This window comes from Drosophila rhopaloa, unplaced genomic scaffold (assembly GCF_018152115.1).
Source record: "Drosophila rhopaloa isolate 14029-0021.01 unplaced genomic scaffold, ASM1815211v1 contig_115, whole genome shotgun sequence".
NCBI classification, from domain to species: Eukaryota; Metazoa; Arthropoda; class Insecta; order Diptera; family Drosophilidae; genus Drosophila; species Drosophila rhopaloa.
Window position 1 is genome coordinate 16,017,530 of NW_025334990.1, and position 113,035 is coordinate 16,130,564.

Here is a 113,035-nt window from a genome sequence, read left to right on the forward strand (position 1 = left end):
ACAAATTTATGTAATTACTATTCTATCATATCCATTTTTTCGTTAATGATGGTAAATTGCTAATAGGTTCATATTTACTATACTTATTATTAAACAGTATATTAATTTGAAACTCGTTGAATGATTTCCACAATCTCCATCTTATTCTACTGAGCAAATTATAGCTCGTTTAATTGTTTTTTCTAAGGAAGCTAAGGGTGTTACTTTGTTGAATAAAAACCCGAATGAAAAGGAGGCTGGAGCCCAAGATCTATTGGTAATTCGACAAGCATAGACCATCTGAACAGCCGGCGATTATTATCTCGCCCATTTAGCCAGAGTTCGTGCCATTTTAATGGTTAACTGGCATTAAATATAATTACTCATTATAGCAACAAAGTCGGCGAGTCTATCGCTTCACTCCGCCAACTGTTGGCAAAAATAAATCCGTCTGAGTTTTGGCTCTTGTTTTCATAATGGGTTGAGACGCTTCCACAAACAAAATCGAGGCTCTGGGCGAATGCCTCCTTTTATTTCTGGTTGTCACTTGTTTTGTCAATAACTCGCAACTGTTGCTCTCGGCAGAGATAAAAATAGGCTGACAACGACAAGGTAAAAGCCCTATTCATAAGCGAAACTCCGCAATCAATATGGCATATTAAAGCCGTGGAAAGTTGTTTAAAAGTGAAACTGATAAGGGGCCAACCGTCCATAACCCATTAGCCGAGTTAAAAGTGGAAAAGCTGCAATAATGTGCCATTAAAATGAAATGAAAACCGTTCCGGCATTGAGGTGTGTGGTCGACTAGGCGTATTTTTTGGGGGCTAAACCTGTCACGTGCGACATTTGTGGATTACCAAAAGTTAAAACTCTGCTGGGATGATAAGATCTGAGCAATGCGATAATTAAGTCTGAGGTTCTGCATGACCAGCGCAATTAGATTAATCAAAAATGTTTATGGCTTTGTGAGTGTTATAATATTTCAAGTGCCCAAAATGGAAGGCTGATAGCTATTAAGCTGTGTGCAAAAACCAAAAATGGCTCTGAACTTTCCCCTTGCTCAATAACAATTAGATTAAAAATTTGACACATCTTGGGTTAATTGAATTTCATTGTTTTTTAATTGGCGCAATATTAGCAATTCTATATTAAAGAAGCTTAAGAAGATTAGGTAGGCCATTACTGAAATATTTAATAGACTGGACTGCCTTCGTTGTTATCAATTTAATATTATATTTTTAAATTTCTTATCTTATCTTCTTTAAATGTAGTTTTTTGTGGTACTAGAGATTGTGGGTATTGAGGTATTTGATCGGTTAATTATCGGTCGTTTTAAATTTAATTTGTTAACTAAAGCCATTATTATAACTATTTAATTTAGTAATAATTTCTTTTAAAATCTATGGTTGGAAGATGTTTTGAACTTCAAGGGAGGGCCACCAATCATCAGTAAGCATTTGTTTTAATCGAAGGCATTAATTTTTAATTGATGAAAACCTATCCAATTGAGTAATCTTAATGTATAATTTCTGAAAAATAATCGAATAACGAACAGTAATGGAATGTTAAATTAAGCCAGAGCCAACAAAAAGCTTTTGTGCAAAAGGAATTTAATGTTTTGCCATTGCAACTGAAAGGTAAGCAACTCACATTGGCAAAATAGAGCCATCGCAAACCATATGTTCCCGCCCAAGAGCCATAATAAATGTTTTTACACCCCCATTCGATTAAGTCATCACCAGAGCAGGTGTATTCCGAACCCAGATCCTTTCGAGCGTTTGGCCAAGCCCCAAAACTAAAAATCTGACGTCGCTGCCTCAGTCGGCGTCGCTGCCACGGCCGACGTCGACGGCAACTGAGGCAGCGACAGCGACTGCGACTGCGACAGAGAGTATATCAGTTACAGCCGCAACGTTGCCAACGTTTATTTGCGCTCGAGCAGCGAACGTGGTAGCACAGCTCATAAGTAAGCACTACAATATCCGAGAAAAGAAAATTCAAGCGGCAACGGTAATTTGAAAATAAATTCGAAAAGGAAATCGAGTTCGGGAGCGGTTAATTTAATTGATATAATAAAATCGAGTTATTGTACGTTGCGCTTTCCAATTTCGAGCAAATCATAATTGAGCCCAGTGTGAAAATAAACAAGGCGAGCTAAGGAAAACAGGCAGTCGGGTGAAAATAATAATTTGACAAGACAACTCCACAGTCCGCCCATTCGACTCTGTGGTCAAGTGCCTGACAATTGTGCAACCTCAAGACTCTTAACCTTAACAATTATATTTCGGCCACAAAAAAACTATTGGCACAATTCAGTTTGATTCGAGTGCTCGCTAACTCACTTTTACCTGTGCAGCACAAAAAAATTGAGCAAAAAGCGCGCTTTGAAAACGAAAGCAAAACACAAGTTCAATTCAAAAACCCCCCACGCTTCGCGAAAATCTCAAGTGGCACTCTCCAGAAGACAGTAGATCGAAGACAGAAGACAGTCTACCAAAGACAGAAGACAGCAAAATGGTTGAGAAAACAGGTGAGTGATTGAAGATTGGAGACTGGAGAATGCGAACTATGCGTGTGCGTGTGTGCGAAGGTTAATTGCAAATCAAATGGGGGCGAAGAGTGCGCGAAATTGTTTCGATTATCTGCGAAAGTTAATGCCACTCTTTTGGGGCTTTCCTCTTTTGTTTGAAAAATATTAAATCAAATGTCTATATTTGTTTCGGTTTGCAATAACTCAACCCACTTGTTCAGTTTGCAGAGAGATTTGAGTCATAGAAAGTGTTTCTAATTTTCAAAAAAGGTAGTTTGTTAATTAAGATATCAGATAAAATAAAAAATATTAACAACTCATTTTTCGGTCATATTTAAGATACTCTGAGAAACCCCCGGAACTTAAAAAAAAAAGTGATGAAGAAAAAATAGTTCCAAGCCGATTTTATCAGAAGTCTTCTAAAACTAATTTTTTGATTATTTCAAAAATAATTAACAATTTGTTTTAGCTTAGACTTCAAAAATATTTTTAAATTATGAACCTTGTTTAATATACTTTAAGATAGATCGTAAGAAATTATTTACACACTTTTGATTGAGTTATCCCAAAAAAATGCATACCAAGAAATGTTAACTTATTCTTTCTTATATTGTAACTACATATTTTATTAAACTATTTTGTAGTTTAATTTTAATTTAAATGAAAACTTGAGACTACTTCACTTTCTAAACAAACCCAAAGTGGCCTAAAAAATTTGCTTAGAAATAAATCATTCCTGTGTAATTAATCATCTCTAATAAGCTATCTTAATATATTTTGATAAATCATCTTTTTCGTTGGGCTGAATGAGTAAATCAAAGAGTAGCCCGCCTGTCGATATCGATAACGAGATGATTGCTTTTCAATAATTTCTCTGGCGCAGCGTGACAAAGACAGTAAATTAGCCTCAAGTTATTTTTCTATAGTTAGACGTATTTTTTTGTGCTGCTTTGATTTAGCTTCCGTGGCGATTGATGATGATTTCTGTAACTGAAAGTTTGCATGACAGAAAAGCCTCGAAAGAAGAAAAAAAGATAGATAGGAGAAAACTTTGATAGGTAAACAACAGCGGAAACTACAGTCGGGCAATTCAAACGATGATGATGTTGATGACTCCCCAACGAAAGCAATAAAAAACTACACCGTCAAGTGAATGAACTGGAAGAAAAAAACAAATTAGTAGCCGAAAAATGGGAGTTTTTATTTGTGCAGCTTCAACAGGCAATTAATTAAAATCTTAATTGCATTTTCTGTTTACCACCAAGAATTAAAGACTATTTCTGGCGTCATTTTCGCCGCTTGTTCCACCGATATCGTTGTGATAATGGCGATAATATTTACCTAGTGCTAAAATTCATTTGCCAGCCAAGCTCCATTATTGAAATTCTCGGTTCCAGCTAATTAATGTCAACGCCTGAGCTTCTATTTGATCAAGTGTTTAAACACAAGGTTCAATATTTGATTTAGATATTAAATATTTTTACTGCTTGGTTCATTGGTTAATGGTGGCATTTTTTTGTTGAGAGTAATAAGACCTTAAAAATAGTTTTGTGAGGTGCGTGAGAAATTCGCGACCCTTGGGCGTTGAAATTCTGCAAATTATAGTACAAACGTGTGGCTAATTTGATCTCTCTCTTTTTTTTTGCTTGAACATCTTCCCCGACTCATAATTCAATGCGTTGTCATCTTGGGCCAACATCGCTATATATACACTTCCACCTGACGTTAGTTGCTGTTTTTATGGCGTCGGATTCGCAGATATGAAATTACAGTAATAATCGTGAGCCAAGTTGACATGACATCACGGTGAAATTGGCATTCAAAACAGTAGCACACTTAAAGCCAGGAAATTGTTTTGGTACGGCCATAGAACATTTAGACATTTAGCACAGTTAGTGCGCATCTCTACTTATTTCAAGACATCTCAGCTCAGTTTTCAGTGGAAGATCAACTTGTTTGTTAATCAGATAGCTTATAATTAAGATAATAAGCTGCCATTGAGATGCACAGAAGCGAAAATGCTCGGTTCCCATGGAAAGTTTTTAATTCACGTAACGTTCAATTAAATGTACGGAATTGTGGGGATAATAATTGGAATGTTCGAATGTTGTTGCAATGTTGCAACTTAATCTAAATTGTGTTTTCTAATTATTGGGTTTTCATTAAAATTAATGTTTGAAGTTTTTAACAATTTTTTTAATTAGAGAGTTACAAATTAAATACATTTTTGAGTAAAAAGAGAACCTAAAGATATTGTTTTTATTATCTTTTTTAGGGGCTTTAAAGTTTTAATTTAAAAAAGCACCTACAAAATCTCCCTATCAGTTCATCTCAAATTATCGCAATTAATTGGTAAATTTCCAAAGTTAGTCATAAAGCACAACCCTCAATAAATCGCACCTGATTTATGGTACATTGTTAGCGAGTTAAAGCGACATAAATTCGTTTGAGCAAAAGCCCATAAAGATTACAAGTCGATGGGGACGCACTCCTCCCGCACAGCAAACGAAAACTGAATAGTCCCTGCCCGGCTGACTAATTAATTTATAACGATTTTAATGGCCAGCGAACAGGTTTCGATCTTTCCCGCGACTGTTATTAATAAAATCATCACCTAACCGAACAAAAGTGCCCAAGAGTTGCGCAAACCGAAATTAATAATCCGATTAAGTTGATTAATTGTTGTAGACGAAATGGATTGAAAACAATATGCGAGAACCTTTTGTTTTGCACTTACATATGGGAAATTAATGCCCCAGTGCTTGGCACTCACTTCAGATAAACGACAATAACATAATTTGCATATATGGACAAAAATAAGCTTTGTAAATTTACGCAATCAAATTAACGCGAGTCGTTTATATGGTCAAATTGTTTAAGACACTCCTTAATGTAAAGTCATTTGTTCTTTTTTTAACCTTATATATGTCAAACCAAGTCTTATATAAAATCCATTAAAGCAGCTGTCTCTTCAAAATATCACTAATTTATTTTCACTTTCTTGTTGATGATAATTGCACACGTTTCAACGTGACGTCAGTCAAGAAAATACCCATTTGGTACACCTTAAAAACTATCATAACCCATAAAACTTGTTTTTATACCCTTGCAGAGGGTATTATAATTTCAGTCAAAAGTTTGCAACGCAGTGAAGGAGACATTTCCGACCCTATAAAGTATATATATTCTTGATCAGCATCACCAGGAGAGTCGATCTAGCCATGTCCGTCTGTCCGTCTGTCCGTCCGTCTGTCCGTCCGTCTGTCCGTCTGTCCGTCTGTCCGTCTGTCCGTCTGTCCGTCTGTCCGTCTGTCCGTCTGTCCGTCCGTTTCTACGCAAACTAGTCCCTCAGTTTTAAAGCTATCTGCTTGAAACTTTCCCAAAAGTTGTATTTCTATTGCAGGTAGTATATAAGTCGGAACGAGCCGGATCGGGCCACTATATCATATAGCTGCCATATAACTGAACGATCGGAAAAGCCATAACTTTGGTGTTTTTAAAGTTAGGAAGTTGGGATTTTCTATGGGTTTTATTTTTGGCTAATCAATCCGACCTACCAAATTTCATAAGGATCGGACGACTATATCCTATAGCCGCCATATAACTGATTGATCGGAAAAGCCATAACTTTGGTGTTTTTAAAGTTAGGAAGTTGGGATTTTCTATGGGTTTTATTTTTGGCTAATCAATCCGACCTACCAAATTTCATAAGGATCGGCCGACTATATCTTATAGCTGCCATATAACTGAACGATTGGAAATGACATAACTTTGGTGTTTTTAAAGTTAGGAAGTTGGGACATTTTATGAGTATTAAGAATACATCATATGAATAATTTTGGACAATATAATTTATAAAATATTCTGCAAGGGTATATCAACTTCGGCTTCGCCCGAAGTTAGCTTTCCTTTCTTGTTGTGAATCCTTTTTGTCAGTCAGTCGATTTCTGTGTTCCCCACTCCTTGTCTGAATGATTAAGAAACATATGAGCAGAAATGGACATAAATTAGTAAACTTATGCCAAATTTGCGTGACTCGAGCGAATTAATGAGTTGTAAGAGCGGAAAATGCTTTCCATCCTGCAACGAGGTGAGAAAAGGCGACAGGCGATGACATTGCTCATGTTCTAATAATACGCAGATAAGTCATGGCCACTAACCCAAGTTCCCCAATCAACATAACCAGCCAAGTGATTCGGGGCCAGGACTTGGGAGCGGCTTTTGCAGAGCCAAGCCTTTGACTTGGCCTTTATTGCGGATGGGGCACGTGTGCCTCGGCACGCCCCCACACCTTGATTTTTGCTATAGCCAAGGTTGGACACAAGAAGCACTGAAAGAAATAGTTACTCACAAAAATCAGTTATTATAAAATAGATGCCACCCTTTGCAGGTCTTACACAAGTTCAACCTATCCAAAGTAAAGTCGCCCAGAAGTTTTGTTTTTAATTGATTATCAACATAAATTATAAAGATAATATTAAGGAACAGTTTTTAAAATTCTAAAATATTAAGATCTTGTTTATTATCTTTACGGTCTTCATGTTAAACCTTATATTCTTAAAATAACAATTAGGATAAGCTAGCGATAGTCAATTATCATTTAATTTAATCAGTCTTAGTTAATGGAAATAAAAACGATCTCTATGTTAGATCTCATATTCTGTAAGGAATCATTGAAAAATTAGAAAACTGTAGATCAAATGTTATAAGAATATTCAATCCTTAAATATTGAATATCTTTGCTAAGAAAACATTGTTATTAGAAGAAAAGAAATCTAGTATTTCTTTAAGTATTCCCCAATTTCTCTCAGTGGGCGTGCCATACCAGGTTTGCAGGATGTGAGCCACATTAGAAACAACCAGAACAGGTGCAAGACCATGTCGAGCGGACATCCGCGGCAACATCAAGTTTATGGCGACTGCAGCGCCGCTTTTCCCGGGGGTCAGACATGCACTTAAAACAGTCCCGGCCAACTTGGCATAGATTCCGATTCGGACACCCAATGTGGATTACTATATTTGGGTTCAAGAGCCGAGCAATTTCCAGTGCCGGGAGTTGCTAATAATACGGTAATTATATGCAGGCCAGTCAAATAAAACCGTACATGGGGATCTGAAATTCTCTGGCTATCTGGCTTTCTGGGAGCAGACAGCTCACCTATCTTATCGGTCAGTCATTCAGTTGGCTATTCCACCGGGCAATAGCCATAAATCGTCGGCCAGAACCTACTTGGCAATCACTTGAAAGCTAGCGGGCCGCAAATTCAAGATGCTATCTCGGGCATTGCGAAATAGTTAAATATTACGAGTACCACTTGAATCGTGCCGAAGGTTCTGCGCCTGTGAAAGTGAATTTTAACTGCGGCTTAGAATACTTCCCACGAGGATTGCGATTTATCAGGCCTGCCAGCGATAACGAAAGTGCTAAGATTTTTTATTAAGGGGTGTGGGTGAAATGTGCAACGACCTTGACATTTTAATTGCATTTGCAGGTTCTGCGAGGTTACGAATTTTGTATACCCTGAAAATAGTATTTTATTTGAGTTTAAAGAAAGAAATGTTGGGAGTTGCGAGTTGAGTTGCAGCAACAGTATAAGCATTCATTTTTAGTTTAATCAGATGGTAACAGTCTAACTTAAAATTTATGGGAAATTAGTTTAGCAGTTAACTTTGAAGTATTGTACTACTTTAAGATATTTGGTAAGAAATTGAATCATTTAAGGGAGAGTCATTGGTAGTTGAGTTGCAGGAACAGTATAAGCAAACATTTTTAGTTTAATCTAACTTAAAATATGAATTTATGGGAAATTAGTATAACATTTATAAAATAACTGCATAATAGTTAAATATAATTTTCAAGTATTTTACTACTTTAAGATACTTTGTAAGAAATGAAATCATTTAAATGAATTTTGTGAAGGAGTGGCCACATAATAGTTGAACTCTTTGTAAGAGTATCAAGCGCTTGAAACTTCGCCGGCGAGAGATTTCAATCTCTTCGAGCACGAGTAATAAAAAATTGTTTTGTTTTGTTTTCTTTGCTTATTGTTGAGCTCGCTTGTTGTTTTCAAACACGGAAGCCAAAGAGAAAGAAAAAAGAGTGAGACGAAGTCCGAAACGAAGCCACTCTTTACCTGCTTTGAATTTCAAATTTGGCTCTGCAAAAAATAAAAAAACGGGACAAAGCCATCAAAATCAAGTGCCAGGTACAGGTACTAGTGGTATTAAACACAAACAGGTACTTTTTGGTATGTGGGTCAGGCGATTCCAAGCCAACTTTTTAATGGCAAGACTCCAGAACGAACCATTTTGCAGCCGATAATAAATATTATTACGCATACGCCGGGAATTTTTCGATTTGAAAGAAATTAAATGTTAAATGTTCGAGTTGTGCTCGTTTCTGTTTATGTTTTTTTTGGCGATAGCGAAGCAAGTTTGCTTTTGATGTGCGCCACACTAATTAATTTCATGTCGATGGCATTGACAATGACACTGTCATGTTCTGATTGATGGGCTGGAAAATTGATGTAGTGTTCCCGGTTCTTGAATTTATTTAGAAAACACCTTTGTGCTCTAATCAAATCACTTAGAATTCATTGGACGATCTCGAACCTAACTTTTACCTCTAATTAAATTAATTACGATTCATTATGGACATTATCAAATTGTATTCGACAAATTAAAGGCGAAATTAACACAGATAAATCTTCATCTCGCAAATGTATCTCGACTGGCCTTGCTGATGGATTGTTTTTATGTCTATATGGTTTGTATTTTTTGCTAAAACACATATACAAAATCCAACCGAAAGCCTCGACGTCGTCACGCCCTCACCTTCCAATTGATGAATATTGTGTGTAATTGTTGTTATTATGATTTTTTCTTATTGTTAATTTCATTTTTTAATGTGCCTGCCGGCCACAATAATTTATTGGGTTTCGCATTTTCTTCAGACCAATTTCAATGGCATATCAAGATGTGTGTTATGTTGAGCATTAGCCAAGTCCCAAGGATGTGACAAGAAGGCCTATGAAGGTTGTTAAGGCCCAAAACAAATCGCACCGGGCAATTTAGATTAAGTCGCTTGAGCACCCGAGATAAGGTTTATTTTTAGGTAGCAGTCACTACTTTATCTTTATGGAGACCTGTTGAGTTAGTCTGCTTCCTGAAAGCAAACCTTAAAGATATAAAGCTCATCAATTATAGAACTGATTGCTGCTGATTGCCCAAGCGTTATGTATACAAAGTACCATATTCTATATAACTCACCCAAGAGTTACTGCCTATTTGAATGTCAACTAAACTGGCTAACAGCCATTAAACCAAGTGCATTTCACAGCTCAAAGCCTTAAATGAAAGCCCCACAAATTGCTTATTAATGATCCTCAAGTTCCATTGAACTTGAATCTCGATTTTAAATTCAATTGCCGTGATTAATATCTGGCAGATAAAGTTATTAATTTCCCCCTCGCGCATTTTACAGTATATTGATTGATTGTCAAACGGAGATGCACAGTTCAACAATAATTTGTGTTTGCTTGTCCCACAATGATCGTGTAATTATGTTTGACATTTCGTTATCTTTAATTAAAATCAATTTACATTGGTTTTTGTCTCTGCAAATTAACATAGAGAGAACACTGAACGAATTAAACAAATGTTTATTGCAAATAACCCATAAATTTCGTACAATTATGCTAATTGAGTTTTGGCCAATTGCGATTCTTGTCAACAGGTTGATCTGGTTTCATTTGCCAATCTTATTTACGCACCTTATGTGGGTGTATCCGCCTACCAAAGTATGTCGAAACTATCATATTTCATTTGATAAAATGGTTATGGCTCACTTAATATTCTTTAATGGGCACTTCCTGGGCTTAAAATATTTAGATCAAAAGTGTGATATAGATTTTTTAAATTTACTGTCACTTTTAAACTCTGTTAGTCACACCATAGGTTCTAACTTTTATTGCCTTATCGCTCTGTAGTTTTATTTCGATAAAAAGTGACGCCAAATTTCAATTGATTTCCAAGAAATATCACAAGTTGCTGTCAGCTCAAGTTATTTATGGGTTTTCTGGGGTTTTGCAGGGGGGAATTCCTCAGGGATTTCTTCAAATTCAGATCACGTTAACCTGCATCTGGTATTTGCCATTTGATATTTTCACCCGATTTGTAATACTTCAGCGGAATTTAAAGGAGGCAATGCATTTAGTAATTGCTTTTGAGCTGATGCCAGTAGCAAGTCGTAACTGCCTGTTGACACCCAGATTTTTATGAGGTTTTCCTTCCTTTGCCATTATCTCTGGTAGTCAGAGTCATGGGACGCCAGATAATTGCCATATTAAGTGAAGTGTGCGAACTTGGCGATAACATCGCGTCACTTATCAGTGGAAAAAGGGGCGTTGTGTGTTTATCACTTAAACTGGCATTTTGGTCAAGTGACAGCTCTAAAAAAATATCTCTATTTAAATGCGGCTTAACTAACGAGGTGAAGCCTTTTTAAGGCAGCCAGAATTTCTCAACTCTTTGATAAGCCCCACATTTCTTTTAATTGCACCAAATTAAAAGGCAGTCATCACGTTTATAAATAGTTTTATTGGCAGTGCAATGGGGGCTTAGACTGCATTTATTCGCAAATATTTGCTAAGACAGCTTGGCGCGTAGACAAATTAATTAACACCCACTCATTAGCACTCAACTGCGACTGGCGCGAGCAATAATGACAAATGAAAGGCTTCTGCCAGGAAGTAAACACCAAAGTGCTATTAAACAAATTAATTAATAAAACGATGCAAATTGTTTGAACGGACTGTGCAAAAGGGCAAATTGTTTGAACAACGAGTAAACAATATTAAGCGATAATTATTGAGTATTGACCCTGTTATTTTGGATACTTATGAATAATCTTTGTTTAATTTGTATGAACTGAGCCTAGGTATTCCAAGAAAACGAGGTGTGAATATTCACTATAACTTCTTTGACGTAATTGCAACAAACGTGCACATTCTAAAGTGCATTTGCAATGCCTATAACGTCACATAATACGTCAAATACCTTATATTTACTTGCCAACTAGTAGAAACGGTAATGAAATTACTACAAATAAATATAAATTGAAAACTTGCACAACAAATTCTAAACCTTAAATAAAAACTTTACCAAAAGAAGTGAAACTTAATTACTTTTTTGCTAATAGTCCCACTTAAATAAACACCACACTTTTGTAATTTTTTCATGCCGACTTTATTGACTAAGAGCTGCATAAAAATGACAATAAGCTGACAAAAACTAATAATTAATAATGATTTGGCATGCGCTGCGCAGGTCTCAATCAACTGTTTTTTCTGATTTCTATGTTTTGTTGCGATTACTAATATTGGGTTCTGTTCGGTCTGTCTTTTCCATTTGCAGAAATGTCGAAATTCGTTGGCGTTGCCGACATAACCGAGAACAAGAAAATCTGGCGCATGCTGCTCGGTGAACTGCTGGGCACATTTTTCTTGGTCTTCGTCGGCGTTGGCAGCACAACGAGCGGAAGTGTACCACAAATCGCATTCACCTTTGGCTTGACGGTGGCCACAATCGCCCAGGTAACTATACGCATACAAATTTAAGCTAGGATGGACCAAAAACTAGTTAACATTTTTGGAACGAAATTTATTGTTTTTGAAATATAAAATCATTTTAGTTAACTGCCTAGTTTCCTATTTAGTTTTTATTGAAATAATGTTGACTTGGCTTACAGGACGTATGATTAATTTTTAGGAAGGACTTGGATACATTTGTATTGAAAAATGTACAATGCAAGAACATTTTTTTTTATAAAATTTAATACAATTTTCGAAGGTACATATTTAAAACAAGAGAGAACGCTATAGTCGGGTGCCCCGACTATCAGATACCCGTTACTCAGGTAAAGGGAGTGCGAGGGAGATGGAGATAAAAACTTTGATCACGCATAACTTTTTTACGAATGGTCCGATTTGAAAAATTTCTTCTACATTTCGATAGGTATTGATAAACACAATAAAACTGCATTTTTACTTTTCCGAAATATTTAAATTTTTAAAATCGTGTATAAGCGATTGTTGGCGTTAAAGGGGGCGTGGCACCATTTTGAAACAAACTTGCGCTGCGTAGGAACTTCTAAAATCTACATGCAAAATGCCAATCTTCTAGCTTTTATAGTTTCCGAGATCTCAGCGTTCATACGGACAGACAGACAGACAGACGGACAGACGGACATGGCTATATCAACTCAGGAGGTGATCCTGATCAAGAATATATATACTTTATAGGGTCGGGAACAGTTCCTTCTAGCTGTTACATACTTTTGCACGAATACAATATACCCTTTTACTCTACGAGTAACGGGTATAATAAACTTAAAATACGTAGAATTTTTTTATGGTTTAAAATACAAAAAAAATACTTCGCTATGTCTTTTTTTATTGAGTTTTATACATTTTAATTAATAGTAAATGTGGCTCTGACTTTTTTCATATTAATTATTAATTAGCAGGATTTGTAACTGGTTGAAATTAGATTTTAATTTTATAAAAGCTCTTAGTTTATCATTAGGTCCACCCTTATGAACCTAATACAGATCACACAAAGAGAACGCATCGGGCCAGAGATTTCTTATTTGAGATCTGCTATCCAAGTCGGAGATTTTGTGGCCCGAAGTCGGCGGTGCGTGCGTTGATCGGCGGGCATTTTCAAGGACACGCCACCGCCGCGTTACACTTTCGGCTCATTCACAAACGCTGCGCTTTTTGGCCAAGAGACATTGGCATTTAAAAGCGACAACAACGCGGGCCAGCCGTAAGAAAAAAACAAAAACACAGCAGAACGAATGCTGAGCTCGCCGCTCAAAACTCAAGACTGCGTGCGAATGTAATTTACAAAATTGACAGATTTACAAACGCACACTGGAACTCACTCGCAGTGCGAATAATAAATGCGCGCTCGCAGCAAAAGCGTCTGCGCTGGCAATTAACATTAATCAACACGCAAAATATGCAATTAGATTATTATGCGTTTAATTACGCTATGCTGTGCGGAGTGACGACTGTTTGTCGTGCTTTAGCATTTAAAGCGATCTACGCTTTGCATTCGATTTATGGCACCACAAAAGTCAAGCTCAACCGACCGAATCCATCAAGAACACGAAAAGGCTTCTATGATGTTCTATTTTTAGCTCCCTCATATAACATTATGTGGAAAAAACAGGCTTCCGAAAACTCACAGAAAAAGTTTTAAAATATGTATATTATTGAGTTAAGTTATTAAATATTTTAAAACAAAACTAAGCCAAAAATCATTCATTATAAATGCTAAAAATAATACTACTTGTATCTGTGATAATCTAAAACAATTTAAGTTGTGGATTTGGTAAGCAATTAGTCCGGCATACATGTCGTATGAGTGATAATGATTGCCACTTCATTTATTATATATTTTGGAACAAAGCTTAAATAATATTAATATTATCTGTGATGTTATGTTATGTTAGATTAATAATTTAACTTCTATTGATTTTCATAGAAATATAATGTTAAGCAATTAGTCTGTCATACATGTCGTATGCGTAATAATGGTTACCACTTTGCAAGCTCTTAGGAAAAACGTCCTCCTTTCCAATTTCTGATTACAAATCATCAGTTGCAATGTAATAATCATATTGAAAGCGTTAATAATTACCATAATGAAATCGAGTAGCAATATTGGCAACATAATGGAAGCTTGTCGCTGCCATTTCCCCGCGGAAAACACTTGCAACACAGACTCGCTATTAGTGGCAAATTAGTTACCCGTCGCTTGCCAAATCACGTGAACAGATCGGTCACATGACTGCAGGCTGTGGCGTATTTTCCAACTTTTCCACCTTTTCCTTCATTTTCATCTTTTCCATGACGTTGCAGCACGAGTCGCGATCAATTGGTAGCCAGATAAACTCAGGTATGCATTGCTAATTTCGCCAGCAGGTGTGACGACAATGGTAGTTCGTCATTGTTATCGCTATCGCTATAAGCCAAACCAAAAAGCCAACCAAAACCTGCAATAACTGTTCAATGGAGCAAGACGCGTGGCGTCAAATTGGAAAACGTGCTAATTGCCAGTATTTGTGTGTGCCCCCATAATGGCCAGAACAGTAATAGTGTTAGAAATATGTCAAGAAATATGATATACAATAAGCTTAAGTCTAGGATATCGCGTTCCCCGAGATCGGCACTTCAAATGCAAATCGCTGGCACATCCACATTTGTATGCAGTTTGCATCTAAAGGAAGTAAATCAAACAAAATGCTAATAAAATGAAATTTAATGCAACTAAAAAAGCTCAGAGAAAATGGCAAACAACACAAAAAGACGTGCATGGAAAAATTTATATTAACCGATCTCAATGTGGGTTGTAAATTGTCATGTCATGTTAGGCGATTGTTATCGAAAATTTAGTGGGAGGGTTTGCCATTTTAAAGGGGCTTGAATTGAATTTTATGGCGTAGGAAAATTACAGAGTGCCAGCGAAAACAATTATTCAGTGATATTAAAAGGTATAAATACCATGAAAATTGTTAAAAATTATAATTAAATATTTAAATAACAAGATCACTGATATGATTAGATTTAGGTACTTCCATATTTAAGTTAAGCACTAAGTTTAAGTCTACAAAAGAAGAACAACAACATTTAGTGCGTGCAGCATTCACGTTTTTGTTTTCAATTCGCGATCGCATTCGAATCAAGTTGGCTGAACAAAATCCGACTTCGACTTCGACTTTGGCTTTGGCCCGATGCGAACTTGAATTGAATTGGCCGACAAGCAAACAGGCAACAAAAAACACAACAACAATCGCCAAAATGCTGCTGAAAAGCAGAACGAAACAAACAAGTTAACATTCGATTTTCAGCTGAAAAGCCATAAAATATGATTTAAGCGTAAATGTCGAGCTGCAGTTTCCACTGCACATGCGTAAGCCAATCGATCTTTGCACATATATATAAATATATATCTCGATCTGTAGAAGAGACTTGCCAGACTTTTCGTAGCCAATGGAAAACCTTGAAAAGTTAGAGAGTGCTGACACAAAATAAAGAAATAATGGTCAGTTGATTTAGATTATGTCTATTGATATAAAATCCTTGGGAAGGGAAAACTTATTTTGGTAAAATGTCTGAAAATATCACTTTCAAGATTGAATCCTTTTCAATAAACCTTAAATTTGTCTTAAGTTATTCATCTACACTAGAGATAGATCCGGTTACACTTTATCTCCTTTTTAATGTAATAATATTTGTTTTTGGAGAAGTTGCCTCGTTAATGAAGAACCAAAGGTATTCAGTCTTTAATCCTCCTTTCTAGCGTTGCAAGAAACGACAGACACGGATTCCAAAACTTCAATCAGTAAGCAAATAGAAAACAGAATCTTCAGCGAAGATAACCATTCTAGTAAATAACTTTATGTAATGATAGAGAAAAGAAGGCCTTGATAATAGATATTTACTATATGCTTGAAAGCATATATTTATCAAATATAAAAGTAATTTTCATCGCCTTATCATCATAACACTAAATTATAGGCCTAACTCGATTTCTGCCATATTTCATCGATGACTCATGTCTAAGTTCAGTCGGTCCGTCACTCTAAGATTTCACACGCAGCCGGTACGTCGATCGCGATTGCTTTCGTTGCATATATTAAATTTAATTATGGCTTTCGGGCTCGACAATAAATTTGATTAATTTCACGACTGTTCGAGTGTGTGCAATTAAGAGGAGTTGCGGTATTGAATGAAGCCGAACAATAGGCCCACTACTTGCTAACGTAGGCCCAAAACGCAGATCTTGACGATTGGGTCAGGTACTGAGCCAAAGCGGCAACAAAAGCGGCAACTTAATATTATAGACGAAAACGAAAAATTGCAATGCACGCATGAGCATAACCAAAATGTCAAGAAGTTGTTCGAGTTGTAGTTGCTGCTCGGATTTGCTGTTTGGGCCGCAAACTCGACTCGATCTTGCTCTTGGCGGCATTTGTAATTAGCGTTTTGTGGCCGAACGGCCAACACAGGCATTTTTTTGCGCATTTATTAATTAAAGGCAAAGCGACGCACGACATTGGCCATGCGAAATCCATATCGAAATCGAATTCGTATCACCAAAACGTAGAAAAAACACGGCTGAAAAGAGATATCAAACATAGAAGCCTGCACATCGACCTTGAGTGTGCGCAGTGTGATCAGTGTGTTTCGGCTTCATTCATAACACTTGATCCGATCATTCCGATGCGATCCGATCAATTTGCTGGCTGTTTGGCTGGGATTTCCATTTAAGTGCCACCATGTGATCTCTTCGCGGGCAATGACTCAACAGAACCACTGCGAATCACTTTTACTTTCGACCCAGGCCGCTCGACCCGAACTTTGCCGACACACTAAACACAATAAATGCACTCGAGTGCATCTCGGCTGTGACAAATTGCTTGTATCCGTTGGCAGTTCGATGTGCTGGCGATTGTGCAATGGAAAATTCGGAAAAATCGAACAATCAGCTGCCATGGCAAAGGGCAAACACTAAACGGAGATGGTTAAGATGTTGCGTTGTCAACTTGACATTTGCAAGCACCGATCGGAGGAGAGTTAGTTAATTATACTTGGATAGGTTTTACCATCTATTATCTCTCCTAATATCCCTTCTAAAATTTAAGAAATAAAATCAATTATAAGTGATCTTATAAATATTAATGGAAAATATTGACTAACAGACATCTGTTGAAAGTTAAGAAATAAGATTAATTCAAAAGAATATTTTTATTTTTTAGGGACATTGTTATGCATATGCGTTTAGAATCTAATATTTATTAGAATATTTCAAAAATTTATTTATTTTTCTGTCTAAAAGCTTTAAAAGGATGAAACAAATTTAGTTATATTCGCGACATAAATTTCGTTTAATTATTTTATTCCCTTAAATGTGCTTGAACTTAGATTAAAGGTTTTAAGTAAGCTTAAATATTAAATTCCCTTAAATGTGTTGAACTACAAAGTTAATCATACTAGCAGATAAATATTTGTTAAATATCCTGAGAATTCTAAATATTTTGAATTAAATATCTTTTAAATATTAATATTAAATGTGCAAAACTGGAAGTCAATCAATTTTCTTTGACTTTATCCATTAAAATCGAAATCTTTTCTATACTTTTTAGGGCTTGGGTCACCTGAGTGGCTGCCACATCAATCCGGCTGTGACCCTTGGCTTCCTGATCGTTGGCGAGATCAGCATCCTGAAGGCGGCCTTCTACATCATCGTGCAGTGTGTGGGCGCCATCGCAGGAGCGGCAGTGATCAAGGTGGCCCTCAATGGAGTGGCAGGCTCCGGGCTCGGAGTATCCGCCTTTGATTCCTCCCTGGATGCTGCCCAGGCGGTGCTGATCGAGGCGCTGATCACCTTCATCCTGGTGTTTGTGGTGAAGGCGGTTTCGGATGCAGGTCGTCTGGATATCAAGGGATCGGCGCCACTGGCTGTGGGCCTGGCCATCACCGCAGGTCATCTGTGCGCAGTAAGTTTTTGATGGATTATTAGAAGATAATCTGACTGAAAGTTTTATAAATCCACGATTTACAGGTTAAGCTGAGCGGTGCCAGCATGAATCCCGCCCGATCCTTTGGACCCGCCGTTGTCCAGGGCGACTGGACCTACCACTGGGTTTACTGGGTGGGTCCCATTGCCGGCGGCCTCCTGGCCGGACTCATTTATCGATTCGTCTTCAAGGTACGCAAGGGCGACGATGAGGCCAACTCGTACGACTTCTAGAAAGTATATCTGGAATACCCATGTTCTTGTAAATGTCCGCACCTGCTTCCCATCCACATCACCACCCATTCGCTTTCCATCCAGCCAGGGTCACATCGAATTCGTTGCCGAAATTTCTCTTAGATTAGGTTTGCTCCACCACCAATCAACCAGAACTTTACAATTCACACAATTGTACCATTTTTATTTGTTAAAAAATAAAAAAAAACACGCAAATGTCTTGTTTTAGTTGTAATGCGAAGCTAACACGTAAAATATGCAATATTGTATTTGAGTAATTTTAAGCTAAATTATATGCACAACATCATTACGCGAATCGAAGGAAAACTGTATTGAAGCTTAACTAAATTGTAACTCGAAAGCACTTTCCCATGGAAATCCGAACCAGCAAATAAGGTTTATTTCCTATTCAGTTGAACACCACTTGTTGAGCACCTACGAATTGTATTATGACTATGTGTAATAAAAATATTAAGAAAATACAACTGTACGTCTTTGTCTGTTTGTCCTGGGGCTTAAATCATTTATCATTAATCGCCTAATAGTTTAAAAGCATTGATAAAAACTAATAAAAGGGCAAGTAAAAAATTAAAATTTTAATGAGATCGCACATTACAATCATCTGGTGACACTTACTAATTTTACAAGTTTACACTTATGCTGCTTATGGAAACTGAATAATCCGGAAAATTGGGAATAATTTTCTGTGATTTGCGAGGAGCGAACTCAATGGATATCGCTTTAATATTAAATCGTAAGCGTGGGTAAAATCGCCTTTTGGGAATTTCCTTATGTGTGGAGGCTAATGTATAAATTTCAGCTTGAAAGGGGCCTCACACCATTCCAAAACAATGAGTCATTTTGGTCTATCGATGCCCTAAGAATCCCCGTAATGGCTTGGTTTGCATTTGGTATCCTTTCCATACTAGTCATGATGTACTGCGTGCTAACGGAAACATAACTCGGAACATGAAAAAGTGCATTTCACTATGTAAATAAATTAGGATGTTGAGGTATTTTGAACATTTTTACAAGGCCTCAGAGGTTTTCAATTCATTTGGAGCTTATAAACACAATTTTTTGTTTTCCATTTCAGCTATGATTAAGGATAAAATCTCAATAACGCCATTAAAAGGATAATAAACGGATCTGAAAGTTTCAAATATACACCAAATCTCTTGTTCGGTTCATTACTTCTGTAGTTCATACGGATATTTATAAATATTTTGAATTGTTATTGTATTGCATTAATAAATTTATGAATAAATTAATAGCTAATTAGTTTGATACAGTTGGATGGCTAATAAAAAATAAAGAATATCATGGTCAAACAAGCAAGGTGAACAGCAGACGTTTCTTGACCGCGAACTGAGCATTTGAGCTTTTCTTGTATCTACATTTTACAATGTATCTTACAGTTAGCCAGCTAAGACACAAACCATATTGTATTTTACGGTGGTGGCAATGACGCCAAAAATGTCTAATCAAAAATAAGAAAGAAAACCAACTTCGGCAATCCGAATTTGATATATCCTTTCATATATAACATATCACAACAATCATATATCTATTTACCAAAACAATAAATATAGAACAAGAATAGATAATATTAAAAAGGCCGGAAGTGTCTCCTTCACTGCGTTACAAATTGATGACTGGAATTATAATACCCAATGCAAGGGTATAAGAACAATAGATTTTAGAAAAAACGCTTAAAATATCGCAATATATTTAAGTACTCGAGGGCGGCCAAATAGGTACGTCACACTCTCAAATATTATTAAAACTTATTAAAAAAATTAATTTATTAAAATAAGGCTCAAGACTGGTTTAAAATGGGCTAAAATTTTCTTTAAGCATCATTGTTTTCACAAAGTAACTTTACTCTTGACCGAAATTTTCTGGGTCATCGACTCTTCCATTTCTCTTACCCACTTTATTTACGTTGCGATGATAAAAACGTTAAAATCAAACAGTAAAGTGTTACAAGGTAAGTTGCGCATGCGTGTTCATCCACCCGCAAGTAATTTCAGCGAATCAAAACGACAATTTCGCCACAAATTCTGATAAGTCATTTTTTTGTGTGTGTGCTCCCTAAAATGCTGTTCACTTCTGTTTACTCAACCAGATATTATTTAGAAGCATATTATTTTTAAACATTTTAGGCACTTGTCCTCTCTAGTTGCTTATGTTTTGTTATCAGTCCACAGCTCTTGCGAGTAAGTGGATATAAGTGACTTTAAGCTCTACAAAACAAGAGCAAGCTTTTAAAAGCGATCAGTTTCAGTATTAATTGTAATCAACCCAAGTAAACTCAGCTCGGCAGAAATGAAGTCCGCTGTTGAAATTTCATTAATTTTTATATGGTTTTTGGTAGCTGGAATTTGGGCTCAGGATACGATTCCAGAGATTCCAGTAGATTATATGCCAACCACTACAACAAGAGTAGCAACAACGTTAGCTACGTCAACAGAGGAACAAACCACGCCAACAACCGAATCCACCACGACTACAACAACTGATCCTACTACAACTTCAACATTGGAGCACACTACATCTACAATAACTGATCCTATTACAACTTCGACAACAGAACACACCACAACTTCAACAACAGTACCAACCACAACTGCAACAACAGAACCCACCACAACTTCAACGACAAAATCCACCACAACTTCATCAACACACAGGGCACCAATTAATCCGACCTACCGACCTCCCCACGTGCAACCCACTTACACTTCTAAAAAGCCTTGGGTAGTGATGGAACCGGTGGAAAGGTGTTTTCTGAGAAACCAGCTGGAGTTCAGTACTTGTAAGTGTTATGGGGAAGTGGGAAATATTAACTGGGGCAAGGGACCATATGTGAATCACATTTGATTTGCTTGCTTTTAAACTTGTAGGCTGGCAAAACCCACCGACGACGAGCTGTTATCGCTGCTGCTACTATTACGACAGCCATATCATCAAATGTAATAAGCTTCACCATGGGCCATGTGGGTGGTATGATCGGAGGCAGTTGAAAGTTCACGTTAACTGGAAACAAGTGTAATAAAAACAAAACAAACATAAATAAATTAACATCAAAAAGTATTACAAATATACTTTTTAAGATCCTTAAGGCCAACATTAGTTAGTTATAAAAAGGCTTACATTTGCTGTTTAATATTTATATATATACTTAAATATTAATATAAATGTTGGAAATAAATAAAATGTTATATAACAACAAATTATTTTACAAATGTATTTATAAATTTAAACAGCTTTAAAAAGTAATCCACCTTGGATGAATTACATTTTTCGCATATGTGGTACTCATCTTAATACGTTTTCCATTTCTCTGTATTAGGTTTTCCTGATCATTATTTATTTCTACAAATTAAAAAGAACTTATTAATTGACAATATCGCCTTTCAACAGATAATCAATTTCAGTATTCACTGTTATAAGTACCTGCTCACCGTTGTTTACTCAACCAAATATTTTTAAAGTGCCAGCATCTTATTTTTTAGTAATTACTCACCTCTGTTGGCGTGCTGTTATCAGCCCTCACGTTTTGCGTGTGAGTCGGTATAAGTGTGTTAATGACTATAGCTCTATAGCCAGAGCCCAAGCTCGAGCTACTCGGGACCGGTGATCGGAGTCAGTTTTCGATGCAACCAGCTCACATCAACACAGCTCGCTAAAAATGAAGCCCGCAGTTGAAATTCTTATTGTTTTTTTGCTTATTGTGGTGGCTGGAATTTGTGCTCAGGATACAAAGCCGGAAATTCCAATAGATTTTCCGCCAGACGATTGGTATCAGACAGATTCAGAAACAGAATCCCCTTCAGCTCTAACAACAGAGCCCTCCACAATTTTACCAACAGAGCCAAGCTCATCCACAGAACCTTCCACAACTTTAAATACAGAATCCTCATCAGCTGAGCGCACCACAACTTCAACAACAGAAGCCACCACAACTTCAACAACAGAACCCACTACAACTTCAACAGCAGAACCATCTACAACTTCAACAACAGAACCCACCACAACTTCAACAACGGAATCAACCACAACTTCAACAACAGAACCCACTACAACATCAACAACAGATTCCACCACAACCACAACAACCGAATCAACCACAACCACATCAACGGAATCAACCACAAGTTCAACAGCAGAGAACACTACTCCTTCATCAACACAACCCATTCCAACTCCGACCTTCACACCTCCCGTTATGCGACCTACAACTTCAAGGCGACCCACTTACTCTACCAAGAACCCTTGGATGTGGAACGATTTGGTAGAAAAGTGTTATCTCAAAAACGAATACGAGTACAGAATGGTTTGTTATGGTACGTTCAGTGAGAAAGTGTGAAATGTTTATGAATCATTCCTTTGTTTGTCCTTCAATTTGCAGGAGAAGGCTGGCGAATGACGACGATCTGTTATCGCTGCTGCTACTACGAGAACAGTGGTTTTGCCGGATGCAGTAAGCTTCACCAGGGGCGTTGTTCGTGGTATGATTATAGACGATGGTAAAAACCTACCTCACATGCCCTTTAAACGGTTATATTAAAAATTTAGTTACAATAAAAGTTAAACAAAATTGTTTAGTTTTAAATCTTTCAGAATAGAGGTGACGTCCTCGTTTTAATGGCTATACAAAATAGCTGCCTTATTTACACAGGAATAAAGAAACTAAGTCATCTGATTCCATATCAAATTATTTTTATAGTATGATAAGCCATGACACCAACCTCGATACAATTTACAATAGAGGGCGCAAAAAATGATAGTCACCCTGAAAAAGCAGATCTAAACGTTAAGTACTATTCAAAACGTGTACATTTTTTCCGGGGTTTCATATAATTTAAAATTTAAAATAAAAGAACAAAAACCCAGCTATAAAAACATGATAATAAAGTAGAAAAATAATATTTTGGGTATTTTGCTAAATAGTTTTAAAACTTATATATGTACGGATGGAAATGACTACATCGGCTCCACTGCTAATGCAGATTAGGAATATATATATTTTTAAACTCGAAAAATTAAAAAATTGCTCGAGTATGTACTGGGAAACAGCATGAATTTTAGAGAACTCATGTTTATTTCAGAAGAATTTAATCAGCTCATGTTTGGGAGCTGAAATCTATATGTGCAGCTGTAAAGCTTAAGCGCAATTCAAGCAATCCGTTTCAGTAATTGTTGAAATCATCTCAAGTCAACACAGTTCGTTAAAAATGAAGCTGCTTGCTAAAATATTTTTAATTTTTTTGTGTTTTACGGTAGCTGGGGCCCGGCCACAAGATATACCGCCTTCAGTGGATTCTGTGCCTTATGACGAACCTGTTGACTATGACGAACCTGTTAACTATGACGATTTAACAAACACAACTTCTTCAACAACGACTTCCACAACACCCAGGTCCACTTCAATGACAACAAAAGTCTCCACAACCGAAGCCCCTACAACAGAAGCCTTCACAACAGAAGTCCCCACAGCAGAAGCCTCCACAACAGAAATCTACACAACAGAAGCCACCACAACAGAAGCCCCCACAACAGAATTTTACACTACAGAAGGCTCCACAACAGAAGACTCCACAACAGAAGACTCCACCACAGAATACTCCACCACAGAAGACTCCACCACAGAAGACTCCACCATAGAAGTCTCCACAACAGAAGACTCCACAACAGAAGACTGCACAACAGAAGACTCCACAACAGAAGACTCCACAACAGAAGACTCCACAACAGAAGACTCCACAACAGAAGACTCCACAACAAAAGACTCCACAACAGAAGACTCCACAACAGAAGACTCCACAACAGAAGACTCCACAACAGAAGAATCCACAACAGAAGACTCCACAACAGAAGACTCCACAACAGAAGACTCCACAACAGAAGACTCCACAACAGAAGACTCCACAACAGAAGACTCCACAACAGAAGCGTCCACAACAAAAGACTCCACAACAGAAGACTCCACAACAGAAGACTCCACAACAGAAGTATCCACAACAGAAGTATCCACAACAGAAGTATCCACAACAGAAGTATCCACAACAGAAGTATCCTCAACAGAAGTACCCACAACAGAATCCTCCACAACAAAAGCCAACTCAGCAGAAGACACCACAACAGAAGCTTCCGCATTCGAAGTCTTCACAACAGAATCCTCCACCACCTTATCAACCCAACCAGAACAGAAGCCCCCAAAAAAGTGTTATCTGAAAGACCAACAGAAAAATACAAAAACAAGTAATGGTAAGTGCAATGAAATTTTACTGAGTAGTCCACGCTCTATTTCATTGATTTTTAATTCCCAAAAGGGAAGTGGCAAAAGACGACGAGCTGTTATCGCTGCTGCTACGACGACGACAACTGTGTCGGCGAATGCAATCCGATTCACCAGAGGCCTTGCATGTTCAAAGATTATGTTCCTGTATAAAACTCAGAGTATAATATAGACAGTACTAAGCAGAAGATTTAACGTGTTATTAGAGGCAGATTGAAATTAAAACGTTAAAAACACCATATTATTTTATTTCAATCTTTGCTCAAACAAAAGACCAAAAGTCGCAAAACATTTATATTAATTTTGAAAGATTCCCCTCTAATCCAGAGTGTAGACATTGCCTAAGTTAAGGAAGCAGTCCTTGAGATGCTGCTGACTCTCGCAGAAATCGGGAAAAGGAGGGGCCAGCACTTCATACATAATCCTGATAAGATCAATGAACTTTGCAAGGGCCTTTGAGTATTCCCCTGTTTCGTACAGCCTCTTGGCTGTGCGCGTCATCATCTCGGTGTCCTGCATGACCTTTAGACCTTTCAGGATGTTGGTGATCTCGCCACAGGTCACGCACTTGACCATGAAGTCGTTGCAACTGGGTGGCACCTCAATCACCGCCGAACAATTATTCGGGGCATCGCAACGGAATCGGATCACATCGCGGGGCAGATCATCGAACCTGGGCCAATTGTCGATGCAGGCATCGCAGGAGCACTCGAACCAGTAGAGCTCCTTCAAACGCGCCTGGCGATCCGATCGCTCATCCTGGGTGTACATTGGTCCATAGTTCTCATTGATCGGAAGTCCAGCCTCGATGGGTCGGACACTGTTAATATGAATGGTGGTGCCGCGGAAATATCGCACCACGCCAGGATCACAAGAGTGGTTGAACAGGGCCAAGGTGGGATAGATGGCTCCACCAATGAAGATGGACTTCTCCCGGCCGGACGAGCTGAATTTATGGAGCTCCGCCACCTCGTGGGTATTAAACTGGATGAACTGCAGACTGCGCAGCACCAGGGAGCAAATAATGGCCACCTGATCTGGCTTGGGCTCCGATCCAAAGTAACCTCCTGCCCGGAGGCATTGGGTCAAGAAACGGGCCATCAGGACGTGCTGGAAGAAGTTGGAGGGCTGGCGTTCACCCTGATGTCTCTCCAATTGAGCCACTCTTCGGAAGTCGTCCTTGGGCAGGCTGAAAGGGGTTTAAATTCAATTAAGTGCTTATGAACATAATCAAAAACCCACCTGATGAGCTGCTCTGGGGTGAGTTCCTCATCAATAGACGGCTTTATATTCAGGAAGTAATCCAACGGTTTGCTGGCAATGATCCTCAAAGCAATGTGATTGTTAATGGAGGCACCCGATCGCCAGAGAATGGGTACGATGCCACACTCGTACTTATGATACTTCTTGGAGGCCTCTTCGCGACATTGCTCCGAGCAATAGAGGACATCGGCGCATCGAGGACAGGCTACGGGCACCACAGTCCTTGGGGAGAATAGAAATCAATACAAGATCTTGCAAGGTATATTTCACATATTTATATTACCTCACAAAGCAGTTCTCGCAGTGGCTTTTGGCAAACTTCTCCAGCAAGACGGAGACAAAAGGTCGCTCCACCAAAAGCTCTTCACCGGGCTTAATGTCTGCAGAGGCTCTGGCAAAACGACCCTCCTGTCGGTTGCGATCGATCCTCACCAGAGGACTCACAATTTCGTTCTCCAACTTAACTGGATGGGCCTGATCCAAAGCTATCTTCTGCTTCTGCTGTTTTGCCTCCTGTTTGGCGGTCCTTGGATCATGGCTCAGCATCTTGATCATGGTCATGGCATCCAGATTCAGCTTGGCGCGCTTATCAGAGGTCAGGGTGGAGTCATCCATGGTGGTGATGCACTTTCTTTGGGCGATTTTATTGGTATAGTTATGGGATAACTTTGACAACTTTAAGATAAGACTCACTTGAATGCCTCAATCGTATGTGGATAGTCTTTAAGGGCCATGTAGCATCGAGCCTGTCGTTCGTACAGCTTATAGATCAAGTCCTTGGGATACCCCAGATCTAAGGCTCTCCTAATATCAATCAGGCTTTCTCTGGAAGTTATAAATATATTTAAGTAAATATATAGGACTTTAAACAAAACTGCTTAAAAGATCACTCCTTGAACTTATAAAATGACTTACTGATATTTCTGCATGTGGTACAAAGTGGCCGATCGATTGGCCAACACAATGCGTATCTCTGCCACTAAAGATTAAATAAAAGATTTAGAATAAAGTAAATTAGTTTGGCTACCACTCACCATTTTCACTGGGCAGAGCCACGTAGCTCCTGGTGTACAGCATCATGGCCTCCAGCCATTTCTTGGCCTTAAAGGCGGAGGTGGCCCGCTCCTTGATCTCCGCCGCCAAAGTGGGATTCTTGCCGGCGAACTCCTGGTTCACCACCAGGTTGGCATCCCCCGCCTGCACCCAGGGCAACTTTTCCACATAGGCCACGCGCTCCTCATCGCTCTTGCACGTTGACAACTTGGCGATGTCCGACTCGCAACTGGAACCCGACTGATCCTTGAGCTTCAAATAGTATTCGGCAAAGAAGCCCGTCTTCTGGCTAAGTGGAGTTTTCATTTTATCTACACTTTTCACCTCAAAATTATGCAAGCTTAAAGAATTTATCTAATTTTTTCTGTACTCTCAGCTAGAAAACTGCAGATGAACTGAATGGGTATATCGGGAAAATTCGACGACAGCGTGTGGTATAAAAACAGCTTTTTTGGGATTTTATTTTTAGAAGAAGAGATGCGCCACAGAGATAAAGAGAAAGTTCAGAGAGAAAGAGGGGGATCTCGTGAGAGCGTTCTGCATTTGTTTACTAACAAAAAAGCCGACACAAGCTTGTTGAATTGAGTTATATTTACCAAACACGGAAAAGCATTTACGATTAATTAAAAAATACGCTAAATTTGGCAACAAAATTGGAAAGAAAATTGGGGAGGGAGAAGTGAGATTTTTGGAAGCGGCGGGTTGTTCGCCTCTTTAGCTCAGTGGTAGAGCACTGGTCTTGTAAACCAGGGGTCGTGAGTTCAATCCTCACAGGAGGCAGATTTGGGGGAGGTCTGCATCTTCAAAATTAGTTTTTCGGGGTACTCTTTCATTTTGTTTTTATTTTTTATAATAGTTAAAATATTTCAAAATCTCACTGTGGTGTTTAAAGCGGTGGATAAAATTGTAAATAACATTAAAACAATTAATAGCTCCATGTCAAATTAAATAGACATAACATACGTCTGACCTTAATTAGTGGCAAATTTATTTAAAATCTTGAGACATTTAATTTCATTGTTAATAAATACCAAATTGACACACCATGAAATGATAAATAGTAAATTCCCTAGAAAAAAGCACAACAATCTTAAATGAGTCTTGCTCTAAGTTCTAAGAAACCCAAAGCTTGTTCCGGATACAGAAAATATTTGTAGTGATTATACATTTTTTTAAGTGCTTATCGGTTAAAATTTGAACATATGTAGATTTCAACCGAATTAGTTTCAATAAGATTCGTACGACACCCCCAAATATAATGGCATTTTAATATCCCACATATGTTAATTAAAAAAATTTTAATTTTTTCTAGCACAGGTTCACAGAAATCTCTTCTCTAAGGCAAAATGTTAATATTAACGTAAATATTAATATCAACCCTTACAGGAATAAAATAAAAAAAAATAAACATCATTAATTTAATAAAAAAATAAACGAAGAGCTGCCTCCTGTGAGGATTGAACTCACGACCCCTGGTTTACAAGACCAGTGCTCTGCCACTGAGCTAAAGAGGCTTGGGCAAGGCGGCCGGCAAAAGAGAAACTTCAACAGAGCGCAATTTGCCGGCAGTTGTTGCTGTCTGTTAACGTTCGCTTGCCGCGGGTAGTTCAAAAAGTTTTAATTATAATTGCAGGGTACTCTGAGAAATTGGCTCCATGACAAAGAAAATTAATGCTGGCCTTATCTGGCATCGACACTTGAGCGAAAGGCAGCTGAATGAGTTCTTCGGCTAATGAAGACAAGTCGAAGTTCAAAGAGAATTGCGGGTGTGCAGCTTCGAGTGGCAATTTGTTACGGGTAAATTGTGAAGAATTGACGTGGGAAGTGGTAGATGCAACAACTAATTGTGTCACTAGGACTGCAATACATAATTCTGCTTAAGTCTAACAAAACACAACTGTACCTCATGGGTTCAAAAATGTTTCCCATATCGAATTACCTTTGTTAAGCCCTTTGGCATTTAAGCCGTATGCAAATGCTTTAAAGAAAAGGTGAAATGCGTAAATTACAGTGTCAACATTACAACGCCCACTTTGGTAAAAATTCAAATCGTTTTTTTCGGGGTGTCCCGCCGTGAAAACGCATTATGCACAGAAGAAAGCGAAACCCAATACCTATGGTAAGGGTGCACATTATGCTGAGCAAGTATGTAAATTTCGCTAAGCTGTTGAATCGCGCCCCGCTTTTGACTTTCGGGAATTTGTAACCCCTTTGTGGAGTTACCGATCCGAGGTGGTAGTGTTGGAAAACATATTTGCGTGGCTGACAAACTGGACATGACAGCTCGTACATCTCGGCCCTGTCATCAGTCATCAATCACGATGGAATGAAGAAGGGGTGGTGGTCTGTGTCAAAAACAATGTAATCATCAGGGCTTACAGCGGATCGGCAGCTGTCACTTGTACGCAATGTGACTTGTAGTACAGTAGAGCCACTCAAAGGATGCCCCCGTGTGGTCCTGATTGAACATTGTCAATACTCGTAATCGCAATGTTTATGGGCTGTCATCCCAGGCGCAAAATATTTATCACTCTGCCAGAGTTGCATCCTCTCGACTGCATCAGAATCAACCCCTAATCATCGGGCATTGTGCAACTGCATTTCGGATTTCTGAATGCATTTCGAATCGCTTTCGTCCAGTTTTTGACCCTGCATTGCCTTTGAAACTGGCCAATGCAAATGCAAATTCATGCGGAATAAATGATGCATCCCCCTCTCCCGTTCTTTGCAAAAAGCCGCCAGTTAATTACAGTGTATTTTGTTATTTCCTCTTCCCCTGCCCACCTTTTTTTTTTGTTCTTTATAGTTCTCGATTGCTCACACACATATATTCCATCAAACTTCCGTTGCATTTGCGTTTTTGTTTGTTTATATACCCTTCTATGGGGTTTGTTGTCGCTCAAACTCTTTTTGGTTAAAACTGTTTGTTTGATTTATCTCTTTTACAAATTCAATATTTGTCAATTGTGTGATAATAGCACCTATTGATTTTTTAATTGTATTGATCTAACAAGATTTTGATAGGTGTATGTAATTAAGTCATTACACTAGAAGGCAAAGTAACGTATTTATTGAAAGTAAAAAAACTTTTTTTTCCATTCATCTTTTTTGTACATAAGTACACCTGTTTCCAAAAATAAGCCACTACTTGGCAAAACCTGGAGACAAGCACTAAATCATCGTTATTAATTATTTTTAATTACCTATTTTGTCTTCGAATTAATTGATATATTCAAAAATTTGAATTGCAAATGATCTAATAAAACTTCATCAGACTTTGCAAGGGTATCCAAAACTACGACTTATCTAAACTTAGCCCTCTTTTTGTTGTCATTCTTTATTTTGCAATATACTAAACTTCCGTTTTGCATTGTCGTTGTGTGTCTGCCATTGTCAACTCTTTGTTGTCAGACTTTTTTTTTCAGCAGGTATTCATGTCAACTTGATTTGCACTGAAAACTCACAGTCTGTTCACAGACAACGATCAAATAAAACCGAAATTAATTGCACCAGCTAAATTGTGTTTAAGCCAGGCTGAGCACCTTCCTGCCTCAGTTTGCCAGCAAATAAAAATAAACATAGCCTAATAATTAAAACCCATTTTTCTCTCTCAAGCCACATGCATTTCAATTGCCGCCAAATGTCATTTGGTGGGCGACGCATTTGGCTGTTGACATTTGGGAAACGTCATAAATAATTTATAACAGACTTTTGCATTTTGGCCATTGTCTGAAAAGTCTTGAAAATGGATTTTATGGATCTTGTACTTGATTGCCAGCCCAGGTATTTTATTTGCTTATGTGCCAAGTTGGTTTTTATGCAAATTAAAGTGTGCCACTTAATTAATTTTGAACGATCGGATAAGCATTTAAATAAATTAAGGTCTAAAGTGATCGGAATCAAGTTGTTTTCAGCCGATATACAACTTTTTGTCTGATTTGTAAGTTAATGTCAGCTAAATATAATGAAGCGAAGGTAAATCACACAAGAGATAATGCTAAATCAACAAATTTGGGACAATAAATTGAGTGTTGACTTTGAGATTAGATGGTGACGAATATGAAGTTGGTTTATCTGGAAAAAAATGTGAATATGAGTTTTGAGTTAGATACATCTGTGAAATTAATGAGAGCTTGTTCAAAAAATGTTTTAATTTGATTTCATTTCAATGGTTTCTTATTTTATTATTTTAATTCTGATTGACTTCTGAGAAATTTTCAATCAACACTCTTTGTTTTTGGGATTCCCACATGTTTCCCTTCCTTTCTTACATTTCTTGAGTGCTGTCACTTATCCATCAACGGAAGGAATCAAATTTCAATTAAATTCTCAACTGGAGTTTTCATTCAACTCTTTCCCCAGCTTTTCGTCAAAGTAAAAACATTTCCTTTGCGAGAAATTTCATTTCAGTGATTTCCAATTTCTTTATGCATTTCCTGATCAACCAATAACCCTCTTCTCCACATGACTTCCCCTCACTTTTTTCTCAAAAAATGTCGCTGAGGTCAATGGAGTTGCACAAAAGCCTTAATTCAATTTGATTTCCATTAGGGTAAACGCATTGCGTGGAAAACTCTTCAGACCGAAATCAGTTCAAATTAATTAAAAACTAAAAATAATAAAACTCAGACGAAAAGAAAGCAAAACACGAACAAAAAATGCATTGCAATGCGTGTGTTTACAGGGGCAACAATGGAAAGTGCTTCAGCTCAAGTGGAAAACAAAAGCTAAATGAAATGAAATTTTCAAACCGATGAGGGGGTTGAAACAAACCGAATTTTGAAGAGCGGCGTCGGCGGCAGCTGGCCAAAAGGGAAAAAGGGAAAAGGCACGTGGCGCATGCGTAGGACCTCGATTTGGGTCCGGGATCATAAGCTGTTACATCCAGCCGTCCGTAATACAGTTACAACCTGAGATTGATTGGTGAGGGGGGAAAAGGGACGGGGATGCGAAGTGACAGACTGTGACGAATTGCCTCGGGCGGATTCCCTCTACCCAGCGCTTATGTGTTTTTGTCTGCGATCCTTTTTCGGGATGCTAATGACGACGAACCATTGATGTAATGTCCTTTGCCTGTCAGCGCGTATTAGCCTCATATTTCTCTCTGTTGTCTCTCTTTTTCCCTTGCAATTTTACACTAAATCACGCAATTTTTTACCCAATTCTTTGTGCTTATTGTTTTCATTTGACACTTTTCGGATTGATTGGTAAAAAAAATATCACCGAGATAGGGAGTATTAGTCGGCTTAAGAGCTATGCGAAATCCTTTTTTTGCGGTTTACTTGTGCTCGTTTTAATGCGATTTAATGGCAATTTGGGCACCTCGGGTAATTTTAGGCAATTTATATATCCCTCGACACATTAACGGCAGCTGTTAAAATTTTACAACTCAGCACGCGACAGTTGCTTGTCTTTTCTTTGCCTGTTCCTGCTGTGAACACTTCGATTTTAGGCCCAACATATGGGACCCAATCGATCGTAGTTTCTGGGGAAAATTCCTGACCCGAACCGCAGTTGATTTTACGGCTGGTAGCGAAGCGCAAAGATCGTTGATCCATTTTGCACGCACTGCTGCCTCGAAACTGAAATCGAACTGCACTCAACACAAGCCACATATATATGTATGTATGTATATATATCTCGCAGATGCGTGGTAATCAAAATGATGATGTGAAAATATTTGCTCATCAAGCATGTCGTCTTGGCTTTCAGGGAAGCCCTAATGGCTCCATCTTGGCAACAGGTGAACAGGCTGCCGAATTTCTTTCTTTTGACCCTAATTGTCACGGGCCACTGAAGCGCAGCGCCCAAGAGCCGATCTTAATGTTGATTATCCGCTGAATGTGTGTAATTTTTGTGAAATTAATATCCGGTCGGCCTGACCTTGTGTGTTTATATCGCCACTCCACCTTTCTCTTAATTGCCTTTGAAAGCATTTATCAGCTCGGCGACAGACAGCGAATAACAAGAACAAAAGCAACTCCAACTGTGTCAACATATGTTCTTGTTCTGCGACAGCTATCTTTTGTGTTCTTCGTGCAGATACAAAGATATAGATATGCTATATAGTACTCGTACAATGCAAGCCAAGCTCTCACCGAGCAGCTGAAATTCGCTTCTGGGGCGCCCTCGAAATGTGGGCCTCTTTAGCTCAGTGGTAGAGCACTGGTCTTGTAAACCAGGGGTCGTGAGTTCAATCCTCACAGGAGGCATCCAACTCCTAAAAAGTAATTAACTAAGATTGCGTGGGAGTTGACCCTAGTACTTTTTTGGGTGCTCTGGAAATTTAAAGTGGCGACACCACAGGAAGACTGACTTAGTAAGGTTTAAAGAACATTCATGTCTGCATTTTATTTAGTAGACTACTATAGTTATTAAGCCCGGTTTTATTTGTTAAGTAAAGGTGTTAAAAGAGATCTTTACAATAAATTTTTTTACCTAGTTAAGGGAATTTTATTAAAAAAATTTCATTTCTCTTGTACTTGTTTTTTTTCTTTTACTTGTTTAGAAAGACTTCGGCTTAAAAATTTAATTTAGTTGCTAAAACTAAGAATAGCTTTAAACAATGCATAGCCATATGGGCAAGAAAGAAGTATAGGTTTAAGGAATTTTATAGCTAAACACTTTTACGCTTATGTGATATATGTGACACTTAGAACTCTTAAGGTAAAAGGACCCCACAGGGAACTCTTTTTTAAGGAACTGCCGGGACAAACATTCCTTACTCACACCCTTTGGAAAAATTCCACATTTCCTTGGGCATTGCGCACATTAAATTAGTCCGATCCCCTAAATCGAGGGCACCTATCACCTGTCGCAGGACTAGGACTACCACTTAAAAAACGCGATCAAGTTCCGCTCCCATTGCTCTTTAGCTAGCGAGACAATTTATGTCGTCTCGCGATCTTGGAAATGCTCCATGGACACGCACACCTCAGGAAACACGAAGAAAAAGAGGATCGGCAGCGGGAAATGTGTCCAGGTAGCCCAAGTGTAGTGTTTTCTTTATGATGGCATAAATTCAGTTTTAATTGAGGTTCCAAGCGGCTACTTGTTCGGCCATTGAAATCTCATCCACTTGGCATAAATTACGAAAAACAGGGCTCTCCCTCAGTTTTCCCATTTTTCAAGTGCCACAAAATGTACGAGTTTGTAATATTTGGCTTGGCCTTTGGCCCCGACCTCCGGCTCAATTACAGAACCGATCCCAGATTCTGAGGCAATCTTATTCTCGGAAAAGCAAAGGAAACCCAAAGCAAGTCAAGTTTTCCAGCCACTTGCGGTCTTTTTTTTGGTATTTCGTTGTTTATTTTGTTCGGGATGAAAAACCATAAAAAGTGGCCTCGCGTAACTGACAGCGTCAAGTGATTTTCCTTTGTTTTTCTTCTTGGAGAGGAAGTGTTTCTTTTTTTGTGGGTTTTTTATTCGACAACAGACAACCAATATCTCTTCGATTCTCCGCATTCTCGGCCTTTTGTCTTGGCTCGCTGGAGAAACGAAAGACTTAGGCCACAAACGCGTATGGAAATGAGCTGAAGCCGCTTTCAGTGGATTTGGTAATAGACTCGGTCTAACGGTACAGCACATTTCACTCGGGGGTTTTGATTTATAGACAGTGGCCTGCCTCACATTAGCTAATCGAAACGATATCAACCCGTAAAAAGTTTTGCAATTAGGCGGGCAGCAGAGGGTTAAAACATTATGTAGCGCACTTGAAGCGCGCGAGAGGCGCAAGCGTAATCCGTTTTTATACCCTTGCAGAGGGTATTATAATTTTGGTCAAAAGTGTGCAACGCAGTGAAGGAGACATCTCCGACCCTATAAAGTATATATATTCTTGATCAGGATCACCTCCTGAGTTGATATAGCCATGTCCGTCTGTCCGTCTGTCCGTCTGTCCGTCTGTCCGTCTGTCCGTCTGTCCGTCTGTCCGTCTGTCTGTCCGTCTGTCTGTTTCTACGCGAACTAGTCTCTCAGTTTTAAAGATATCGAATTGAAACTTTGCACACACCCTTCTTTCCTTTGCACGCAGTATATAAGTCGGAACGGCCGGGATCGGCCGACTATATCCTATAGCTGCCATATAACTGATTGATCGGAAATGCCATAACTCTGCTGTTTGTTAGGTTAGGAAGTTGGGACTTTCTATGGGTTCTATATTTGGCCAATCAATCTGACGTACCAAATTTCATAAGGATCGGCCGACTATATCTTATAGCTGCCATATAACTGATTGATCGGAAATGCCATAACTTTGGTGTTTGTAAAGTTAGGAAGTTGGGATTTTCTATGGGTTTTATATTTGGCCAATCAATCTGACGTACCAAATTTCATAAGGATCGGCCAACTATATCTTATAGCTGCCATATAACTGATTGATCGGAAATGCCATAACTTTGGTGTTTGTAAAGTTAGGAAGTTGGGATTTTCTATGGGTTTTATATTTGGCCAATCAATCAGACGTACCAAATTTCATAAGGATCGGCCGACTATATCTTATAGCTGCCATATAACTGATTGATCGGAAATGCCATAACTTTGGTGTTTGTTAAGTTAGGAAGTTGGGATTTTCTATGGGTTTTATTTTTGCCTAATCAATCCGACATATCAAATTTCATAAGGATCGGCCGACTATATTCTATAACTGCCATATAACTGAACGATTGGAAATGCCATAACTTTGGTGTTTTTAAAGTTAGGAAGTTGGGATTTTTTATGAGTATTAAGAATGCATTATGAATGATTTTGGAGAATATAATTTGCAGAATATTCTGCAAGGGTATTTCAACTTCGGCTCCGCCCGAAGTTAGCTTTCCTTTCTTGTTTTTTTTCCTGTTTTAATTTTTGTTTAATTTTGATTTATGCCTGCTCTTGAATTTGGCTCCGTTGTGTATCTATTTTGGGTTGCATTTAATGAAGGGAAATACAATCAACGCCAGCAACCCCTACGCATGCCGATTTTACCCTCGACATAGGGTAAAGGGTTTCTGTTTTTTGGGATTGTTGTGATCATTTTAATTGACTTTGCGCACGAGCGGACTCATCGGACCGAAACGCCAGAGATAAAAGGCAGATAGAGGGCACACTATATAAACCATATGTCGATGATGGTGATGGCGATGATGCAACTGGAGCAGCAGGCAAATGAGCAGTTTGAGATGCGATGCGCGCTGCATCGTAAAATCTCGGATGCAGCGGCAGCTGTCAAAATAGGCAGAGACACCCACCGAAAAGACGAGGGAGTGGAGTTCAATGCACTGGAACTCTATTAACCATTACCCATTACGATCGCAGCGGGTCGGTCGCACACACTATAACCCAATAAATCCGGAGCCCAGTGCACTTCGCAAGTACTCCACTCTGCTCTCTGTTCTACAACCGCTCTCTCACTTACTCACCCACCACCAGTAGAATTAGCTCAGCTATTTTAAAGCTAAATTTATTTTCTATTGCTGAAGAAGGGAATTTTTTATTTTTATTTTATGATTAATTAAAGTCTATAAATTGTTTGAAATTTAAAAAATACAATTTCCTGTTTCTTAAATCTGTTTTTAATAAATCGGTTCCAATTTAGTTTCCGAAAATCTAATGAGACTACTGTGAAAATTTATTGCTGTTACTAATTTCAAAAGTAAATTACTGGGGTAAATATGTATAACTTTTCATATAATTCTCTAGAAATATGCTATTTTTAACTAAATTAAAGTTCTCAAATATTTAGCTATTTTTGATTAAACCTTATAAATTATTAAGCTACTTTTTGTAACAAATAACGGGCAACACTGAATATAGAGAGAGGGTGAAGAGGTGAGAATCCCAAAGAGTCGGAGAGAAACAAACCCAGAGAGCGGCTTCATGTAATGCCCGACTGTCGTTCAAGTCACGATGTTCAGACTTCATCCACAAGTCGACGCGATCGGGTGTGCGCGCACAGTCTCTGTATAATCCATAATCGATTTCGTGTTTATTTCTCTTGAACCTTCTTCCATTAACCTGATCGGGAAAACGGATATTCCACTCCTACAACCTACGTGAATTTGTGTGTTTTGTTTACCTATCCCATTCGAGAGTAAATTTCCTGTATCCTCCATAAACAAAGGAAACACACTAAGGAAATTCCATAATTAATTTAACTGCTGCAAGCGGAAACAATAAACAAAAAAATTAAAACTAAATGTGCCGATCGCGTTTTAGTAACGGTTTCGATGCGGTTTCAAACAATCGGTTTAAACATTGACATCATTGATTTATGTCCCAAGTGTAAATAATTCGCACAATACAATACACCAAATTGAGGCTTTCCTCCCTCCGCAAAAACAAACCAATCAAATGCAATGAAATGAAATGTGGCCATTGATTTGCGCACATTGCCATTGTTCAAAGTTATTGGTTGACTTTTAACTGGGATCCGTACTTTAAGCTGGTAAGTACTTTTCATCGGCAATAACAATGGGGCTACAAATGAAGATCGAAAATCACTTGCAGAAAGCGAAAGGTTAAGCAGCAATCAATTGTTGCATTCTAAAATACAATGCGGCATCTTTAGCGCAAACGGGGTCGTCGCGGCAAAAATAATAGTGATGATGGGGCAATTTTATCTTTGTTTTTTTCTGCTCTTCAGAAGGCCACTCCTCCTGAAGATCTTTAGTTGGAATTTGTCTTGCATAATCCCCATGAGCAATGGGTAAACGGTTCTGATATCTGAATATTTATGGCAGAACTTTCGAACTCTTTTATAACTCTTTTCTTATCATAACAAAAGCGGCATAAAAAAAAAAGAAAACCTCGCAAATAAATTAGTCAGCCAGCTGTCTATTAAAACGCGATTTGCCTTGTTGATGAGTCGCAGATAAGGGAGTAAACAGTATGGCTGTTTTTGCTCATTATGCCTTAGCCAAGTTCAAAGTTCCACAGAAAAAGCAGATGAAAATGTTAAGTAAAATTCCTCTAAGCAGACACAATCAATCAGTCAAATATGACTCGATCTCTGACCATATAATTACGTATGAGAATTTTGCGGTTGAATCACAATCGACGAACTTGATACGTTCTCGAGACCCCTTTCGAATCGTGGCTTAAATGCAGTGGCAGGTTCTGTATGTATCTCAGTTTACATATCACCCATCTCGCTTTTGTCATTAATTTTAATTAGATATTTCCTTTTGGGAATCGCTGCTGCATTTGAATGACAATTGATCTGGTCTCTAACCGAAATGTATTCTTCGTTTCCATTTCTTCATTGAAATGCCAAACCCTTTATCGACAGGATGTCTTTGGGGTCTCTTGAGTGTCATTTACATACTCTTCGGATTCTTTTGGCTGTTCGTCTTTGACTTTTGTATGTTTCTCGATTTTTTCAATGCTAACAACCTAATCAAAGTTTGTTTTTCGGCTATTTGTTGGATATGTTAATTTTCGAATGACTGTATTTTATTTTTATGTGGGCTTCATGTCGTGATTTCTTGTCTATGTGTAGACTGAGATGCATCAACGCATTTATGCTGACTTTTGTTTTGTCTACTTCACCCATTAAGTGGGAAAAGAAAGCCAAGATTCGGGTAGATAACTTTGCATACATCGTCGACCTGAGTATGTTGACTATTCGGGCTAACTGTTTCGGTTGCGGTTTTCACTTTCATTCAGAGAGGCGCTACAACAATTAAAACGAGAGCTGCAAATCTTTATCTTCTCAAAATAAACCAAGCCAAGACTATCGGCATCGATTTCGCTTTCGTTTGGGTCGTATTTCCGATCTCTGGCCAGGGCAATTTGCACTTTCATAGAGCGCCTAATCGCAGGCCGACTTTCTAGAATTGATTTGCATAAGTGATTTGTCCAGTGCGGCGACGACTTTCGCGACCCCAATCTGCATCTCGATCTGAAGACAGCTGACATTCTAACTGTGAACGATATACACACTGTCGGGAAAATATAACCGAGACTAATTGCCCACTGTAAATGATGGGCAATTATCAGCTGAAATAGCAACAGCTGCAAAACCAACAGCCCGTACAGTAATCATTCGAAAAATTAAACTATAAAACCGAAGATGTTTTGGTGCGGAACTTGGGATCATAATATTAAGTCTAAAATTTCCGATGTAATTACCGCAAATATAGCAAGTTAAGTTTATTGTTGGAATACATTTACATCCGAAATAAACATAGAGCATTAAAAATTGATAATTAATATTTTTATAAGAATATTATTATTATCTAAAATCGAACAATTAATGCCATTATAACTCTTTCTATAAAAGCAACAGTCGTACCCGCGATGCATATGTATGTTCCCAGTTTATGACATAAGGCAGTAGTTTATTAGAACAAACAAATAAACAAACCAACGACCTTTTCTTCGAAAGTCTCTCAAAGTTCAGTTCATAAAAAGAAATACATAAACCCCAAAACAAACAAAGAAATTTCCATATTGATGTCAAGTCCATTAAGCATATTCTTAGCCCGTTGTCAAGCCATCTTAGCCCGGTCAGGTCCATTTTGTTGGCCATGTAGCCAGCAGCCTCCGAGGCGATTAAAATTATCAATGTCGGGGCTGCGCTTGTGACACTTGTGCACACATAATAATGCCCGACAAGCCAGGCCAATTGTCAAGCTGGGCTAATTTGTGTTTTGCCGCAGTGTGTTAGTGCCAAGAGAAATATTTCAGCTCGTAAATAACTCGAACAGACAGGGCGCGCAGGTGTTGGGAAACTACAAAACTAGTCAGGGGTTAACGTTTATAGGAAAACCACATTGAAAATATAAAAACAAACCTAATTTGGCGTCATGCCCGCAGGGCAAATGTTTATTCATAAAGGTTATTAATACGCCGCAATGTTACCGAAACTGAATTGAGGTAATTTTCATAATTATTTCAACCTTGCCAAAAAGAAAAAAGTAAACAAAAAATAAAAAATAAAAGAAAAAACTGATTTTCAGGCTAATGCCTCCTGTGAGGATTGAACTCACGACCCCTGGTTTACAAGACCAGTGCTCTGCCACTGAGCTAAAGAGGCTCTGTTAAATATCTGGCCAAAGCGCAATACCCTTCACCGCTGTCAGAATGCTTCTAGCAGCTGGAAAAACTTAACATGACTCTTATCTGCTTACTTTAACAGTGCCAAAAGCTGTTAGACTTTTTTCATTTGCATCAGCAGTCAAAGCTTCGAATCAAGTTATTACGCGTATATATAAACCACTATATATTAGAACCAGGTGTCATCTCCATTTAAGTAATTGAGCAAAATAATTTTGCATTGTTTAACAACTTCGTGGGCGCGCACTGAGCTCATCTCGCAACAATTTTGTAGGCGCGCTTGAAAAGAAAAATAATAGTAAACAAATAACAGCAGAGGGGCGGGGCAGGTAACGCCCCCCGCAAGATAGACTGAAATTTGATTTGATTTCCAAGCTATTGAATTAACATAAAACGCGGCATTTGATGTGTGGGCAGATGTTTTTAGCGTATACGCAACAAACTGTCAACATCCGAACGGACTGCATTTGATATATGGCTTAATGGAAGATCCGATTCAAGATCTCGATCTCTGTTGATTGGAATTTATTGCAAGATTCTCAGAGTAACCGTTTGAATTCGAGTTAGAACAGATCCCCTGGGACCTTGGCGACATCAATTTCATCTAAAGCCTGAGAGAAATGATAAAAAGCTGAATAAACTTGTCATCATTTCGCTGGCTTTTTGGGTCATTTCGTGTGAGATCTCTTGGTTAGACCGGAAAATTCGCATCCGAACAAGTTTCACTTGGCAACTAAAGCCACTGGACATCGTTCCACTTGCGTGGCCATCAGCATCGAAAATGCAATTTGCAACTTGAATTTAGGTGTAACAGTTAAATACCACAATTTGCAGCTTGTTCTTGGTTCTTGACTGGAAAACATTGTTTGTGCTACCTTGAGTCGAATTGCTTCATAAACTCGGCTTTTTGTCAGTTTCACTCTTCTAACTTGACTGAAACGCCGGAAACGCGAACAACATAAATGAAGTCCAAATGGAAAAGATTACAGGGCTTAGTGGCTAATGGAGATGGTAGCGTGAGGAAAGGTGTGGGCTATTAAACTATGTAATTTACAGTATGGGTAACTCAAAATTAAGATTCTTACAAACATATTTCTGAAGATAAATCATTTTGAAAGTGTTGTCATAATGAAAATCTTTTCATACTCGTGAACGAAGTAGCAGTGTTTTTATGATTTGTCTTAACTACCCAAAAATGGAAATAAATTCCCTACCGTACTCAGGGTGATATTTAATTAACTTAAACCATAAATGTGATGTAGATCAGTTGATGTAGCTGACAAACACAAAGACTTGAAATTTGTTTAATTATATAGGTGCCTTCTCCCCAGGTAACTCTCTTTAATAACTTGATTATGGAGTACAAGTACTTGTTCTTGGTCTGGTTGCGCTTCAGTGGCTTTAGCGCCCACATGCTCAAGACCCGGGGCCTGGGAAGCACCTGATCCCCGGTCTCGCTGCACTTGCTCTCGTTCCTATTAAATAAAAATATATAGAGACAGACACGGGGAACCCTTCAGAGTTGGGCACGCAAATTCAAGAATAATAATTACATGCATATAAGTCGGCTCTCATATGTATACGTATAGTTAAGTATGCTGAAGAGGGTATAGTTGAACGATCTTCACGGTTGACAGACTTTTCCCACAGCCAATTGAGAATTGTAACTGACACTGGTGCAATTTGGCGAATGGTAGATACTTTGTAGATTCCTGACAGATTCTTCTCCCTAGTTCCCCATAATTTCAGCTCATTAGCAAAGCGTTCTAACAAAGTACAATCAGCCAAAAGAGAGATAGATTCAAATCCAGTCGCTAATGTGCGAGTACTCGTCGTGGTTTTCATTCAAAGCTCTCTAAGCAGGTCTCTTTCCATTCTCCATTCCGCAATTAAGCATTAAGGCGAAATTAGATTAATGGTAGGCCCACATTGAGCGAGGTAAACTCCCCTCATATCTTCTGGCTTTATCTAGTTCCTGTCCCAACATGCCAGCAGAGAGATATAGGCCCCAAAAGATGGGGTTAGACAAGATGTAGATGGAGTTCTTAGCTAAATTTTGTAGAACGTCGCTTGCGGCAATGCCAGCATGATAATTATTCTCCAAGACTAATGACTTGCTGGGTTTATCTTGAAGGCTAAAGGCGCAAGCCCAAGCCCAAAGCTAAATAGTACAATGTCAAACAGATGCTAGAGATACAAACTTCCCAAAACTGGTAGATGTACTTTGGTGTTAAAATAGAATATTTAAACTAGAATAATTTTACAAAAAAAGTAAATACTTGCTTTTCTTAATATACCCATTAAACTAGTACTTCCAAAGCGTTGCTTAATTATCTTTAAAATTAATAGTTAAACATAACATGATGAATTAGTTTCAAAAACTTTCATCGAAAGTTTGCTTTCAACTTAGCAGCTCTTCAGCATGGGTGGGAAATCTTTAAACGTCGCAATGTGAACTGCTTTTTCATAGAACTTGTTCTTTTTTTAGCACTCAATAAAAACGAAGCTAACGGTACGAGTTTAAACCCTTAGCCCTGTGAGATACATTTTGTATGTCACAAGTATCTATGACAATTGCAGTATGAATGAAGCGCTTTGTCTTCGAGTGCCGACAAAGGCAAAAAGGCAAACAAGTGAAAAGCCAGAAAAGAGGGAAATGAGCAGCCGTCGTTGTTATTGCGTTTGCCGGCACATTAAGTAATGTGATCTATGCAACCTCATCCGCGAGATACCATCTCGAGAGTGTGTATCTTGCGGCTGTGCAGATCTGCATATCGAATGCATTTCTTTGTTGTTGGGCCCCTGAACCACCGAAAGTGCGTTGTTGTTTTCTGTAACCATCTCATTTGCATGTGGTCCGCATTTCTTTAACGGATCTACAATATGAATGATGAAATGAGAACTTAAAGGATGGTTCTGGTGGCCAGGGACCAATTAAAACGTCTTCAACGAATCGCATGTAACGTGCCAAAGCTGTTAAGACCGACGAACCGAAAATTGAAGACCAATTGTTTTTGCCTTGCCGAGCGGAACGCGAAATTAAAGTGACTTTGAAGTGAGCTGAAGTCTAGGACTGAATTGTGGGGCTGTCCACTTGCCAGCGATTGCCAGGGTTCAAAGTTCACCACCACATGATATATATCACTGTCAACTTGAGGTTGTATCTTAAAGACTCACCATATCTTTTACTCCATTTCAGAGCTGAAAACGCAGACTGCACTGTTTTCCATCATGGACACCGGAAGTGTGGTTAGTGAACCGATTTCCGCGCATCATCGCGCCTTCGCCAAACAGAAGTCCGCCTCCATGGTAAGTTGCCTCGTTTGCAGAAAAACCTATGCGCCAATGGGCTTATTGTGTAAGACCTAACATAATTAATGCAACCGCCCTACCCCGCCCCTATTGTCTGATTCGATTATGTAAGTGCGCGAATACTATCTACGCTAATTAGATATTGACACGCACAGGCCGACAAGCATCAGGCATTAGCATTAGCCATAAGCTGCAAGCACTCACCCCAGATACTTTGCATCGCTACACGCTAGAAAGTTGTCGAAAACGAAATTCGCAAATGGGCAAACATAAATCGCAGATACAAGCCAGCAAATACCAGATAAAAATAAAATGCATTAACTTAAGTCGAAGATTTATTACACTATAATTTTTGGGAACATTAATCAAGCATATTTATAAACTAATGTGGTTAAAAGAGTTAGAGCACTATTTAATTTGAAAAATTAACGATCGAACTATTTATTTAAAAGTGGATTGTGTATTCCAATTCTTTTAAACGTTGATGTATTTCAACCTTTTCTTAAAATGTTAGATATTAATTTTTTTCTGTGTATTAAATCCAAGCTTCTCCGTCACTTTAATCCAAATAAATGCATATTAATAAAGCGTTGAAAACAACATAAAACATGAAAATGTAAGAGCTCAAAACAAATTTCAACAATTAATTGCAAATCCATTTGAATGCATTTTTAAGCAACACTTTCACGCAGCCCACAATGCAGAGTCATTCAAGCAGTTGCATTCAAACGATTGGTAGTTCGAGTATCAAAATCTTTTTAACAGGTATTATGTGTGAAATATTGCATAGCCAAGCTGGGAATTTTCGTATGTATTTATTTTTTATGTGGGGGAAGTGAGTGGAATAAGTAAGTGTGAGAAAAGTGAAATTATAATTCAATAGACTCGGAGAATTTCATGTGCTTTGAATTTCCTATAGTAGATAATAAAAGCGCAATGTGGAGTAATATTGCAATTTTTTCTTTCGAAATTAAAGAAAGTCACTTTGGCAGTTATGATGATGGAAATGAGGTGCTTATGACCCCACTAATCTTTAACATTCGGCCATTTGAACCTCCTCACTGGGCCTTTTGTGGGTAAATATCTCTTTAGATACATACTCGCATGATGGCTGCTTAGCAAATTAGTAGAAAGAAGTCAGTCCCCACAATGGAACTTTCACTCGCAGCGAAATGATTGAAAGCAAAAGTGAGTGACGAATATGTTTTGTTTGGGTTAAAAATCAACATCACCATCGATGCGAATCATCAACTGACAGGTGTTTAGACATGGGTTTTTGGGGGGGGAGGCGTATCAATTGTAATAGCAACTATAAATAGGCCCAGTAAATTGGCCATAACCAAAAGGCTGAACAAACAACTCCCCCCAAAATGTGAAGTAATCACAGGCAGAGCGAAACGAAATCGATATCTTTTCTTTCCCTATTCAAAGACCCTACAAAAACCAGCACCCCGAAGTCGGGCTGCATTTCATACCACCCTTCTCCTATCGCCAGATTTCCCTACTTACTTCACCATCTACGGTCAATTAATTCCTTCCACAAAATTACACCAATTACTCAACGCGAATGCTAAATAGATTTCCAGTCCGAGCTGTTAATAAATGAATTTGAACTCGTAAGATATGCAAATTTATTTATGATCTTAGGAAAAAGTCAAGAAATTTACAACGAAATCCGGCGAGTGAAGAAGTTCTCACGTTCACCCCGAGTAGTGGACAATGTCCGGTCTGAATTTATTTTCCTTCTTATTAATTTTGTAAAAATTTCTTAACAACTGCAACTTCCTCGAGGTGGTAGAAAAAAAGTAGGGGTTGTTACCGAAGGGGTGCAAGGAAGCCTAAAATGCGACCAAAAGGTGGTTGTTGCAGTTTTTGAGGGGCACATAAGTAAATGCAGCTGAGACAAGACTCTGTAACGGCTTTTAGTTCTTGTGTATTTGGGAGTGTTTTTTAAGATCTCAAAAAATATATTCAAAAGTAACACAAATGCAACCCTTCCATTGTCTCATTATTTTTATATTATTTAAAAGTTTTAACAGTTTGCCTGATTTATTTTGATGGAATATAATCTTTAGGAAAACAATGAGATTTAAGTCTTTATAGATCGTATAAGTCAACTTGTTTCAAAATGCAAGCAACTATATTATATCTGTTCTACACTGATAAGTAGATATGTGGCTTATGCAACTGTTGGAAATAGTAGTCTTCGATAAATCAGTTCATACTTCAACGTAATGCTCATTCTAAAAGCATCTATAACAAACCAAATATACACCAGTATTGACATTGAAAGAATTATTTTTCTCATCACGTAGTCCGCTCTTGTTCAAAGTTCAAAAAGCTTTTCCTACGTCAAAGCAACAGGTTCCCCAAAAGCTCATAGACGAAGCTCCAACCAACACACCCTAATTCAACTCAGTAAAACTCAACACTTCAGCTGATGTGCCGCTGAAATTTCTCTGTGTTCACCAAACTTTTGTTTATTATTGTGTAAATTGTCCACAATTGTTTATTGCTTGTATATAAATTCCGGTACGCGAGTGATATACTTTACCTCTGATCAAGTGTAATATTTGTGATAATCGAAAGACTGTAATCGAAACAACAAAAAGTGCTCAATTATCAGTAATTTAATAAAATTAGGAACTTTATCAGATTCCATTGGTCAGCTCAATACTGATTAACTTCTAATAAGTAAGCCCCACAAAACAGTTATCAAGTGAAACGTTTAGTGGGTAAAAGTCTAAACGGGCCAAACAATTACACACGAACCTCAAATAGATAGAAATACGAGCACAAAATGCGAGTAGTGGGATCCAGTATGCTGTCAGCCCTCAAACGACTATCAACGCGAAAGCCCCCAACGTTGGTCAGTAATATCAGATCTTTGAGCTCTTTTGGAACCATGAGCCTACCTGAACGACAGCCTTTTTCTCCAGACTTCTTCTTCCGCCAAGTATGTAATTAGCTACTCTATTATGAAATGTCCCGGTGAGATTTTCATAACCTTTCACACAGCTTTTTGATGGAGAAAGTAGCACCTATAGTTACCTTTTGGCGGATCTGAAGAATGGAGATGCCGTGATTATTGATCCGGTGCTGGAACAGGCGAAACGGGATGCCCAGTTGGTCAAGGATCTGGGTTTTCAGTTAAAGTATGCCAGTAAGTGAAAGCGATCTCTATCTACGGATGGATAGATAATTTCATCACGACACCAACGAATTTCCCTATTTCCCAAGTCAACACCCATATGCATGCGGATCACATAACTGGCAGCGGTTGGCTGAGGAAGTTGACGGGGTGTCAGACGGTAATTGCCGCCGCCAGTGGAGCAAAAGCGGATCGTCACCTGAAGGAGGGAGATCGCATAGATTTCGGCACCCATGTGATAGACACTTTGGCCACACCGGGACACACAAATGGCTGCATGAGTTATGTGATCAAGGATCAGGGTTGTATCTTCACCGGGGATACCGTCCTAATTCGAGGTTGCGGACGCACTGATTTCCAGGAGGGCTGTCCACGTAATCTATACGATAATGTGCATTGCAAGATCTTTACTCTCCCAGAGAACTTTCGCATCTATCCGGCGCACGACTACAAGTGAGTGGTGTCTGGAAAGATATGAGATTTATCTCTAATATCTGCCTATTCCAGGGGTCAATTGGAAAGCAGTGTGTGGGAGGAGAAGCGCTATAACCCCAGACTGACTAAGGATATCGAAGAGTTTGTCAAAATCATGGACACCCTAAACTTGCCATATCCCAAGAAAATAGGTGGGAATATAGGAAAATCAATGTTTAACTCTCCTTACTAAGAAATATAACTTTCAGATGTTTCGGTACCCGCCAATCGAGAGTGCGGAGTGTACGACATACCCAAGGAGTAAACCCAACCCCTGAATACCTTATATGCAGCTTATATGATAATGTTTCTCAAAGAGATTTGTAATCTTTAAAATAAATATATGTATATTTCTTATCAAAATCAACCCAATGTCTACCTTACTTCACTCCCTGACTTTGTTGTGCTTAATAAGATAAACTCACTTCTTTGTTCCCCTTCTTTTGTTACAGACCATTCTGAATCCGAAGGGTTGTGGCAGTGCCGTCAAGTACAGTCTGCACTCGACTGCAGAGACGAACCAGGAGACTGCCAGTACCACCACCACCACTACCCACTGTTCAACAACCGGAAGAAGGCGAAAGGGTGGTTCCCTGGGCGGTACACTCTCCTCGCGATCCACGCGTAGCGAATCCAAGGAACTCCGATCGGCTCTTCAGGATCGGGAGGCGGTCATCCAAAATCTTCGCATCCAACTATGTCTGGGCAAACTGCCACGCCCCACGGGGCCACCGTTGGATGAATCCGAGAAGCCGGCGGCTGAACAAAAACTAAACAGACTGAAATCGGAGGCGGAGAATAAGCGAATTAAGATCAAGAATCTGAAGAGTGCCCTTGAGAAGCTGGACATCACAGAGTGAGTAGCTTAATAATATAAAGAGGAAGTAGATACTTTATAGATATTATTTCATCCACAGCAATATAGACATTCGTATACGTCAAGCCGAATTGGAGTATGCTCTTGGGAGGGAAGAGCTGCAGATGCTTTCGATTGTGGAGGAGGCTCGTGCTTTGCAGGCCCGTCTGGAGAAGTCGAAGCCCGAAGCCCAGACCCTATACAACATCATTAGTTCTGGAGTCTCGCTGAGTCTGCATGCCGTACATGCCACCTCTGGCAGATGGGCTGCTCAACAGAGAACAGATCAACCGGGCTATTATGTTGAATGGGCTTTAGAAGGCGATGGATTGTACAAGGGCGATCGTATCTTAGAGATCAATGGACGTCTGGTCACCGGAAAATCGAAAGAAGAACTGCAAAAGCAAGTGGGAAACTCTGGCAAGTGCCAGATGGTGGTACTGCGTAGAAAATCCGTACCCATACCACAAAAGCAACTCGACCAGGAGAAGGAGAACAACATGAGGCTGCAGCATCGCATTTCCTACCTGGAAGAGCAGGTGCGAGAGCTCCAAACGGTAAAGGATCATAGTCCTCCCCAGCAGCAGCAACATCAGCAACAACAGGCATCCTCCAATCAATCTCAGCACGTGACCAGCATCAGCATATCTTCGCCTCCTTCGACGCCCCCTGAAAAACCACTGATCTTCCAGAGGGGCAACTATATTACCACTTTGGTGGGCGGCAAACCCATTGAGCTGATGGGTGAAGATATAGGCTCCACACAAACGCCGCAGGCACATGTGACCAAAACGTTGATCAAGGAGAATACTCACATCGATTTCAGAGATCGTCTGCCGCACATGTACTCCATGCCCTCCAAGTCGCTGTCCGCCTCGAAGATCTCCATAAACAGCGATTCTGCCTATATGCAGCACCATCGACGTGAGAAGGAACGCCACCGGGATCGTCAGCACCGGGAACGCCCCAGAGATCCTCTCCAGCAACAACAGCAACTGCATCGCGAACATCTCATGAGCACGCATGCGCGCAGTGTGGAGCATCTTAATCATTACAATGGGTAGGTTTTTAGATTTGATATTAAGGGGCAAGATGTCTAACCTTTTAAATCTTCTCTACCATTTTAGACTGGATCGTCGCCGTGACACGCCCCGTCAAAGTGAGACGCACACCCTAAAGCCCCGCCTCCCAAGCGATATGAGAAGTGTAAAATCCCTGGATTTCGATAGCGAAAACGAATCGAAACCGGCTACAGAGACGCGCAACGCTCGACCCACTCCCCCCAAGAAACCGCTTCGCCTGTCCCTTCAACGAGCCCAAAGTTTACAGACCGTGGAACTGCATCCCTGTACGGATCTGGAAAGGAAGCGACCTATGAAAAGGGTCCACCACAACAACAATAACAAGGGTGGTGGCGGATCACCGACTGATGGGGGTCAGACCATGCTCATCGAGAACTGCACTCCCATGCACACAGCCTCCCTGGGCAGACACAAGCTCATTTAGGAACCCAAATCCAACCAAACTTAGTGTTAATCGAAGTAGTTTAACCCTTGACCGTCACCAGCTGACGGTTGTACCCAAAAACAGGCGGACATGTGCAAAATTATAATTAAATATACAAATAATATAAACAAACTCCCAAATGGGTAGTTTTCTCTTTCGGTCGTAGTTATAGTATTGTACTTACACTCTATATCCATAAGTAGGGCTTGGCTATCATTCTGTAGTATTGGCAATTCCAATAATAGACAGATTTATTGAATGTATAAAGATTTTATTAGCACAATTTATCAATGTGAATACACGAATATTTTCACCTAATTAATGTGTATTTTATTTGGAAAACTCGATCTTAGCCTGCTGAGGAGGCTTTAAAAGGTGGTATCCTAGTATCTCTTTTATGTGTTGTATATATTTCAACAATATTTTTTGGCAACCAAAACTATTTTGAATTTCGCAAATATTTATATTTAAGATTTCCCTGCTCTGATTTGCTTATTTATCAAATTTTCTAACAAATAAATTCTGAATGGGAATCCTAATTAGGCTTCTTTAATTAAACATGGTTATTTCATACATAATTGATTTTTAACTAAAGGAGAAAGGTTCATCAAATAGAGAAAAAAACTGATTAAAATTGGATGGTCCAAATTGTAGCAATTATACAAAATTGTACACCTAGATTAAATGACTCCCAATATTTAAGACCTTTACTGTAGTCACGAGCCTGGCACACATTTTGAGACTCTACAGTGATAAGGTATTCAAATGAAAAGCACGTTAGCGTGTCTCCACAGCACTTTTAGTAATTTCAAAGAATTTGCATTGTTTAGAAATGATTATTCAATATATTGTGGATCTAATTTTAACTGCCAGTGGATAATTTAATATATACTTAGTAAGGGTTCTAAAGGTAAAATTGCCCAATCATCATCAGCAGTTGATGAAGATTTAAAGAGAGGGAGAGTAAGCTTGAGATAAGCCCAAGAGCGGATCTCTCTCCCACTCGATCGTGCTGACCACCCACTGCAATTTCCGCCGCTATACCAGGTAACGCTCTCAATTCTCCGTTCTCCGCTCTCCCCAAATATCCCCCCAATTCTCTCGGCGAGGTGATTTGCGATGGCAATGCCAATGGCTCGAAACAGTTTCGTCGCAGTTCTCCAACGGTACAGAAGTGCAATCGCTTAATTCTCGCAAAAAACAATCACTACCCAATTATTAAGTACTTGCTAACAAGGTGAGTGCGCAACTGGCAGAATAAAACAAAAAATAAGAACAAGGGCTAGAAATCGGGAATTTTGGGTGAAGGTTAAGCTCAAGTTTAAATTGTGTAATTAAGACGGTTTCTTAATTTATTTGTTTGCTTACTCTTTAGAACCAAATTTAGATATATTACCTGTGATTGCATATTACCAAAAACAAAAACCAGTTACCGCAAGACGCAGTTTATTTCACATATTTTTGATTCTCTCTCTTTCGGCAGTGTTCGTTGTCCGCTTGCCCTTGAGTGGGTTAAGGTAACCAGTTATAAATCCCTAAGTGTGAGTGGGTTAAGCTGGACTTGCTTCCAAAATTAAGGTGTATGTATGATAAATATAATACATATCCCTTGCAATCCACACATTCCACAGTTTTACACTTCAATGAAATTCTTTTTCCTGAAATGTTTGTCGAACAAGTGTTTACAATTTCGTATCTCTCCATATAGGGAAATTAATGGTCTCTTATCTCAAAACTGTATGGTTTGAGCGTTCAAGTTAGATGCCAAGTCACAGAATCAGAAATCAAGTAATCTTTGCCTTATTGTTTGCAAATTCATGATGAGTATCATGATCATATTGTTCAGATAAGGTTTGTTTAATTAGCATAACATTCCACAGGGGATATTTTAATTCAATTGAATTTGACACTTAGCCTGTGTTATTAAATCAAATTATCAAGTCAATCATATTCAATCAGCAAGAGCTGTACACCTGCATTCCTGTAAGGATCTGGAAAGTGAGTGACCCATTAAAAGAGTCCACCACAACTATAATCAAGGCATAAAGCTTCCCTGGGCACAAACTCATTTGGGGTCATTCCTATCTCAAAACTTTGTAGCTTGAGCGTTTAAAATAGTTGCTCAGTCACAGAATCAGAAATCAAGTAATCTTTGCCGTATTGTTTGCAGATTCATGATGAGAACTATGATCCCAATTCTCAGATTAGGTGGGTTTCAATTAGCATAACATTCCGCAGGGGGTATTTTAAGGCAATTGAATTTGAAACTTAAGCTCTGTTATTATTTTCAAATCAATCATATTCAATCAGCAAGCCAAAGCAATAATAACGCTCGTTTGATGGACAAACAATGGCTATTAGTTACAATTTGCGACCCATTTCGTGACAGTTTGAACCAGAATAAATAAATAGGTCCCAAAAAAATACTTATAGTGCCACAATCACATTTCCAGTTCTTTAGATAGGGTCAAAATTCAGTCGGTAACGAGCGTGAGAACCGTAAATTATGGAACCCAGTACAAGTGCAGATAAGGATACGTGTAGAGCAGGTACTGACCGCGTTTGAAGATCGCTTTAGAACATGAGCTGTACCTGATTGCCAGCATATCGCAGACATATTGATAAGGACTAGGGAAACCGGACCAATAAACCATTATTACCGCGATAAACTATGACATCCATCCATTTCATTCATGGGACATTGGAAGTAAAGTGCGTACGAAAAAGAGATTGTTGATTGACCTTCCCGCAGTCACACTTAACCCTGTGAAAAAGGCTGTTTGCATTTAGTTTCGTTTGGGTATCGTTTATTCACACACATAAATAATACCCGTTCGCACATCATATATGACCCACAAATCGTTTCATAAATTGAGGCTAGGCGCTTCAATTCCGCACACAACTGTCCGTTTTTAATGGAATCAAGTGAGTGTGCACCTGATGACGTCCAAATCAGAGATGAGCTTGAATCACGAAGTTTTGGGACTATAAAGAAATACAAAACACTTTGGAATTTAAGACGTTTTGGAAATGTTTCATGAGATTTTAAGATTGTTTTTAAAACAGTTTTTAAAGTTGAATTATCGACCAGCCAATCAATGAAAGCATTTTAGTTATATTTCATAAGCTCATAATATTATTTATTTCTAGACTTAAAGCTTTTCGGAACTATTGTATTGTTGAAGTCATTAATAATAATACATATGTCTAAAACTGAATAGAAAAATGTCACCTTTAGTACATAAAACCATCTCTAGTTTTTATCATTCAATAAAAATATTTATTTATAGCCAAGTTACCCTCTTCACTTGTACACGTGTCTAATTTAACAATGATTTCTATTCAGATTAAAAATGTTGCAATATCTTGTGGTCACCCTGGCACTTTGTGCAACAGTCTGTTCTGCCGCCCAAACGGTAAGTTCAAAGAAAGTTCTAAAAGCGTAACATTACAATTAACTTTGTTAATACTTACTATGCAGCGCAACATGCCCATTCAAGCCATAGCTTATCTGATCGGACCCGTGCAATCGGATAATAGCCAGGTCAAGGGCAATGTGACTTTTACACAGAACGACTGTGGCCAGAATGTCCATGTCCGCGTCCAGTTGGAAGGATTAAAGGAGGGCAAGCACGGCTTCCACATTCACGAAAAGGGAGATCTGACCAATGGATGCATCAGCATGGGTGCCCACTACAATCCCGATAAGGTGGGTCCTTTATCCTTTGAAACTTATTAAATGATATGACATCATGGTCTGTGAATGTATTATTTGTTTAATTGTTGTAATAACACGTGATCATCAAAGACGTTTATTTGATCAGTGAGCTGCTGATACATAAAATTAGTAAATGGTTTTTAATGTTATTTTTCAATTTCAGGTTGATCATGGTGGTCCCGATCACGAGGTGCGTCACGTTGGCGATCTGGGAAACCTGGAAGCTAACTCCTCGGGCATTATCGACATCACATACACGGATCCGGTGATCACTCTAACCGGCAAGAATGCAGTTATTGGCAGGGGATGTGTTGTCCACGAATTGGAGGATGATCTTGGCCTCGGAAACCACACGGACTCCAAGAAGACTGGAAACGCAGGTGGCCGTATTGGTAAGCATTCGGAATTGCAAATAAACAAAATCATATAATTAATACAAATTTATTTTTACAGCCTGCGGTGTTATTGGCATCAAGTAAATATCCCTTCCAACGCGACAGCCAAAGCTGAATGCTGCTCGAATATTTTATGTGTAGTTGTGTAACTTCAGGCACAGTAGCTAATGAAATGTTTTCCCACCTTTTCCACCCACAATCACTCACCCTTTGGCTTTCTTATTTTCGTCAATTAACTGTCGCAGTTCACTGACTCACTCGCTTTACTTTTTCTACTTTCCTGCCGTGTGTTTGTGTGTAATAAAATCAACAAAAATTAACCGAAATCTAAGCTAAACATTAGCAGTCTATGTATGTGCCACTTGTATTCCTGTATTCCACCAACTCATTCATGGCCTAAACAAACTGCCTCGCTTTTCTGGGGTTGGTTGGGTGGGTAGGTATGACAATAGGTTTCTTACCAATCATTTGTACTAACATCATTAACATTAGTGGGCAGCCAAAAAACAAGGGGAATTGGAATAACAACAACGGCTGGAATCGAATGGTTTCTAATCCACCTAAGGGTTCAATCATCTCTGTGAACTTACATTGTGTGTTTTCCAGTGCCCCACCTGTGTCTGTACCTGCACCACAACCACCAAAACGTCATCAACCACTGTACTATGTGCCCCATGGGGAGCCACAAGATCATGTTGTCTATCCACTGCCACTACAGCGCTATCCTTCGTATCCACTGCCATACCCATACCCATATCCGCACCCATATCCCTATCCGTATCCGTTTTCGCACCAATTGTATCTGTGAGATCGCGAATCGCGAAACTACACCTGTTCGCCTGTTCCACCTTTAATTGCAGCTCGGACGTGGACGAATGGCCATGTCGCGATGGTGGCGCCGGCGCCCTCCGCTATTCCCTCTCCATCCTGACCGTCATCGTAGCGATCTTCATGGCGCGCAGCCTCGACTAATTCACTGCACCCCGGAATCGGATCGATTGAGCATGTGGCATGGGATTACTGACCATCGTAGAGATCCGCATTCCCACTTACACCACTAATCACAACCATTAGTCACATATACACACACCCACACAAGTAACTATAATACTCCAGCAAAAACAGCATAATCCACCCAAAATAATGAAATCTAAGGAACTAACTACGCTACTTGTATTATGTTTGAAATTTAATGATAATAAAGTTTGTTATTTGTACTTTGTGTTTTGTACGTGCTGAGATAGTAACAAAATGTTTAAGATGGCAACTTGTTAGATAAGGTTTACCTACATTTAACTCAATAACAGATTAGACAAAGTCACTTGTTAAAATAGTATAAACTTGATTAATTATTAAGAACGCGGAATTGCTAAGGGAGTTTTAATGCCACATCATTTTAAACGTGCTTTGACAAAAAAATGTAATTAGATAAGATTATAAAAATATTTTTAGCCGAACAACATTAAAGAAAAAATATTTTTTATCTTATCCCAATTTCCAATAAAGATAATTATAACTTTATCAAAAGAATCTAAATAATTCAGAAGATAAATTTTCATTCAAACCTTGATATTTCTTTAGATATAAACAAATTTCTAACAAAAACTTTTGAAACCTTCGAAAACTAAGAAAAAATCCAAACTTACAACGCTATTTGGTAAATATAAATAGGTTAACAAATAAATTGACACCTTAAGTAATCAGGAAAACTATAATTAGAATGGGCCAATGCACGGAATAGAAATCCTAAAAACCCTAAAACCCAATAACGTCACCAATGCCTTTATTATTCCTTACGTATTCAAGTAATTGGGGCATAACTTTCCCTGACTTTTGATTGCTGAATTCCAGCTTAGAGCCACAATTTGCTTTAAATTGCGGAAGCCTTCAGCAAATGTTAGCCTTCCAATCATTCAAAGAACTGCAGTTTCAAACGTTTCATGGCCCCAACTAATGGTCAAGCAACAGCTTTTGTTTTTATTTTAGCGAGATTTCTGCGACCAGATATGGCCAGCAAAAGAATGGGTCACCCAGTGGGATTCTAGTAACTTAGGGCCATAATTCCCGACACGCAACATTAACATCATCCAAAAGACTGTGGCATACTTCTGGGCGTCTTTAATTATTTCGCACAGTCCCGACGAATTTCTGCTACTTGGAGACTTAAACCATTTACAACTTTCTTTCGCCTTCGCACGACAACACGCAATTAATTTCGCCTTTCCAAGTGCTAAGTGCCGAACTTTAAAGGGAAACCGAAACACCAGACGTGGGCGACCATTTGAATTTTTATGGTAATAAGTGCAATGACCCACCTGGAAAACCGGAGGTGTAGCCATCGGTGGGTGCAGTGAGGTAATCTCCGGGCGACCCACAAAACGTACCGCCTTTCGCTTTGGTCAAAGTTCTTTGGTATCGAATGTTGAATCAACGAAATGGGTTATGGAGGGCATGGGAAACCCCGAGGCCCTACGCCCTACGCCCGATCCCTATTCCGATTCCCGTGCCTAATCATGCCTGGCCTGAATTCGAATCGGGCCTCCAAGACTTTCACTCGCTTTCACTTATGTTCCGTCCCCGATTGCCACCCCAACCATAATCCCCGGATCCGTTGCCAGCACCAACCCGGAAAGTGGCCACAACAGACCCAAGGGGTTTCTAAAGCCCGTCCGGACAGGCATTGCGGTCAGTTCGTGGTTTAACTTCAGGCCGGCCAGTCGCATCGGGCGATCGCTCAAGCTCTCTGGATTTATCTCCCACCAAAGCGGTTCTAATTTTGGATTTAACTAAACTTAAAATAAGTTCACAGAGTGCTCAATTAAATAAATAAATCAAAATGCGTTCTTGCGGGCCGAGCTTAATTAAATATGTCCTATTTGCCTTTAATGTTCTATTTGCGGTAAGTGAAAATAATGGGATATGAAGGATTCTCTAAAAATGGAAACTAAAATATTTGTGTATAATTAAAGCTTAAGTTAAAAAAAAAAAAAAGGTATATAGAATAAGAAGTGGTTTTAATATGAATAATTTTTTTTACAAAATTATATCCAAAAATTCTGATTTCTTTGAATTTTATAAAATTCACAAAAAATAAAAGATTAGTAAATTAACAAAATCCAGTTTGTTTCGCCAAACTTATCTTCTTTGAAAAATAACCAATACTTGAATTTGACTTAATATAATTTACGTACGTGTTTTAAAAAGTATCTGAATATGTGATAAATCCTAATCAATTGTGAAGACCTATGAAAATATAATCAAGCTTTACCAATTATTACATTTTGGTAAATCTTAAAATAATGAAGATACTACAACTTTCTTAATATATTATATAATATATTGTAACGTTTTAAAAAAAAAACCATTTCGCCACATATCATAAATTTGTAATTTAAGTTTAAATTTTAAATGCCAATAAAATACGTTTATTTTTGTAAAGATAAACCATCAATATCCAAGCACGGATTATTCACTTGTATTTGCCCAGCAATTCCGATTTAATTCGCCATAATTAACGTCACTTTAAGCACTACAATTACGCTTTTGCAGCGAGTCTTGTTCAGGTGCCTCATTTAGATAAGTATCGCTGGAAAATGGCATTCTCACTCGCCATCGACAGGTACTCCCCCGCACCAGAAAACGCGATTTGCTTGAACGACATGCAAGTGATATGCGTGCTCCAAAGGACATGGGCATCGGGTGTCCTTCGCATTGACCAACTGAGCAAGCGACTTACAATGACGCCATGGACTTGAACATGGAATTTCCATTGACTGAGTCGTGGGCGATTTTTATCGTTCAATTAGAATTGGGAATGTAAATACAAATGCCAACTCGAATTAGGACTTGATTGGAAGCCATTACCTAAATTGCTTTACGGATAAATTAAAGGTCGATTCGATTAATCAAATGGAACGATTTTCTTTCAGATCTCCGGCCTGGGAATCCTCATCGCGGGTGCCGTGGTTCTGGCCGATGTGAATGAGTTCAATCACTTTGTGGAGGGCCGAGTCCTAGCTCCCCCAATTGTCCTTATAGTCACGGGTCTGATCATATTCCTGATCGCTTCGCTGGGATGTTTTGGAGCCATCAAGGAGTCACCAACGCTGCTGATAACCGTATGTTTTTTAAATAGCCAATACGATATGATAGGGACCTAAATCATTCAAATTCCCCCACCAGTTCGCTGTCCTGCTGGCAGTCATCTTCATTGTGGAACTGGCTGTGGGCATTGCGGCCAGTGTTTTCAAGAAGGATCTGGAGTCGATGGTGAAGAACTCGCTGCAGGAGTCGATCAAGCGATCGAACAATGAAGACACCATGGCCTGGGATAACATCCAGCAGAAGTTGATGTGCTGCGGAGTTGATTCTCCGGCGGATTGGAGGACACTGAGTGCGAATAAAACACTGCCGGGCAGCTGTTGTCAGCCGCAGTACATCGATACCACCGTGGGACATTGTCTGGAGTCACCGGCTCTGGGCAGGGACAAGTTCTTCCAGGATGGCTGCGTTGGCAAGCTGAAGACCCGCATCGAGAAGAACGCTACTATCCTGATCGGTGTGGGCATCGGCATTGCCTTCATCCAGATTCTGGGCATCATACTGGCCTGCTATCTGGCCAACTCCATTCGACGGGAGAGGGCCAAGTAAGCTCCATCATATCTATTGCTGTTTAAATTTATGTAGTTGAAATTGTTTTACCGTTTAATAACCTGCTCAATCTTCATTACTCCAAAAGAAAAACGAAATGTAAACGAAAAAACGCAACAATTCTTAATCGAATGACTCATTATTACCTATGTTCCATTTAAACAAAATTCTATAAAAAAGGTTTCTGTAATCCCAGTAAACAGTATGTCTATCATCTACTTATTAGTAGATCCTCTATCCTCCTTCTCATTTCCATTATTTTCTCTTTTCATCTATTTCTTAAAAATAACTCTCATATACTAACTATATTTCTAAAATATTTTCTATTACGAACGTATACATGAGAAATTGTTGCTGTGTGTTAACGAATGATTATAATCCATTTGAGGTCACCATTTCCTGGTATTGCTAAATAAATATAACTTTACAAACGACATTTTAGGTGGCTTCTAGTACTCTTTATTGTTAAGAATCTACATTCTGATGCTGTTGCGATTATTGGCCAGGCTCAGCGTCCACTTAAGCTTGAGTCCCGCCATAAAATACATATGGATTCTTAGGGGGTCTACGGTTTAGGGGTACCATCTAGAACTACGGGTGGACGCCGATATGGTGTCTCAGCGGGGTGCGATCGCGTTTTAACGAGTGCTCGACTACTGCTACATCCTCTAGGGGCAAATGCAATTTAATGGTCGGGTTCCACAATCGTGGAACTTGGTTTCTAACCGGAAATCATTCTATTTGCTCTGCAACAGAGCTTCCGAGAGCCGTTCAATGGCCGTGACTGGCGGCTTTCGGGCCTCCTTTTCACCGCTCTCGAGGATTGCGGCTGCAGCTGCTGCCTCGGCTGCTTCCGCCTCCTCCAGGACACGGGCCTCCTCCTGTTCCCGCTGCTTTTGGAAGTGCCTGAACTCGGTGGGTGTGAGCATGCCCCTCAATACCGTTTCATAGCTCACACTAACCCCCTTGGCCCCCATCTTCTGGTGCAACTTCCAGCACTCGCGCTCCTTCAGGCTGCGCACATATGCCGGATAATTGTGATCCGGCTGTTGCACTTGATCCTCACAGTTGGCCGCATTGTTGTTGTTCTCCTTCTTGGCCTCATCCGGCGACATGGTAACAGCGGGCAGCTCATCCTTCTTCGGTGGCTGGTCCATTTTGCCCTGGACTTCGGTGAGGAAAATGGAGACGGGCGGCGCTGTCGGCGGTCGATTGGCGCGGATTCGGGCTGCCAGAGGTGCTATCGATCCACGGCGTATCATGTGAGAGTACTCCTTGGAGGCCAGTTGGAAGGTGGGCGGATAGCTGTCTTGAAACGAGACTGCCAGAAAGCTTTAGTTCGGTTTCAATGGGTTTTAAGATTCTTAATAGTTTTGCACAAATTTTTGTGTAAAACTGAATAATTTATTTTACAAGGTATGGTCACTTTCAAATCGGCACCTTCTTACGAGACATCGGAAACTTACAAATAACTAACATGAAAATAGGTGAAAAATTTGATCAACGTTAAAATAAAAATGTTTAATGCAGATTTTTTGAGAATCAAATCACAAGTCTTTAGAGGTATGCCACTTTGAAATCGGATTAAGTTTGGTAAAGTTATGGACTCTCGAAGACCAATTTTGAGTCACTGTATTACAAGACATCGGAAAACTAGAAATAACTAACATGAAAATGGGTCAAAATTTTGATCAGCGTTAAATTGAAAATTTTGAATGCAGATTTTTAGAGAATCAAATCACAAGTCTTTAGAGGTATGCCACTTTGAAATCGGATAAAATTTGGTAAAATTATGGACTCTAGAAGTCCAATTTTGGGTCACTCTATTACAAGACATCGGAAAATTGAAAATAACCAACATGAAAATGGGTCAAAAATTTGATCAACGTTAAATTGAAAATTTTGAATGCAGATTTTCAGAGAATTGAATTACAAATCTTTAGAGGTATGCAACTTTGGAATCGGATAAAATTTGGAAAGGTTATGGACTCCACAAGTCCAATGGTGGGTCACCTTTTCACAAGCCATTGGAACTTAAATATAACTAACATGAAAAACCGTAAAAAAAAATTGATCATCGTTAAAATGGCAATTTTCCTAAGGCAAACTTCGAGCAAATAATAAACAAAATTTGATAGGATAATGGAATATATAAGGGTGTGTATCCCGACCCAGGTCTTGAGACTTACCCGATTTGCCCGTCTTCCTCAGCAGCGGCGCCCTTCGCTGCGCTACGCCCGACGGCGGCTTGTCAGGACCGCCAATAGGTGGCGACGATACCGCCGTGGAGCTGTTGTCCTCGCGCTCGGAGTCGCTGCCCTCGGAACTCAGCAGCGACACCAGGGTAATGACATCGGGGGCAACGACGCTGCGTGCCCGGTTCAGAGATTTTTTAGAGGCATTTCCGTTGCCGACGGCGGCGGCGGAGGAGGAGGAGGAGGACGAGGTATCCCCGATGACATCCAGGGGCACGGACACCACCGAGGACGAGGGCGTTCTCGTGAAGATTTTGCGGCGCCGCAGCTTCTGCTGGCTGCGCTTGCTGGCGGCAATGACGCCCTTGCTGCTCTCGTCCAATCCGCGGACCGGAGCGGACATAGCACGCACCAGCGGCGGACGCCTCTGGATGGTCAATGCCGGCGAGATGCTCAACGGGATGTCCGGAGTCTCCACCGGATGACTGCCCTCGATGTCGCTAATGTGCTCCGCTTCCGGCTCCACTTCCTGCTCGTTGGTGGCCCTTATCGTCTGCGACAGGACGATATTCAAGTTAATCCGATTCTTGTCCGCCTTGGCGCTGCTGCAAAAGGATAATGAGAAAATGCAACTAAGGTAAGGGAAATCGAAATGGAAATGGAAATGAAAATGGAAAGTTTCGAGTGACCTACTCCCGCCACACCCGGCTAAATTTAAATCAAATTATTTGGCATTAGTTGCGGGGCAATTTATGCTGTTCTCGATTCGAAATCATGCAAGGCACAGAAATAGAAATTAACTTGGGTGTTGGGTTTCGCCACCCCCACTCCATTCGAAAAGGAAACCATGTCAATTACATTGGCAATTGGCGCCCGAAAAGCAGTACAATGAAAGTGAGTCTACGAATCTGCGGAGCATTGAACTCCGCGGCTATCAGGCACTACAATTTGCGCTCAAGTTTTCAGCTTTTCAGGTTTTTAGCCAGCTATCTTGTCAGCGATTCGAGGCAATGATCGACTTAAGTGTGCCGAGGGGTGGTGGGTGTTGGGTGGTGGGTGGTGCTTTGAGGGGAGTCCTCAGCTCCCACATTTGAGCATGTCTAGCGTGTGTTATGCACTGGAACATAAAACTTTGACGTTTGATTCGGGCGTGAAGCATGCAAATTGCACAAAAAACTTGACGCTACGCCCATTTCGAAAGTGACACTTTCGGCATATTTATATAGATGATATCAGGACAGTCATTACGGCTAGAGCCATCGAGCTTATTACGTATACGTATCCGGCGAGGGGAATCCAATACGCACCCTCTGGCTGGCACCAAGGTTAAACAAAGGGACTCGCTCAAGGGTTTCCATAGGTGCGACAATCTACGAAATGTGGCTATTCCAATCCTAGTTTGGCCTCTTCGACGCTTTTTTAAAATCGTCCATTATCTATGGTTGTTAAACTTTATACTTCTTAGAACTATGGGCATAATGATAGTTAATGGAAACCCTTTTATTTTATATTCTAACTTTCACGATCAATTTTAATTAAATTTCAATTCAAATATAAATAAAAGAGAGAAAGTACCAGCAGAAACCATTCTGTTCCCAATGTTGTTATATTTTTCAAAATTTAACTTTAACTTTAGAAATCACAACATTTGAAATAAGCCTCTAACTCGAACGAAGTTACCCAGCCTTTGTAATTGTTAGCACAAGTTAATAATACTCACATCTTGGCCTCAGCGGGTTCAGCCTGCGTAGTCCTTTCCGCTTCCTGGTCCTTTAGCAATGATGAAGTGGAAGACCAGGCCACCAGGCTCTTATCCCTCAGCCTTAAACCCTGGACCTGTGAGGCGGTGATGCGGGGGGCAATCCTCGGAGTGACCTCCTCAACGGCCAGCGATGTCTGCCTGCCCACGGGATACAGCTTCTGACGGATGTTCTCGATGGATCGGCCAACGGAGAGTCCTCTGGAGAGGTAGCCCCTCTGTTGGGCCGAGAATCTGGCCGTCGGTTCGATGAAGGAGTGCTGCTTCCGCACGGACAGTGGCAATTGGTAGCGACCACCGGAAGAGGATGAGGATGAGGATATGTTCGCGGTGGACGAGGGAGCGTTCGTCGTCTGGAGGCGACGACGGCTGGCCACAGACAGCGACATGGTGACAGCCAGTTTATCCTTGATAACCTTGATTAGCAACGGCGACAATGAGTGGTTACTGGAATGAAGTGGGTCTTGGAGTGGTAGAGGCTTACTGCCTTACGTTTCAATTGCCAATCAATGTGGCACATCGAATGCAAATCAATTACGAAGTCATTAAGCCCAGAAGCAATAACTTTGTCAACAAAGTAGACGGACTGAAATGGAAACCCAAAGCGAACACCCAATGAACCGCCAACCGAAAACCGCCAAACGTCACGAAAGCGAAAGCCACTTTTTGGGGATACAATCCCTGTCTGGCCGAGATCGAGGTGGCCTCCACGTCCACTTGGCTCGAATGCCTTGCACCGACTGCGTTTTGTGAATGAAGAATTTCGGACTCCGAACCGGAATCGGGTTTTTTTTTTGGGGGAAGGTTCGTTTATGTTGCCAACAAACAATCAACAAAATCGCAACGTTGGCAAGGAGTCGCCTGTTATGCTGGCTCTCTTTAGAGTTTAGTTGTTTGTTCCATTTCCTGCTCACACCCACACGTCAGACAACCATCCACCGATCTACACTGAAAATTATGTGCAGTTAGTACGATTCTTTAAAACAAAAATGTTTATTCTAAATGAATATCTTAATCTTAAGATTTATAAATATACAATATATATAAATCCATTTTATTAAGGCACATCCTACAATCAAGTGTGCTTGTAATTCTCAACATGTTAAAGTCAAACAAAGCTGAATTGATGAATTGTAAATTAAAGATATAAGCAGTTAGAGATTTAATTGTATACCAAATTTTTTGATTACACTGTAAGCATTTTTGGGTAATTTGTACATGATTAATCTTTTGTCAGTGCACCCACCCACATGCCAGCCCCAGGTTTTTCCCACTCCCTCCGTGGACACGTGCAATTTCGGTGGGTCTGGCAAGTTTTCGACTGCGACTCAATGAACCCGCACGAACTTTTGTTTTCATTTGCGAACCACCCAGCCACCCAAAGCCCAGCAATCGAAAGGATTACAGCATTTTTGGCAATATGCAAATCCGGCCATGAATGAATGAATTTTGGCCAAATAAAGAAGAGGTGAGAGGAGAATTGCGTACAAGTCGCTCAATGTCAGCGAAATGTTAGATGCAAATTCAGTTGTCATAATATGGGTATGAGTATCTCCGCTCCGGATGGGATAGCAAGTGAAAAACTTTCACATTTGTGACAATTTCAAATTCATCAAAGACATGCAAAGTTCGGTGGATGAGTTCCGTGCGCGGTGGCAATCAAAGAAAAGTAACGAACATAACAGAACAGAAGCCCGGAGCCCAAGCCAAACACAAACACAAAATGGCATAAAACCAAAAAAAAAAAAAAAAAAAAAAAAGCAAAACCAAATCAAGCCCACTTCAAGGTCACAGCCACATCAACCAAACATATGCCTGTTAGCCAAAGTATTTGTACGAGTGTATGTATTCGGATTTCTGATTGCCAATAAAATGTACTTAAAACAAAGCTGAAAGGCCAATTCGGGGTGGATGGGCATTAATCATTTCCAGTCGGTAGTCAATATTTATGGCCTGACTTTGACGACGCGCTTTGTACCGATCGGACAGGACTCCGGATTGGGTATTTCACTTTTTCCCCGACTTGTGCAATTCAAAATCAATTACATTCGAAATGCCGTAAATATTAGACGGAGTCGCAACCAAATACGGAGCGGTACCAAAAGGGAAACATGTCAGACAAAAACTTATTTTAATTAGAAGAGGCGTCGATACCAAATTACTGTGACTGGAACGGCATGGACATAACTTTTCGGTATACTGAGTCTCATTACATTGCAATAAATAAACTTATTTAAAACGCAAAAAATGAAAATAAACATATTTGAAAAGTAATCGCTGAAACAAAGATATTTTAATCGTATTAGGTAAACTGGCAAATATTTTTTTTGCCATACCTATAATAAATGTTTTTATTCCGCTTCACACAATCTGAATATAATAGGTATATTTCCATTTAAAATAAACACAGATTGTTAGGTCAGATTACACATCTATTTCACAAACGAATAAAGTTAACTGCTCACAGGTTCTATCATACATTACTGAATTCCAGAAGAGAACACAGTTATTGGAGGAACCGCCACTTGGTTCCGACCAATGCCACTTTAAAAAGCTTGCTATGTTTCCGGTGGTCGAGGATATGTACTCCCCCTTATTGCCCAAATTGTTTATATCCAGCCAGTATTCATTTGTGTTGATGACTTTCGCAGAAACGTCGTTAAATTCAGTGATATTACTGAAACTGACCAGATGAGCTCCGTTCCGACGACAAAAATCTCCAGCAGCGAACCAATTAAGCTTTTGGTTCTGTTCAATATAATAGAAGCCCGAGCCGATCTTCTCAAAGTTCTTTGGGATGATCTTCTTGGCTTCGCCTTGCGATGAAGCCAGACTGGACTGAATCTGGTGTTGGGCAGCCAATTGTCTTCCAATATCGTCCAGCTTTAATTGTGAGTCCTGACGATTTACATCGCTTAGACTCGATCCTGATCCATGGTGGTAGGAAATATGATCCAGTATCGGCCATATCGCTCTGAAGCAGAATCCACCACATTGGCTTACTAAATCTTTTACTTCACATTCTGAATTTACACTATTCAACGCCAAAATTCAATACAGAGCCACGTAAAACCGAGCAATTTTGGTATTAATCATTATAAAGATGTTGCGAACAGTAAAAAAAGACACCATCGACTGATTCGGTGGCTCTGAAAGGCCTGTTAAATACCCAGACGAGTACTTTTGATAAGCCCGGAATCGACCTATGATGGCCCGACTTCCTCCACGAGATACAAAGTACGAGCGCATTCCAGATAAAGACATTTCGGCTGCAAATAAACGTAAGCTATAATTTCCATGTGAAAGAGAATATTTTTTTCGTTTTCGTTTTGAAATTCAAACTGAAAAATATCGCGCCCTTTTTTGTGTTATACATTTAGCTATTCTCAAGCTAATATTATTGTTAGGTCAGATTACAACTTTTTTGTTTTATTATATATTTACACATCTATTTCACAAACAAATAAATTTATCTGTTCACAGGTTCTATCATACATTTCATAATTGTAGAAGAGAACACAGTGATCGTTGGAACCGCCACTTGGTTCCGACGATTGCCACTTTAAAAAACTTGCTATATTTCCGGTGGTCGAGGATATGTACTCCCCCTTATTGCCCAAATTGTTTATATCCAGCCAGTAATCATTTGTGTTGATGGTTTTCGCAGAAACATCGTTAAATTCAGTGATATTACTGAAACTGACCAGATGAGCTCCCTTCCGACGACAAAAATCTCCAGCAGCGAACCAATTAAGCTTTTGGTTCTGTTCAATATAATAGAAGCCCGTGCCGATCTTCTCAAAGTTCTTTGGGATGATCTTCTTGGCTTCGCCTTGCGATGAAGCCAGACTGGACTGAATCTGGTGTTGGGCAGCCAATTGTCTTCCAATATCGTCCAGCTTTAATTGTGAGTCCTGACGATTTACATCGCTTAGACTCGATCCTGATCCATGGTGGTAGGAAATATGATCCAGTATCGGCCATATCGCTCTGAAGCAGAATCCACCACATTGGCTTACTAAATCTTTTACTTCACATTCTGAATTTACACTATTCAACGCCAAAATTCCATACAGAGCCACGTAAAACCGAGCAATTTTGGTATTAATCATTATAAAAATGCAGTATAGAAAGACACCATCGACTAATTCTGGTGGCTGTGAAAGTCCTCTTAAATACCCAGGCGAGTACTTTTGATAAGCCCGGATTCAACCTTAGATGGCCCCACTTCCTCCACGAGATACAAAGTGCGAGCGCATTCCAGATAAAGATATTTCGGCTGCAAATAATGTAAGCTATAATTTCCAAAGGAAATGGAATTTCGGCTATAATTTCCAAGTGAAAAAGAATCTTTTTCCATTTTCTTTTTAAAATTCAAACTGTAAAATATCGCGGTCTTTTTGTGTTACACATTTTAGCTATTCTCAAGCTAATATTAACCCAAAGTAAGCAGCTCAATAATGAGACCTTAAAAAATATATTGCAAAGACTAGAGAACAAAGACAAACAACAAGCTTTGAGTAATTATTATTATACAAAACATTGATATTGAATGTAAAATAAATATATGTGTTATATGCTATTTCTTAGATAGTTTTTGACCAAAAGATGGTAACTTAAAGAAAAAGGTTATAATTATGAAAAGGACAGCAAACTGTCTTTATAAAAGTTTTAATTTCAATGGATTGCGGAACACCTAAACATATATGTTTAAGATTTCTTAGCTATTTTATAGCTATTTTTACATTGTTATTGCCACCCCTGGCATCGACCAGTGTGACCATCAACCACTTCAGACTTCGGTTATTTTCTCGGCTGTCAAGTGACGTATGGTGCTGTCGTGGCGTTCGTTTTCAGAGAGAAAGAAAGTCCCGAGTTGGATAGCCGCTGAATTCCGCTAATTCTACTGATTCCTCAATAAAAACCACCTTAAAAACCGACCAAGATGTCCCGTCAACTGTTCGCCGTCTGCCTGATTGCCGCCGTTTGTGCGTCCGGAGTATATGGAAGCTGCAAGGCCACCGTCAGCTCCTTCAGCACTCAGGATGCCACGATTCTGACCCAACTGGCCCATGTGGGCGAGTTTACGCTGCAGTGCAGCGGATCTGCTCCCTCTAGCCTGTTCGCCGAGTTCCCCTGCGGCAAGGTAGTGCCGGTGGCCAAAGTGGGCGACGACAAGTACCAGGTGAGCCAGTAATCCTCTCCGGACTTCGTCCAGACTCTAAAACAAACCCTTAATAGGTGAGCTGGGTGGAGGACATCAAGCAGGGCAGCAGTGGCAATGTCCAGGTCCGTCTCTTCGACGAGGATGGCTATGCCAACGTGCGCAAGGCACAGCGTGATGGCGACAAGGTTTCCTCCGTGAAATCCCTGCTGGACATCTCCGTGCCCACCAAGGGCGCCTACAAGGGACCCTGGATCAAGGCCGAGCTCCTGGCCGCTTTCTTGGTCGGCGGATTCGCCTATTTCGCCTTCACCACCAAGGGCAAGGTGCAGTCCTAAGAACGCGGATGCCTTCGTCATCGATTCCTTGAATGAAATTCATTCGCACTAAAATCATGTAGCATCAAATTGGCCGGGTCCCAGAGATTTTTCCACATTTTGTACACCTAAGCATTGGATCGCCTGCGCCGCCCCAAAAATAAACAGATCGAAAAAACCAACCCAAGAAATCTATTTGAGATTAATTTAAGTTTAATTTAAGAGATAACTTGTACGATTACACGCTTAAGCCTGTCCGACTGAGGAGGGCACCCCGTTCATGGTCCCCTCCTCGTCGGAGGAGATGTCGATCATGCTCTCCACGCGCGACGGCGACATCACATACACAAAGTGCTCCGTGGAGCCCTCGGGTCCGACTGGAGGCGGGAGTATAACCACGGAGCCATCCTGCGGCGGCGGTGGCGGAGTATCTATACTGCAGTACTTCAGATTCCCGGCTCCTCCTCCGCCCGAATCATCAGGCGGCGGCGCTCCCCCATTACAGTCAAAATTCTCCAGCTCCAGCTCCAAGTCACTGACGATCCTCATGCAACGCATCTTGGCCAGCGACTGGAATTTCATCGGCATGGCACGCACCTGTCGGGCGAGACTCAGGAAGAACAGCGTATTGGCGTCCAGTTCCCTGTTGGCCTGCAGCACGGCGGACACGTCCCAATCGCTGGGGAAACGCGGATCACAGATCTTACGCGTTTTGGCGGGCGACGGCTGCTGTTGCTGTTGGATTTGTGGCATTTGTATCGTTTGCTGGGGCTGCATTTGTCCCGAGTTTCCGCCGGAGCAGCTGAGATTGATGGCCGTAGTTTGCGGCGAAGGTTGCACCCTTCTCACCTTGGAGGCTGGTGGCGCTGGCGGTGGAGGTGGCGGCGTGGGATTGCCCAGGGGGAGATTGACTCCTGGACAGCTACCATTTAAACGATTGGCATTCTGCACTTGGTTGGCCAGGTTCTGGAACAACCCGAGTGGTGCTCCTGCTGCCGCAGCGGCTGTCAGTTCCTTCTTGAAGTTATCCGCCGCCGCAAAGAGATGTGGTTCGATGATCAGGCAGCCCACATTGCTGTTCGGCCCACTTCCGGAGCTGCATCCTGGCGGAGTGATCGTGGGTGGCAGTGGCAGTCCTGCGGCCACTGCCGCCGCCTTAAGCGTGGCCAGTGGAAACATCTGCTGGGCCAATCCGCCCACTCCCAAGCCCATTGGCAGATGATTGGCCAGCGAGGCCAGGGCATTTGCATTGGCCTTGCTGACAGCAGCGGCTGAGGATGCGGGAGAGATGGGCAGGGGCAGGACCACGGCGGAATTGCAGCCACTAGTGGCTGGCGGAGTCATTGAACTAAGTGGAGCCACCGCGGCACAGTTGAGACTTCCGGTGGCACTGCCATTGCTATTGCTATTGTGGATTTGCGGTCCTACGGAACCGGAAGTTCCTCCTGCGCCGCCCAAATTGCTACCCGGGGAGATCATATTCGGGGGCGTGGCCACGCCCAAGCTAGAGGTCAGTGCGGGCGCCGAAGTACTGCTCAGAGCGGTCGTGTAAGTATTCACCGTGTGCGTTCCTATAGAAGAGCAACCAGCAGAGGCCGTGGCAATGGTGATCTTCAGTTCATCCTCGCCTCCATTGCTGGCTGCCTTGGCCAAAACTTGATAGCCAAAATCACACTCAGTATCGTCCTCGTCGTTGGATTTGCCATTACCATTGGCGGAGTTTCTGAAAGTGAGTTAAAGATAAGTTGGCTTCGGTTATCAATGTGAGGAGAGTACTTACCTGCCCGGTCCCTGGAAGGGCTTAAGGAAATCCATGTGATCGGCATGGGCCCAGTACTGGTACTTCTTGGACGTCTTGGTGCCCACGCGAAACGAGCGCAGATACTTTGTATAGCTGTCCCTTAAATTTTTCCATTTCCGCTTGGAAGCCTCTGCAAAATGATTTTAAAATTACAAGTTTAGCAAATTACTAAATTTTAAAATTTCTAAAAAATAAACAAATATATTACCCACCAAGGGTTTGATTAAAAAAAAGTAAACCACGCAATTTAATTATACATTTGCCATTTATTCTCTCTTTTTGTATGTATTTTGTATCTTAAATTTCATTTAATTCATTTCGTTAAAAAAATATGGTATTTTTTAATATTTTAATGCAGTGATAAAGTTAAATTGTTATTAAAAACATTGTGTTTAAATTTTCTAACACATAAAAACATAGCTTAATAAATATTCTTTATGTCTTAAATAAAACTAAAAACTTTAAAACCGAATTCAAAATTTCTATTAAGTGTGACCGCCCTTAAAATACAGCAAAATGCATTTCCAGGGAATCCAGTTGTGAAATAATACGACATTAACCCCAGGAATTTAATGCATTCCGATATCGGAAGTCAAGCGGTGTTGCACAAAAGCATATAACATTTTAAATTGTGTTGGATTAAATTACAAAATAATAGTGCTAAAACAAAATTTAAATAAACAGGAAAACATTTATTTGCTGGTAAGATATGTATTCTCAATGATCAAAATTCTTGTGATTCCCCGAATTGCAGGGGAGTTTATAAGCTTAAGTGACGCCACTGTATATAGTAAGTGTTTAAGTACATATGTATGCATATAATGCGTAGAAACCATTCTGTTAAACAGTTGCAACTAAAGCTCAAGGAAATTGATATAAAGGGAACTGCAAGCTAAGCATAAATTTAATGCCGCGATGCAACAATAACAAATAAAAAGTGTTTATGCGACAGAGCGGAAGGGCAAAAAAGATAGAGGCAGAGCTAAGGAATTTACAGGGTAATGTAAATTTAAAATTCTAACGTAAAAAATGTATAAAACTATAAGAGTACACTTTAAATTAGCTTTAACACTTGGCTTAAACATGTTTAGTTAAATTAATGGCTTCAGATGCCGGTGCTACAATAACAAAAAATAAAAGATGTTTATGCAGCAGAGAAAAAAAGAGAGCCGAAAGACATTACAGGGTGCTGCAAGTTTAAAGACTAGACCGAAAAAAAAAAGTATTATACAAGATGTTATAATGTATACTAACAAACTTGTTAGTAATATCCTTAAAACTTGGTTTAAATATTTATATTTCCGTTTTTAAAAATGGATAGCACAGGTGGTTGCGTGTGTGAACTTAATTCGCACCTGGCAATGCCAGTCGCAATGTTTTTGTTTTGAAAAGCTCTCGCCTGCCCACTCCCACTGCCGTCCCAGCCGCTCCTTCCCCCTTTCTTGCTCTCTCAGCATCAGAGAGCGCGCAGTTTTCGCTCTTTGACTGTTTTTGTTTGTTTTTTCTGCGTGCCAGTGTGTTTTCCTTTTTATTTTTTTTGTTTCTGCTTCTCGCTGCAATTTGCCGACCGCACTTCAACACACACACACATACATGGACGTTTTCTATATACATATATGTACCATGAGCGTACGAAAAATATCAGGCCGGGCGGTTTGAGTTTGGCCGCTTTCAGGTACATATATAGGTGTATATATATAAAAAGTACAGCAGTGTGCGTGGGTTCTACGTAATTCAATTTCCTTCGCTTCCTTTTTAGGGGGGTGGTGGGTATCATATGGTGGGGGTGGTATCTTAGGGGGCGCCTTTATAAAGTGGGGACGTTATTATAGGCGGTATTATTACCTACCAACTGAAAGACCTATCTCATCCGCGATTTGCGTCCACACCTTCAGCTTGACTTCGACGTTCTTGTAATCCGGATTGTGGTTGTTATAAACCACATCGTACTTCTTGACGATCTCGATGAAATCGGAGGTGTTATCTGATGTAGTCGAGGACTCGCTGATTGCGCGCGCCACTTTCACATCCTTCATGCTAACGGGGCTTTTACTAACGGTTCCTTATTTTTCGGGAGCCTTTTGCTAACAGTACACGGAGAGAGTAAGAGAGCAAGAGCGGACGAGAGAGAGCGAGCGAAAAACTGGCAAACCGTCCGACTACCGTTCTGTGTGCGACCGCTCCGGCAAACGTTGGACACTTGAATGAAACGACGACGACGACGACGCCGCCGACAACGAGCTGCATGCACACACAAGTACGCTCCCCACTCCACCGCTCCCCCTGCGCCGCCCCTGCCCCGCCCCCTCGGCACACCCCGCCCCCAACCTCCCGCCGCGCGCACACTCACACAAACACACCCGAACCAACAACAACAACGAAAGCGGGGCCCCAACAACAAGCGTACGTCGTTGGAGGACGTGTAAAGAAGAACAAGAACAAGAACAGGCAAGCTCAATCATGATGAAAGAGAGAGTGGGGAGGGGGGGGGACCGCTCCAGCGTTAACCGCCCACCAGGCAAAAACAACAACAAAAAACCCAACCAGAGGGCTAGTTGCACTAGTGTTTTGTATGTATGTAATATACATATGTATATGTCTGTGGGTTGGATACAAAAACCAAGCGCGACAAAATTGCGATGCTGCCCGCACTTTGTGGCAGTCGAAAATCTGCTACAGATGCTGCTTAAATGCATTTTAAAATGCAGAAGAAGACGAAACTGTTGATTATCACGTCCTACCCAAGCCAAGTTCAAGGTCATAAGCAAGGAAATATCGAAAGGATATCGATAGAAAGTCGTGGGGGAAAGGAGGGAGAGAGAGCTTAAAGAGAAAAAGAGAGTGATCTCCGCTTATCCTTATCAATTTTACTCAAGAGAGCTTTTTTTTGGTATCGCTTGGAAAGCATCTCCTAAGAGAGCTTGAGGATAAGAAAGAGGGGAAAGTGTTTTCTTAGAGGGGGGTAGGGAGGACAGTAGTATGAAAAAGACAGAAGGCGAGCTAACCCAAGGGCGTAACTGAAGTACATTAAAGAGGGGAATAATATTAATATTTCTTTAAAAATTTGTGGTTAACATTGATTTTTCGATCCCTTAGTTAGGATGGTTCAAACATTTTTTTGGGTGTTTTGTATGTTTAGTGAACGATTTAAATAATAAAGTCTGTGTTAGGGCGTGACGTACATACATACTTGTATTTTCTTTTATTTTTAAATTTGTTTAAAGAATGAAATGATTTTACGATGATATTTATTGTTTCTATCCATGTTATGGAGGAACTATCTTTAGTTCAATCCCCTCCCTCACCCCCTGTTTTGGATCCGCTTCTGGCCCAGCCAAGTGGCTCCATCGATCCGTCTCTTTCTGCCCCCTCTTGCGCCCCATCGTCTTCCTCTTCTTCTTTCGCTGCTGCTGCGACTCTGGTTTTGTTGTTGCGAACCTACGACCAGTTAACTTACCTACCGCTTTGGCTCCTTCCAAACTAACACACATACATATAGACTCTGGCGAATATTTAGCCAGGCGCCTCTACATCACTATGTGTGTGTGTGTGTTTGTGCGCTTTGGCTGCGTGTGTACGTTTGTATCTCTTCAGCTTGTGCGGGTTTTTTGTTGCTTTTATTATAAGTATTTTTTCGCTTTTCTCTCGTCTCGTCTCGCCTCGTCTCTCTCCCTCTCTCTGCCTTGCCTGCCCCCTCCAGTTGGCCCGCCCCCACTCACAGTTCGCAGCAGCGACGTCTCTGTGCCCTCTCTCCCTCCCTCTCACTCTTTTGGCACAAAGTCCTGGCGGCCGGCTTCCCCCTCTTCCCCTCTCTTTCGCACCCACAGCTCCCGGTTTGCCAGTTCCAAACATCATCATCATCATTTGCCAGCGAGCGACATCATCATCATTATCATCAACAGCCAGCCCCCAAACAGCAGTAGCAACAACAACAAAAGCAGCAGCAGCATTTCGTGGAAGGTAGCGGGGGCCTGGTGAAGGGGGGTTGTGGGTCGCTGGGCGTTTTGGCGTTCGACGTCGAAGGCCTGTGTCTGTGTCTATGTATGGGTGTGTGTGGGCCGTTCGTTGCCTGTATGTGTGTGTATGTTGTGTAGCTGTGCCGCAAAAAGAGTGTGGGGTTGGGGGAGGGGGGCAGATGGCGGAGGGGGTTGCCTGGAAGGGGGCGGGCTGTGGTCTATGCCAGGCAAGCTGGAACGGAGCGGTGGGAAAGGGGAGGAGGGTGAGAAGAGCGGGGGAGAGCGGCCTACCGCCGCTGGTGGAGCTGTGTTGTTGTAGCTGCTGTGCTGTTCGATGTTGTTATTGTTGTTGTATCTGACGTTGTTGTTGCCTTTTGCAAATCGATAAACGATGTCCGGACTGCGGAGTAGGCGAACGCTTTGCGTGTGCACATACATGTACGGGACGCCTATATATGTATATAAAAACCATATATTATATATACAAAATCATTGGTGTGCGTGTACATAATGTAGGCGATTTTTATATGATACACCGCCTAACGGAGTTTTGATGCAATCTGCAGCAACTAGTACATATTTACTTACGTGTGCACCCACCTTTTGACCCCGGTAACTATTTTGTATTTCGTGTTGACCCAACCATTTGGCATATTTGCCACATTGATTAACTCTCAAATTTAGGTTTCCCGAAGGCACAACTTAAAGCATGCGTTTATTTAGATTGTATTAGTACCATATTTACATACTCATCCATCATTTCATTTTCAACTGATCCACACTTGAAAGCTAAAGCTCTAAAATTTAAAAGTACTAAATCATTGTTCTCTACTTGGTTCGATGGATTATTTTATCCGGGTACAATACCAAATTTTCTAATCTAAGTCCCAACATTCTCTAAAACATAATATAAAAAATGAAATATACATTTTTTTTTAATTTTTCGACTCTATATACTTACTATAATTTCACGCGTTTATTACAAAGGAACCGAACGAAAACCAAAACGCCAAATATGAGTTCCACTTTTGAACAACATTTGCTAGAGATATCCGCCGAACTTTACGCCCCATCGGATAATTCTGATTTCGCCGTCGTCCGTGATTTTATAATAGATATAGTAAAGGATAATAAATTGCTGACTTCAACATGCAAGGTAGAACCGTTAGAGTTTGGTGAGTAATATAACCATATACCGGGAATAGTGGTGTAACAATCATAAACTTTAAACTATGAAATATTGTTTCTTCTAAATTATGCTGTGCTTTGTAGGCAGTCGTGCTTTGGGAATCCACAAATACGAAAGCGATTACGACGTAATGTTGGTGCTTGAATTTCCGTATTTCGAAGATATATTTGTGCGGACAGATCAACATCGGCCGGGGATGGTGCACTTGGACTTCAAAGATTTGCCCTTTAACACTTTAACAGCGGACGCTCTGCTGGATAACCGCTGTTATCTCAAGCGTGAAGGGGTGCAAACTTGGATGCAGGGCATCCTGATGAATGTCGTGGGTCGCCAGGTGAGAGGCAAGTCATGGGAATATTACCGACTACGTTACCACCGCGGACCCAATTGTCACACTATCATCGCGGAATCAGAAACTCGCGTGTTCTCTATTGACTTTGTGCCGGCCATAAAGATCCATTTCGATGATTCCGACTGGCAGGCCATTCCAAAGTGGGCGGCAGGTCCGAAGCGCTCAGACGGTAACACCTTTTTAGTGAGCGCCATTGAAGACGAAATATATCGCTTTGAACTGGGTGGTTCGGTTATCAGAAACGCCGTAGTGTTACTGAAGGCGCTATGCGAGGCCAAGAACCTCCCCAAGATTCGTAACTACCATTTGGTTTCCACGGCCATCCGTCTTATCGAGAGAGATGATTTCGATGATTCTTCGTTGGAATATGTCTTTTTGGATGTACGTATTTCTACACACAAAAAAATCATGAAAGTTCAGTTTTAAAATGTCTTGACCAAGATAATAATGCCTTAAATCAGAATCAGTTAAATAATGTAAATTTAGTAAATCAAAATCAAATATGAGTAACCCAGCTCTGTTTATGCAGCTTCTCTACGATCTGATCGATGCCCTGGAGGATAATGACCTTTCGTACATCAGCTATGGTGATCTGAATCTGCTTACAAACTTTAAACCACACCAGGTCCTTGAATACGTATCTGTTTTGGACAGTGTGTATAGCACCCTCAAAACTTATCCGTACCAATACAACCTTTCCTATGAGCGATGCAGCTGGCACTTTTTTGGAAACGATGAAGATGACTACGACTACTAGGGTTTGTCAGCCTATTTATAATTTGTTTCAATATTTTTGATAATTTTCTATGCTCTTACAACTATTTTTCTTTTCCGAATATGCACAATTTTCTTTTATAACTTAGAATAATGTAAGCTTGCCAATAATTGGTCAGATTTAATAAAAATGTATCACGCAAAAAAAAATCACAAATCTTTTTTAATCCCCTATGTAAATGTATGATTTATAATCAACCTTTTTATAGAAATATCTTACTTGTTTTAAATGAAGTGAATTTCCATTGAATTTAATATTATTTTGAGCTATAAAGCACGATAATTAAAAATGCAAAGGTACTAATACCCATTGATTATATTTATTGCTTTCTTGTTAATCAATGTGTGTTGTTGTGTGGTAAGCGATTTATACTATAATCCTTTTAATCCATGTAAGTAATGGGGCCCATTGGTCCAAAAATGTCCACATCCCTTCCCGGTGGCAGCTGGCGCTCCTTGATCTGCTGCTGCTGGAATAAAAGCTGCACCAGGATAATTACATAGTTGGCCATGCCGTTGTACACCTGCCAAAATGAGTCAGAGAAAGATTAGAGTGGTATGACCTTGGGTCAAGTGTTTACCCACCAGGTAAATGGTGGAAACATTAAGTACTGATGTGCTGCCGACCAGAGCCGCCTGTCGATTGTGCATGCGCCAGTGCTGGAAATCCTCCGTCTGCCGGCGGGCCACATCCTGGCCAGGAAAGTATCTCGAATAGTTGCTCAGCAAATGCATGCAGTTGCGCTTCTACAGGGGAATAAGACGCTCTTAATCAATGTAAAAATTGCCCAAGGTTGCCCCACCTCCCGCTGCAGCAAATACCCGTAGGTGCTAGTGATTATCACCTTGTAGGTGTGTATAACCACGTGGAGCAGCATGAATACGTACTCCAGATCCCAGGACATCCTGTCCAGCAGCTTCTGGCAGATGACGTACACGAAGCAGGTCATGATGGTAAAGTCGTAGAAGAGGCCAGCAGCGGCTGCAAATCCAAACACTCCATTCAGCTCCGCCAAAAGAAAAGAGCAACGCTTGGCAAAGTCGAACAATTGGGCAATCCGCTCGTGAACCTCTGGACTCTGTTCCCCTTGGTAAAGTTGCTGGAGCAGCTGCTGAACCAATCGCAGGCGCACCCGCAGAAAGTCCATGATGCCTATATGTACAAAGCCCACCAATCCCACGGAACTGGTCAGTAGGGTGTAGGTAAATGCCATCAGCAAGGTGGATGGAATGCCGCAGGTGCAACGCGCCGTATCGAATATCAGGGAGATGGAGAAGGAGAAAAAGCAAAAGCCGACGATTACAGTGCCATACCAATATTTCAATCGAGAGCGTTGATAGTTCCACTTAACATGTGGAAACACCTCCACGACAGACAGATCGAACTGCTGCATGCTGGCGAGGAGTCGCAGGTGCCTGCTCCTCTGACTGTCCAGCGACAGGCAGTACTCCGCGTAGGTGACCGAGCAGCTGAGACACTCCCAACTGAAGATCGCCTTGACTAGCGGGCTAAGATGTCCAAACATGGCGGCTGCCATCTCGGGATCCCTCAGCTTCACCATCACACTGCCCATGAAGCAGTTCAGTAAGAAAAAGCGCGCCAACAGGGCATAAATCACCGTCCACCTGGTTGAAACAGCTCCTCCTTGACTCGGACTCCTCACCCGGATCGTGATCAATCCCCAGTAGAGCAGCAGGCTGTACAAATTGCCGTAACAGTAAACAAAACCATCGTCTCGCTGCATTGTCTTAGGAACCTGAATTTGGACTGGCCAGAGCCGTACAGAGCTATTTATTCCCTCGCAGGGGTTAATGATTATTGATTACACATAGATATGATCGGACTAATTGAATACATCGTTTTGGCCGCCCCTACATGTCTGGTTGTTTTACACATTGAAACACATCCTTAAACAAAAGTGAACTGGCGTGCTTTACTGCGGGAATTTGAATTGGCGGTGGTGTTGTTGGCGGAGCTGTTTGAGTTTGGTGCGGTGCGTCGCAGCGCCTTCTGCAGGACGTGGGCGTCCGCGGGCTCGATGCGCTTATAGTACTGCTCCTTGGTGTCGACGATCTCAAAGCCAAACTTCTTATAGAACTCGATGGCTCCATCGTTGTTGATTTGCACGTGCCTAAAATGATTGTTTAAAGTAAGAACAAGTTAGATAAGCCAAATAATAATTAAGGACAAGAAAAAAATTACGCAGGGGTATCTTCTTATAAATATATATATATCTAGTATAGCTATATATATATCTAGTTAATACAGATAGATCAAATTCGAAATGATGTTATCTTACAGAGATTTTTTCAATGTTAAAGGCGAAATAAATTTTCAACTATTAAGTCCAAAAAAGTTTAAAGAGTGCAAAGGGTATTGAGAATAAGATAAATTAGACAACTATAGAATTATGTTTTCTAGACAAAAGTAAATATATAAAAAAAAGAAGGCATGTCTGGACTAAATCAAGAAAAGACTTTCGTATCTGCGAAAAACAAACAAAAATTGCTTCCTTGGCCTTTCCAACTTATTATGGTAGTTTTCTCACAGAAAAATGCTGTCAAAGTTTCCGTCCTTCTCGGCGAAGTTCATGATGTGCTCGAACATGACGGTTCCGATGCCCAGACGACGGTACGGGGAGAGGCATCCCAGAGTCATGATGTACAGCCGCCGTTGGTTTTCGGTGGTGTCGATGCGACAGCAAACGGCGCCAACCACAATGTCGTTGTAGTAGGCCAACTTGGCCAGTTCGCCGGCCTCCAGGACATCCACGTAGAACTTGTCGTTGTAGGAGACCGGAAAGACCACGGTGTTGAGCTTCTTAAGCTGCTTGATGTTGTGCGGCGTCACATCGCCCAATTCGATACTGTTCCTGCGAGGGGTTGAGGGTGGAGAAGAGGGTTAGTACATTCGACAAAAGCGGCACTTTTAGGTTATGATTCTGGCACAGCTTCTGCGGTCACAATAACCCAGTTGGACGCAGTGCATCTTCACTCACCTGGTCATGGTGGTCGTTTAGTAATTTAAGCTTTATCAACGCGCCTTGCGCCTCGAAATTCTAATAGAAAAATGTGTTTTAAGCGCCACAGCTGTTCTGAATGTCGAGGTTGTAGCCCGCCAGTTATCGTTATCGATTGCAGCCGCGGACCGCAGTGATGCTTGAATAGGTATTTTTCTTTGGCAAATAGCTAACTTGTTTAATAAGTTAAAAACCTAACAATGTTTAGAAACACAATAAATGTTTCTTCATCTATTATCTGAAGGCATTTAGATAGCATACTTTGATTTTGCCATATCATTTTTATAATTTATAATGATCTAATTCGAATAATTACTATAAAAAGGTCTTTGAACTGATGGTTTAGAGCTTTGTTATTATTTTTATATTATGTTTACAATTTTATAAGCTTATAAAATATAGTATGATTTAATGTGTTTTTTTTATTCCTATAATAAATATATTAAAAATAACTTGTTTTATGTCTAACATTACCGACATTGTCTTGACTTGTGTCATAATTAAAGGTTAATTACTTATAGTACCAGGAAGATAAGTTTTGTCAAGGTATAACATATTTTAAAAATATTTTTTTAATTGAAATTAATGAACACAAGGTAAGACTTATAATTATATATTTGGTTTTAAGCTACACCCCTCTATGATTATTTAATAGATTCAAGAATGTCGGGTTTTTGTTAAACTGGTTAATTCTAGCTACATTTTTTTTTGAAACGATGCCCTCCACTTCTGATAAGCCACCAACGCAATAATGAGTAATCACCTACCGCGATTTGCTATTGAAAAAGAAACAAACAGCGGCTATTTAATTTCTCCGTGAAAATCCATCGTTTTCGAGTGAAAAATGAATCCAAACATGAACATGATGCCCATGTCCGGTCCACAGATGATGCAGGTAATGCAGTCGTCACCGTCAGGACCCCCAGGTCCTGTACCCGTGCAACACCAGCAGCAACAACAGCCGCAACCGCTACAGCAGCAGCAGCAGGCCGAAAAACTGGACAACATATCCAGGGTGAAGAGTTTGTTGGGACCTTTAAGGGAATCCATGTTTCTTACTATCAGATCCAGTGCCTTCACCTTGCAGCAGAATAATCTAGCGGATAACCTGAAAAGGGACACAGGAGCGCATCATGTTCCACGATTCGACAAACACTTGGAGGATTTCTACGCCTGCTGTGATCAAATTGAGATTCATTTGAAAACGGCCATGCAGTGCCTCCAGCAGCAAAACTCCTCAAATCATTATCTCCCCGGTCCGGTGACCCCAATGCGTATGGAGACCTTCATGCCGGATAACGCAGGACCCATTCCATATCCCACATACTTGAACACCGTCCGGGTTCACGTCCAATCGGCGAAGGATATCCACGATACCCTCATTAGCGCCGCACAAAACATTTCACAGGCTGATTGATAGTTGTAGTCGATTAGGTCTTATAATTTAACAAATCTAGGCTTAAGTTTATTAATAAATAGTACTGATATTAAGAAAACCATGTTATTTTCTTTGTGAAAATGTACTTTTTGTTATATGGGAGTGGTGTGACCATTGTACAAAGAAAGATTTTATTGCAAAAATAAGCGAGGTAAAAAAGATTCTTTAAAATATATTTTTGGCAGTTCTGGACATAAAAACTTAACTTATCGAATCCAAAAATTATTATTTTTATACCCATTACAATTCAGTTACAAATTAGTTCGACTTTGATTTAATTTATTCGGTTAGTCCATAAATTTAAATATCTTATTATTGTTCTCTTTAATATTTAAATATTTTTCCAATTCAGCCCACCAAAAAAATACTGTGTACAGTGTGAACACCCGGTAGCAGCTCCGACAGTGAGAACATACTAACAACTTTCGATAGGCAGCTGTCGGACGTGTCACAATTAGAACGCAAAAGCAAAACAGCGGTGCCGCGCATTTATTAACAATAAAAGAAGAGGTAAGTCCTCGAAACGTTCTGCACCATTATTAAAGCGTATTAAGTATACTTTTCCTAAACCTATAGCTTTATAATCCATAGACAATGGCTGATGAACAACCCAATCTTGTTGCTGGACACCCACCTGCATGTAAGTGCACTTGCATTAGTGTGTGTGTGTGCAGGCATGTTTTTGTTTTTCGACAATAATTCCATAAGAAATCTACGTACTGCCCTGCTGGCAATTAATAATGCTCCCAATCCTATCAATTGCCACAATATCTACGGCCTTATCAGTATTTTAACCTGTTTCGTCAAATGCTGATAAGTAAACAAACAACCCGCACACACAAACACACATGCAAAGACATTGCTTCCAAAAATATATTTCTTACTTTGTGCTGACGTCAGATGCACAGCGACTTATAAATATTTAAGAAAATTGGTATACCCTTACAAAAGTTCTATGTGAATCACTCACTCAGCTTAAAATCTAAAACTATGCAATTTATTTAAATTGAATGCATTTTTTCTATAGCTGGCATCAACGAATCTGTCACATTGACCTTTAGGTTTTGGCACTTTTTCGCCCAGTGTAAAAGCTATTAACTGAAATCATTTCCAATCGAATTGTTTAACTTAGAACATTTTGAGAATGAAAAGACTATATCCTTCAGTTGCAATATAAAGTATTAAGCTCCGTTGGCTTGCCAAAGTAAATTTTATTTTTAACGTTTTTTTTTTAAATTTTTAGTGAAGGCAGGCGGTAAGAGAATTGTACAGCACAAGACACCCAATGCTGAACGTGCGCCGAAGGATGCCGAGGACTGCACTGGGCTTACGGTTAGTCCTGGTCATAATTATTTTGGATGAATCAAATAATAATTATTTTCTTTTACTCTCAGCAACCCATTGCCGTGAACTCGGGATCGGTGAGCGGTGCCCTCGTTAAGGGTAACACGGACTTTACGCCCGCCTCCGCTCAGGTGGCCCACTCGCCCAAGCCCCCAGTTGCTGTGCAGCATAAGCCCCAGAACCACATCCAGCAGCCACGCAAGTGATAAGGACTCCGGTCGGCCAACTATTATCATTATCCTAACTTTTTGATCTTTTGTTAAAATTCTATAAGTCCTCAATGGTATTGAAGTCGTCTATGAAAGCGATATTTACTTTATATGCATTTCCTACTGCATTCCATAAATGAATTATGCTGATTCTCTGAGTTAATATTTTTAATAAACTTTATCCCTTTTTATAGAAATAAAAAGTTTGGTTGCTGGGTGACCTATGATAAACTAGAGCTATCTCAGGGTGTATAATAAATTTTTGTAAAAAATTTATAAAAACGATATAATGAACTATATATCCTAACAACTTTTAAGCTATTATCCATGTTGAGTTATGTAGACTAATTGAAAAACTAAAGGTTGTTATTAAACAGATAATATACCAAATTTAGATTCTTACCACTTTCAATATCTATCTAAAGTTATCTAAACTGTTCATAGAAAACTAATTAGAAGTTGCTTTTAAAACGCCATTATAATTCCCAAGTGTTATTTCTGCTCATCGAACATATAAATGGGAACACTTTTATGAAAATTGGTGCCCAACTGAGCTTCGGTGGTCCGGGGTGCGGACTTCAAATCCGTAGTCGATTAGCGTCGAAGTGGTTCGATTCCACCTGGTGGGCGAATAATGGAGTAGCTTATTAAATTTTATTTTGAAACATGCTTTTTATTTTAAAAGAGCCCATTAAATAGCATTGGCTGCCTTGATTATCCAGGGGCGCAGAACGGCGACATCCACATAGACACCGGGGTAGTTATCGTCCGCACACCGGTAGCCCCATGATACAATGCCGACCAGCTGGCTATTGGCCACCAAAGGACCTCCAGAGTCGCCTGTACAGGCATCCGCATCAGTGTTGGCGGCACAAATGGTTTCCTCGCCCACAAAATCCGCACCATAGCCGTACTTCTCCGAGGCACAATCTCCACGATTAATGATCTGCAGCTGGGCCTTCTGAAGTGATTCAGCAAAGGCTCCATTCTCGGTGTAGCCCCAACCAGTGACAGTGACCGTTGATCCACTCAAAGGACTCTCATTAGCCAAATTTATGGCTCTGGTCGAGAGGCTAAAGGTCAGTGGAGTGGAGAGACGGAGCACAGCAATGTCATAGTGCAGGAAACGGGAATCAAATTGTTCATGGACCTTGTACGCCGCCACCGGAACCAATGTTCCGCCGTAATTATGATTTTGTGCTCCCACACGCACCTTCATCAGGGTTACGGATTTCTCGTGCAGACAGTTTCCGGCCGTGAGTACGATTTCCTTGCTGAAGATGACTCCGCCGCACACGTGGCGCGCACTAATCTGAATGGAGACCTGCCATGGGGCATTACGGATAACCTGGTCACTTCCACCCACTATCCGCCCATTGGTCTCCACATCTGCTGCAACTCCGAGGAGGAAAAATACCAGCACAGCTCCAACTATCCAGTATGCAGACATTCCGAAAGCCAAGTGCAAACTGCTCGTAGCTGTTCATGAAACACCTTCATGACGGAACTATTCGCACGGCAGTAAAAGTTAATCGCTGGGTAATAGGAGCTTATCGCAGGTATTACTGATACCTTCGAGTAGCTTTGGGTCGCTCAGCAGTTTACCCACTCTTCTTGTTCGATAGGAAATCCAGTTACCCAGGCAACCTTTCACAAACAAACTTAATTTTGAGTAGCAAAAATCCAAAACAACGTTCACAATCGAGGACAGCAACATGGAGGACTGGAAGATAACGCCGGACGAGCTTATCCGGCTGCGGGAAAGCTGTCTTCAGTGCATCCGGGATGGAGAACTCTACGAGCTGCGCAACGATGCCAAACTAAGGGCTGTTTATAGTACCCAAACCTACGAGGAATTCAAGTAAGTACAAAAAACACAAAACCTGAAATTTTTTATTACACAAATGATATTAGGGATATAGTGGATGCCGCTCATCTTCGTCCAGTGACCAGAAGTGACAAGGCTAATGCCCAGACTAAGAACCGACTATGGAACTCAACCGCCCGTGATTGATCGATTCCCAAATAAAAAAGAGAGCTCAGAGGTATAATCAGCAAATTCGTTTTATTTCGCAAGGTTCTTAGGCGTTGTTGACCACCCAGGAGCGGAGGTCAGCCACGCTGGAGTAGACTCCGGGGTAGTTGGCGTAAGCGCATCCGTATCCCCAGGACACAACACCGACAAGGAGTCCACCGGAGACCAGAGGGCCACCGGAGTCACCCTGGCAGGCATCCTTACCACTGGAAGCGGCGCAGATCATGGTGTTCCTGATCTCACTTCCGTATCCGTAGGTGGACGAAGAGCACACGGACTGGCTGACGATGTTCACGTTGACGTACTGCAGCTGGGAGGGGATGGAGCTGGATCCGTAGGACTGGGTACCCCATCCGGAGACGGAGGCAGAAGCACCGTTGGCAGGGTTGGAGCTAGCCAGACCGATGGCCTTGATGGAGGAGCTGAAGCTCAGGGAGCCGCTCAGCCTGATGATGGCGATGTCGTTGACCATGGTGTTGGCGTTGTAGCCCTCGTGGTTGAGGAAGGAGGCGACCTTGAGGACGGTGCCGCCGGAGCTCCAGTAGCTGGATCCAGCGCGGATCTGGAGGGAGGAGGCGGACACGGACTGCAGGCAGTGAGCGGCGGTCACGATGATGTTAGCAGAGTAGATGGATCCACCGCAGGAGTGGCTTCCACTGCGCTGCAGGGAGATCTGCCAGGGGAAGCTGGTGATGGTGGTGGCGGTACCTCCAACGATACGGCCATCCAGCTGGGGCAGGAGTCCCTCAGGGACGGTGCCACCCAGGGCGCAGACAACAGCAGACAACAAGATCACGAACTTCAGCATGGTGCGAATCCAATGAGTTGCCTTCCCAATTGGACACCCCTTTTATAAGGGGTTCCTATCTTCCCGTTGCGCATTAATCAGAATTTTCAATTATTTTTATCACTTTCGTGTCAGGAAAACCCAAAATAATCCGTTGAAGTGACCGCCCGATAAGTCTTCCACTCCAAAGTCTCGCATTTTTTATGTACAAAAACAAAAGAAAATATATATACAATGTATATTCCGGCGATCCAGCAAGGATTATTTTATGGATTTATTAGTTTAGAAAAATGTTTTCTGTCATTTCCAAAAACAATTTGTAACCATTAACCTTTTATTCTTAAAGCGCGCTATCAAGTGTATCAGGTATGCCCGATTTTAGATACCAGCTAGATAAAGTTATTTCCTTCCTTTGAATGACGTTGAAAAATTGGAATCACTCACCTTTAACATAACTATGTGTATATAGAAAAACGTGAGTACGTCAATTCATGGCAATCGTATTTTGCAAGGCAACTTCACGTTGACTAAAATGACTGATGGGTTGATAATATTGATAAGCGGTATCTTCCAAAATCATTTATAAGTGGACAATTTCGAGAGGCTTTCTTATTTAATTTGAGTTTTTATCAATCTAAAATCGAAGTATTTAATCATTTCCCGGTCTTATAAAAAAACTGCATAAATGCGATAAAAATGATTTTGTGAAATAACTTTATGCAAATCCGATTTTCGAAAATCATTAAAGTGACTAAAGATTTTAGAGAATTAAGCCACAATCATTTAGAAGTAAGCAATTTTGAAATCGGATATCTGTAAGAAAAGTTATGAGCTTAGAAGTGCAGGTTTTGGGTCACTTTTCTGCAAAGCAATTTTTTTGGAAATTTGGAAAGGGGTAACTCAATTAAAATGACGAAAAATCGACCCCAAAATACAAACCGATTTGAAAACGCAGATTTTTAGAGAATTAAACCACAATCATTTAGAAGTAAATAACTTTAAAATCGGATGTCTGCAAGAAAAGTTATGAGCTTAGAAGTGTAGGTTTTTGGTCACTTTTCTCCAAACCCATTTTTCAAAAATTTGGAAAGGGGTTAGCTCATAAAAATGACGAAAAATCGACCCAAAAATACAAACCAATATGAGTATACAGCTTTTTGGAGAATTAAACCACAATCATTTAGAAATATGCCACTTTGAAATCAGATGTCTGTAAGAAAAGTTATGAGCTTAGAAGTGCAGGTTTTTGGTGACTTTTCAGAAAAGACATTTTTCTAAAATTTGGAAACAAGTTAGCTCATAAAAATGACTAAAAATCGACCCAAAAATACAAACCAAAATGAGTATACAGATTTTTTTTTCATTTATAGGTATGCCACTTTGAAATCGGATGTCTGTAAGAAAAGTTATGGGCTTAGAAGTGCATGTTATTGGTCACTTTTCAGCAAAGCCATTTTTCGAAAATTTGGAAAGGGGGAACACCATTAAAACGACGAAAAATCGACCCAAAAATACAAACCAAGATGAGTACACAGATTTTTAGAGGATTAACTCACAATCATTTAGAAAAATGCCACATTGGAATAGGATGTCTGTAAGAAAAGTTATGGGCTTAGAAGTGCAGGTTTTTGGTCACTTTTCAGCAAAGCCATTTTCCAAAAATTTTGAAAGGGGTAACACCATTAAAATGACGAAAAATCTACCAAAAATATAATTTGGTAATAGATGCAACCGAAAAAAACTAACTGAACTATAAAAGCAAGAAGAAAAACAAAGAGTTGAGTTATAATCAGCAATTTCGTTTTATTTCGCAAGGTTCTTAGGCGTTGTTGACCACCCAGGAGCGGAGGTCAGCCACGCTGGAGTAGACTCCGGGGTAGTTGGCGTAAGCGCATCCGTATCCCCAGGACACAACACCGACAAGGAGTCCACCGGAGACCAGAGGGCCACCGGAGTCACCCTGGCAGGCATCCTTACCACTGGAAGCGGCGCAAATCATGGTGTTCCTGATCTCACTTCCGTATCCGTAGGTGGAGGAAGAGCACACGGACTGGCTGACGATGTTCACGTTGACGTACTGCAGCTGGGAGGGGAGGGAGCTGGATCCGTAGGACTGGGTGCCCCATCCGGAGACGGAGGCAGAAGCACCGTTGGCAGGGTTGGAGCTAGCCAGACCGATGGCCTTGATGGAGGAGCTGAAGCTCAGGGAGCCGCTCAGCCTGACGATGGCGATGTCGTTGACCATGGTGTTGGCGTTGTAGCCCTCGTGGTTGAGGAAGGAGGCGACCTTGAGGACGGTGCCGCCGGAGCTCCAGTAGCTGGATCCAGCGCGGATCTGGAGGGAGGAGGCGGACACGGACTGCAGGCAGTGAGCGGCGGTCACGATGATGTTGGCAGAGTAGATGGATCCACCGCAGGAGTGGCTTCCACTGCGCTGCAGGGAGATCTGCCAGGGGAAGCTGGTGATGGTGGTGGCGGTACCTCCGACGATACGGCCATCCAGCTGGGGCAGGAGTCCCTCAGGGATGGTGCCACCCAGGGCGCAGGCAACGGCAGACAACAAGATCACGAACTTCAGCATGGTGAGAATCCAATGAGTTGCCTTCCCAAATGGACACCCCTTTTATAAAGGGTTCCTATCTTCAAGTTGGGCATTAATCAGAATTTTCAATTATTTTTATCACTGTCGTGTCAGGAAAACCCAAACTAAGTGCGTCGAAGTGACCAGCAGATAAGTCCACCAATTCAAACTCCAAACATGCAAAGGCAAATTTTATATATATATTTATTTATTTAACAGCAGGAAATAAATTAGTAGCTGTAAGATCTTAAGATCATTTAAACTCGTAAGGTCCGTATTTTTAGTTTGGCTGGACAGTTGTCTATGTTTAATAATCACACTCATTCCATTATCTACCTTTAAATATTAATAACCATTTACTTTTCCTTTAAAAGTATGCCATTATTTGTATCAGTTAGTTTTCTATTGCATACTTTTATATACCTGTATTTATTTTTTTGAATCCCTGCAGTTCACAGGTAAACGCCAAAAAATGTAGGAGCTTTGGGATTACTCACCTACCTACGTTTAATAGCCATTTCCTCGGAAAACGATATATTAAGATAAGGTATCTCTTGTGAGATCCCCAATAAGTGGACGATTATTTGGGGCTTTGTCATTAAACTTGACCCTATTCCAATCTCATCAGCAGTATTTCTTCGTTAAATGACATAAAGTGGAGTTTATTGATCTAAATAAATTGTATTTAATTGTTATTATCAGATTAACTAGATATTTCATATTATGTGCAATTTGTTAGTACTTTTTACCTGAATATGTATTAAGTACCTCATTATTATATGAATTAATGTTCAATATTTTGAGATTTTGGAACATTAACATTTTATTTTAAAATCTGAAGTATGTCAAACTCGGGCTGTTGCAACTAGAGCATGATGCTAGTTTAGTATGTCATGAAGACATATTTGTTAAGATTCATGATATTTATAGTTTTTAAAGTTATAAAATATGTTTAACAAAATAGGTAATAGTTAAAAATACAACCACTTAGCCATGACTTTGGCCGATAATGGATTTTTTTAGATTGGGGAGCGAAATCTTTTGAACTGACCATTGAAATCAAATGAGCTTTTAGCGGCATTACGCCTCACATTCTTTCGAGTTGTGTGCTTATCTTGACAGTTAGATGTTTTTATAGTTTTTTGCCTAACTCAAGCCAAGGCTGCCATCAGAACACTTTATTTAAATTAATTTTCTTAAAAGTGGTCAGTTTTTGAGGAGATTTGAATATCAATTTAGATATTTTGAATAGAAATTTGTTGAGCCCCAATTCTACAGTTTATTTATATAAGGGCTTCCTTTTATAATCCCATTAATTCTTTACATAATCTCATAAATTTACTCTTCGAGTAAAATAGAAAATGAATTGCTCAATTATTTTATCTTCGGTCAAAATAATTTATTATTCTCAGATTCTTGAACGTTGTTATTGTTATGTATAAGCGTGCCCACATGATTACTTATCAATAACTATTTCTTATTAAATTCGCGAAATCTATAAGAAAATAAATATTTGCCGGTCTTTTTAATTGGATTTTTTGTGGTTTTTCTGATACGAAACTGATAACATTAATTAAAGGTTTTGATTAATTTCGTTTATATTGTTGTGATTAATCTAAACTTTCACTTCAAGTAAAACAAGATGAACCACATCAAACAAAAAATGGAGATAGTTTTTATAGCCATACCATCAAAAAGTCGTCTAATACCTTCATGAAATCGTTTAATCCAATCGTAGCTTTGCAACGGCATAGAATCTTTTATTACTTTATACTTGTTTCATAAATTGTCCTACGAAGTTTAAAAGAAGAGTTTTATGTCGCACAAGGATACTGTGATATAGAATATTTTTTAACCCAAAACCGGAATTCCCAAGAATAAAGTCCATCAAATACTGTTCATTATTGATTTTATTCGCAAAATGCTTAGGCGTTGTTGATCACCCAGGAGCGGAGGTCAGCCACGCTGGCGTAGACACCGGGGTAGTTGCTAAGAGCGCATCCGTATCCCCAGGAGACAACACCGACAAGGACTCCACCGGAGACCAGAGGGCCACCGGAGTCACCCTGGCAGGCATCCTTACCACTGGAAGCGGCGCAGATCATGGAGCTCCTGATCTGGCTACCGTAGCTGTAGGCTCCGGAAGCGCACACGGACTGGCTGACGATGTTCACGTTGACGTACTGCAGCTGGGAGGGGATGGAGCTGGAGCCGGAGGACTGGGTGCCCCATCCGGAGACGGAGGCAGCAGCGCCGTTGGCGGGGTTGGAGCCAGCCAGACCGATGGACTTGATGGAGGAGCTGAATCCCAGGGAGCCGCTCAGCTTGATGATGGCGATGTCGTTGACCATGGTGTTGGCGTTGTAGCCCTCGTGGTTGCGGAAGGAGGCGACCTTCAGGACGGTGCCGCCGGAGCTCCAGTAGCTGGAACCAGCGCGGATCTGGAGGGTGGAGGCGGACACGGACTGCAGGCAGTGAGCGGCGGTCACGATCACGTTGGCGGAGTAGATGGATCCACCGCAGGAGTGGCTGCCACTGCGCTGCAGGGAGATCTGCCAGGGGAAGCTGGTGATGGTGGTGGCGGTACCTCCGACGATACGGCCATCCAGCTGGGGCAGGAGTCCCTCAGGGATGGTGCCACCCAGGGCGCAGGCAACGGCAGACAACAAGATCACGAACTTCAGCATGGTGCGAAATGAATACTCTTGGAACCGATCATGGTGCTTTTATAGGCGGGTCGCTATCTGGGAGGCCGTTTAATCAAGGGAGAAGTGAGATCCCTCGTGGCGCAGGTGGATAACGCCGTGGAGTGGTTCTTGCCTGATAAGCTGATTAGTTCCTGGATTCACTGGTCATATCGACGGAGACAGTGACGCCATAGTTTTGACGGGGCTATCGGAGATATTCGCTTAAGGGGTTGTATAAAAGGGGACTTGATCTGCGGATCAGCATACAACCGATTAACATGTTGAAATTCGCGGTACTCCTTTCCGTTTTGGCCTGCGCCTTGGCCGGCACCGTTCCCGAGGGCCTGTTGCCCCAGTTGGATGGCCGCATCGTCGGAGGCTATGAGACCAGCATCGAGGCCCATCCCTACCAGGTGTCCCTGCAGCGCGGTGGATCCCACTTCTGCGGTGGCTCCATCTACTCCCACGACATCGTGATCACCGCCGCCCACTGCCTGCAGTCGATCGATGCCAGGGACCTGAAGGTTCGCGTGGGCAGCACCTACTGGCGTTCCGGCGGCAGTGTCCACTCCGTCCGTGCTTTCCGCAACCACGAGGGATACAATGCCCGCACCATGGTCAACGACATCGCCATCATCCGCATCGAGTCGGACCTGAGCTTCCGCTCCAGCATCCGCGAGATCCGCATCGCCGACTCCAATCCCCGCGAGGGCGCCACCGCCGTGGTTTCCGGATGGGGCACCACCGAGTCCGGCGGCAGCACCATTCCCGACCACCTGCTGGCCGTCGACCTGAAGATCGTCGACGTGTCGCGTTGCCGCTCCAGCGAGTTCGGCTACGGCAGCAAGATCAAGGACAGCATGATCTGCGCCTACGCCGCCCACAAGGACGCCTGCCAGGGTGACTCCGGCGGCCCCCTCGTCTCCGGCGATCGCCTGGTCGGTGTGGTCTCCTGGGGCTACGGATGCGGCGATGTGAGGTACCCCGGCGTCTACGCCGACGTTGCCCACTTCCACGAGTGGATCGAGAGGACCGCCGAGGAGCTGTAAAGTCAGACAAACACTTGAAATAAAGAATCGCAATTGAATCAACTTTGGTATCTCTCTCTGTGTCTTGGCCCAATTGCGTCGCAGGTGTAAGCCCTTAAAGTTGGCCAGATAAGGGCCGTCGGCTGGGACTGTATATAAGGCTTGATTGGCGGCATGTAAGCAAGCACTAGCTAGCAACGCTCACCATGCTGAAGATCGTGATCCTGCTGTCTGCCGTGGTCTGCGCCCTGGGTGGCACCGTTCCCGAGGGACTCCTGCCCCAGTTGGATGGCCGCATCGTCGGCGGTTCTGCCACCACCATCGGCAGCTTCCCCTGGCAGATCTCCCTGCAGCGCAGTGGCAGCCACTCCTGCGGTGGATCCATCTACTCCGCCAACATCATCGTGACCGCCGCCCATTGCCTGCAATCCGTGTCCGCCTCCGTCCTGCAGGTCCGTGCTGGATCCAGCTACTGGAGCTCCGGCGGCAGTGTGGCCAAGGTGGCCTCCTTCCGCAACCACGAGGGCTACAACGCCAACACCATGGTCAACGACATCGCCGTGATCCGGCTGAGCTCCTCCCTGAGCTTCAGCTCCTCCATCAAGGCCATCAGTTTGGCCTCCTACAATCCGGCCAACGGAGCCGCCGCCGCCGTTTCCGGCTGGGGCACCCAGTCCTCCGGCTCCAGCTCCATCCCCTCCCAGCTGCAGTATGTGAACGTGAAGATCGTGAGCCAGTCGCAGTGTGCTTCCTCCACCTACGGATATGGTAGCCAGATCAGGAACACCATGATCTGCGCTGCTGCCAGCGGCAAGGATGCCTGCCAGGGTGACTCCGGTGGCCCACTGGTCTCCGGCGGAGTCCTTGTTGGTGTCGTCTCCTGGGGATACGGCTGTGCCTACTCCAACTACCCCGGTGTCTATGCCGATGTTGCTGTCCTCCGCTCTTGGGTGATCAGCACTGCCAACAGCATTTAAGCACTTAATCCGTTGGTTGGATGTATCAAATTCCTTCAATAAAACTATGCAATACAGAAAATAAAATCTATATACTTTATTTTGAATTTATTTGACCATTCTATGCATAATATATGCATATATATATATAATAACAAAAAATTATACATTGGTTTCATAGTGCCTAATTGCAATTTAAAGTGAAACAGAGACTATATTTGAGGATTAACCAAACTTATACAACTTTAGTTCGATTTTATGAGCAACTTGCAATTTACAATAGAAATATGTGTAATGGCCATTTTTTTTACAATGCTAAAAAGGAGGTATTACATCTCTCGCCTCAATGAATATAAGAGTTAAAAGTTTTTGAGATTTTTATAGCTTGTGTATCTTATTTACTTTTAGCTGCAAGCTGGAAACGTTGGATTAGTTTTTTTTTTTTTTGTAAACATTGAACTCATACAATCTTTAAGTATCTTAACAATGCAGTTTTGTATATGAATTTGAACCAAACGTCATGCCTTCAGCTAAAGGAGATCATTTTGGAGATCATATTTATGGATTATAAAATTTTTAGATATTTTATATAAAATCTAAACAGTTTCTACTTTATTATTTCATGTACAACGTATTACAGCTCACGCCTTATTAAATAGATAATATGAAATGGTTATTTAACTTGCTCACGTCACAGGTGTTATCTTGTGAAGGGTTCAGGGGTATTCACATAAGATAACTCGACGTGCCTTCTGCGATCTCCACTGATTTCAATGGTCTCAAGTGGCTTAGGGTAAACATTTGCCCAGGAGCGATGTATCTAATCAGCTTAGAGTGCATCGCGTGGCCACAGTTCCACTCCATCATCCATTGATAAGTTGAGTGATGGTCTGAACAGCCAAGTCAAGATTAATTAGCCACATACTAAAGGAATTGATAAGATTGCACAGATTTGGTCACGGGAAGTCGTACGTTTCTCTATAACGTGACTAGTCAAAAGCTATGTTCCATGAATAGTCAGTATAAAAAGGATCGATTATAAAAAGTTTATTTCCATAAGACTCTTCTCATTCAAATGCAAATACAAAGCAAATGAATTGGCAAAAATTTTCCAGCTGATAATGTTGTTTATAAAATAATTTCGCTATCAATTTAATTTAAAGTATGTATTGGAATTTGCGACTGATGTTCGCCATTGTGCTGTCGAAATACAGCAGTTCCTTGATAAAGTCACCCCTTAATTTGAGGGTATTTCCAATATTTTGGGTTAATGAGCCAATAAAAATTGTCAATGGGTGATATAACCTAGTATTGGGAATTCCGGGTCGTAGAATACACCTTTACCAGGTCGGAACTGCAGTAAAATAAATATACATATATTCATTTAAAATTCCCAGTAAACCTAGTAATAAATTAAAGGTGGGTCTTGCGTAACACTCACCCAACCACATAAACCTCAAAAATGACTTATGACAATTAGCGAAATTTATATATTACTGATACTGCTATGTGTAAAGGAATCTCAACCGAGTTTGTATTTATCGATTTAACAAAATCACTAAATGTTAGACCTATTTAGATATATCTTTATGGTAGAAATTCTTATTGGTGTCATCACTTGGCCCATAAATGCGAAAATAATAAAGGTGTGTCTAGTTTAAAGCTCACCTAATCACTTTATGAACAACAAGGTCAAAACATGACGACAGGCAATCTATATCTATTAAAACCCGTTCAAGTGCCGACTTCCGAGTTTCGTCTTGTGCTCCAGATTTCATTCGGTTTCTTTGACAGACAGTAGAAGCCGATTGATAAGGAACTTTCCGTCTGGATTATTGAACAGGGTATGCTAATTCCTCGGCTCATAAGATCAAGCGATACTGTCACTTGTCCACTCGAGGGTCACCTTCCACCCACTCAATCATTTCACTTGGACGTGATGGAAGGCTATAAATGTTGGTCGTAGTTTCCTGATGGTTCAGTTTTTTTTTGCAGAATGCAGGGATTAGTGATTCTCTTGGTTTGCCTGACAGTGGGTTCTGCCTGTGCCGGCTCAGTTGGCGTTTCCAATGCCGATCCCTTCGAGCGTGAGGGTCGCATTGTGGGCGGCCAGGATACCACAATCCGAGCTCATCCCTACCAGGTTTCCCTGCAGACAAAGAAGGGTTCCCACTTCTGCGGTGGCAGTTTGATCGACGCCGAAACTGTGGTAACGGCTGCCCATTGTCTGGTGGGTCAAAAGGCGGCCAAAGTGTTCGTTCGTCTGGGTTCCACGTTATACAACGAGGGTGGAAGAGTGGTAGCTGTCCGGGATCTAGCCTACAATGAGGATTACAGCTCCAAGACCATGGAGTACGACGTGGGCATACTGAAGTTGGCCGAGAAAGTCGAGGAAACCGAGGACATTCGTTATGTGTCTCTGGCCGAGGAGACTCCGCCCACTGGAACCGCCGCTGTGGTCACCGGTTGGGGTTCCAAGTGCTACTTCTGGTGCATGAGCCTGCCCAAGACGCTGCAGGAGGTGTATGTCTATATTGTGGACTGGAAGACGTGCAAGTCGGACGATTACAAATACGGTGAAATCATCTACGACTCCATGGTGTGTGCCTATGAGAAGAAGAAGGACGCCTGCCAGGGTGACTCCGGTGGTCCTCTGGTGGTCGGTAATACCCTGGTGGGCATCGTGTCCTGGGGATATGCCTGCGCCGCGGAATTACTACCCGGTGTCTACACCGATGTGCCCTCTGTGCGAGATTGGGTCCTGAAAACGAGCAAAGCTTTGTAGATATTTGTAATAAATTATTTGACTGAGCAAGCACACTTTTAGGGATTGCTCAGAAATTTGAAAACATGAGAAACCGAATAGCTTTTTTCTATTTGTTCGATTTATATGTTAAACATAAATGATTTTTTATACATTTGTGGTAGGGTGTTTTAGCTGACATAAAAAATTAATGCATAGTTTCAGGAGCTTCATAAAAGTAAAACTTTTATTATTTCGAAGGCTTCTAGGTGATGCATATTGCGTATACGCACAGTAGCCTTTCTTATTGTTATAAGATGGTTCAATTGATTTCATAGCTGGGCCATTGAGTTAAGAACAATATTGCTTTCAGAAAAGCTTTCTTGGTTTTAATTTCCTTTTTAAAAGACAAACAAATATTTGAATAATCCGATAATACTTGAATAAGGCTAATTGATTGCTTATCAGAGCTAAACAATGTCATTGGGCTTAGTCAGCCGGCGATTTTTGAAGCTTGTTTCTCGGGAACAGCTACCATTCATCTTATCGGAAGCAATTTATTGTCCATTTCGCGATATGAGAAAAGCTTCTCGTTGGTTTTGAACAAGCAGAAAGATCCGATTTAGTCACTCATCGAACAACGCGATGAACAAAGTTCTATTACGGATATTTGCGGCTATATTCCTGCTGGGGATATTGATGGTGGAGGCCCAACCAGATGGACGAATTGTGGGTGGAGCAGATACCTCCAGCATTTATACCAAATATGTGGTTCAGCTGCGCAGGCGCAGTTCTTCGACTAGTGCCTATGCCCAAACCTGTGGCGGATGCATCCTGGATGAGGTGACCATAGCAACCGCTGCCCATTGTGTGTATAACCGTCTGGCGGAGAACTTTCTGGTGGTGGCTGGCGACGATAGCCTCGGAGGGATGAAGGGCGTGGTGGTGCGGGTGACGAAACTGATTCCCCACGAGCTGTACAATGCCTCGATTACGGATCACGACATTGCCCTGGTGATTGTGGATCCTCCCCTGCCCCTGACCAGCTCGAGCACTATGGAAGCCATTGAAATCGCCTCGGAGCAGCCGGCAGTGGGTGTCCAGGCCACTGTCAGTGGATGGGGATACACCCAGCAGAACGGCCTGTCCTCCAACCAGCTGCAGCAGGTCAAGGTGCCAGTGGTGGACTCCGCCAAGTGCCAGGAGTCGTACTACTGGCGTCCCATCAGTGATGGTATGCTCTGCGCCGGCCTGCCGGAGGGCGGAAAGGATGCCTGTCAGGGAGATTCCGGAGGACCTCTGGTTGTGGACAACAAGCTGGCTGGCATCGTCTCCTGGGGACAAGGATGTGCGCAGCCCAACTATCCCGGAGTTTATGCCAATGTGGCTTACTTTGGGGACTGGATTGCCAAGCAGCGAGCGTCATATGCTTAATCCAACCTCACTATAATATTGTATCATTGAATAAATAAAGTTGTGTAATATAATATTTTGCTAAAAACTTCAGTTCATGTGAATTCGTAAAAAAAGAAAAAAAAAATTTAGAGTAACAAAACCTTTAAGTTATTAATATTGTATGTAATTAGATTCGATCAAAAAATTCGGTTTCTTATTTACAAAATTCGGTGAAAAATGTTCTAAGCTAGGAATGTCCACCTTGTTAACCAGTCTAAGTTGAGATCTTTTATTTCTGACCGGCTCAAATATTTAATTTTAGACTAATTTTCGCTAAAAATTATGATAATCCGAGAAAAAAAATTTTTATGTGTTTTTTTTATCAAAACCATAAAAAATAATAGTCAAATCTTGGAATGTCATACCTCGTTAAATTTGTCATAAAATTTTCAATCAATTGCCATTCACATCTTTAAAAATAAATAATTTTGAGAAAAAAAAGAAAATAGCAAGGGTATTAAGCCTTCGGCGTGTCAATATTAGCTTTCGTTCTCTTTCGTAGATAGTTACGTTCTCTTAGGCAAGAGTTAACCTGATCCTGCCGATTATATTTATCCATATGAGGGGTCAAAAGTTAAAAAGAAGCCTGGTTAGGTAATATTCGGCCACCCCTATGTCAACAAAATTGATTGAAAGTTTGAAAAGCGCCATTACCAGCCATAATCATATTGTCCAATGGTATAGTAGACCATAAATCGTAATCACTCGTAGTTACGAATGACCGTGCATATCCAGAATAAAATTTATGGTCAATATAGTCGGGTAGACCGTCAGATAAGCCGTGCAGTTGCCGGCGAAGTGGTAAAGGCCCTCAGTTCTCGATTCTGTGTGGCTGTGCAAACATGTCGAGCTCTTGGTTGTTTTGCCTCGCGGGCTTTCTGATTTGCCTGCTGGCCTTGACGCAAGGTCTTCCCCTCCAGGAGACTGAGGAGCAGGACGAGAAGAGCCTGCCCGGGGGCCGCATCGTGGGTGGCACTGTGACGGACATTGCCCAGGTGCCCTACCAGATCTCGCTGCGTTACAAGGGCATCACCACGCCGGAGAATCCCTACCGCCATCGCTGCGGTGGTGCCATTATCGCCGCCAACAGAATCTTGACGGCGGCGCACTGCGTCATCGGCACGGTGGCCAGCCAATTCAAGGTGATCGCCGGGTCAAATTACCAGACCGGTTCGAATGGCGTCATCACCAATGTCAAGGACATCATTATGCACGAGGACTACTTCTCGGAGTTTGCCTACAACAACGATGTGGCCATTCTCGTTGTAGATCCACCACTGCCCCTAAACAACTTCACCATCCAGGCCATTAACATGTCCTCGGAAGAGCCACTTGAGGGAGCGATCAGCAAGATCAGCGGCTGGGGCACCACTTCACCCGGTGGCTCATCCTCGAACCTACTTCTCTCCGTCGAGGTGCCGATTGTGAGCAACGAGGTTTGTGGTAAGGATTACGAGAACTTCGGGGACGAGACCTACGGCATCACTCCGTCCATGTTGTGTGCCGGCAAGCGGGGCGTGGGTGGTGCGGATGCCTGTCAGGGTGACTCTGGTGGACCCTTGGCGGTGCGGGGTGAACTCCACGGCATCGTGTCCTGGGGCAACAGTTGCGCCCTGGCCACTCATCCCGGCGTCTATGCCAAGGTGGCCTACCTGAAGCCCTGGATCGATGCCAGGCTATCAGAGCTGGAAGCCCGGCAAGCAGAGCTCTAAAGGAATTGTGTCCCCCATTACACCATGGCATTATATTATTTTGTAAATAAATTCGCTTATTCAGCCACGTGCTTTGGTATTTCCCAAATCGAACAAGTTTTTATTGATTTTTCCCAAACGCAATCGGCTTAGACATAGATTAGATCAACCTTGGACTGTTGGATTGAGATTAAGTGACTGGCAAGAAATCGAAACCCTTTTAAAGTGCTTGCGAAAAAAGCCCCAGAAGTATGCTATGTCTTTTAATCGTAACAATAAGTAGGGGAATGGTATTAGAGTGGACCAAAGTTCAAGCGTAATCTAACTGGGGAATTCTTCACTCTCAAAAATATATACAAGGTCATAAATTATTGACGGTTTGATTATAACCCAAATTATATTTTGTATTTATTGAATTAAAATCTGATGAAACTCTGAAATTAGTAAAAAATTTAAAGATTAACTTAATATAGTCCATCAACAAAGGGGCAATTGCCTCAGGAATGACATTATCTTGGCCGGACCCTGTGTTCACATTGCTATCGGGAGTTATCTCAAGCACCGTCCATTAAGTTAATCGATATGGCCATCGAATGCTGCTCGGTAAGGTGAAAATTCGCCATTCGTAATCAGTTCGATAGGAACCTCACGCCCGTGCAAATCGATGGAAAGGACCATGTGCATTCCGCTGCTGCTGCTGGCCATCGGATTCTCCTCCGTTTTATCCATCTCAGCCCAACCGGAGGGCAGGATAATCAATGGGACCACAGTGGACATAGCCCGGCATCCGTATCTGGTGTCCCTACGCTATCGCCGGGATGAGGAGTCCAGCTACAAGCACGAGTGTGCCGGAGTCATCATCTCGGAGCAGGTGTTGGTCACCAGTGCCCAGTGCATCGATGGCCTACCGGAGGGCACTAAAATTCTAGCTGTGGCTGGAGCAAATACCCGCAATGGAACCGATGGCTTCATTTACCCCGTATCGAATTGGACCCATCATCCGAACTACGATCCCCTCACAGTCGACAATGACGTGGGAGTCTTGTTCCTGGACACACCCCTGAACCTCACGCACTTTGGCATCAGATCGATTGGCATCCGTCCGGAGCGTCCGGCTGTGGGTCGATTGGCCACCGTTGCCGGATGGGGATATCGGGAGGAGTGGGGTCCCTCCAGTTACAACCTGGAGCAGACCGAGGTGCCAGTGGTAAGCTCCGAGGAGTGCACCCAGATCTACGGTGCGGGTGAGGTCACCGAGCGGATGATCTGTGCCGGATTTGTGGCCCAGGGAGGCAGTGACGCCTGCCAAGGGGACACTGGAGGTCCCCTGGTCATCGACAATCAGCTGGTGGGCCTGGTGTCCTGGGGACGAGGATGCGCCCGACCCAACTACCCCACCGTCTACTGCTACGTGGCCAGTCTTGTGGATTGGATCGAGGAAACAATCGCAGCGGCCGGATCGCAATAAACATTGGCATTTCTAAGGCAATCGAAACGCTATCTTCAAGTGCCCACCGCCCGGATAGAGCTACCTAATTCAATAATAAAACCGTAATCAAACAAACAATATACTATGTTATCGACTAAAGCGAGCCGCACATTGGTAATCTCCTTATGTAATTCGGGTGGTCATAAGAAAACTAGCTACAGGGTACAATTATAACTTTAATTTAGAGGAAGTCAACTTTGCCCACATAGGAGTTGGCATCAACGGCCTCCTCTATCCAATCTCGAACATCCGGAACGGAGGCATAGACTCCAGGATACTTCTCGCGGGCACATCCCGTTCCCCAGGACACAATGCCCAGGAGTTCGTTGTTGTAGACCAGTGGACCGCCGGAATCGCCCTGGCAGGCATCCTTTCCGCCGCCGGTGACGCCGGCGCAGAGCATTCGACTGGTCAGCATGATGGAGTAGGCGCTCTTGCACTGCGTGTTCTCCACCACATTCACGCTGACCTCCTGAAGGACGTCGGAGATGGTGCCTCCCTCACTGGTGGTGCCCCAGCCGGTCACCGTGACGGGTGTATCGTGTTCCGGACGCTCCTTGGCCAGCTCAATGGGTTGTACTGCCTCATTGAACACAAACTCTCCATCCAGAATCAAAATGGCCGCATCGTAATCGTTGTTGAGGGTGCGGTATTTCGGATGAATGATGAACTCACGGACAGCCAGCACCTGCTGTGGTCCAGTGGGGAACCAGATGTTCGAGGAACCGGCCACAATGGTCAGGTTATCCGGACCAGTCAACGTGTTCACACAATGGGCCGCACTGATGATTATGTTTGGGGTGTAAACGGTGCCTCCGCAACGGTGATTTCCATTATACCGCATAGAGATCTGGTGCGGATAGTGGGTGATGTTCGTGTTCTGTCCACCGACAATGCGTCCATCGAGCTGGGGCACCTGCTCCTCCTCATTCCGGTAAAGAGGATCCGCCAGGGAGCTGGTCACTGCCAGCAGCAGAAACGCGACCAAAATTCGTGACATTTTCGAGCAACTGACCGCGAAATCAGCGACATGAGTGGATTTATAGAATAGCCTTATCGCTTGATAAGCCGTAGATTGCGGTTGGATTGGCCATTACTCCGTAATCTGACGAATAGGACGATAGGCCTCCTAATCAAGCAACAGACATGGACAACGAGCTAGTCATAAATCTTGCTTGAAATTCCTTCTGGGCTTTTCCCTAAGAATGGTTTCTCCTCTAGCCCATGACCTTGCAAGTTTTTTCGAATCGATAAACCTATCATTAAACATCATGTTTTTCCCAATCTATAGATCTTAATTGCTGTAGCTTTCTCTTACTATCGCTTTCTAAGAATTTGATTGGTATGTAATTTATTGCTAGTTTTTGCTGCAACAGACATTTAAATGTTCACCCAAAAGTAGACTTATTTATATATACTTAGTTACAGCAAGTTTTTTCAATTTAAAAAACCATTTGTTTACTCTATATAAATTTAATTTTTATTACGTATTACTTAATTCTAAGCCATTTACACTGGGACTAACACTAAGATTGCACATTTCCGGCCCAAGACTGCTGACATTTATCACAATACGCATCCGTTACGATACTACACGATATAATAAGGTGATTGATTGCACTTAGATTTCTTAGGGCTTGGGTTCGTTTCTATTCTTTTACTCTTCAGTTGGTACCTGCACTTTGCGTATTGGATGCAGTTTCCAAGGGTATCCTATTTCTACACACTAAAGACTAACAGCTAGCTTAGATCTAACAAAATTGCACCTTGTGGTTTGGCAAGAATCTTCGAGTTATTGCACTGATTGTTGCTATTGCGTTTCTTAATCTTAAAATGGAAGTCTTTCGTCTGCTTCTGATATTGCACGTCCCTAGAAACTAGTTTTTCCTCTTGGGCGATATTTATAACTAACTTTTCCTAATCATCTTGTAGAGCACGGAGTGCGTTTCTATGCTCTCCGCCCCGGACTCCCACATGTCCTCCGCGTTGGTCTCCTCGTCCGTTTCCGAGGATCCACAACAGGTGCTGCGACCTCGTCCATTTTCATCCGAGGAATAGGACGACATCGTGGTGGTGCTACCCCGCACATTGTGCTCCTGGGAATTCGTTTGGGAGTGGGAACGAGTCAGTGTTTTGTCCGAATCCGCATCGCTCAGATCGCCAGCAACTACTGCCATATTTTCCGGTGATCGACGACTGTGACCCGGAGAGACCATATGTTCGAGATCCTCGAAACGATTGTCGTTTGGACCGCTTTCCTCCTCGTTGTCCTCGATCGTGTCCACCCGGATGATCTGTCCCCGTCCAGACAGCATCTTAAAGTTGTACCGATCGTAGACATTTCGCTTGTACAGCTCCGTGGAATCGGTGCTCATGTACCCACTGTCCAGTTGTCCAAAACGCTGCTCATAGTAGGTTTGGCTACCAGGTTGTCCCATTCCAGCGGATTGGGCGGCATCCTCGATGATGGAGGCGATGTTATCATCCTCCAGAAATCCGGCCGGGTTTTTGCTGCCATAAGTCGGTGCAGGACTCTGGCTGGGACTGAACTTATTGGCCGCCATGGTCACAAACTTTCGCCACGCATTCTTCAGATCCTTGGCTTTCTTGGCTCGGTCCTTCAAGCCAATGGCAATCTGCATCCCCGCCGTAAGTTGGGCCTGCTCGATCTCACACCGATAGACGGTTTGGACATTTCCGCCGGAATTGGCACTTCCTGAACTGCTGGCCGCCCGCTGGGGATAGGCAATGCCCACTGGTACGCCGGCATTGCGATACATCTCCTTGGTGCGCTCGGAAAGATGACCACTGCTCCGATTGGAACGGGAGCTAATAGACAGGGCATCGAACTGGGCGAGATCCACCTCCTTCAGGTTCTTATTGCTACTACTGAACTCCGGCTCGGGGACGTCCTTTGGAGCATCCGGTCCAGCTTTCGAGGCCTCATCACGCTGACTCTTCCGTCGATTGAGATACTTGGTCAGACTGTAGTCGTTGCGCAGACTATTGATCTTTTTGTTGTAGATTCCATCGTAATCTTCTGATTCCTGGCACTTACCACCGATCTTGGGAGTCTTGGAACCCTTTATGTGAGTTCTCTCTTCAGTGGTTGCTGATATAGCACTCGACATAGTGTTGTTGCACGAGTTCTCGAACTCTGAGATCCCAGTGACCTCGGTGATCTCGCTGTGCAGACTGTAGGCATCTTCATCGGGCGCCTGGTTCTCCGGGGATAAGTTTGGAGGAGGTGGTGGCAGTGGACGCTTGCCTTGCACCAACGGTGGACAGTAATGCTGATTGGACTTTGGTCGTGGAGGAGGTTTTTCCGCCGGCTTGGGTGAGGAAATCGTGATGGTGGTCTTGTTCACCTTTGTGATGTCCACCACTGAGTGGGTGGGCGAGGTCTCCATTAGACGCTGACGACGGGAATGTTTGGCCTCCAGGGTGAGAATGCGACCCTCTTCTTCCGGCGTCTGCGGAACTCTCTTCTCATATTTTCCGTTCTCCTGGGCGATCAAAGGCGACTCGTAGATCTCTCTCAAGTTCTTGAATGAATTACTGGATCGCAGAATGAAGGAGGCGGTCCTGGGCTTGCTGGCCTGACTGGGCACAGGACTCAACTGGCGACTCAGATCCGGCAGGGAATTGATCTGATTGAAATCCGAATCCATTTGCTTATGGCCATCCCAAGCTGAAATGTCGCAAAAGCTCTGCTTTTTGGGCTTGCGATCCAGGGTATCCGGCTCGAATTGATCGCTATCCGTGCGCTCCAGATCGGAAGGGGGTTCATGCTCCACCTCGATGGTCATGCTGCCCCGAAAGGGCGTATCGTATTTGATCCGAGCTGCCGCCTCCTTCTGTCTCTGTTGCTGGCCAGGATGTGGGTGCTGGTGTTTCGCCGCCAGACGCTTCTTCATCTCGCCCTCCTTTCGAAATCCGTCGAGGCGATCGTAAACCGTATGACTGATCTCCATCTCCTCCTCCAGTGGCAGAGCAGTGCTCAAGCTGGGACTCAGCTGGGAACTCACATCCGAGGATGGGGAACTGGATGAGTGGGAACTCTTGCGCTTGCTGGGCTCCAGGCGTTCCAGACTATCCGTCTCGTAGTCTACAATCAGATATTGCGGGGACTTTCTCCTGTAGATCGGTGAGTCTGGCTGGAACTGTTTGAGGGACTTGCGACTGAGGGAGCTGTAATCCGGAGTGGGTACCGATGGAATGCTACTCTGCGTGCTACTATAGATGTCCTTGATTCTCTTCTCTATGGTGCTATCATAATCGGGCGTGGGAATATGAGCTGCATATTCGCGTTTTAGGGAATCATATAAGACCTCCGCGGGTTTCATGTTGCGCAGCATATTGTAGTGCTGCCGATCGAAGGAGGTTAGAGATGTGGGCGTGGAATTGGCTGCGGCGAACTGATCCAGAACCTCGCTGCGCTTCCTCAGCGACTTGGAGCGACTGGAGGTGCTGCGTAAGGAGGCCGCCGGCGAATCGGCCAACATAAACTTCGGATTATTGTAGATCTCCCCTCCGGTCTCTGCAAATCCGTAGACATTGGCGGCCACCGAAAAGGAGGAGAAACCTTCATAGGTGCTGTTGCCAACAGGAGTCTTGGGCTTGGCCATTTGCTCCGGACTATTCTTTCCGGGACTCCGGCTAGATTGTGAACCATGAGCTGACGCTGGTGAGGAGGACTTCATATTTTCTGTTTTAGATTTCTGCATCGGGGGAGGTGGTGGTCGTTCCTTGGGTGCGGTTATCTCTTTCCTCAATGAACCCTTGTTGGGAGATCCCGATGCCTTCTTAGCCGTCGATGGACCGGGTCTATCGAGGGTCTTCTGAGCCGGAGGCGCATCTGAGTTGGGCACACTTTGCAGCCACTGTTCGATGCTATTCCGCTTGTCCCCCATTCCCTTGGCCGCCAAATTCTGTTGCAGCGGAATGTTGTACATGGTGGGTGAACTGGAGCTCGAATCCGGCTGCAGTTCCTCGGGAATTATATTCAGAGAGGGTTGGTAGCGCTTCGAGGCCATCTTGTACTTGGCAATGGCGATGACCTCGCGGATCTTCTGCAGAAACTCAATGGCAGCTTGAGGCGGTTCCTGGAAAAAGTCCAAAATTATATGTTGTAGATAGAATTTTTTACACATGTTTTAAGGTTAAGTTGGCAACAATTTATTTATCAATTTAGAGCTGCCCTAATTTTATTCTAGGTATAATAAACTTACCGCCAATAGATGGGGCTCAAAATAAGCCGGATTGAAGTAGAGTTTCTTGCGCACATTTCCACTGACCATGGCTCGCAGATTCTCCAGCTTTTCCTCGCTCATGAGCTCATCAATTACGGCCACATTTTCGGCGGGCAGGCACTCATTATCCTGCAGGAAATCATCCACATCCATTGCGGCATTATCTGCGCCACCCGTTGGTTTTGGTGATTTACTCAACTGTGGATGCACCAGTACAGATGTCTGTAAAATATGTTTATTGGTCTTTGAACACATAAAACAAATATTTAACCAACCCACCTTGATCTTCTCCTCCATTTCACATTCAGAGTTCGAATTGGATATATCACTGGCGAAACCGGAGTTGTGCTCCCTTTCGCTCAGTTGTGGAAAATGCTGCAGCAAGGGATTATTTTTAACGATTCCCATATCTTCCTTCAGGCTGCCGATACTGGTTCGAGTATTGGACTCATTACCATTACCCAGACCCATGCTATTGGAGGAGTAGATGCTGCCCACTCGACTGAAGGGTGCTCCATAAGTGACTTGATCGTTCTTGGGATAGTTAATGTCGTTGGTCAGGTTGTCTAGAGAATGACGGGAGCTGTGACGTTTGCGCTTCTTCATGTAAAGATATAGAAACACGGAGGCCACATAGATGAGACCCAGGAGAAGACTGCAGATCCCAATCACCACGTATTCCCGCATGGTCATGCCATCGGAAGTGGAGGCCAAAGTGGTGGAATTGGCCGGCTGGAAGAAGACCTCGGGAACGTCTGTTTGGGAAGGTGAATAGTTATCATTTGGTTATTTGATTTCTGTTTATCGAATTCCACTTACTGTGCGCATATTTCACGGGACTTCCATTCACCCGGAAGGCAACACAAGGTGAGTGCACATTTCTGGGCGGCATCAGAGGTTCACCCTTGACATGGCTACTGGCATTCATGGCCACCGTCATATCTCGGCACACCAAGTGCACCACTATCAGGCGACCCTGCATCTTCTGGCGCAGATCAGCCTCACCCAGCCACAGCAGGAAGCTGCGTCCCTCATCCCGAAACATTCGAAACGGATAATCCGTGTCGATGGGGTTCCGCAGATCCGACCAGCCATTGGAACCCAGATACTGAGCTCCGGTTACAGCACAAACTGGTGTATGAATGCCTTTTGAAAGACAAGTTATAGAAAACATATGGAGTAATGTAGTATACGGAATTGGATAAGCTCAAAAGTTATTAAAATAATGTTAATATACTAACAAGTTATTCCTAAAATGGGGAGGCTTTCTGCAAATTGTAAATTGTAAAACTCTTAAAGACTTTCACAAATTACAACAACCTTGCGAATCTTTTTTTACTTAAAAACCAGTTTACTTTAAAACCAGCACACCCCTTATTATTTTAGTTACTAAATATTATACATTGTAATCACTAATTGTCAACAAATTTCGTGGGAAATGGGTAATTACCAAACATGTTTGCTAATTTACGGACTAAGGCGAATTTAAAACACAATGAATTACTTACTGGCAAAACTAATCTCCCTGCTGGGATAGATGATCTGACCCTTAAGTGGCAGGAAGACAAATGGGATCTTTTCCGAGGAGGAACCACTCACAAAGGGCGACAGGGAGCACTCTGTAACAATGGATGGAAAAATGGGAAACGATTAGGTGTTAGAGGTTGTGGGAAAGTGCATAAAAATAGCAGCGATAATGATCGACGCTTATCAATTAGGATTGGGAAACGGTAGTGAAACTACTACATATTTGTGCTGTCGCTGTTTTCCGGCCCGCCCAGCTCTTACTTTCGGACCGACTTGGAGTCCGATTCCAACTCCAATTCCAATTCCGATCTTCGAGTTGGATTCCAAGCTCGAGTTAGACCCCCAAATGGCAGTTGGCTGAGATTGTTTATGTTGGCAGACGACGACGACGACGGCGAAAGTTTCCTTTCATTCATTAGCAGCGGGGAAACAAGCGATTTGTTCAATAATAATAACATTTTTTCCCTCTTTGCGTCACGTTTCGTTTTCATTCTGCAGCCCTGCACAATTTCAGTAGCTGTTATTACAGCATTTCTTTCGTTCGGTTGGGCTTTTTTCTCGATTTTTTTCTTTTTTATTTTCAGTTGGGCAACCATTGTGCTCGGATATGACAAAACAATGGATGGATGGTGTCCCACACACATGTGGGAGCGACTCCCACCGCGAAATGGAGCACACAATTTGGCTCGGAATTAACTGGTGGCTTCCGCAATGCACACTCACCATGGATGTCGTCCACGCAGATGCCCAAATCCTCGCGATAGGCCCTCTGGTAGGGAAGGCACTTGCAAGTACATCCCGTTTCTCCACTCGCATCAGGATTATCCACTTGACCACGACCCTTTTGCATCTTGAGACGGCGGGTCAGCAGCTCCATTTGACCGCCGGCCAGAGACGAGGTCGCCGGATTGAGTCCATCTGTGGATTGGGAAATCTCTGGGATTATGACAGGCCGCACATTACCATGCTGATCTGGTGCTTACCGTTCCCGCCATCGCTGGACATACGCACCAGCGAGGCTGTGCCGCTCGAGAGTCCGATGCAGGTGTCCGCATTGCAGGCGCTGCTCAGGCCTGCGAGGAGAAAACATTAAGATGGATTGAGTCGGGCCTTCACAACAGCGCATCAACATCAACCGATTGACGGCTAATCAGACGGGCTGGACCGGACCCGACTGGAGAAGCGGCCTTACTGGCAAAATTAATGCTGCTGTCAGCGGATCAGCCACAAAAAAAAAACAGCCGAAGAGGCCACATGCCAAGGCAACTGGCCAACGACAGTGACACTGGCATTGCATACGGAAAAATACGCAAGTCGTTGGTACTTCAAACAAGTTGGGAAAATACAAAAAAACCTTAGAATGCATAGACGAATGGGAAAACTAAGACTATATCATATAAAATGTTATCCAATAGTCACTATAATTGAAGATTAAATTTGTAATAACAATATAAAAGTTGCAATTGTATGTTTCAATTGTAGTTCGTTTGTTTTTTAAAAAAGTTCTTTTAGAAGCAGGTATAGAAAAAAAGAGATTAAGTGTTCACCAAATTGTATTTACGAATTTAGTATAAAGTATCCTCTTAGAAAACAAATTCTTATCTCAAACCCACACTCTTTTAACTTTAAATTTCGATTCCTTAACTTTTAAATAAAATTTAATAATAAAATAAATTTAAAAGGGATTTAATACAATATAATATTTATTTATCATAAATGATAGAATAGTTAATAAAACTAAAGGCATAGTGTTAGCTACGAGTCCTTCGAATATGTTTGCTTAAATATGGCTATATAATATAATATACTGGCCATAAGCCTACATAGTCTCTTACTTGACCATCAATTTTTAATCCTAGGCCATAATACCTAAGCAAGCTAATGTAAAATCACTAATGCGAGACGCCAACCCTCTTTCTATTATATTTAAACCATTTCCAAGTGTATAACTCACCGCTCGTGTGGAAGGTATCGCCATCGTGATGTCGTGTGAGATTGACGAGCTGCCCGTTGGTCTGCTGCAGTTCCTCCAGCAGCAAGCTGGCCGGCATCAGTGGATCCTCGATGGTGTCTGGACTGGTAAAGTGGTTCCTCACCCGCGGATGGGTGGCCGTTCGGGGCGCCGAAGTGGGCGTGGCGGGCGGGAAGAGAATGATGATGAAGATGAGCAAAAGGAACAGCGGTAAGGATTGGAGCCGCATCTTAACAGCAACATAGCTGGATGAAGCGCACTCTGGGGGATTCTACGGCGCAGCTGCAACTGGTATTGTATGAAAAAAAAAAACAAAACAGCCACTAATTAATTAAAAAGAAGTCCAAATTCGTAGCTAGCGAAACCAAACCAAAACCAAAACCAGCTAGTAGTAAGTTGACATTCTTTGGGGGCCCCAGCTTAATGAGGCAGAAATTGTTTGGTCCGTTTTGCTGGAAATGGAGCAACATCTACATCCAGTTGGTGCTAGTTTTAGTTGTAGCTGTTGTTGTTGTTGTTGTTTAACGGCTAACGGACAACATTTAAACAAATGTTGCAATTAAAACTCGTTCTGGCGGCAAGTGTATACTTATTGGTTGGGACACAAGGTGAGGAGCTGGCATAATGCTGCACTGGATCAAGTGCGTCGCCGCGGTGGCAGTGGGAAAACGCTATCCCGCTGCTGCTGCTGCTGCTGCTGCGTTTACCGTTACCAAAAGACCGCTGCACTTGGCTTAGAACACCCCGTTTATACCGCTAATCAGTTGCACTTTAGCAGCTGCTTTCGGCCAGGCCAATTTACATAAATATTTCACACACACAGCAGAAATCGCTGGCACTGGCACGGGCACCACAGAAAAATTATTGGGGACTCCTAACTGTTCATATCAACGAGTAGTTCTACTAATCTTGCTTTTTTGGCTCTTCAAAAGAAGAACAAAAGAGACGGGTGCGTGTGAGTGGGATGGGTAGAGCCAGACCTAGAGGTATATATACACGTATATCTGGAGCCATAATGTGCGCGAATGAATGAATGAGAGAAGAAAGCGATAAAAAGCAACAGTTGCGGCCTAATTTGAAAGTAAAATTTCTTTACAAAACGCAGTAGAACAGCAACGAACACTAAAGTTCGGTGCCTAAGTCTTTTGATTGACCAGTCACCTTCATAATCACCATCCATCTACATCGGAATCTACAAGCTTAGCCAGCTCCATGGCCATCGCCATCTCCATCTATCACTCCACTTGCTGTACAGTTATGGCATTTAAAAATAAACAACAATATCATTTCTATTATTTCTCTTTCTTTTCGATTTGTTTACGACTTTGCCTTAGTTATTCGGTTTTGGTTTGATTTTAGGTTGTCTAGTTTCGGTTTTTCAGCTTGTCTGCATTTTCGAAACGAATTTAATGGCAGTAATGACCTGCTTTTAGGTTTTCCAACTGCAACATCAGCAAAAGTCGCAGCAATAGCAACTGAAACTGATGCGATTTTGATGATGCTGGGAAAAAGACAAAAAAAAAGAAGAAAACTTTTGCTAGCTGGCAGATGATTCTGAGATCTGTTATATTTATATGGTCTGCAGACTGTAGCATCTAGTATGTTGTCTCTAGTCGGATTCTCCATGGGGCACCGGCACCTATGCTGGGTCTTGACTCTTGCGCACTCGACTAAACTCAATTAACAGGTAATTGAACCCAACTGCATAAATTAGCCATATTCCATCTATTCCATCTCATTTCAGCCCATTGCAGCCCATCATCCGCCGCCATGTACGCGATCATTAATTATTGGGCAACACGAAAGAGCGTGTGCGCATTGTTCTAAGTCTGTGCATAAATTTAACCATAATAAACAAGTGGCAGATGCCCAGGGATCAGTAAGATCGACGCTGCATACACCCCTCAATTTTTCTGGGCTTGCCCAACGAAGCGATAAGTTCTGCAGTTGTTGGGGAATTAATTGGAATTATTCTTTATACAAACAAAAAAATTCTTGTTTTCTAGACAATTTGTAAACTATATGAATTTATTTTAAACTAGAAAACTAGAACAAGAAACTATTATAAAGAAGGGGTTACTAATTTTGATCAAGTTGGGAGCTAAGATAGATACGAAAGGTTTTCCCCCAATTTGAAATGTTATTTTAAATACTAAATTTAAACGAGCGTATAATATTAAAAACTCAAGATTGAAGTTTAAATTCAACATTGTTAAAACATTAATATATTAAAGAGGAAACTTTAACTGTGGCGCTAGTTAGCTGAGCAAAAACATTGATTTGTGGACATATCATTTTGAAAAGCAACATTTTAAGTTTATTTATCGTTTTACTATGTCACTGAATTCTTTCAAACAAAAGCTACAAGCTAATAGTATTCCTAAGTAAGTTTAAATTGCCAATTTAATAATCACATTTATTTGTTTTAGCCGTGGTCAAGTTAAATATAGAATTTTAAAAGGGCTAATTATAAATCATTAAACTTATTTCTCTGTTTGAATGGTGTACTTTCTAATGTGGTGTAAAAATAAATTTCAATTTGTGCGAAAGGTCATTTAAGTCCGATTGGTTTTGGATATATTTATATATTTTAGCTGCCACTAAGTTAGGCATACCCATAAAAACGTACGTGCACTGCGAGGGGTATAGAAATTACCACAACGCATTCTAACCTGGCCATTGCGATTCACATGAACATGCACCGACCATGGAGTTATTGGAGTTGGAGTTGGAGTTGGCGCTGGAGCTGGCTGCATCTCCGGGGAGCAGATAAACCCATTGTCTGGCCGGAGCAGTAGCTACACTTCCGAGTGCAGTCGACGTCACACTCGGCTCACTTTTAACACTTAGAACACGCTAACTGCTGCAGAAGAGCAGAAAACTCTGGAGCATCATCATCCCGGCATAATAACAAATTTCAAATTTATTCCGCTGTTATTTTTATTATTTTGTGTTAGTTCATTGTTGTGGCCAGAGGAGCGCATCATTTGCTCGCCGCCTTTAATGTGCTTTAATATGTACTTGGGCCGCCAACTTAGGGCCAAGTTGGCTGACGATGGCCAACGGTTTCGGCCAGTTGTTAAAGCCGAATTACGGCAGTGCAATGCCCGGTGTTTTGGCTTGGTTTGGTTTCGGTCTTTTTTTGTTTTGTTGTATTCCAGCAATTACTTTCTCCCAAAAAAAAACCCAAAAAAAGATTTTCAATTTGGGAGAGTGCCCATGCCCAGTGACCTAAACTCAATTGGCAATGGTCTGATAAACCCCAGAGCCAAGAGCAAATTAAAGCCCTTTTCCCTGCCAAAACAAAATCTAGATGTTATCTATTTTTTTTTTACTCACAGCAGAGCCCGTTGGAATTGGTGAATAAATTAACACCTTTGGCCGTTAATTTTCCTGACAAGGTAGCTCCCAGGATTGCTTTTCACACATAAACTTAAGCGGTTTCTTTTTTTGCCTTTAACTTGGTTAACTTCACTTTGCATCTGCTGGCATTTTCACACATTTCTGCGGCAACATTTTCTGCACGTTTTTCAGCATTTTTGAAACATCTTCATCTCGTGCCAGCACACAAAACAACACAAAAACAATCAGAGCCGCGATAAGTGTTATTGTTTTTAGAAAATTCGCTTCGTTTCGGTTTCTTTTGTTTTTCTCTGTTGGCCGCAAAGAAAGCGAAGATAGCGGCGGCTTTTCTTCGCGACTGGCGTTTTTTTTTTTTGGGGGGTTTGTGGGGGATTTTCTTTTGAGTTGTATTTCCAACCGCTGAGACGTCTATCAAGGTCGCCGTCGGTGGAGCGACTGCCAAAGCAATCGCAGCTCAAAGAAGCCAAAGCCGCCGCAGTTTAGAGGAAAAGATTCGGAGAGAGGTGGTGTGCTCTTAAACGAGTTTTCTTTTCAACTCCACGCTCTTATATCTCGAAAGTATAAGTTCGGACCATCTGTGTGTGTTTTGACAAATTGTACAACCAAGCAACTGATTTTCTATATAGTTGTGTTGTGATGTGTGAAGGCGAAGATCTCTAACTGCAGACTAATTAACGCGGACTGGGACAGGTTCTGCATCGCACATACGCCGTGTGGTCGGCGGTAGAAATGACAGGAATCCCCAGTACCGTTTCGTTTCGAAGATTCACGCTCCAGTTTGATAAAAGCTTTGGACCAAGAAAAAAGGCGTCATTTGTCATTGGTTCAACTCAATTTATGACAATTTACTCGCTTTAGCTGCGCTCGAGTGTGCAGCTGCATTTCATGGGATCTTAAGATCTGAAGATCTGAAGATCTTCGGTTTCCAAAGATCCGGAGATCCGTGCACCAGAACAAGTGAAAACTTTCGAAAACATCGACGGCAGGCGGAGTTATGGGGTCTGCCTCGAATTACACAGCCAATCTGTTTGACATAAGCGAGTTATAACATATATAGCCAGCAAAGCCAAAAAGACAATTACCACAAACGGGTTTCAATTAAAAACAGTTAAGCAGTGGCACACAAAAAGACAAAAAACATATAGAAAAATATATAGAAATATTGGCATCTCCTTTTGCCGGCGCTGCGTACGTGAAGTTTCCCAGTTGGAGACTCTAGGCTACAGTCTTCAGTATGCAGTCTTCAGTCTGCAGTCTTCAGTCTGCAGTCTTCGTCTTTATTCCCATCTCGTCTGGCCAATAATTATACTTTAGTTGGCGACGCGGCTGCAACTATTTGCTTTGGCTGCATTTACAGTTTTGGTTTTTTGCCGCTAAAGTTGCCGCCCGTCATTTAGAAAGTTTTAGTTTCGTAGATCAACATCTAATGATACCCAGCCTACCGCCTTCTTGCAGCTACTACTCCACATTATCGCCGGCCATATACAGTTCTCGAAAATGGGCCTTCGATCGTTTTATTTCTTGCATTTATGACTCAGTCTATCTGCATTTTATGACGCTCAATGTTCGAATTTGTATTTCTGTGTCAGTGGGAGATTTGAATCTCTGGACTGCTCCTCTGGGCTCTTATCTATCTGGCTTGAATAAATTTGTGGTCGATTTGGCATTGCGTTACCTACACACAATTGCCCGCGTATCTGTATACCATTTACCCATGCCTGATCCATAAATCTTTAACTGTAAAAAGAAGCCAGATCCAGCTCCAGCACCAGGTCTAGGTCCCGGTTCAGGTCCACATCCACATCCACAGCCATGTCCTCGTCCATGTCCATGTCCATGTCGAGGTCCAACTTATGCAAACTTTGGGCACACGTCGCTGGATGGCCGGCGGCTGCGGTGAGTC

The 113,035-nt window shown here is 41.6% G+C and overlaps 29 protein-coding genes and 5 non-coding genes across 39 annotated transcripts; 20 read left to right on the plus strand and 14 right to left on the minus strand.

The window, feature by feature from the left end:
• Positions 1 to 1,920: 1,920 nt before the first annotated feature.
• LOC108044865 (aquaporin) lies at positions 1,921 to 18,821 on the plus strand. The gene is made up of 4 exons (XM_017124027.2): positions 1,921 to 2,509; positions 11,924 to 12,102; positions 17,724 to 18,077; positions 18,143 to 18,821. The coding sequence occupies exons 1-4, from the start codon at positions 2,494 to 2,496 to the stop codon at positions 18,329 to 18,331; spliced, it is 738 nt and encodes a 245-aa protein (XP_016979516.1). The 5' UTR covers positions 1,921 to 2,493; the 3' UTR covers positions 18,332 to 18,821.
• Positions 18,822 to 20,642: 1,821 nt separating this feature from the next.
• Positions 20,643 to 21,839, plus strand: LOC108044861 (integumentary mucin C.1). 2 transcript variants are annotated; one of them, XM_017124022.1, is made up of 3 exons: positions 20,643 to 21,149; positions 21,238 to 21,424; positions 21,758 to 21,839. In XM_017124022.1, the coding sequence occupies exons 1-2, from the start codon at positions 20,660 to 20,662 to the stop codon at positions 21,384 to 21,386; spliced, it is 639 nt and encodes a 212-aa protein (XP_016979511.1). In that variant the 5' UTR covers positions 20,643 to 20,659; the 3' UTR covers positions 21,387 to 21,424; positions 21,758 to 21,839. The 2 variants fall into 2 exon arrangements, with proteins under 2 accessions (XP_016979511.1, XP_016979510.1); XM_017124021.1 differs by lacking the exon at positions 21,758 to 21,839 and having other exon boundaries at positions 21,238 to 21,485.
• Positions 21,840 to 21,947: 108 nt separating this feature from the next.
• Positions 21,948 to 23,039, plus strand: LOC108044859 (cell wall protein DAN4). Of its 2 annotated transcripts, XM_017124020.2 has the most exons (3): positions 21,948 to 22,224; positions 22,354 to 22,680; positions 22,746 to 23,039. In XM_017124020.2, exons 1-3 carry the CDS (start codon positions 22,026 to 22,028, stop codon positions 22,865 to 22,867), a joined length of 648 nt encoding a protein of 215 aa, XP_016979509.1. In that variant the 5' UTR covers positions 21,948 to 22,025; the 3' UTR covers positions 22,868 to 23,039. The 2 variants fall into 2 exon arrangements, with proteins under 2 accessions (XP_016979509.1, XP_016979508.1); XM_017124019.2 differs by having other exon boundaries at positions 21,954 to 22,680.
• A 350-nt stretch (positions 23,040 to 23,389) lies between these two features.
• Positions 23,390 to 24,874, plus strand: LOC108044858 (salivary glue protein Sgs-3-like). Its single transcript, XM_017124017.2, has 2 exons — positions 23,390 to 24,604; positions 24,670 to 24,874. Exons 1-2 carry the CDS (start codon positions 23,572 to 23,574, stop codon positions 24,786 to 24,788), a joined length of 1,152 nt encoding a protein of 383 aa, XP_016979506.2. The 5' UTR covers positions 23,390 to 23,571; the 3' UTR covers positions 24,789 to 24,874.
• On the minus strand, positions 24,863 to 27,343 carry LOC108044857 (SET and MYND domain-containing protein 4). Its single transcript, XM_017124016.2, has 6 exons — positions 26,933 to 27,343; positions 26,814 to 26,877; positions 26,592 to 26,723; positions 26,182 to 26,529; positions 25,878 to 26,120; positions 24,863 to 25,824 (listed from the first exon to the last, which is right to left on the minus strand). The coding sequence occupies exons 1-6, from the start codon at positions 27,255 to 27,257 to the stop codon at positions 24,954 to 24,956; spliced, it is 1,983 nt and encodes a 660-aa protein (XP_016979505.1). The 5' UTR covers positions 27,258 to 27,343; the 3' UTR covers positions 24,863 to 24,953.
• Positions 27,344 to 27,659: 316 nt separating this feature from the next.
• On the plus strand, positions 27,660 to 27,731 carry Trnat-ugu. The gene has a single exon. It is a non-coding gene; the product is annotated as a tRNA-Thr (tRNA).
• Positions 27,732 to 28,393: 662 nt separating this feature from the next.
• Positions 28,394 to 28,465, minus strand: Trnat-ugu. The gene has a single exon. It is a non-coding gene; the product is annotated as a tRNA-Thr (tRNA).
• A 4,626-nt stretch (positions 28,466 to 33,091) lies between these two features.
• Positions 33,092 to 33,163, plus strand: Trnat-ugu. Its single transcript has one exon. It is a non-coding gene; the product is annotated as a tRNA-Thr (tRNA).
• Positions 33,164 to 36,858: 3,695 nt separating this feature from the next.
• LOC108044844 lies at positions 36,859 to 49,601 on the plus strand. The gene is made up of 5 exons (XM_017123999.1): positions 36,859 to 37,374; positions 43,186 to 43,295; positions 47,376 to 47,779; positions 47,841 to 48,839; positions 48,907 to 49,601. Exons 2-5 carry the CDS (start codon positions 43,218 to 43,220, stop codon positions 49,283 to 49,285), a joined length of 1,860 nt encoding a protein of 619 aa, XP_016979488.1. The 5' UTR covers positions 36,859 to 37,374; positions 43,186 to 43,217; the 3' UTR covers positions 49,286 to 49,601.
• On the minus strand, positions 39,895 to 39,966 carry Trnat-ugu. The gene has a single exon. It is a non-coding gene; the product is annotated as a tRNA-Thr (tRNA).
• On the plus strand, positions 45,705 to 47,290 carry LOC108044845 (persulfide dioxygenase ETHE1, mitochondrial). Its single transcript, XM_017124001.2, has 5 exons — positions 45,705 to 46,254; positions 46,317 to 46,461; positions 46,539 to 46,902; positions 46,957 to 47,075; positions 47,133 to 47,290. The coding sequence occupies exons 1-5, from the start codon at positions 46,099 to 46,101 to the stop codon at positions 47,186 to 47,188; spliced, it is 840 nt and encodes a 279-aa protein (XP_016979490.1). The 5' UTR covers positions 45,705 to 46,098; the 3' UTR covers positions 47,189 to 47,290.
• An 832-nt stretch (positions 49,602 to 50,433) lies between the features above and the next one.
• On the plus strand, positions 50,434 to 54,615 carry LOC108044864 (extracellular superoxide dismutase [Cu-Zn]). Its single transcript, XM_017124026.1, has 6 exons — positions 50,434 to 50,522; positions 52,632 to 52,701; positions 52,767 to 52,994; positions 53,167 to 53,395; positions 53,457 to 53,478; positions 54,259 to 54,615. Exons 2-6 carry the CDS (start codon positions 52,639 to 52,641, stop codon positions 54,368 to 54,370), a joined length of 654 nt encoding a protein of 217 aa, XP_016979515.1. The 5' UTR covers positions 50,434 to 50,522; positions 52,632 to 52,638; the 3' UTR covers positions 54,371 to 54,615.
• Positions 54,616 to 56,101: 1,486 nt separating this feature from the next.
• On the plus strand, positions 56,102 to 58,469 carry LOC108044817 (CD151 antigen). The gene is made up of 3 exons (XM_017123961.1): positions 56,102 to 56,297; positions 57,328 to 57,516; positions 57,581 to 58,469. Exons 1-3 carry the CDS (start codon positions 56,235 to 56,237, stop codon positions 58,046 to 58,048), a joined length of 720 nt encoding a protein of 239 aa, XP_016979450.1. The 5' UTR covers positions 56,102 to 56,234; the 3' UTR covers positions 58,049 to 58,469.
• A 35-nt stretch (positions 58,470 to 58,504) lies between these two features.
• On the minus strand, positions 58,505 to 62,728 carry LOC108044818. 3 transcript variants are annotated; one of them, XM_017123963.1, is made up of 3 exons: positions 61,964 to 62,728; positions 60,238 to 60,845; positions 58,505 to 59,369 (listed from the first exon to the last, which is right to left on the minus strand). In XM_017123963.1, exons 1-3 carry the CDS (start codon positions 62,389 to 62,391, stop codon positions 58,786 to 58,788), a joined length of 1,620 nt encoding a protein of 539 aa, XP_016979452.1. In that variant the 5' UTR covers positions 62,392 to 62,728; the 3' UTR covers positions 58,505 to 58,785. The 3 variants fall into 3 exon arrangements, with proteins under 3 accessions (XP_016979452.1, XP_016979453.1, XP_016979451.1); XM_017123964.1 differs by having other exon boundaries at positions 58,505 to 59,357; positions 60,238 to 60,848; XM_017123962.1 differs by having other exon boundaries at positions 60,238 to 60,848.
• Positions 62,729 to 64,426: 1,698 nt separating this feature from the next.
• On the minus strand, positions 64,427 to 66,129 carry LOC108053662. The gene is made up of 2 exons (XM_044457813.1): positions 65,498 to 66,129; positions 64,427 to 64,976 (listed from the first exon to the last, which is right to left on the minus strand). The coding sequence occupies exons 1-2, from the start codon at positions 66,112 to 66,114 to the stop codon at positions 64,427 to 64,429; spliced, it is 1,167 nt and encodes a 388-aa protein (XP_044313748.1). The 5' UTR covers positions 66,115 to 66,129.
• A 684-nt stretch (positions 66,130 to 66,813) lies between these two features.
• LOC108044851 (translocon-associated protein subunit delta) lies at positions 66,814 to 67,665 on the plus strand. The gene is made up of 2 exons (XM_017124007.2): positions 66,814 to 67,187; positions 67,244 to 67,665. Exons 1-2 carry the CDS (start codon positions 66,948 to 66,950, stop codon positions 67,502 to 67,504), a joined length of 501 nt encoding a protein of 166 aa, XP_016979496.1. The 5' UTR covers positions 66,814 to 66,947; the 3' UTR covers positions 67,505 to 67,665.
• Positions 67,666 to 67,706: 41 nt separating this feature from the next.
• Positions 67,707 to 71,473, minus strand: LOC108044846. Its single transcript, XM_017124002.2, has 3 exons — positions 71,134 to 71,473; positions 69,264 to 69,414; positions 67,707 to 69,206 (listed from the first exon to the last, which is right to left on the minus strand). The coding sequence occupies exons 1-3, from the start codon at positions 71,318 to 71,320 to the stop codon at positions 67,730 to 67,732; spliced, it is 1,815 nt and encodes a 604-aa protein (XP_016979491.1). The 5' UTR covers positions 71,321 to 71,473; the 3' UTR covers positions 67,707 to 67,729.
• On the plus strand, positions 69,870 to 75,705 carry LOC108044848. Its single transcript, XM_017124004.1, has 4 exons — positions 69,870 to 69,986; positions 74,228 to 74,415; positions 74,513 to 75,162; positions 75,311 to 75,705. The coding sequence occupies exons 2-4, from the start codon at positions 74,256 to 74,258 to the stop codon at positions 75,536 to 75,538; spliced, it is 1,038 nt and encodes a 345-aa protein (XP_016979493.1). The 5' UTR covers positions 69,870 to 69,986; positions 74,228 to 74,255; the 3' UTR covers positions 75,539 to 75,705.
• A 116-nt stretch (positions 75,706 to 75,821) lies between these two features.
• On the minus strand, positions 75,822 to 77,300 carry LOC108044847 (putative gustatory receptor 47b). Its single transcript, XM_017124003.2, has 3 exons — positions 76,359 to 77,300; positions 76,141 to 76,302; positions 75,822 to 76,079 (listed from the first exon to the last, which is right to left on the minus strand). The coding sequence occupies exons 1-3, from the start codon at positions 77,298 to 77,300 to the stop codon at positions 75,939 to 75,941; spliced, it is 1,245 nt and encodes a 414-aa protein (XP_016979492.1). The 3' UTR covers positions 75,822 to 75,938.
• LOC108044850 (probable N-acetyltransferase san) lies at positions 77,296 to 78,757 on the minus strand. Its single transcript, XM_017124006.2, has 3 exons — positions 78,555 to 78,757; positions 78,105 to 78,428; positions 77,296 to 77,687 (listed from the first exon to the last, which is right to left on the minus strand). The coding sequence occupies exons 1-3, from the start codon at positions 78,560 to 78,562 to the stop codon at positions 77,465 to 77,467; spliced, it is 555 nt and encodes a 184-aa protein (XP_016979495.1). The 5' UTR covers positions 78,563 to 78,757; the 3' UTR covers positions 77,296 to 77,464.
• A 567-nt stretch (positions 78,758 to 79,324) lies between these two features.
• LOC108044849 (mediator of RNA polymerase II transcription subunit 29) lies at positions 79,325 to 80,071 on the plus strand. Its single transcript, XM_017124005.1, has one exon. The coding sequence runs from the start codon at positions 79,420 to 79,422 to the stop codon at positions 79,990 to 79,992; it is 573 nt and encodes a 190-aa protein (XP_016979494.1). The 5' UTR covers positions 79,325 to 79,419; the 3' UTR covers positions 79,993 to 80,071.
• A 340-nt stretch (positions 80,072 to 80,411) lies between these two features.
• On the plus strand, positions 80,412 to 81,763 carry LOC108044873 (death-associated protein 1). 2 transcript variants are annotated; one of them, XM_017124038.1, is made up of 4 exons: positions 80,412 to 80,523; positions 80,590 to 80,653; positions 81,257 to 81,345; positions 81,408 to 81,763. In XM_017124038.1, the coding sequence occupies exons 2-4, from the start codon at positions 80,608 to 80,610 to the stop codon at positions 81,561 to 81,563; spliced, it is 291 nt and encodes a 96-aa protein (XP_016979527.1). In that variant the 5' UTR covers positions 80,412 to 80,523; positions 80,590 to 80,607; the 3' UTR covers positions 81,564 to 81,763. The 2 variants fall into 2 exon arrangements, with proteins under 2 accessions (XP_016979527.1, XP_016979528.1); XM_017124039.2 differs by having other exon boundaries at positions 80,441 to 80,523; positions 80,605 to 80,653.
• A 346-nt stretch (positions 81,764 to 82,109) lies between these two features.
• Trnastop-uca lies at positions 82,110 to 82,196 on the plus strand. Its single transcript has one exon. It is a non-coding gene; the product is annotated as a tRNA-Sec (tRNA).
• A 10-nt stretch (positions 82,197 to 82,206) lies between these two features.
• LOC108044872 (trypsin iota) lies at positions 82,207 to 83,046 on the minus strand. Its single transcript, XM_017124037.2, has one exon. It carries the CDS (start codon positions 83,014 to 83,016, stop codon positions 82,258 to 82,260), a length of 759 nt encoding a protein of 252 aa, XP_016979526.1. The 5' UTR covers positions 83,017 to 83,046; the 3' UTR covers positions 82,207 to 82,257.
• A 177-nt stretch (positions 83,047 to 83,223) lies between these two features.
• Positions 83,224 to 83,617, plus strand: LOC108044828 (coiled-coil domain-containing protein 103). Its single transcript, XM_017123978.1, has 2 exons — positions 83,224 to 83,427; positions 83,481 to 83,617. The coding sequence occupies exons 1-2, from the start codon at positions 83,282 to 83,284 to the stop codon at positions 83,578 to 83,580; spliced, it is 246 nt and encodes an 81-aa protein (XP_016979467.1). The 5' UTR covers positions 83,224 to 83,281; the 3' UTR covers positions 83,581 to 83,617.
• Positions 83,613 to 84,414, minus strand: LOC108044827 (trypsin beta-like). Its single transcript, XM_017123977.2, has one exon. It carries the CDS (start codon positions 84,407 to 84,409, stop codon positions 83,648 to 83,650), a length of 762 nt encoding a protein of 253 aa, XP_016979466.1. The 5' UTR covers positions 84,410 to 84,414; the 3' UTR covers positions 83,613 to 83,647.
• A 1,752-nt stretch (positions 84,415 to 86,166) lies between these two features.
• LOC108044812 (trypsin beta-like) lies at positions 86,167 to 86,970 on the minus strand. The gene has a single exon (XM_044462036.1). The coding sequence runs from the start codon at positions 86,967 to 86,969 to the stop codon at positions 86,208 to 86,210; it is 762 nt and encodes a 253-aa protein (XP_044317971.1). The 5' UTR covers position 86,970; the 3' UTR covers positions 86,167 to 86,207.
• Positions 86,971 to 88,861: 1,891 nt separating this feature from the next.
• Positions 88,862 to 89,672, minus strand: LOC108044825 (trypsin beta). Its single transcript, XM_017123976.1, has one exon. The coding sequence runs from the start codon at positions 89,654 to 89,656 to the stop codon at positions 88,895 to 88,897; it is 762 nt and encodes a 253-aa protein (XP_016979465.1). The 5' UTR covers positions 89,657 to 89,672; the 3' UTR covers positions 88,862 to 88,894.
• Positions 89,673 to 89,907: 235 nt separating this feature from the next.
• On the plus strand, positions 89,908 to 90,747 carry LOC108044824 (trypsin epsilon). The gene has a single exon (XM_017123975.2). It carries the CDS (start codon positions 89,935 to 89,937, stop codon positions 90,703 to 90,705), a length of 771 nt encoding a protein of 256 aa, XP_016979464.1. The 5' UTR covers positions 89,908 to 89,934; the 3' UTR covers positions 90,706 to 90,747.
• Positions 90,748 to 90,853: 106 nt separating this feature from the next.
• On the plus strand, positions 90,854 to 91,731 carry LOC108044823 (trypsin alpha). Its single transcript, XM_017123974.2, has one exon. It carries the CDS (start codon positions 90,891 to 90,893, stop codon positions 91,659 to 91,661), a length of 771 nt encoding a protein of 256 aa, XP_016979463.1. The 5' UTR covers positions 90,854 to 90,890; the 3' UTR covers positions 91,662 to 91,731.
• Positions 91,732 to 93,633: 1,902 nt separating this feature from the next.
• LOC108044816 (trypsin theta) lies at positions 93,634 to 94,498 on the plus strand. Its single transcript, XM_017123960.2, has one exon. The coding sequence runs from the start codon at positions 93,637 to 93,639 to the stop codon at positions 94,423 to 94,425; it is 789 nt and encodes a 262-aa protein (XP_016979449.1). The 5' UTR covers positions 93,634 to 93,636; the 3' UTR covers positions 94,426 to 94,498.
• Positions 94,499 to 95,028: 530 nt separating this feature from the next.
• On the plus strand, positions 95,029 to 99,096 carry LOC108044813 (transmembrane protease serine 9-like). Its single transcript, XM_017123957.1, has 3 exons — positions 95,029 to 95,805; positions 96,597 to 97,549; positions 98,163 to 99,096. Exons 1-3 carry the CDS (start codon positions 95,029 to 95,031, stop codon positions 98,995 to 98,997), a joined length of 2,565 nt encoding a protein of 854 aa, XP_016979446.1. The 3' UTR covers positions 98,998 to 99,096.
• A 2-nt stretch (positions 99,097 to 99,098) lies between these two features.
• Positions 99,099 to 100,019, minus strand: LOC108044842 (trypsin delta). Its single transcript, XM_017123996.1, has one exon. It carries the CDS (start codon positions 100,016 to 100,018, stop codon positions 99,200 to 99,202), a length of 819 nt encoding a protein of 272 aa, XP_016979485.1. The 5' UTR covers position 100,019; the 3' UTR covers positions 99,099 to 99,199.
• A 788-nt stretch (positions 100,020 to 100,807) lies between these two features.
• Positions 100,808 to 111,549, minus strand: LOC108044840. The gene is made up of 9 exons (XM_017123995.2): positions 111,109 to 111,549; positions 107,752 to 108,057; positions 106,781 to 106,870; positions 106,521 to 106,715; positions 105,779 to 105,889; positions 105,090 to 105,416; positions 104,550 to 105,025; positions 104,250 to 104,492; positions 100,808 to 104,123 (listed from the first exon to the last, which is right to left on the minus strand). The coding sequence occupies exons 2-9, from the start codon at positions 107,996 to 107,998 to the stop codon at positions 100,926 to 100,928; spliced, it is 4,887 nt and encodes a 1,628-aa protein (XP_016979484.1). The 5' UTR covers positions 107,999 to 108,057; positions 111,109 to 111,549; the 3' UTR covers positions 100,808 to 100,925.
• Positions 111,550 to 113,035: the final 1,486 nt, after the last annotated feature.

Coding starts and splice junctions, on each gene's coding strand:
- LOC108044849 (XM_017124005.1), top strand. CDS start 79,420: ATGAATCCAAACATGAACATGATGCCCATGTCCGGTCCACAGATGATG.
- LOC108044840 (XM_017123995.2), bottom strand. CDS start 107,998: ATGCGGCTCCAATCCTTACCGCTGTTCCTTTTGCTCATCTTCATCATC. Junction 105,890..106,520: donor CTGCGTGGACGACATCCATG/GTGAGTGTGCAT, acceptor CCATTGTTACAG/AGTGCTCCCTGTCGCCCTTT. Junction 104,493..104,549: donor AAATGGAGGAGAAGATCAAG/GTGGGTTGGTTA, acceptor CATATTTTACAG/ACATCTGTACTGGTGCATCC.
- LOC108044828 (XM_017123978.1), top strand. CDS start 83,282: ATGGAGGACTGGAAGATAACGCCGGACGAGCTTATCCGGCTGCGGGAA. Junction 83,428..83,480: donor CAAACCTACGAGGAATTCAA/GTAAGTACAAAA, acceptor AAATGATATTAG/GGATATAGTGGATGCCGCTC.
- LOC108044825 (XM_017123976.1), bottom strand. CDS start 89,656: ATGCTGAAGTTCGTGATCTTGTTGTCTGCCGTTGCCTGCGCCCTGGGT.
- LOC108044846 (XM_017124002.2), bottom strand. CDS start 71,320: ATGAAGGATGTGAAAGTGGCGCGCGCAATCAGCGAGTCCTCGACTACA. Junction 69,415..71,133: donor TGAGATAGGTCTTTCAGTTG/GTAGGTAATAAT, acceptor ATCATTTTGCAG/AGGCTTCCAAGCGGAAATGG. Junction 69,207..69,263: donor CCCTTCCAGGGACCGGGCAG/GTAAGTACTCTC, acceptor ACTCACTTTCAG/AAACTCCGCCAATGGTAATG.
- LOC108044827 (XM_017123977.2), bottom strand. CDS start 84,409: ATGCTGAAGTTCGTGATCTTGTTGTCTGCTGTTGTCTGCGCCCTGGGT.
- LOC108044842 (XM_017123996.1), bottom strand. CDS start 100,018: ATGTCACGAATTTTGGTCGCGTTTCTGCTGCTGGCAGTGACCAGCTCC.
- LOC108044861 (XM_017124022.1), top strand. CDS start 20,660: ATGAAGTCCGCTGTTGAAATTTCATTAATTTTTATATGGTTTTTGGTA. Junction 21,150..21,237: donor CCAGCTGGAGTTCAGTACTT/GTAAGTGTTATG, acceptor TTAAACTTGTAG/GCTGGCAAAACCCACCGACG.
- LOC108044857 (XM_017124016.2), bottom strand. CDS start 27,257: ATGAAAACTCCACTTAGCCAGAAGACGGGCTTCTTTGCCGAATACTAT. Junction 26,530..26,591: donor CATACGATTGAGGCATTCAA/GTGAGTCTTATC, acceptor AATCGCCCAAAG/AAAGTGCATCACCACCATGG. Junction 26,121..26,181: donor TGCGAGAACTGCTTTGTGAG/GTAATATAAATA, acceptor ATTCTCCCCAAG/GACTGTGGTGCCCGTAGCCT.
- LOC108044817 (XM_017123961.1), top strand. CDS start 56,235: ATGCGTTCTTGCGGGCCGAGCTTAATTAAATATGTCCTATTTGCCTTT. Junction 56,298..57,327: donor CCTTTAATGTTCTATTTGCG/GTAAGTGAAAAT, acceptor ATTTTCTTTCAG/ATCTCCGGCCTGGGAATCCT. Junction 57,517..57,580: donor CACCAACGCTGCTGATAACC/GTATGTTTTTTA, acceptor TTCCCCCACCAG/TTCGCTGTCCTGCTGGCAGT.
- LOC108044824 (XM_017123975.2), top strand. CDS start 89,935: ATGTTGAAATTCGCGGTACTCCTTTCCGTTTTGGCCTGCGCCTTGGCC.
- LOC108044873 (XM_017124038.1), top strand. CDS start 80,608: ATGGCTGATGAACAACCCAATCTTGTTGCTGGACACCCACCTGCAT. Junction 80,654..81,256: donor TGCTGGACACCCACCTGCAT/GTAAGTGCACTT, acceptor TTAAATTTTTAG/TGAAGGCAGGCGGTAAGAGA. Junction 81,346..81,407: donor AGGACTGCACTGGGCTTACG/GTTAGTCCTGGT, acceptor TTTTACTCTCAG/CAACCCATTGCCGTGAACTC.
- LOC108044865 (XM_017124027.2), top strand. Junction 12,103..17,723: donor CGGTGGCCACAATCGCCCAG/GTAACTATACGC, acceptor TATACTTTTTAG/GGCTTGGGTCACCTGAGTGG. Junction 18,078..18,142: donor CCGCAGGTCATCTGTGCGCA/GTAAGTTTTTGA, acceptor CACGATTTACAG/GTTAAGCTGAGCGGTGCCAG.
- LOC108044848 (XM_017124004.1), top strand. CDS start 74,256: ATGAGTTCCACTTTTGAACAACATTTGCTAGAGATATCCGCCGAACTT. Junction 74,416..74,512: donor GGTAGAACCGTTAGAGTTTG/GTGAGTAATATA, acceptor TGTGCTTTGTAG/GCAGTCGTGCTTTGGGAATC. Junction 75,163..75,310: donor TGGAATATGTCTTTTTGGAT/GTACGTATTTCT, acceptor CTGTTTATGCAG/CTTCTCTACGATCTGATCGA.
- LOC108044816 (XM_017123960.2), top strand. CDS start 93,637: ATGCAGGGATTAGTGATTCTCTTGGTTTGCCTGACAGTGGGTTCTGCC.
- LOC108044858 (XM_017124017.2), top strand. CDS start 23,572: ATGAAGCTGCTTGCTAAAATATTTTTAATTTTTTTGTGTTTTACGGTA. Junction 24,605..24,669: donor AAATACAAAAACAAGTAATG/GTAAGTGCAATG, acceptor AATTCCCAAAAG/GGAAGTGGCAAAAGACGACG.
- LOC108044823 (XM_017123974.2), top strand. CDS start 90,891: ATGCTGAAGATCGTGATCCTGCTGTCTGCCGTGGTCTGCGCCCTGGGT.
- LOC108044851 (XM_017124007.2), top strand. CDS start 66,948: ATGTCCCGTCAACTGTTCGCCGTCTGCCTGATTGCCGCCGTTTGTGCG. Junction 67,188..67,243: donor TGGGCGACGACAAGTACCAG/GTGAGCCAGTAA, acceptor AACCCTTAATAG/GTGAGCTGGGTGGAGGACAT.
- LOC108044818 (XM_017123962.1), bottom strand. CDS start 62,391: ATGTCGCTGTCTGTGGCCAGCCGTCGTCGCCTCCAGACGACGAACGCT. Junction 60,849..61,963: donor GAACCCGCTGAGGCCAAGAT/GTGAGTATTATT, acceptor ATCCTTTTGCAG/CAGCGCCAAGGCGGACAAGA. Junction 59,370..60,237: donor GAGGAAGACGGGCAAATCGG/GTAAGTCTCAAG, acceptor GCTTTCTGGCAG/TCTCGTTTCAAGACAGCTAT.
- LOC108044864 (XM_017124026.1), top strand. CDS start 52,639: ATGTTGCAATATCTTGTGGTCACCCTGGCACTTTGTGCAACAGTCTGT. Junction 52,702..52,766: donor TCTGTTCTGCCGCCCAAACG/GTAAGTTCAAAG, acceptor CTTACTATGCAG/CGCAACATGCCCATTCAAGC. Junction 53,396..53,456: donor AAACGCAGGTGGCCGTATTG/GTAAGCATTCGG, acceptor TTATTTTTACAG/CCTGCGGTGTTATTGGCATC.
- LOC108044813 (XM_017123957.1), top strand. CDS start 95,029: ATGAACAAAGTTCTATTACGGATATTTGCGGCTATATTCCTGCTGGGG. Junction 95,806..96,596: donor GGATTGCCAAGCAGCGAGCG/TCATATGCTTAA, acceptor TGGTCAATATAG/TCGGGTAGACCGTCAGATAA. Junction 97,550..98,162: donor GCCCGGCAAGCAGAGCTCTA/AAGGAATTGTGT, acceptor ATTCGTAATCAG/TTCGATAGGAACCTCACGCC.
- LOC108044847 (XM_017124003.2), bottom strand. CDS start 77,300: ATGCAGCGAGACGATGGTTTTGTTTACTGTTACGGCAATTTGTACAGC. Junction 76,303..76,358: donor GGTATTTGCTGCAGCGGGAG/GTGGGGCAACCT, acceptor ATTCCCCTGTAG/AAGCGCAACTGCATGCATTT. Junction 76,080..76,140: donor ATGTTTCCACCATTTACCTG/GTGGGTAAACAC, acceptor TCATTTTGGCAG/GTGTACAACGGCATGGCCAA.
- LOC108044872 (XM_017124037.2), bottom strand. CDS start 83,016: ATGTCTGCATACTGGATAGTTGGAGCTGTGCTGGTATTTTTCCTCCTC.
- LOC108044844 (XM_017123999.1), top strand. CDS start 43,218: ATGGACACCGGAAGTGTGGTTAGTGAACCGATTTCCGCGCATCATCGC. Junction 43,296..47,375: donor AACAGAAGTCCGCCTCCATG/GTAAGTTGCCTC, acceptor CTTTTGTTACAG/ACCATTCTGAATCCGAAGGG. Junction 48,840..48,906: donor CATCTTAATCATTACAATGG/GTAGGTTTTTAG, acceptor CTACCATTTTAG/ACTGGATCGTCGCCGTGACA.
- LOC108044812 (XM_044462036.1), bottom strand. CDS start 86,969: ATGCTGAAGTTCGTGATCTTGTTGTCTGCCGTTGCCTGCGCCCTGGGT.
- LOC108044850 (XM_017124006.2), bottom strand. Junction 77,688..78,104: donor AACTTTGACAGCATTTTTCT/GTGAGAAAACTA, acceptor CAATCATTTTAG/GCACGTGCAAATCAACAACG.
- LOC108044859 (XM_017124019.2), top strand. CDS start 22,026: ATGAAGCCCGCAGTTGAAATTCTTATTGTTTTTTTGCTTATTGTGGTG. Junction 22,681..22,745: donor GTACAGAATGGTTTGTTATG/GTACGTTCAGTG, acceptor TTCAATTTGCAG/GAGAAGGCTGGCGAATGACG.
- LOC108053662 (XM_044457813.1), bottom strand. CDS start 66,114: ATGATTAATACCAAAATTGCTCGGTTTTACGTGGCTCTGTATGGAATT. Junction 64,977..65,497: donor CTCTTCTACAATTATGAAAT/GTATGATAGAAC, acceptor ATTCTGCTTCAG/AGCGATATGGCCGATACTGG.
- LOC108044845 (XM_017124001.2), top strand. CDS start 46,099: ATGCGAGTAGTGGGATCCAGTATGCTGTCAGCCCTCAAACGACTATCA. Junction 46,462..46,538: donor TTTTCAGTTAAAGTATGCCA/GTAAGTGAAAGC, acceptor CTATTTCCCAAG/TCAACACCCATATGCATGCG. Junction 46,903..46,956: donor TATCCGGCGCACGACTACAA/GTGAGTGGTGTC, acceptor TGCCTATTCCAG/GGGTCAATTGGAAAGCAGTG.